The sequence below is a fragment of the Felis catus genome, chromosome C2, assembly GCF_018350175.1.
Source record: "Felis catus isolate Fca126 chromosome C2, F.catus_Fca126_mat1.0, whole genome shotgun sequence".
Lineage (NCBI taxonomy): Eukaryota > Metazoa > Chordata > Mammalia > Carnivora > Felidae > Felis > Felis catus.
The window spans coordinates 158,027,466-158,144,463 of NC_058376.1; the positions used below are offsets into that span (position 1 = coordinate 158,027,466).

General features: G+C 37.1%; 1 protein-coding gene and 2 pseudogenes across 8 annotated transcripts; 2 read left to right on the top strand and 1 right to left on the bottom strand.

Annotated features, from left to right (window-relative positions):
• LOC101100410 overlaps positions 1 to 825 on the bottom strand; it is a 995-nt pseudogene extending 170 nt beyond the window's left edge.
• Positions 826 to 12,683: 11,858 nt separating this feature from the next.
• TOPAZ1 (testis and ovary specific TOPAZ 1) lies at positions 12,684 to 115,313 on the top strand. 8 transcript variants are annotated; one of them, XM_045037982.1, is made up of 21 exons: positions 12,792 to 13,162; positions 13,727 to 13,788; positions 14,113 to 16,190; positions 26,409 to 26,470; positions 27,165 to 27,292; positions 42,483 to 42,547; positions 46,502 to 46,638; positions 48,035 to 48,120; positions 48,846 to 48,971; positions 50,492 to 50,555; positions 61,249 to 61,400; positions 61,608 to 61,700; positions 62,752 to 62,867; positions 79,842 to 79,908; positions 81,212 to 81,386; positions 82,706 to 82,806; positions 85,269 to 85,434; positions 103,099 to 103,263; positions 104,965 to 105,168; positions 110,807 to 110,990; positions 114,578 to 115,313. In XM_045037982.1, exons 1-21 carry the CDS (start codon positions 12,952 to 12,954, stop codon positions 114,795 to 114,797), a joined length of 4,662 nt encoding a protein of 1,553 aa, XP_044893917.1. In that variant the 5' UTR covers positions 12,792 to 12,951; the 3' UTR covers positions 114,798 to 115,313. The 8 variants fall into 8 exon arrangements, with proteins under 8 accessions (XP_044893919.1, XP_044893916.1, XP_044893917.1 ...); XM_045037983.1 differs by having other exon boundaries at positions 12,792 to 13,156; XM_045037985.1 differs by having other exon boundaries at positions 12,793 to 13,162; positions 14,671 to 16,190.
• LOC102902065 lies at positions 50,563 to 52,354 on the top strand (annotated as a pseudogene).
• Positions 115,314 to 116,998: the final 1,685 nt, after the last annotated feature.

Genomic DNA, 116,998 nt, shown 5'->3' on the forward strand with positions numbered 1-116,998 from the left:
TTTGGCTGCAATGCCAAAGTGAGTGCAGTCAGTACCTCACGTCCAAGCAAGGTTTACTGAAGTGTCAAGATCTTCACATACTTTCTGATTAATTGATATTCCAAATTCTGTCCTATCATTGACATTAATGTGTAGATGGAAATCCCCAGTCCTGCAGCCCACTGCAAAGTTAATTTTTGTCAGCTTTGATCTGACACTGTCAAAGGTCATCTGGTACCCAGCAAGCCAGCTCTTATAACCAAAGATAGCTGAACCATGACTTGCACATCCAGCAAGATCAAATTCAACATCACAACCAAGGTTTACACACTCCCTCTTATAAGAAGACTTGATTTTACCACTATTCTTACCCATGTTTGATGAAAATGTAATATCAAATGTTAGTTTCAAACCTTGACAAATCCAGTCTTCAATTGTGATTTCTATTCCCACACTGTTGCCAGTGTTCCATTTTTCTGTGAAAAATTTCACAGCATTTATATTTGGTCTCCACAGTTCCAGTAACTTTCCCAGTGTCTGTATTAGATGTTGAGAACTCCACACCACTGCATGACTTTGTTTTCACGTCCAGTTTCATCAACCCAAAACCAAATCCTCTGTTGAAAATATTTCTAGCAGCTTTGCCAAGGTCAGCTGATGATGGAGGAATACACGTTGGCTGCATCCGTAGGTCACCATGGCAAGGCCACAGACCTGGTGGTCTCCTGAGGGGGGCTGCTGCTGCTGTTCCACTCACAGCTAAGGCCACTGGACTCACTCAGAGTCAGGCTGCAGCTATCGCAGCTGGAGGCAGATATGTAGGACTCAAATTGTGGTTATTTTATAACAAATGCATAATTTGTACATTGAGCAAGCATTACAGAGGCGTGGAACCAAAATAAAACTTCATGTTTGTCTTTCTCTGATCCTCTAAACTTTCTGCAGTGAGGAATAGTATTCTCCAGAGCCTGGATGAAGACTTGGGCAGACTGAAAATTCTGGTTACTCACAGATAGTCCTATGTTGCTTTTAGCCATAGATAGTCTCAAATAGAGAAATTAAAATGTCTAGTGTCATGTGATGGTCAAACTCTAACTTTGATTGTCAGTTGGAATGGCATTAGGTTATCTCCCCTCTAAGTTCATTCCTGCTTCCAGATAGAAGTTTCCAGTAGGAAAAAGGGATCATCCTTCTCCTTGCCCCTCTTTCTAAGCTCAATGCTTTTCCTGGCCTCCTTTGTCTCCCCCTTACTAGTAGTTTCAGAGAGAAGCTAGGCCTGAGATGGGATGGGTTGCGGTCAAAACCATCTCTCATGATTTCCTCAGAGACTCCTCTTATCCCTCAATCTGAGAAGGTGCATCTATATTCCAGATGGTCCTTGAAATTCTATCTTTAGCCCCTGATCACCTAGCATTCTCCTCTTAAGGTCACCTCATACTACCAGCCGGTCCCACTGGCCAGGACCTTGTGTCAGCTTCTCCTGCATGGTCCACATCTGGTGTATGGTGGATGCTGTCAGGTCTCTTGCCTTGACTAGTTCTAGGAGTGCAGATCCTCTCAACCTGGCCAGCCTGCTGGCTTCACTACCAAGATGGAAAGCCAGTTCTTACCCACTACAGATTTCCTTTGGTAGAAGGGAGTCAGACCCCATCCATGGTTCATTTTAGCTTTGTGAAGAATAGGTGTAGCCATGCACTGAAGAAAAAGTTCTCAGACACTGAGACTGAGTGGACATGCAGGGCTGCCTCTGCCAGGGAAATAGTAGCCACAGAAAACTGCACATAGTCTTTATTTCATGTTCACCAGGTGTAAACATCAAAGAATGTTAAAGCATGGGAGGAAAACACAAAGAGCCTCCAGACATAGACCAAACACGCATCTGGTGTTTATGTGAAAGCATGCAGGGAAGATGGGCAGTTTCAAGAACTACTAGGTAATTACAGTGGGTCTGCTCCCTGACTGGCTCCTGGGAGATCATGGGGCTCTGGATCTCATAGTGCTATCGCGTTTGACAGCCTTGAGACCAGAACATTGCTGATGTTTCAGCAATTACCCCATTTACTTTCCCGGGGCTTACAATACATTCTCTAGAAATAATAACACAAATGGGTCAGGTTCCAGATCTGGGTCTCCCAACTGGATGGAATCCTGGTCAAATTTCCAACTGGTTTCTTGGAAGCCACCCTTGCTGGGCTTATGTCAAAAAATATCTCTTTCTAATGGAGGGAAAGGGACAGGATTCAGCAAAGCACCAGCTCTCACCAAACACATCCTTTCACCAAGATCCACACTAATGTAATTGCAAGCGTCTCTAAATGTGGAAGATGGAGTGCCAGAATGATTGATGTGAAAAGACTTGACCAGGCATTTCTGACCTTGAAGGTGGGAGAGGCCACAAGCAAGGAATGCAGGCAGCCTCTGAATGAGGCAATAAAATAGATTCTCTCCTAGAGCCTTTAGATAGGAACTCAGTCTTGCCTGACACCCTGATTTTAGCCAGTAAGACCCATTTCTGGCTTTTGACCTCCAGAACTGCAAGACAAATTTGTGTTGTCCTAAGCCACTAAATTTGTGGCAATTTGTGACAGCAGCAATAGAAACTAGTACAAAGAAAGAATGGAGACAAAACCAGGAGATTCCAACAGAACATCAGTGCCAAGGGCAAATAAACATGTAGACTTTGGAGGTGTCAAGCCTATAGGACTTGAGAATATCACTTAAGTGCTATGTGCTTGAGTTTCCTCATCTGTAAAATAGGCTAGTAACAATGTTATTTAGAAGAGTGCCTTGTAGATTCATCTATTAACATTATTAGTACAGGATGATATAGAAGCAACTATGATGATCCCTTACCTGGACTGTATCCTGATATGAAAATCACTGAAGAAAGATGAAGACTCCCTAGTTATCCCTCAGACTCTGCATGTCCCAACTCTGACCCCATTCTCAATCTGCTACGCCCTCTAAAATAAATGGTCCATCAAGAAGATCCTCCGTATCAGTCTGAACATTCCCATCACTTTCCTGCTGTAACAGAAATCTGCCTGTACCACAGGACATTTTCGCTGTACCCTCCTTAATTGTGGCTAAGGAGAATTTGAGTCGGGGATATAGTTAGTTTGGGATTTGTGGGATATAATGATGAAGATCCCTGCACTCCAATGTATAGTTAAGTTACTGCTTCTCTGCTGAACTAGGAATGATTTCTTCTGCTGTGCACTGAACCCAGTGTGGGGGCCTATGGACCAGACTTTGTATCAGGATATGAAAGTGGTCTGCAACTCCCACCACAGAAGTAAATGGGCGGTGGAGGAAAAATAAGATTTAGAATAAACAGGGTCCAAAGTTTATTACAAACAGAGGACTGAGTTCTCATCAGTGATCAGTTAGAATGGAAGATCTTTCTTGTTTAATACACAAGGTAATGCAGCATATGTAATTATAAATTCTTTAGACATTCATTTCTCTCTTTTTTGATGTGTAGAAATAAATTAAGACCAACCAAATGAGAATAAGCAAAGTATATTTATTCAGAGCTTGTTATAACAATGAAGTCAACCACCATCACTCTGCCTTTGGCAGAGGCCCAAAGGCAAGCAGAGGAGTGGAAAAGTTTTCTAGTGGAAAAAAAGGAAAGCTTCACGTGTGCCCTGACTGGAGGCTGTTGGCATAAAAAAGCTGACGGTGGGCTAACTAGGAGTACCGTGTCCTATATGATTAGTTAAGGGTCAAATTTGGCTTTCTCTGATTGATCCTGTGTTGGAAGCAAAAATTAAGAAAGCTGTCAGATTTTATTCAAATTCTGGTCATTTGGGATCACTTGGTACAGAGGTTGTTGTTTGGCTTCCTGGATCAGTTGTTAGAGATAATGCTCTGAATTCCTACAAGTCTGAGTTGCAGATAGTAAGCTAGCTTCCTGAGCTACTTACTGTAGATAATGTTTTGGTTTCCTGGGCTGGTTGCTGGAGATTGTGGGTCAGAGTTCTATTTTTATATATCACCATTTTTATATATCATTGTGAATGTGTATATTCATCCTCTCAAATGCTAATCACATGAGGTAAAATTTATCAGGATTCCTGTGTGTTCTGGGCACAAACCTGTAGCAAAGTGTTGCTTTGTAACAGAAAGTATGGCAGTATAAAGACACATGTTTATATTTCCAAACTACCACTTATGAACAAATTTCAGTTGACTATCCTGGAAGAAAGACCAGATTGTTTATTCTCTCCATAGAAAAATATTACAAAACTATTATCAAGTGAAGATGTAATCAAAGAGTATGTAGCCAAAAAAGTTAAGAGAAAAGTTGTAATAATATAGACATATACAACATATAACAGTACAGAAATTATACACATGATAATGATGTTATGTAACTTTTATGGATTTTGTGATGCTTGCGTTGTCAGTTTGTTTTAAACCTATAATCTCATTTGAAATTAAAACTTCATTTGAGTATCTGAAAAGGAAACCAATTTTCAAAGAACTAAGGAGAAAGGGTGTGAATAATTGGACCCAGACGCATCTGGCAGGTAAAAAGAAGAAAGGTATGGGAAAGCTTCGTTAGCACAGCCATAAAATGTTGAGATCATCGGTGAAAGAGTTAGCCTTGACAAATAGAGGGATGCTCTTTCTGTGCAGCAGTAGAAAAAAAAATGAGAGAATAAATATACAAACAGACAATGGCCAGACGATCTATAGAAATAAAAGTCTGACTCCCCAATCTACAGCAACCTGCCCAAGAAATTAATCACCTTATGTACAATAAATGGCCCAGGAAGCCAGTCTGCTATCAGTTAGACTTGTAAGAAGTCAGATTGCTATCTCTAGTAACAATCCAGGAAGTTAATTACTTCTGTAACAATCAAACTGAAGTGGCTAATACTTGATTAATAACTGACAGCTTCCCTAATTTTTGTCCCTGTTTCCAGCTTAGGACAAATCAGAGAAAGCCAAATATGCATCCCTAACCTATCATATTGATAGCCCATGTGTAATTTCCCCAGGCCAATAGCCTCTAACCAGGGCATGCCTGAAGCTTTTCACTTGTTTTAACTAACAAGCTTTCCCCCTGCTCTGCTTGCCTTTGAGTGTCTGCAATGGTAACTGATACCCAAGTAGACTTTGCTTTTCTCATTTGGTTTTGTCTTTGTTTATTTCCTTCAAGAGAGGGAACAGGTAAATACAGAGATTTACTGATACAGAGGGAACTGGAATCTCAGAATGACTAAGAACACCCCAGAAAAGGAGACAGGTTCACCTGTGGAGCCGAGAGTGTAGAACTGAAGGCTTGAGAAGATGGAGAAGGTTTGCAGAGGGTGATGTGGAGAACAGAGTAGGGTATTAATAATAAGAAAGGGATATGGTGAGATGATTTTTGAGCAGCCAGATGGTGGGGTTGCAAATATCCTGTAAACTGAAATGTATAACTTTAGAGTAAAACTGCAATGTTGACAGGGGCCAGACAGGAAGCATAAACAAACAAAATTGTCTGAGGACGGTAGGGAATAGTGGAGACTGTGGCAAACTGCAGAGCACTGTCCTACCTGAAGGGGGAGCAGCTATTCAACTCCCCTTGTGAAGTCCAGATTTGTTTTTTATCTGACAGTGGTCAGGGGAAGGTCTCTCTTTGTAGCAACATTTGAGCAGAAGCCTGAAGGAAATTAGGGAATGGAGCATATAGATTCTGGTGGGAAGGAACATTCCAGGCAGGGGGACAGCAAATGCAAAAGACATAAGGAGAGATCATACTTAGCATGTTCAAGTGGCAAGTGAGAAGGCCAGTGGCCTGGAGCACCATAAGGAGGAAAGTGATAGATAGAATACTAGCACAAAAGGATACTGGGGACATGATTATACTTTGCCAAGACCTTGGATTTTATTTTAAATCGAATGGGTAGCCTTTGGAGGGTTTCTGGGCAGAGACAACTTGATTTTAATGAAGTAACTTGACTATTAGGTGGGCAAAGTTAGAAATAGGGAAATCAGTTACAAGGCTTTTACAATAGTCCAGGCAAGAAAGGATGGTGGTGGCCTGACTAGGGGACAGAAGTGGTGGACATGATAAGATGGTGAGATTTTGGATTTAATTTTCAGGTAGAGCAGTTTGCTGATGGATTAGATAGGGGTGGAAGAAAAGACCAGTGAGAAAGAGGATTCCAGAATGAGTCTAAGGTTTTTGACCTGGAATTACGGAGTTATTGCTAACTAAGCTGAGAACACTATGGGAGAAGAAACTATGGAAAGATCAAGCGTTATCTTGGGGATATGTAAATTTAAAAATGTCAACTAGAGGGGCACCTGGGTGGCTTAGTCAGTTAATCCTCTGACTTTGGCTCAGGTCATGATCTCACGGTCCATGAGTTCAATTCTCTGTGCTGACAGCTCAGGGCCTGGAGCCTGCTTCTGATTGTGTGTCTCCCTCTCTCTCTCTCTCTGCCCCTTCCCCACTCATTCTCTCTCTCTCTCTTTTTTTCTCTCTCAAAAATGAGTGAATGTTAAAAAAATTTTTTTTTAATGTCAACTAGATATGGTCTTAGCTTGAGCAGAGTCCAAGGCCTATGTGTAAGTAGTTTATTTAGGAGGTACAAGGGCCGGCAATAAGAAAAGGGAGAGTGTGACCAGGAAGGAAGAAAGGCCAATAGAAAGTTGTGTTATCAAGGTTGCTGCCATGTACAGTGAAAACTCAAATCTTCAAAAGTACCAAAAAGAATACGCAAAATGCCTCCAGGACTGTCTGTCTGAAGGGTAAGGGGCAGGAGCACTTATTTACCAGCTCCCCACCCGTAGTTTCTCCAGGCCTGCTAACACCACTGCACCTTCTAATTGCCCATGCCCTTAAAAAAGCCAGCTGTCTGCCCTGGGGCATTGAGGGAAATCCCTGGTGCAGAAAAGGAAAATTCTTGCTGAATGCTTTCTGCTAAGTGAGTCAAAGCCTGAAAGAACTGTTTATTGCAGCCACTTGAATCAGAAGCATGGGCGAGGGACTACAAAGCAGGACATGGTGCTAGAGGTAAAAATTTGGAAGTCATCAATGCATATGTAAACATATATAATGTCCTCTTGAGCTGGAAAGTGACTAAATAGAAGGAAATTTCCCCTGTCACACTTCAAATAAAACCATTTAGGCAACCATCCATTCTACCCATTCTTACCCTGGTAAGTTTGACTTTGACATAGTAGCCACTGGCATAGCTCCCTTCTATCTGAGGTTATCTCATATTGGATAGTGAAATAGGGATTCCCTCCTCCACAAACCAGATAATAGACTGCAGTGATGGCCCTAATTCAAACGGAAATTTCTACAGGCATAAATATAGGATCCCTTACAGAGATGCTAGAGTGTGGACACCTGCACCATAGTCATTCCTGCAACTGGTGTGCAGCCATGTACAGCCATACACACAGAATAAATGTGTGCTTGCTTCAGTCTCTCACTCAGAACAGAAGTGCTTGTCTCCTGAAGAAACCTTACTTGGAAGTGCAGGCAACTAAGCAGCAATCAGAAGAAACACTTAGGAAATGATTGATTCACAGCACTTTTAAATTACTTAAAGCACTGAAGAGCTTAGACTAGACAGTTTCTAAGGTCTTATTCCCCTCCCAGATTTCCATTGTGTTCTATTTTGGACTTGTTACATTGAGTAATTGAGTTCTTCTGCCTCAATGGCAAAATCAAAGACTTTTATGATCCAAGAGCATGCGTTCCTGGAGCCAGAGGAAAGAGTCATGGCTCATCCTTGGCTGCTCTGGATCTGAAGCCCTCTAGTGGGGAGAGTTAATTGAGGTTCCCAAATCTGGACTTTAATATCTGAAGTAAAATATTTCGCCTTTGATTTTTTTTTCTAGAGGTAAAATAGGATCATCAATTAAAAGAAACACATTTAAAGGTTCCAATATGTTGTTATTTGCTGAACATCAGATTAAATAATATTCCTGGACAGAGGATTTACAATCTAAACTTGAATACGAAGCTAACCCTGGAGAAAGTATTGAAAATACTTAGGAGAAAGAAAGGTGATTATGTCTTGGGGGACCCACATTTATTCTTTTGTTATTCATTTTTAGATGGTGAAAGAATGTCTCCTGACGCTGTGTCAGGACAGAAGTTTTTCCTTTCATCCCCTTTGCTCCTTTCATCCTCATCCTTAGTTACTGGGGAGTGTGTGGTGGGGAGGGGTGTCTCTTACCAGAAAAAAAAGAAATTAAGTATTTTAAAGAGAGGGATATAATGCAGAAGATAGGCTAAATGCACAGAGAAAACAAATAGGGTTTCATGTTCCCAGAGATTCATAACAGAAAGCCACTACCACCCCTTGAAGCAAAGGGACATCAAGGTACCTGGTGGAAGCTGCACCGCAGTAAGCCTGACCAGCAAGAGATGGAGTCTCAAAGAAGATGCAGCTGGTGTCTTATAGGCAGCCTAAGGTAGAGAAAATATCCCTTCTCCATTCTCCTACCGGTGTCCTCCTTTGGCCAAATCTCACCCAAAGCCAACTGACCCAGGAGTGTGGAAAACACCCCTGTGATTCAGAACAGGGCAGAGGAAGGGTGTGGAATTACTCTGAGTACAAACTGGCCAGTGACTGGTATGATACAGAGTAAAATAATACTGTCAAAGCTGATAAATATTAGTAATAGAGACGTCTTGTAGTCTTCTGGATGTTTGTAGAAGTAGACCATGGATCTGTAGGGCTGGCTTCATGGGCACATGGGCTGTGTAGTTCCACATGGCCAACAAATTATGTAGCCAGTTCTGTGCATTAATAACCTACATCTGTAGTTGTGGAATGTAGAGAATGTGGCTCTGCTGTCATCCTTCAAGGATAGAGCTAGGACCTACCACACACAAAGGACACTGGAGAAGCAGTGACTCTGAAGTTGACTTTGAGGGCTGAACAGTAGTGTCAGTCAGGATCCAGGGGCAAGGGGAAGGGGTTAATAGAAAAGGGTAGGGGACTAGAAGAGAAAGGACCCCAGACTCTCACAGAGGGCTGATTCTGTGTGGACTGAGATATAAGCCAATAGGTATGCGTAAATATTGTAGTCTATCTTCTGAACTCCCAAGTGTGTGAGATCTGCCACTAAGAATATTGAATCCTTTTTTGGTAAACAACTCTGCCTGTCCTTTCCAGAAATTACCAAGCACAATGAAAGGATTATAATAATCATTTCACAGAAGAGAACAAGAGATCCATGAAAACTTGCATAAACACACCTAATCTCCTAGGGTTTTCTGTGAAAGCAGTTTGGTATGGGGAATTTAAAATCTGTAATAAAGATTAGAAATTTCTTATTCAGAACACTCAATTGCTTGACTTTGCAATTTCCTATGCTACTAAACTCTTCCTATTCTTTTTTTATGCATTGCTTAACAGTTATGGGTCATAAAAGTTTTTAAATTCTTGGGTCTATAGCTGTATTTAAGATCATCTGTTTTTATTCAGACCAAAGAAGCTGGATTCTTGAATTTTTATCTTTTATTTTATTGAGATCTTAGTAGCAAAAAAATATTTTGTAGGCAATAAATGTCAGAATTACATAGAATCTATCTTTTGATATATTGAAGTTTTTTTTAACAAATCAACCTAATGTTTACAACCTACTAGGCATTTGTTCTAAGTGCTTTACAAATATTTGCACACAAAACTCTACACATCTTTAGTCCTCCACTGGGGGTCTTTAACAAAAAGATTAAGAAGAGAAAAACAGTTTAATGAATACAGTGTACATCATGCAGGAGAAACCTCAACAAAGGGTAACTCAAAGTGATGGCTTAGAACTCTGGCCTATAAGATGCTATCATCTTCAACAAAGAACAATAACTTTGTTTAGAAGTGGCAGGACAAAGGAAAATGGTTTTAGTCTTCCTAGAGTGGCAAACTACAGGAAGATCAATATATGGGAAGAAACTAATGGAGTAAGTTTTATTTGAAAATTCCTCTAGTACCAGCTCTATGGTGGTAAAGTCTAGAGTCATCTCCAGTAAAGCAGAATTTACATCCTGCCTTTAGGCAGAGGGCAAGGGGAGGGAGGTAGAGAAAGCTTTTTCTGTATTTGCTACTTCCTAATTGTTTTCAGCTCCAAATAATTTTTATGTCAAAGAGCCATATTTTGGGTAACATATTTGGTTTCTTTCAGGAGACACTATTATTTCATTCTACAGGTGAGAAAACTGAGGCACAAAGTGAACAAGCATGTAGCCTGAATTCCCTAAAATAGCTTTTTCTATTCTGTTATTCTTAAACTGGTTTCCCTTTTACTGGGGGTTTTTCACAAGAAGAAAGAAACAAGGGAAGTTTCTAGATCATTTACACCTCCTTTACCCGAGTTCTATTTTATAGAAGCTCCTAAGGATACTCCTCTTAAACTGCTCATCCAAACTGCCATAGTAGTCTGTGCATCATACCCAGCAGCCTTTAACGTCCACACACATTGTGTTAAAAATCACCAAGTTTATCTTAAAACATACAAAATGCAAAGATTAACAGAAGGTATCTGCCCTGAAAGAGATAGAAAGAGCTGAAAGCAATGTGTTAGCAGGCAGGCAGGAATACCTGATGCTCCTTGCCTCCAACACACACACACACACACACACACACACACACACACACACACGTAAGGAGATGGGTAGCAGGGAAGCTTCCTTGAGGGGTGATCCTCATACTAAATCTTGAAGGAGAATATGTAGTTCATGAAGCAGAAAAGCAAAAAAAAGAATTTCCAGGACTAGCATGTAAAGACGCATAAGCATGACACAGCATATAAAGAGCAGGATATGTGTGGTGTTAGAAGATAGTTTTCCAAAAAAAAAGATAAAGACATGACTCTCATAGAGATGTCTCATAGAAATGAACTTGTACTAACTTTCTCTCATTAGGCAGATTTTATAAATACCAGTTCAAAGGATAAGTCTAAAAAACAGACACACAGATCAGGAATATTGAAATGAATGTGCCTATTGAGGCAAAACTGGCTTCTTCCACAGTGAGAGTGGGAAGTCAACTGAGGATAAGACAGGATTTGCATGTCCTTAGACCATTATTTTGTATTGCTACCACTTATTTTAAAATTAGTAAGATATGTCCCATAGAATCAGAATCAGATAATGCAGAAGGGTGACTCCTACATATAGTTTTCCACTGAAGTACAACTTTTCCCCTACAGGGACAACAAGAGACAAAATTTGTTAAATATTCAGTGGCCACAGGAGAGAACCATAAAAGGTTTGGACTTCTTTCTGCTAGTTTTAGTCTCTAAGTAAAGGAGGTTCATGAAGGACCAATCTGGGAATGCCAGGATCTCTGAGATGGGAGGGGCAAGGCAAGGCCTGGCAGCAGGAGGAAACCTCACCGAAATACCACAAGAGTCACCTGCCGGACACCAAGACCTGACCTTTACCTCACACCTGCTTGTATTCACTGACCTTTGTTCCACATTTTTCCTTAATCTCTTTTTTCCAGCTCCTCTCTTAACTTGGGTAAATGGGAAGTGAAACTTCCCTTAAGCCATAGCGACTGCCCTAAGACCTCCAGCCAGCCCAGGCCACCCAGACCAGTTTGAATTTAACTTCTGACTCATGCTTGTGCAGATGGACCATGTTATGACCTCTAGAATAACTGATGATTACCTTAACTCATCATAATACTAAAATCCCCACCCAAGAGGGGCGCCTGGCTGGCTCAGTTGGTTAAGCAAGTGTCTGACTTCGGCTCAGGTCATGATCTTGTGGTTCATGAGTTGGAGCCCCGTGTCCTACTCTGTGCTTACAGTTCAGAGCCTGGAGCCTGCTTCAGATTCTGTGTGTTATGTGTCTGTTTCTGCCCCTCCCCTGGTCGCACTCTGTCTCTCTCAATAATAATAAACATTAAAAAATAATAATAATAAAAATAAATAAATAAATAAATAAAATCTCAACCCAGAAGGATCCTCAGCCTCATTTATATAACAAACAACGTATGTATAGGCATGTTTCCTTAAGGCACATGGACAACTTCTACCTACCCTACATATGATGACAAGGCTTCCCTATCTAAATAGGCAACTTAACCCTAAATGAAAGGAACCCATTCACCCGTGTTCTTGGAGTCATGGCTTTGGAAGCCACTCCCCACTATCTCCTTATTTGCTGCAAATGAACTTTTCTTTGCGTGACAACTCAACCTGGTGCAGTTTCTGGCTCACCAAGTAGCAAACTCAAGGTTGGTTTGGTTACATAAGGACAGAGGCATGAATACAATGTAGGAGGCTGATGCCGTAGGTCAAATTCTGAGAGCCAGGCCCAAAGTAATGGCAAAGAGCAGAGAGTGGCTGACAAACACAGGAAGTAGAATCAAGCAGATGTAATGAATGTGGCTGTGGCGAATGAAGTGGAAAGAAGTGGTCTCTGATCGTTTCTAGATTCTTGGCTTACACAAATGGGTGGACAGTGGCACATCCACCAACACAGGAGGAGGAAGCTTGTCGAGGAAGGATTAAGCTCAGTTTTGCACATCTGGAGCTTGAGGTGTCTATACGGTATGTGGGTGACTATATTGAGAAGGCTGAAGGAACGGGACCCCAGAGGACGGGACGGTTAGAAGCCACTGGCTGACACTCATCTTTGCCAGTGGCTAGGCAGGAGGGGGCAGCACGTGAGAGAAAGGGCGCCCAATGGCTGCTGGAGGTTCCGGCCTAGGAAGGCCACTCGGGCCACACACCCAAGCAATGAGGCCCTCATGCGTAGCCCGCACCTGCTTGGGGCACTTCCGCCCGTTGGGCCCCGCCCGTCCCGCCCAGGGGGTAGCGCGGGCTCCACTTCCGCTTCCGCCTCCGCCCCCGGATCCAGACTGCGGGCGGCACGGAGCCGGGCTGAGGGCGGCAGGAGCTCTGCGGCGGGAGCGACCTTCGCGCGGCTGGTGGGCTCCTGTGAGTGGGTGCGGCAGGCCTCGGTGGGCCTTGGCCGTGGACTGGGCTGGCCGCCTAGGGCGGATGCGGCCGCCGCTGCCCTCGGGCCCCGCGGCGGCCCCTGGGCGTGAAGGCGACTCGCGAGGCCTGAGGAAGCGAGGCCGGCGGCCAGGGCCAGGCGAAGCGGGAAGTTGTGGGCCTGAGGCCACGGGACGCGAGGAGAGCAGGCAGAAGAGGAGAATGGTGGCCCGAGCGTCTGGGAGAGAAGAGGTGGAAAGTGACAAGTCGGGTGAGGGTGAGGCGTATGGGACTGGGAAGGCCGCCGTGAGGCGGCGGGAGAAGGGCCAGGGTAGGCGGGGGTGGGGGGGCTTCGGGCCCGTCAGACCCCCAGGGCTTAGAAGCAGCGAAGGAGGCGCAGCTCCCCTTGCAGCCGGGAGGACCAGCAAGAGAGGCCTCCTAGATCACTCGCATTCTAGCGTTTGCATCTCAGCCTGCCCCCCTGTTGTTTCACACTAGTGTGTAGCTTGAATTTGCATTGAGCTTTACCGATGCACGTGATTGACCGGAAGCCCTTGGTCAGAATTACTTTCAGAGGAATTCCTGTTAGTGGTCCATTTTGGCTACTGTGAAGTGATGTTGATGCTAGCGATTATTCAGCTGGTTTGGAATTTATACGGGTTTGTATGGAGTTCCTTAGCGGAAATTAGGTTTTTCATTTGAAAACAGAAGTATATTCCCATACAGCTAGCTATTCAGGGAAATAAATGTGGATGGCTTCACAGTTTTTTATTTTAAGTGGTGTTGCTTTTTCCTCCTCAATATAAAAATCTTTTCTGGTATGTTTTGTTGTTTTGATCAGCCAAGGAAAAAAGAAAAGTCACTGAAGCTTCAAGTGATGACCCACAGCCAGGGATTGACCTGGTAAGAAAGGAATCATTAACCAGTTTGGAATCTTTCCAAACAGTGGAGTGCAGTGAATTTCAAAGTATGGCTTTCTTGCAGTCTTTGGGTAAGGAGAGTTTGGTAGAAGGTATTAAAAGAAGAATTCAAATTAAAAAACTTAAAAGCTTAGAGAGTCCACCTCTCAAAATAACTGACAATAAGGCTACACAAAATATTAAGGTTGAATTCCAAGATGAACTGTACAAGAATACTCCAAAATATTCTTGTAACAGCTTGTCACCTGGAGTAGAAAATAATTCCATTTTAAAATTACATGATTACAATTTTTTCCCCCATTCCAAGGGTTGTAATGATGGAAATAACCTTGCATATAAACCTCATGGTGGATGTATGCACGTTCCAGAAAATTCCTCGAAGTTAAAGAAAGAAAACCTCAGGAGTCTTGCAGATAAGAGTGACACAAATAATATTCCCCAGCTCTTACAGACTGAAGAAAACTTAATGGGAGTAAATAGGTTATTATTTGAAGAAGCTGATTTACACCAAAGTAAAATTAATGGCTTGCTTTCCTGCCTTCAAAATGAAAAAAATAAATATTCAATAGAGGAGAACAATATTGGGAGAAAACCCAGGAAAAGGATGAAAGTGTCTGAAAAAGGAGATGAAATGGTTATTGAGATAAACTGCTGTAATGTGTATAACAAAACTGAATTGGTGTTACAAGACAACCAAACAGGTGCTGAGGGCAAAGGAGCAGAGACTTTAGAGGCTAAAAAAAGTCCTTTAAAAGTTTTGAGAAAAGTAAACCATAATACACTCTCCCCAATGGATCATTTATTAAGTCTTCCAGAAATAGGAAAAAAAACAAGTCCTGAACATCATGTAAATGCTATGTTTCAGAAAACCCTTGAGCCACTTGTGGAAGAAGAAACAAAGAACACTCCAGAGCCCTTAGGATTTAAAGGCATGGAGCCAGAAGAGTATTTTAAGTCAATGCAAAGCTCAGTAGTGAAATTATCTAGTGATTGCCATCTTACTGAAAAGAGATCTTCACGGGAAGACTTGAGAAATGAAGCTGAAGAATCGAAGTCAGGCTGTCACAGAACAATACCGATGACTGGTAAAAGACCTTGGCCTTGTTATTCATGTGCTAGAATATCTGCCCAGTGTTGGAAAAAGTCTTCCTTGCCAGATTCAAATAACTTTCTTCCTGGGTCTCAGCAAAGTTTTAGGCAAGATGATTTTCTTAAACACCAAACAAATCAAACTCACTTAATTGATTCTAAATTATCATTAGAGAGTACCATAACAAAAACAAACGGTGAATCTTCAAGCAAAGAAAAATTGAATTCTAATTTAAATTGTTTGTCTTCAGTCTCTGCAGTAGAGCCTACTTTGACGATTATAAAGGAACCTACAATTGATGATGGTAAAAAGATGAAGTCAGAAGAATTGAGCAGAAGTGGGTCAGAGGTAGTTTCTAATACTGATGAAGATACTCCGCTAACTAATGTGACTCAAAACTTAACAGGAAGTAAAAAAAAAGATAGAGGGAATTTAACAAAACTTAATTTGACAGTGGCTTCACAGGATGGCCAGGAAGCAAATAACTCTCTAGGCAAAACGATTCATCGAAAAGCATGCATTGCTAAGCAAACACTTGTGGTTCCAGACTTGGTTAAAATATTGAACACAGGAAGACTGACTAATTTTAAAATTCCATTACTTAAGAATAAAACACAAAAAAGAAAAGAAATAAATGCCAGGTCATCAGAGAGAGATGCATATAGTCCCCTAGAACTTCTTGACAATTTATCTGGAGCAGAGGTAAGACAAAGTAGGAGTAAAGAAAATGTCTCCACAGTAACATCGGGACCTCAGTCTTTGAGTATACAAAATAGTGTAACTCCAGTGCAAGCTGATTCTGACTCATGCATGTGTAAGAATTCCTGTGGTATTTCTCCAAACTTTTTAAAGGAAAGCAATGATACTAAACCATCTAACTGCATCTCTGAACCAGGCACTATTATTTCTAATAAGGAAGCTGTTTCTCTCACAATTGAAAGAAATAGTTTTTCTTGTGATCTTGGGTGTATGGAGAAAAGTTCTGCCTTCTCTAATAAACAAGAAACATTCAAACCAGTTTTCTCTGAAGTTAGTGGTAGAGAAATGACTAAGAACTTTTCAGAAATTAAAATGGGGTTTCCAGATATTCTGAAAGCATATGAAGATGATGTCCTCTTAATTGATGTCATTCAAGATGACCCAGATCTCTTTGGGGTCTCCAATGAAGGGGAGCTCTCATTTACTTCAGAGGTCCCTATGATAAGCCAGGAGCCCATTGTTGCTGAAGAGCACCAATCAACAGACTCTAAGCACGTGGAACTTCCAGAAAAAAAAGAAACAAGCGATGACTTGAGGTATGCATGTTAAAGTATGCCTTTTGGTGCAGATTATTGTTGGGGGTTTCAAAAGCACTTTCTGCTCTTCGGTATCACTGATTTATTCAGTGATCATTGAAACTCCATTATGTTTTTAATACAGTTATTTACTAAATGTAATATAACACATTACTGCTGAAACCTGGAAATGTCATTATGCTAAAATTTAGAGTCAAAATAAAGCAATTCTATTTTGGATATTATGGGCACATTAGCAGTTCAGAATTTAAAATGGTGATTTGTAAATTACTGACACTGATGCTTTCAAAAGTCAATTACATTTATTTTCCTGTGTTCTTAAATTATTACAAATATGCAGATATACTTTTATTTCAGCCAAGTTACTAAGAACAGTACTGTATATTTTAACCCATTTTCTGTGTCTTGTTAGATAAAAAATTCATTTTTCAAGGAACACAGAAACCTTGGAAAGGTTTATTTGACATATTTAGGACTTGAGAGTAGAATCAAAAGTTAAACCACTTTTCAGAAGAAAATGGCGTAAAATTTTTCTCATGGTTCTACTTTTAAGGTGATGGTTTTAAATGATGGTTTAGCCCCCAAAGAGGGCAATTTTGCCTAAGGCAACTGTAAATGGAACCAAGTAGTAACCTTCATGCTCAGGAATTTGATCTATTCTGTTTGATCCAAATTTTATTTTATGTTATGTCATATTTTACTAAACTTTTATGATTCTTTAAGCTCTAATCTATATGTTACAATGCTTGAATAATGCAATGTTTTGTGAACAGACTCAAAAGGAAACATGAAAACCCTTTCCACTAAGATTCAGTGTTACATTACTTAAATCTCTTTGGTATTTATACATTTTACTTATTTTTGTGATACATTCTTGATGTTTTTAGTGTTTCAAGAACTTTTTTTTTAATTTTTTTTTAATGTTTATTATTGAGAGACAGAAACAGAGCATGAGCAGGGGAGGGTTAGAGAGAGGGGGGAGACAGAATCCAAAGCATGCTCCAGGCTCCGAGCTGTCAGTACAGAGCCCAGCGCGGGGCTCGAACTCACAAACTGCGAGATCATGACCTGAGCTGAAGTCGGTCGCCCAACCAACTGAGCCACCCAGGCGCCCCTCAAGAACTTTTAACTTACCAAATAGAGTACTTTCTGTTTGCCAAATGGAAGACTAAGCTTTATTATGTATTTTTAGCAGTATAATGAGATAGGATGATAGTTTGCCCATTTCAAAGATGGAAAAATAAAGATGACAAGTTGTCATTTGTCTAGGGTCACACTGCTAATAACATAATCTGGCTATGAACTGAGGCCTGTCTTACTTTAGAATTAGTGCTAAAAAAAGAAAAAATTTAATGATTAAGAACTTGACCTTTATAGTCTTTATCGTTTTTTAATCTTCTTGCCACCTATCAGCTATGGGACCTTTTAGGCAAATTATTTTACCTTATCTGTTAAAGGGGAAGATACTTGCTTCTGGACCGTGTGGGTTAAATCAAAGAGGAGATTTTGGTTTTAGCATGGCACTGAGTGAGGAGTAAGGGTTCAAAAGGAGGTAGTTAATGAAGGTGATTTTAACTCTTGGTACACCACACTTCTTTTGAGGAATACAGAGGGAAATTAGAGCAAATCCTGCATTTAAATAGAGCAGACATCTCCATTAGCTAATAAGATGTTGACAGTAAGCTACCACCAAAGGTAGAAAGAAGTGTGAATTATTAGGAAGTTTGTTTTCTATTCTTTTTTTTAGAATAATGGCTGATTTTGAAAAAAGTGATACGTGTTCATTACATTAAAAGTATAAAAGGGGGGTAATCCTACCATCCAAAATAACAAATCGATTGCTAACAATTTGTAGTCATCATTTTAGACATCTATTTAGGCATATACATAGACATATTTTAGAAAAATTATATTGTTATTTTTTAGTAAAAATATTTAATTTTATTTATTCTTGATTGAGGGGAAGGGGAACTAAAATGAAACTAAAGGGATTGCTGAAACAATATACTTCTGTATCACAAGAGATTAGTTTCAAAAAGTTTCTCTCTAAAGTTAATGAGAAATATTATTTAATAGTTTGAATTTTATCATGACTTTTAAAAATTAAGTTCTAACTTCAGACAGCAGCATTTGCTTTCCAAACATGAAAGATGAGCATAACTGTACACTTTGGCTTTTCTACCAGTGTTGCCCCCAACTTTTGTGTTTTAAAAAAGTGTTTTATATTGTTAAGCTTTGTGTCATTTACATTCTCTTCAATAATCTGAATTCCCAAAGACTCTCGTAGTTATATATTTAAATTGATTCAGTCCCTACCATTATTCTTTGTACTTTCCTCTGCTTTGGCTATTTTGATTCATTTCTTAGTTGGATAGATTTCAGAGAAGTTTTTTTCAAGAAGAGTTCATGATTGCTGTGTTCTTTAAGATCTTGGATACATAAGAACAACTGTTGTGTAGGCAAATTGGGTATAAAATTTTCAGTTTATGTTTTTCCTTTTTACAACTGTATGGTCATTCCAGCCTGCTTTCTGACTTCGTTGTGAAGTCTGAAGCCAAACCTAATTCTCCCATCATTCCTCTCTCAACTGCCACTGCTGCCTTTTCCTCCTAGCCCTCCCCCCACTCCTCCTTCTCCCTTTCCACCTCGTCTTCCTCCTATCAGCTATCAGTTGTTTCTCTTACTTTCTGTCTTGGGATTGGTAATTATGTGTCAGTTTTTCCTGGACAAGGTGAACCATTTTGGTTTGCAGTATCAAATTCACTTCAGATAATTTTTCTGATTGTCTTTGAACCTCATTTCCCTTTATTTCAGAAGTGCCAATTATACTTTTATTGGCTTTTTTTTTCATATCTCCTTCTGAAATTTTGGTCTTCAAGTAAACTTGAAAATTTCCTCAGTTGTTATTTATTGCATTGTGTTGTATTTTTTTTATTTGATTTTACTTTTTTTAGAGAAAGTGTGAGCTGGGGAGAGGGGCAGAGGGAGGGAGAGAGAGAGAGAGACAAGGAAAGAGAGAGAGAGAGAGGGAGAGCAAATCTTTTTTTTTTCTTCCAAGTTTTTATTTTTTTATTTTTTATTATTTTTTTTCAATATATGAAATTTATTGTCAAATTTGTTTCCATACAACACCCAGTGCTCATCCCAAAAGGTGCCCTCCTCAATACGCATCACCCACCCTCCCCTCTCTCCCACCCCCCATCAACCCTCAGTTTGTTCTCAGTTTTTAACAGTCTCTTATGCTTTGGCTCAGGAGAGCAAATCTTAAGCAGGCTTCATGCTCAGTGCAAACCCGAACTTGTGGCTCATTCCCATGACACTGGGATCATGACTTGAGCTGATATCAAGAGTCAGACACTCAACTAACTGAGCCACCCGGTGTCCCCTCAGTAGTTATTTTAATATTTTTTCTGCAATAGAAATACCCGTTTTATAATCATCCACAGTGCTAGGATCAACCTTAACGGGGAAAAATGGAGGTATGATAAACAGAGGGTTTGCTAATAGTTGGACACAAGGTTGTTAATGATTCTAGAACTAAATGAAGCTTAAAATATAATTTCAAATTTCAAAACTGTCCCTTTTATCAACCAGTTGCTGGTTCATATACTACTTTTTCCTCTAAGACACTAAGAGGTTGAAGCCTGTTAGACCGTGTTTGTATTTTATAGGAACAGAACTTAAGGATGGGAGGGTTAGGGGGTGTCTGACTGGCTCAGTCAGTTAAGTGGCCAACTTCGGCTCAGGTAATGATCTCGTGATTCATGGGTTCAAGCCTTGCGTCAGGCGCTGCTGTGCTGACAGCTCAGAGGCTGGAGTTTGCTTCAGATTCTGTGTCTCCCTTTCTCTCTCTGCCCCTCTCCCACTCTTACTCTGTCTCTCAAAAAATAAACACTAAAATAAAGGTTTTTTTTAAAAATAATTAAAAAAAAAAAGTATGGGAGGGTTAGGGCAGATACTGTCAGAAGCTCTAGACTGCTTCTTACTGTTAAAACATAGTCAAGCCTGAATTGATTCAGTTGTTGGAGGAAGTGTTCTCAGACTTGGTTAGGGAGAATTTGTAAGATATGTAAGTTATGTTAGAATGCTTATTCATTTTTGATCTCTACAATGGATAGAGTTCATATTAAAACCCAAATTATCAGAAGCATGTTGGAACTAATCCACTAATCCACTAACACTTGAACTGATGAGCTTGGTAATGCATAATTTTTGACAATGATAAAACTTTTGAATTAGCCTGTAAATACATTAGCCTGAGATTGTCTATAATAGTGCTGACCTAGAACGTAGGATTATCTTCAATCACAATTTTATTATATTCTAAAATATAAGTTGAGTGATATTATACAGTGGATCATTGAGATTTTAAGAATCTGCCAAGCATTCGAGGGAATTGCTGTGTAGGTATGAAGGAAAAATCAATGTGCCTGAAACAAAAATACATAAATTGAAGTACTAAGAATACTAGTAGTTTAGAAAAGAGGGATGAAAAGGTATCTTGGAAAAGTCAGAATTTGTACTGATCCTTGAAATTTGGATTGATTTAGATTTAACAAAGGGGAAGAAGGAAAAAAATTGGTGGGGGAAGAAAATTAATGAAGAAAAGGTAGGCATAAGGTAAAGGTAAATATGAATATGGTTGTAGAGGGCAGATTATGAAGCATTTCCTGACTCTTTCAGGCAGAGTTAGGAGCCCTTTCTGTTCCCATAGCACCTTTTCCTATCACAATTATGGCACTGATGTTATGATAGTAATAACTTACATGTCTCTTGCCTATTAAACTGTTGGACTTCTTGAGGGTAGGAGGTTTCCATGTCTCATTTACCTTTGCAAGCCCAGTCCCTCATACTTGGAGGGAAGGGAGAGAATTAACCTTTAAATTTCTATCATAGTAGGCTGTGCCTCAAGCATCTAGATTAGAATATATGTAAATGAAGACAGTGAATCCTTTCTTTCTAAAGCAAATAGATGTTGATGAGTACTGGGAAATAAAACTGGATAAATAGGGTGATGCCAGATTAAGATGGTTGGAAAGTTGAGCATCAGAAATTGAAGTCACCAGGACAGGACTAATGCTGGTGATCAATGAGGACCAGTTACACCATCTTTGCCAATTGGATTTAAATCCATAAAGAGCGTTGTACCTTCTGGAGCTGGTAATAATAAACACAAACTTCTAGAGGGAAAAATGCCTGGCACCAAGGTTGCTCAGATGATTCAGAAGACATTCTTTCTCTCCCTGTATATTTAGATTCCGTAGCCTTTTAGGAAGCTTACCTCGCTCCATTCTGCCTTTCCACTGAATATCTGAGACACTCTATAGTGCAAAATTTTACACTGAATTATCAGAACTGATATTTGGTGTCTGCCCTGTGCTAGATACATCACTTACATTATTTTATTTAGTAGAATAATTCTGAGGTTGAAACTGGCCCTTTTTATTTTAATTCTTTTTTAAGTCCAGTTGACATACAATGTTGTGTTAGTTTCAGGTATACAGTGTAGTGACTCACTATCTCTGTACCTTATGCTATGCTCACCACAAGTTTAACTACCATCTGTCACCTTACAATAGTATTACAATATCATTGACTATATTTCCTATGCTGTGCCTTTTCTTCCCATGAATTTTTCACTCCATAACTAGAATCCTGTATCTCCTATTCTCCTTAACCCACTTTTCCCATTCCCATACCTCCCTTCCCTGTGGCAATCATCAGTTCATTCTTTATAGGTTTCATTCTGCTTTTTGTTTATTCATTTGTTTTTTAGATTCCACATATGAGTGAAATCATGTAGTATTTGTCTTCCTCAGTCTGACTGATTTCATTTAGCATAACACCCTGTAGGTCCATCCATGTTGTTGCAAATAGTATGACCTCTTCCTTTTTTTTTTTTATGCTATGTAATATTCCTGTGTGTATACACTACATCTTTATCCATTCATCTATTGATGGACACTTAGGGTGCTTCCTTATCTTGGCTAATGTAAGTAATGCTGCAGTAAACATAGAGGTGCATATATTGGTATTTTCATTTTCTTTCAGTAGTACAATTATTGAGTCATAATGTACTTCTATTTTTAATTTTTTGAGGAACCTCCATACTATTTTCCGCAGTGGTTGCACCAACATTGTACAAGCGTTCCTTTTTCTCTACATCCTCACTAACACTTGTTATTTCTTGTGTTACTTATTTTAGCCATTCTGACAGGTATGAAGTGATTTTGATTTGCATCTTTCTGATGATTAGTGGTATTGAGCATCTTTTCATGTGTTCGTTGGCCATCTCTGAGTCTTCTTAGGAAAAATGTCTGTTCAGTTTCTCCAAAACTAGCCCTCCTTAAAATTGAATCAAAGTGTTTAATTTTCCAAAGGACACACAGCTAGTAAGTTAGTAAGGCCTGGATCTGAACCCAGGGTAGCTTGCTCTGAAGTTTGCTCCTCAGCCCAAAACAGCCTGCTAGAACAGGGCCATTTTGGTTATTTGTAAGACTTTAATTTGATTACTCTACAGATTGCCACAGAACATTAATCTACTTTTGATCTCTTTTCTCCGTCATTTCCTCTCTAAAGTGGCAGTGGGGCAGTTTGAAGAAGTGTCATTCTTATTTTTACTTTTGTCTCTTTTGGGTCACATAAACCATTGTGTTTTTTTGTCTTTGCCAGAATATATGATATTGTACTTTATGGAATACTCATTTGTAGTAGCAAGAGACCTAGCACCTCACACAAGGGCATCAGGCCAGGCAACCTCTGGCCCAATGAATTGGATACTATAATATTTCTCTGCTTTTGGCCACTGCTATCTACAGAATAATTGCCTCAGTACATTTGTAGCAGCCCTATTTAGAAGCAGTATGTGAATGGGTAAATAAGTGAACACTGACCTCAAGTCAGCTAGTTAACATCTCAGAAGAAAGCAATAACATTTTGAATTTTTCTTGGGCATAGTTTTCAGACTTGTTCTGGTAGTAATAATTCTAGAGCAGTCCTGCTCAACTTTTTGTCAGTTACCCATAGCAAAGGTACATTTTGCATTACAATCCAGTACATACTTGTGAGTGTGTGAAACAGATTTATAAAAACAATATTTTCCCTACTATAAGAGATGTAGTATCATATTTTGTATTAAATTTTGTTTTATAAAAAAAAAAAACAAGTCCTGGGTGGAACCCATTAAACTTCATCACTCCCTTACAAAATGCTGTGGTTGGAGGATAAACTTGATGTAATCCGTGTCATTCTTCAGAAACCTCTTTTACTCCCCTCTCCTTCCCACTCCTTGTTGCTCAAATCTCTTTTGCTTCTCTGTACTTCTATAGCTTCACTCAAGTCTGTTCGTTTCTCTCCTTTCCTCATCCTCCCCTTCATTTTTGAACCTTCCCACTCCATCAAGGGAGAGCTGTACCTTTTCATTACAGCAGTACAAAACTGTAAAATATGTGCATTACAGTGTTTATTATTTTTTTTAGTTTAGATGAATTTAATTTCTTTGTGTTTCTCATCTTCAAAACAAAATTAAATTACTTCTAACAAGAGCAGCATGTACAATTTTACCTTCCTGTGAGCTAGTTATTCATAGTAAAAAGTTTCTCATGCTTATAAGCTATACCAGCAATATTAAAAATACTATTTTAATATAGTACTTTGAAATTGAAGTTAAAGCAGTATACTTGCTATATGCCTGTTTATGGTTTTTGTTTTGTTTGCAGATATAACCTCCTATGTGTCTGGAGCTATACCTATGTGAGAATGTAACTTTCAGGATAATTAGAAACTGCAAAAACATCCTTCAGTTCTTGTGTATTTATTGAGTCACTTAATCGTATTCATGCTATTACTTTAATCTCTCACAGTTTTTCCTTCCTCTCATTTCTCACTGCTGCTATCTTATTCATCTTTCTCCTAGATTATTGTAATGAGCTCCTGGCTAATTCTCCCTGAACTCTCTGTTTATCCTCCTCCGTAGTGATAGTCTGTAATAGAAATTGATTTGCCAGTGACTGCTTACATTGCTTCAGTGGCTTTCTGCCCACCTGAGGATAGAGTCTAAATTGCTTGGCATGTCTTTTTAAGGCTCTTTAGTGGATTGCATCCATTCTCTCTTTGACAAATATGGTTTTGGGGGGTGGGGGGGAGGGGGGGAAAAGGGTAATAACAGATATGCACAGCAAGCAGCTCGTGGTTTCTGCAGTATGTCATGTACTTGAGTCCTTTTGCATTATGTTACTTTATTTGCAAGTCCCTTTCTTTTTATTCAGCTATCCTTCAAGTCTCATCTGAGATGGTACTCTAGGAATTTGTTCTAGCAGTTTTCTTGGCACTTATCTCAGTATATTACTGGTTGTATGTGAGCCTCCCATATACTGGGAGTTACTAGACAGAAGAGAGGCATCTTCATTTGGGTCTCCCTGTGGTGCCTGGCTACGAAGATGTCAGGTGCTGAGTATATATGGAGGGCAACAAGACACATCTGGGCCTTGTCCTCCCTAAGCTTTTGATCCACCAAGAGAGGCAGATATTTAAGCAAGTACAGTAAACTATAATAGAAGTGTGAGATGTTAAGGACTTCCTTTCAAAATGGTATTTAAGATGAACACTAAAGGAATTACCAAGAATTAGCCAGTTGGTGAAGAAAAGTAAATAGAATTTTGTTATAGGAGTAATAGCCTGTATAAAGGCCCACAGGGAAAGGTATGCCACAACTGAGAAACAGAGATAATGTTCCATGGCTTAGGGTTCATATGGCAAGAAATAAAGCTACAAAATGTGCAGAAAGCTCAGTCATTACATTACATCCTTTACAAATAGGATGACCATAGAATCTGTCTTCTGAACTGCAAAACTTTTGAGAGTGAAGTGAGGAGCTTTTAATAATTTAAGCCAAGACAACAGGACTAAACAGACCATCCTAGATAAACTGGAAGTCATGGTGAGTTTGAACTTTATCCTAACAGCATATAGGGATTCACCAAAGGACTTTTAAATAGACCAGATTTACATTTTAAAAATCATTGTAGCTCTGGTGTGGCGGGGAGCTATTGTAATAATGAGGCCAAAGGACATGATGACTTCAAACAGAAGTGGATGTGGATTTGGGAGAGATTTAGGAAGTGAAGATTGATTAATCTGATTGATTAATCATAGGTAGGAGTTAAGAATGATACCTGATTTCTTTCTTATTTCAGAGAAGGACATGACCGTTCTCAGATATGAATGGGCAGGATTGGGGATGTGTTCTGCTCATGATGTCAAATTGTATGAGCCTTCTGTTCATATTATTATTTTTTCCATTCTTTAAACTATATGTTTCCAGTTGTTTTAGGTCTTATGTCAGGGAGCAAATACTTCTTGTTTTCCAAAGACTTTAAAGAATGATGTATAAAATACTTTGTTTAGTTTTTCTCTTTCTTGAGTAGGAAGTAATCTTGAACCAGTGAGCGGTTGTAGAGCTGTAGGCTAGGTTTAATAAAACGAATTTATTAAGTGAAAAAAATGGTGGGATTCTGGGCGTTTATTATATTTTATTCTTTTATATATTTCTAAATATTTAAAAATGGAGAAATGTTTAGCCATTTGTCGCTCATATAAATGTAGTTTTCATTTGTTGAGTCTATGCTATTGGTTTTAAAAACACTTCATTTAATCCTCACAATAACCTCATGGATAGGTGATATTCCCATTTTACAGATATGGTTAGACTGAAAGAAATAATGTTGCCATAGTTGACACAGTTAAGCGGCAGAACAATATTTGAACCTAGGTTGATCTAACTCTGATCTCTATACCCTTAACCTTTAGACCATATGTGGTCTTTAGAGACTACAAAAAAAGATTCAAACAGCTGTCAAACTGTCTTCCTTTCTACATTGGCAGTAAGCTGTACATACATAAACTTCAGAGTAGGAGTTAAACATCTTCTAGTATGGGTGTAATAGTTTAGAACTGTTAGAACTGTCATCGGGTTCTCCCTGAGTAGCAGTTTGAATGGCAGCACTCCATAACAGTTGTGGCTTATGTGTGTGATTAAAAGAAACAAATGAGGAATCTACTTGGGTGTGCTGGGTTTCTGAACCTCCAGTGTAATACTCTGTCCTTGGAGAACTTGAGCTGATCCTCACCAGCTACTAAAGCTGGTAATATATAATGTTTAGAGAAGTGGATCTGTGTAGAATCCTTTATAATGTTCAAGCTCTGTTTGCTTTATAATAGAGAACTTCCTGTACCGGATTCAGGATTGATGAAGTCAGAGGTCTGTGCTTCCTTGTCAGCAGGTAAAATCTGACGTTTTCAAAATATGTATATTGAAGTATCATTTTGTGTCTCTATTCAGGCCTAGCCAAAATGAATTCATTAAAATAGGAAGCTTCTCATTCTAGAGTTTGTTAAAACATGTTTTATAGTTTGTCCGTTTTCCTCAGTTTTATTGCTTGGTTGACAGATGAGATTGAGAGATTTTCCATTTGATTTTTTAGTAAGTAACTTTGTTCAGCTTTATCTACAAAAGAGAGGATCATTGACCTTAGAAATTTTGTGGCATTATTTTTAAATGGAAGTATGTATTTAAACTTTATCACATTTTAAATCTGAATCCTTTTTATAATTTTTTGTAATTTACAGTTAATCATAAGTTTGAATACCTGGGTCTTCACAGGAAATATTTTGAAAGTTAATTGTACTTTAAAGTTTTAAAAACATATTTAAAATAACTGGACGTAATCAAGAAACATTCTTAAATTTATCTTGATATACCTCAGTTTGTCTTAGTGCCATTCTTTTTATATCTAATATAATGGAGTTATTTTGAAAGAGGGAGGAATAATTGTATAGTTTGCTGAAAACTACTTCATGTTTGTCATATTGGACTTTAAAAGAGTCTGAATTCTAACTCATTTTTAGAACAATCTTTGAATAACTTAGTTATTTCACTGTTTGAAGTTTCTACAGTTGAATATTCTTTCTTTTCAGCAAATGAGATAAAACATGATTCCAAAGGTGAAAACATTTCCCTAGGGGAAATTACTAATGAGACTTCTGAAAGTGAAAATCTGGAAGACTTCAGTGAACACATAAAAAGTTCAGACTTGGATGAAAAGGTACAAGAGACTCTTGCATTTTCTTATTTCCTGGTCTAAACAGTGGTAATGCAGAATTTCATCTTAACAATGCTGTCAGTAGTTCAGACTTGGATGAAAGGTACTGTGGGAATCTTCTGCATTTTCTTATTTCTTGGTCTAAATAGTTATAATACAGAAATTCATCATAACAGTGTGGTCAGGTGACAAGTGTAACGCCTTTTTATTGAGGAAAAGAATTGCATCATTCTGCTCCTAAGGATATATTGTTTGATGCTTTGCATAAGCACACTATTTACAAGTTTCACTTTGGGAAAATAAGGTGTTTAATTATTATTTAGTTTTTTTGTTTGTTTTTTTTTTAGTGTCCTGAAGTTGGTCTCAAACCTACATAAGTCTCTAAATTATTACTTATTTTTCTGCCTCATTAAACACAAAGTTCTGAATATCACTTGATCTTTAAAATTTAAGAATATTCTAGTGCTCAAGGGCTATGAATGCACACAGCAGTTATTTAACCACAGATCCAGAAGGCATATTGGAGCGATGGCGGAACATACCACTGGCATATGTTATGGGGAAAAGTTTGGATATAAAGTTTGTTCTTGTTTTCTGCCAGAAAATGTGTATGATTGTCCTGACCTTTTGCATAATTCATTTGACTTCCTAGGCAACTATTTCATACTTTCTTTTTTCTCATTATTCCTCCTCTTTCATCCTCATGGCTAACAACCTAGTTTCCTACTTTCCAAGAAAATTGAAGTAACTGGAAAAGAACATCCTGATTCCCTACCAAAACATTAGCCACTTAACCTGCATCTGCTCCCCAAACTCCAGCTTCTCTTCAATTACAATAGATGATTTAGCCAAGGATATTCCTTCCACTTATGTGCTAAAGTCCATCTCTTCTCTCTCTCAAAATATTACTGCAGTAATTCTTCTTTGATTGTTGGATTATTCTCATCAATATATAAATATGCTGTTCTCCCATTTTCAAACAGAACAAAAACCTTTACATAGTCCCATTTTTTTTTCCAGCTGTCACCCTATTTCTCAAAAGGCATATCTATACCCACTATTTCTAGTTTCTCTCCTCCAGTTCTCTTGAACCCATTCCAAAGATATTTGCCTTTACTGCAACCAGAATTATCCTTTAACTCTCTGGTTGACCTCCTTGTTGCCGAATCCAATGAACATTTTCTCAGTCTTAATCTTACTTAACCTATCATCATTATTTGTCACAGTTGATCACACTTTCCTTGAAACCCTGACTTTCAGGGTAAACATACTTGCCTGGTTTACTTTTTGCCTTTCTGTCTGCAACTTCCCAACTAATGTTGCTGGTGTCTCCTAATCTCCCTGACCTCTACATATTAGAATGACCTAGAGCCTAGACCATGATGTGTTCTTCTTTCCTATGTAGATTTGCTCTTTAAATGGTCTCATGCAACCTCATTGAATTAAATGCCATCTGTGTGCTAAGACTCTCAAATTTATAACTGCAGCCTGAACTTTCTGAACTGCAGACCTTTATGTCTAGTTGTCTACTGGATTTTTCCACTGGATGTCCAATTAGACATATAAAACTTAACATGTTCAAACTGAATTCCTAAAACATCTATATACAGCCTACCAGACTCATTTCAGCTGTAAGAACACACGCAGGCTGAAAGTAAAGGGAAGGAAAAAGATGTTCAGTGCAAATGGAAACAAAAAGCTGGTGCAGCTATACTTGTATCAAACAAAATAGACTTTAAAAAAGAGAGTGTAATTAAAGACAAAGAGATGCAGTACATAATGATAAAGTAGTCAATCCAGCAAGAAAATATAACATTTATAAATATGTATGCACCCAACATAAGAGCGTCAAAGTATATAATATAATTGTATATACTATACAATAATAGTAGAGGACTTTAACATCTTACATCAGTCATCAAAACTGAAAATCAGGGGCACCTGAGTGGCTCAGTTGGTTAAACAGCCGACTTCCACTCAGGTCATGATCTCGCAGTTTGTAGGTTCAAGCCCCACATTGGTCTCTGTGCTGACAGCTCAAAGCCTGGAGCCTGCTTCGGATTCTGTATCTCCCTCTCTCTGCTCCCCCCTCCACTCCTGCACGCGCTTTCTCTCTCTCTCTCTCTCTCTCTCTCTCTCTCTCTCTCTCTCTCTCTCAGAAGCAAATAAATATTTAAAAATATCCTTTTAATTAAAAAAAAAAAAAACTGAAAATTGGTAAGGAAACATAAACCTTAAATGACATTTTAGACCAGATGGACTTAATAGATATATATGGAACATTCCATCCAAAAGCAGCAGAATATAAATTCCTCTCAAGTTCACACAGAATATTGTGTAGAATAGATAAGGTGTTAGGTCACAAAGCAAGTCTCAATAAATGCAAGAAGGTTTAAATCCCATCAAGCATATCAAGCATATCTAGCATACCACTGTTGTATGAAACTAGAAATAAATTAGTTTCATACAACAGGAAAATCAGAACAACAAGAGGAAAATCAGAAAAATCACAAATATGTGGAGAATAAACAACATGCTACTGAACAATTGGTGGATCATAGAATAAATCAAAAGAGAAAAAAATACCTAGACACAATGAAAACGGAAATATGGCATACAAAAATCTACAGGATGAAGTAAAAGCAGTTCTGAGAGGGAGGTTGATAGCATGCAGGCCTACCTCCAGAAACAGGAGAAATCTCAATTTAATGGTACATCAGAAAGAACTATAAAAAGAATAAAGCCAAAAGTTAGTAGGAAGAAGGAAATAATAAAGATCAGAATGGAATAAATGAAATAGAGAATAAAAAGACAGTAGAAAAGATCAGTGGAACCCAAGAGCTGTTCTTTGAAAAGATAAAATTGACAAGACTTTTGGCCAGACTTAGAAACAACAACAACAAAAACAGGACTCAAATAAAATCAGAAGTGAACAAGAAGTTATAACTGATACCACAGAAATACTAGGAACTATAGTTCACTATGAATTATGAATTATAGACCAAAAACTTGGACAACCTAGAAGAAATAGATAAATTCCTAGAAAGTTACAATTTTCCAAGAGTGAATTATGAAGAAATAGAAAATCTGATTATAATTACTAGTAAGGAGATTGAATCAGCAATCAAAAACCTCCCAAAAATTAAAGTCCAGGACCACTGGACTTCATTGGTGAATTCTATCAGACATTCAAAGATTTAACACCTACCCTCCTTCACAAACTTTTTCCAATAACTGAAGAGGAGGAAACAGTTCCAAACTCACTTTACAAGGCCTGATACTAAAACCAGGCACAGATACCACAAAAAAAACGAAAATTACAGGCCAAGATCCCTAATAAACACAGGTGCAGAAACCTTCAACAAAATCAAATTCAACCTTAGGATTTCGACAGTACGTGAAAAGGATCGTGCACCATGATCAAGTGGGATTTACTCCACAGATACAAGGATTATTCAACATTCGCAAATCAAATCAATGTGATATGCCACATTAACAAAATGAAAGATAAAAATATATGATCATCTCAATAGATACAGAAAAGCATTTGATAAAATTCAGCATCCATTGATGATAAAAACTCAACGAAGTGGATACAACATAATCAAGACTGTATATGACAAACCCACAGCTAATGTCATATGCAACAGTGAAAGGTTAAAAGCTTTTCCACTGAGATCAAGAACAAGACAAGGATTCCCACTGTCCCTACTTTTATTCGACATAGCATTGGAAGTCCTAACAAGGACAGTTAGGCAAGAAAAAGAAATAAAAGATATCCAGATTGGAAAGGAAGAAGTAAAACCATCACTATTTGCTGGTGACGTGATATTATGTATAGAAAACCCTCAAGACTCCAGCAAAAAGCTGTTAGAACTAATAAATGGATTCAGTAAAGTTTCAGGACACAAAGTTAATATTCAAAAATCTGTTGTGTTTCTGTATAATAATAGCTATCAACAAAAGAAATCCAAAAAATCCCATTTATGGGCACATCAAAAAGAGTAAAATACCTATGAATAAATTTAACCAAAAACTGTAGGTTACACTGAAAACTGTAAAACATTGGGGTGCCTGAGTGGCTCAGTTGGTCAAGCATCCAACTTCGGCTTAGGTCATGATCTCATGGTTCATGAGTTCAAGCCCTGTGTCGGGGTCTATGCTGATGGCTCAGAGCCTGGAGCCTGCTTTGGATTTTCTCTCCCTCTCTCTCTCTTTCTCTCTCTGCCCCTCTGCACTCGTGTTCTGTCTATCCCTCTCTCTCAAAGATAAACATTTGAAAAAATTTAAAAAACTGTAAGACATTGATGAAAGAAATTAAAGACACAAATAAATGGAAAGATATTCTGTGCCCATGGATTGGAAGAATTAATATTGGTAAAATGACCATACCACCCGAAGCAATGTACAGATTTGATATAATCCCTATCAAAATTCCAATGGCATTTTCCACAGAACAAGAAAAAATACTTCTAAAATGTATATGGAACCACAAAAGACCTTGAATAGCCAAAGTAGTCTTAAAAAGGAACAAAGCCAGAGGTATCACACTCCCTGATTTCAAACTATACCATAAACCTATAGTAATCAAAACAGTATGGTGTTAGCATAAAAACACACATAGATTAGTGGAACAGAATAGACAGCCCGGAAATAGACCCAAGTATATATGGTCAATTAATTTACGATAAAGGAAGTAAGGACATACAATGGGGGAAGGACAGTCTCTTCAGTAAATAGTTTTGGAAAAACTGGCCAGCTACATGCAAAAGAATGAATACGGATTACTATTTTGCACCATATACAAAAATTAACTCAAAATGGATTAAAGACTTTAAGATCTGAAACCATAAAGCCTAGAAGGAAACATAAGCAGTAATCTCCTTGACATAAATCTTAGCAAAGTTTTTTTGCATCTGACTCCAAAGGCAAGGGAAACAAAGCAAAACCAAACAAATGGGACCACACGAAACAGAAAAGCTTCTGCACAGAGAAGGAAACTACCAAACAACAAAATGCAAAGGCAACTTAACGGGAAGAGACATTTGTAAGTCATATATCAGATAAGGGGTTAATGTCCAAAATATGTGAAGAACTCCTACAACTCAATAACAAAGAAAAACAATCTGATTTAAAAATGGGCAGAAGACCTAAATGGGCATTTTCCAAAAGAAGACATCCAGTTGGTGAACAGACACATGAAAAGGTACTCAACATCACTCATGATCATGGAAATGTAAATCAAAACCACAGTGAGATATCACCTTAACATCTGTCTGAATGGTTGTTATTCAAAAGACAAGGAATAACAAATGCTGGTGAGGATATGGAGAAAAAGATACAGAGAAAACTTTTGTATACTGTTGGTAAGAGTGTAATTTGGTATAACCACTATGGAAAAAAAGTATGGCAGTTCCTAAAAAAAACTAAAAATAGAACTACCATACAATCTAGCAGTTCCACTACAGGATATCCAAAAAAACCAAAAATATTAATTCAAAAAGATACATGCACTCCTGTGTTCATTGCAGTATTATTTACCAGTATTACGCTAAGTAAAGTAAGTCAGGCAAAGAAAAATAAATACTTTATGATTTCACTATTTGGAATCAATTTTAGTATATGTGCTGCCGAAGCGAGCACTCACTATTTGGAATCAAAACAACAACCACAATAAAACCCAGACTCAAAGATATAGAGAACAGATTGGTTGTTGCCAGACAGGAGGGGGGGTTGTGGTGGGGCAAAATGGGTGAAGGGTGGTCAAAAGGTACAAACTTTCAGTTATAAAATAAGGGGGTACAATCTACAGCATAGGGAATATAGTTAATATTGTATTCACTTTGTATGGTGACAGATGGTAATTAGATCAGTTGTGATCATTTTGTAATGTGTACAAATGCCAAAGCGCTATGTTGTACACCTGAAATTAATGTAATATTGTATGTCAGCTATATCTCAATAAAAAATTAAGAAAGAATTTTTTAAATTTTTTAAAAAATGAACTTCTGTTATATATCCCCTCCTCTACCACAAACTAGTTCCTCCTATAATCTTCTCCTTCCCTGTTAATGGCAACTCTATCCTTTATAATTGTTCAGACTCAAAACCTTGGATTTCCTTTCTTTTTCTCTCAGTCCATACCCAGACTGCAAGGAAAACCTGCAGGCTTTACCATCAGATGTCTAGAAACTGTCCACTTTTCATCACCACTCACCAATACCACACAGACCCAAGTGAGGGTCATCTCTTGCCTGATTTATTACAGTCACCTTCTAGTAGATCTCCTGCTTCTAATTTTGTTCTCTTGTGGTTTATTCTCGACACAGCATGAGTTAGATCATGTCATTATTTTGTTTCAGGGTCTCCATTAGTTTCTAATGACATTCAGATTCAAAGCCAAAGTCCTTACTGTGACCTGTAGTGCCCTGTATCTGTCTCCTGTACTCCTTCCCCACCTTGTTATCTCTCTGATCTCTTATACTCCTATCCATATCCATTTCACCCTGACCACACTAGCCTCCTTGCTGTTCTTAAAACATAGTAGGCTTTCTCCTACTTCAGGGCCTTTGCTCTCGCTATTTTATCTGCCTGGGATGTTCTCCTAAAAATAGTACAGCTGGTTCTTATACTTCCTTCACATCTTCACTCAGGTTTCATGTTCTCAGAGATAACTTTCCTGGCCATTCAACCTGAAACTTCAAATGTTCTCCTTTCTCTCAACATTTCATATTCCCCTTTCTTATATTTATTATGGTTTAACATTCTACACATTTACTTTTTTATGTTTATCTCTTCCTGCTAGAGTGAAGCTCCATGAAAGCAAGGATTTTTGTCCATTTTGTTTACTACTAAATCTCTAGCACCTAGAGCAGTGGCTGATACAGAGTAATAACACAAGTAATTGTTGAATACATATTGAATATGAACTCCATTTGAAAAGTCTTTAAGTGCTATAAGAGTCTTATAACACAAAGAATCTTACAAAGTACTTGCTTAATGGTTTGATGATAACAGCCAGTATGTACTCAGCCTTTATCATAATGCCAGCCAGCCACTGTTAAATGCCTAGTATGGATTATCACATTTTATCCACATAATATAATGAGATGCTGCTCAGGAGCCCCCCAGACCACCCTCAGATTTGGTGATTTGCTAGAACTTACAAGGGTCAGCAAAGCTGTTAATACTTGAGATTACATTTTATTACAGTGAAAGAGTGTACATTAAATTCCACAAACAAGAGTCACATAGGGCAGAGTCCAAGAGAAACCAGGCACAGGTTTCCAGCTGTCCTTTCTCAGTAGAGCCATGTAGACATTGCTTGCTTCTCCCAGCAATGATGCATAGCAACACAGAGAGGAATGCTAGCCAAAGGAATTTACTTGAGCCCTGGTCAGTCTTTTTTGGGGTCAGTCACATTGGCATGTCTGACTGCCTGTGTGGCTGACCTCGATCACTCAGTCTCTCCATACCCTCCAGAGGTCAAGCTGGATACCAGATGACCTGAGGCCCCCACCATAAATCAAATTGTTAGTTTAGACTGTCTAGAGTGGCCCAAAGCCCCTACCATGAATTACACTATTAGTATACACTGTCTGGTCCCAGACCCCCAAGTAAGCAAAAACACATTACCAAAGGCAGCACATTCCAAGGGCTTAAAAGTTCCCTCCAAGGAGTAGATCAAGGACCATACCTTCAATGTACACAGTATAGACAACCCTGACTTGCTGAGTTACTCATTTGCTGCACATGGGGCATGTGCTATTATTCTTTTTAATAGATGAAGAAACAGATTTTGAGTCTGTATCTTGTCCAAGGTCTCACAGCAGAGTCCCTTGACTTATAGCAAGGGTTGGCAAAGTTTTTTTCAAAGGGCTAGATGGTAAAATTCCTGTATGGCTTTGTGGACCCTATAGTTGCTGTTGCAACTCTGCCGTCATAACATGAAAGAAGCCATAGACAATATATAAACAAATAGCAGTTGCTATATTCAAGTAAATCTTTACAAAAACAGGCAGGCTGTAGCTTGCCAGCCCTTGCTCTGAAGCATTAAAAACAAACAAACGGGCGCCTGGCTGGCTCAGTTGGTTAAGCATAGGACTTTGGCTCAGGTCATGATCTTGCGGTTCGTGGGTTTGAGGCCCGTGTCAGACTCTGTGCTGACAGCCCAGAACCTGGAGCCTGCCTCAGATTCTGTGTCTCCTTCTCTCTTTGCCCTTCCCCAACTTGTGCTCTGTCTCTGTCTCTCAAAAATAAATGAATGTTAAGACAAAATAACAACAAAAACTAGTTTGTACTCTGTTCTACTTAAAGCTGAGGAAAAGACTTAATCCATTTGTTCCTGTAAGGATAGATTTTAGGAGATGTTTGCCAGAAGTCACTGAATTCTTAACACTGTAAATATTTTCAAGATGTAGACTATTTTTGGCATTAATTCTTTTAAAATAATCCACAGAATTGTTTAGTTGCTTCCTAGTGTAGTAAGATTTTTGGTTTTGTTTAAGAAAAAGGGATGATACATTTATTCTTCTAATATTATGGTAAGCTTCAAAGTACCAACTCTAGAAAATAATCATGACCAGACAGTAATATTTGTCTTTAAGATATCTGGCCTCCGGGCTGCCTGGGTGGCTCAGTTGGTTGAGTGTCCAACTTCGGCTCAGGTCATGATCTCATGGTTCATGAGTTCGAACCCCACATCGGGCCCTGTGCTGACAGCTCAGAGCCTGGAGCCTGCTTCGGATTTTGTGTCTACCTCTCTCTCTGCCCCGCCCCCACTCTTGCTCTTTCTCTGTCTCTCACAAATAAATAAATGTTTAAAAAAATTTTTTTTAAGATATCTGGCCCCCAAATTTGGGAATTAAACTTTGTCTCTCTCTCACTTTACATCTTAGGAATTTGAGGGGATAAATAGATTGACTTTAGGACATATGTATGGCCTACTACTTTTCTCCTTTTACATAGTTTTCTGTGAATTTTTATAAATGCTTCCTTACTGATATTTTGTATATATTTATATAATACTTACGGGATAAATATTCATGGAATAAGTATACGTATATTCTGTCTTTTCCAGTGACCTTTTATTTTGTCTTGTGTATGTAACAATTTTTAAATTTAACCATGATAGGAATTACTTAATTCTAGTTTTGAACCCCATATAGCTAAAATGCTAGTATACCGTTTTAAAATTTTTTTATTTTGAGGGGCGCCTGGGTGGTGCAGTCGGTTAAGCATCTGAATTCAGCCAGGTCACGATCTCGCGGTCCGTGAGTTCAAGCCCCGCGTCAGGCTCTGGGCTGATGGCTCAGAGCCTGGAGCCTGTTTCCGATTCTGTGTCTCCCTCTCTCTCTGCCCCTCCCCCGTTCATGCTCTGTCTCTCTCTGTCCCAAAAATAAAAAAAATAAATAAATAAAATAAAATTTTTTTATTTTGAAATAATTGTAGATTCACAGGAAGTTGCAAAAGTATAGAGAGGACCTGTGTATCCTCCACCTAGTTTTTTCCTGTGATTGCATCTTTAAATGCAATATCAGAAGCAGGAATCTGATATTAAATGTATAGTATATATACCTCTCTGTATTTTATTAAATGGGCAGACTCTTTTAGCCACCACTGCAATCAAGGTAAAGAATTATTCTATCACTATAAATATCTCCCTTATGTTATTCCTTGGTTACACTTTTCTCCCTAACTCTAACATTCCTAACCTTAGCCAACCATTAATCTGTTTTCCATCTCTGTAATTTTGGTATTTTGAAATAGATGTAGATTTGCTGGAGGTTGACTAGAAGATTATCAATTTTGTTACTATTCGAAAAGAACCAGCTTTGGTTTTATTAATTTTTTTTCTCTGTTGCTCTGTTGTTTTCTATTTTACTGATTTCTGCTGATCATTACTTTCTCCTTTTTTCTGCTTACTTTGGATTTAATCTGCCATTCATTTTGTAGTTTCTTTTTTTTTAATTTTTTTAATGTTTATTCATTTTTGAGAGACAGAGTATCAGAGTGCAAGCCGGGGGTGGGGCAGAGAGAGAGGGAGGCACAGAATCCGAAGCAGGCTCCAGGCTCTGAGCTGTCGGCACAGAGCCTGACACGGGACTCGAACTCACAAACCGTGAAATCGTGACCTGAGCTTAAGTCAGAGGCTTAACCAGCTGAGCCACCCAGGCACCCCTCTTTTTGTAGTTTCTTAAGGTTACAACTGGGGTCACTGATTTAAAACTTATTTTCTGAGACAATTTAGTGCTATAAACATATCCATAAATACTGCCTTAGCAGGATCCCACATTTCTTTTAACTTTGAAATAGTTATAGATTCACCGCAGTAGTGGTAAGAAATAACAGAAATCTCATGTACTCTTTACCCAATTTCCCCCAATGGTAACACTGCAAAGCTTTAGTATAATACCACAACCAGAATATTGGCACTATAATACAGTCAGAGATACAAAACACTTCCATCACCACAAGGATCCCTTATGTTTTTATAACCATGCCTGCTTTCTCCCTGCCTCCCCCTAACCTCTCCTTAACCCTTGACAACTGCTAATCTGTTCTTCATTGCTATAATTTTATCATTTCAAGATGTTACAGGGACGCCTGGGTGGCTCAGTTGGTTAAGCATCCGACTTCAGCTCGGGTCATGATCTCACGGCTCGTGGATTTGAGCCCCATGTCGAGCTCTGTGCTGACAGCTCAGAGCCTGGAGCCTGTTTCGGGTTCTGTGTGTCTGTCTGTCTGTCTGTCTCTCTCTCTCTCTCTCTCTCTCTCTCTCTCTCTCTCTCTCTGCCCCTCCCCCATTCATGCTCGCTCACTCTCAAAAATAAACATTAAAAAAAATTTTTTAAGTGTATTACATAAATGGAATTAGATATAGTACATAACCACTGCAGATTGGGGTTTTTTTCACCCAGCATAATGCTCTGGATAGTCATCAAGTTTGTTGCATGTATCAATAGTTCATTCATTTTGATTGCTTAGCAGTATTCCGTGGGATGGGTTACTACCATTTATTTAAAAGCTGTTCACTCATTGAAGGACAACTGTCTTGTCTCCAGTTTGGGGCTATTTCAAATAAAGCTGCTATAAACATTTGTGTACAGGTTTTTGGTGAATCTAATTTTTAGTTTCTCTGGGATCAATGCCCAAGTCTGTATTTGCTGGGTTGTATGGTAATTGTATGTTTAGGTTTTAACTTAGATGAGTTCAGCCTCCAGATTACTCTTCCACAGTAGCAGTTAGTTTAAATATTTTTTCGGTTCTTGTAACCTTAGCTGGGCTGTTTGGAGTCTAACCTTAGAGAGATACAGTTCAAGGATCAGCGAGAGATTTGCACCAAGTGTATAGCCAGATTTCAGGGTTTCCTGTCTTAGGTTCTCTCCTTTCCTGGATTCTCATCCTTATTTCCCAGTTTCTGACTATGTCCTAAATTTAGCCTCCCAGTGCATCGTTTCAGCAAGGCAAGTTCTTGGCCTTCCCAGGTGATTCCAACTAGGGCCTGCCTTCAGGAATAAAACCATGAAAGCAGAAGAGCTGGTCAGTACTATTCCTTCTTTCCAAGTGTAGACTTCGCTCCAGATTCTGCCTGCTTTTCATATCTTTCCAGTGACTTTTTTTATATTTTATCTAGGGTTTAGAATTGTTAACTGCAAGAGGATTATCCCAATAAGACATACTCTGCCATTTCTCAGAGTGGATGTATTGTTTATTCTTTTTATTTTTATACAAACGGTAGCATACCATTCTTTATCTTGCTTTTTAAACTAAATATATAATGGAGATTGTTTCTTTTCAATGTATGTAATTATGCCCTGTTTTTCTAATTGTATAATTATCCACTGTATGGATATACTCTATTCAACAACTTCCACTGTTGGTGGACACTTGCTTTGTTCCCATTTTTTGCAATTTAAATATTGCTGCATTATGTACCCTTGAACATAAGGCATTTTGTATATGTGCAAGCATTTTTTGGATTAATTCTTAGAAGTAGAATTGTCAGATTGGCCTACATAAAGATGACTGTGATTTATACATTCAGCAACATTGGGTAAGAATGCCAGTTTTCTCCCCACACACTAACCAACTCAGTATTAAAATTTTGTCCCATCTGTCTATTTTTACAAATGACTTTTAGTTTTAATTTGCTTTCCTCTTATGAGACTAGTTAGGCATCTTTTAGTATATTTAAAGGCCATTTACATTTTTTATGAACTTCCTTTTTATGTTCTTTGCCCATTTTTCTTCTGAGATTTTGATTTTTTTAGTTGTAGGAACTTTTCATGTATTAAATATATTCTTACATCACTCATCATCAGGGAAATACAAATGAGATATCACTTCACACCTGTCAGAATGGCTAAAATTAACAACTCAAGAAACAACAGATGTTGGCGAGGATTCAGAGAAAGGGGAACCCTCTTACGCTGTTGGTGGAAATGCAAACTGGTGCAGCCACTCTGGAAAACAGTATGAAGGTTCCTCAAAATGTTAAAAATAGAACTACACTATGATCCAGCAATTTTACTGCTAGGTATTTACCCAGAGGGTACAAAAATACTGATTTGAAGGGATACATACACTCCAATGTTTATAGCAGCATTATCAGCAATACCCAAATTATAGAAAGAACCCAAATGTCCATTGACTGATGAATGGATAAGGAAGTTGTGTGTATATACAATGGAATATTACTCAGCCATAAAAAGAATGAAATCGTACCATTTGAAATGACATGGATGGAGCTCTAGAGTAATAGGCTAAACAAAATAAGTCCATCATAGAAGGACAAATACCATATGATTTTACTCATGTGGAATTTAAGAAACAAAACAAATGAACCTGGGTGGGGGGAGGAGGGAAAAGAGAGAAAGGCAAACCATAAAACAGACTTTAGGTGTAGAGAACAAACTGAGGGTTACTGGAGGGGAGGTGGGCAGGGGAATGGGCTAAGTGGGTGATGGGTATTAAGGAGGGCACTTCTTGTGATGAGCACTGGGTATTCTAATGAAGCTCTTCCCCATTTCAAGATTTAAAATTTTTCTTCTGTATTTCCTCCTGGTGTTTTTTTCTGTTGTTTTTTATTATGTTTGAATTTTTTATCTATCTGAATCTAAAATTTATCTTAGGAGAAAGAAGGTAGAAACAATGTAACCTTTAAAAAATTTTTTTTGACAAATGGCTTTTGTGTGCTTTGTATTCTCCAGCATAAGAAAATATCTAACATATTTATATTCACACCTGTTGGTATCATAATTTATGGTTTCTGCTTCTGTATCATGCTTAGTCTTTCTCCACCCTCCAAATTATACCTCTATTTTGTTTTTGCTATTTCTGATATTTTTTGTATTTAAATCTTTAATGAACCTAAAAAGTATTTTGACATATGGTGAGTTGGTACCAAACTTATTTTCTATCCAGTTAGCTAGACTGTTGTTCTACTTCCATTTATTGAATCATTTTTTCACAAATTTCAAATGCTATCTTTAAATTTTTCAAATTTTTATGTATGGAACTATTCCTTCTCTTTTGTTTCATTGATTGCCCAGGTCCTTTTACTGATACCATATTGTCAGTTATTTGAAAAATAAAAATGGCAAGCAAAATAAAAATAAAACAAGGAACGCTTACTTTAAAAGATTCTGAAATGCATTATAAATCTAAAATATTTTTTGGCTGTTCTTATATTTTCCTAAGAGTTCTTTAAACTCACATGTAAAGTAGTTTTTAAAGTGTATGAATTAATTTAGGGAGAACTAACATCTTTACATTTAATAATCTCATTCAGGGGGCCCCTGGGTGGCTCAGTTGGTTGAGTGTCGGACTTCAGCTCTGGTCATGATCTCACTGCTGGTGGGTTTGAGCCCTGCATCAGGCTCTGCTGACAGCTCAGATCCTGGAGCCTGCTTCGGATTCTGTGTCTCCCTCTCTCTCTGCCCTCCTTAGCTCGCACTCTGTCTCTCTGTCAAAAATAAATAAACACTTAAAAAAAAAATTTTTTTAATCTCATTCAGGAACATAGTATATTTTTGTATTTGTTGATGTTTTATGTTTCTCACTTGATTTTTCTAATTTTCTTCGTAACAATAGTATATGCAGTGTGTGTCATTATGTAATGTGTGATTATGTACTTTAAAAAAGAATAGTTGCTAAGAGAGTACATTTTCAGAGTTCTCATCACAAGGAGAAAATTTTTTTCTTGTTTTCTTCTTTTTGCTGTATCTCTGTGAAAAGATGGATGTTAGCTGAACCAGTTGTAATGATCTGACGATATATATAAACCCAACCATCATGCTGTATGCTTTAAACTTATACCATAATATGTATCAATTAATTCTTAATAAGACTGGAAAAATGTTTAATAGTTAAAAAATAATTTTTTAAAATTGAAAAGACTTGAAAGGTATAAAGTAAGATATTAAATGGTTATCTCTGCTCAAATGATAGGTGATTTGGAGGTTTGTTTTCTTGGTGCTTGCCTGTTTTTTCAAAAGTTTAATATTTAAGCATTTAGAACTTTCTTATAATTGGAAAGTCACAATTCCAGAACACTAATGTGAAATGTTTTAAGTATAGTGATATATAAAATACATACAAATACTTCCTTTTTAAATTTTTTTAAAATTTATTTTTAAGAGAGACAGAGTACGAGCAGCGGGGGAAGAGAGAGAGAGGGAGACAGAGAATTGAAAGCAGGCTCCAGGCTCCAAATTGTCAGCACAGAGCCTGACACAGGGCTTGAACTCATGAACCGCGAGATCATGACCTGAGCTGAAGTCCGATGCTTAACCGACTGAGCCACCCAGGCACCCCATATAGATACTTCTAATGAGAAAAATAAATTTATGTTCATAAATACCATCTGAAAATAAAAATCATTTGAAGCTTTTTATCTGAAAGAAAACAAATGTAACTTTAATTGTTTATAATAACTTTAAATGACAGCCTGTATAATTAAAAGTGATGTCAAAAGCTGAGAAAATATATTATTTCTATTAGTTTTTTTCTTAACAGTGGAATTTTTAAGTCAATATTCATTTTTTTAAATAATACAGAGTTGTGTTTTTGGTTGGCCATCAGGTGGTGGTTTAATTAACATCTAATAAATTCTAATATGTCTGGTAAGCCTCAGCTTAATATGGAATACAGAGATACTCACTTGTACTTTTTAACCATAATCTCCTTATAGCATAGATTTTCAGAAGAGGTGACTATTAAAGAAGAAAAAGAAAATATTTTTGAAGTTTGCAAAAGGTCTGTAACATTTTTAATTATGTAACTTTAAAATAGTCAAATAATTTGTATTTTGAGTGTTTTTCATTCTCTGCTTTATGTACTTGGGCCACTATGCCGTAAGCCATATATGGATATTATTAAATTGGTGTATCAGGTACACACAGATGTCAGCGATACTGTAAGTTACCTTAAAGCTGTCACAAAGATTTTTGAGCCATTAAAATATTTTTCAAGGAAGGAGTAAAGAGTAGTGATAAAAGAAAAAAGAATGTGTACATGACATTTGTGAAGGTAAAAGCAGCTGAAATCAGATGAATATTGCAGTTTGCAGGTATCTGACATGGTTGTGGTCATGAGTACTGCAAGTTACAGTACACTCACTAGAATATATGCAAATACAAAACTTAGAGTTGGAAGATACCTTGGAGATCACCTGACCATCGTGCACTCCCATTTTGCTGTTGAGGCAAGGTACACTCAAATCAGGTGACAAATGTGTTCAAGTCTTTTTATGTTAAGACGTAGTTTTCAAAGTGTGATTCTTGTAGTGGCAGCAGCATCTGGGAATGAGTCAGAAATGCAAATTATTTGGTCCCATCCCTGATTTGCTAAATCAGAAACTCTGGAGATGGAGCCCATCAGTCTGTGTTTCAACAGCGCCCCTTAGCTAGTCCTAAGATGTGCTCAAGTTTGAGAACCATTGTATTAAGGAAAAGCTAGGTAAGAATTAGATTGGCACAGAAACCCAGTACGATTCATGACCATTTGAAAATTTTTAAAGGAAAAAATGACAATTTAACTTTTTTATTCTATTGAAAGCATTTTGCTTACGAACTAGTGTCATTGCAGCCTGCAGAGTTTTATCATGATTTTGGATCTACCATAATGACCAGGAATGTTGACATTGAAGTCACTACATTACCCTTGGCTTCAGTCATCCAATCAAAAACAAAAAGAGTTTTACTAGATCATCTCTTCCATCTGTAAAATTCCATAATTCTTATTTGTTTATGTTATTGCTTTTGTTTTGAGGGAGGTTATTATTGAATGCACACATTAATTATGTCCCAAGTTGGAAAGAGAAGTATCTTTATTTTCTGTGTAATTTTTAAGCCCCGTCAATGCTAGTAAGTTTCAACTGTTGTAAGTGTGGGACCCTTTTCTATTTTTACTCTCCACTGGTACAGGGAACCCCAGCTGAAAAAGCTTGTTAGAATTGTTTTTAAGATAAAATATATTATCTGAGAGATCTTTCTCCAAAAAACTGATTTCCTTATCTATTAGTTGTCTGTTAGTTAGCTTTGAGATACTTCCTCCTCTCCCCCTTGCTTAAGTTATTTCTTTTTCTAGGTAAGTGAAATTCCAGAAAACTCTTTTTTGGGGGGGGTGGATTTTAATTTAATTTTAATTTAATTTAATTTAATTTTTTATTTTTAAAAATTTACATCCAAATTAGTTAGCATATAGTGCAACAATGATTTCAGGTAGATTCCTTAGTGCCCCTTACCCATTTAGCCCATCCCCCCTCCCACAACCCCTCTAGTGTAACCCGCAGTTTGTTTTCCATATTTATGAGTCTCTTCTGTTTTGTCCCCCTCCATGTTTTTATATTATTTTTGTTTCCCTTCCCTTATGTTCATCGGTTTTGTCTCTTAAAGTCCTCATATGAGTGAAGTCATATGATTTTTGTCTTTCTCTGACTGACTAATTTCACTTAGCATAATACTCCCCAGTTCCATCCATGTAGTTGCAAATGGCAAGATTTCATTCTTTTTGATTGCCGAGTAACACTCCATTGTATATATATATATAAATATATACCACATCTTCTTTATCCATTCATCCATCGATGGACATTTGGGCTCTTTCCGTAACTTTGGCTATTGTTGATAGTGCTGCTATAAACATGGGGGTGCATGTGTCCCTTCGAAACAGCACACCTATATCCCGTGGATAAATGCCTAATAGTGCAATTGCTGGGTCATAGGGAGTTCTATGTTTAGTTTTTTGAGGAACCTCCATACTATTTTCCAGAGTGGCTGCACCAGGTTGCATTGCCACCTACAATGCAAAAGAGATCCTCTTTCTCCGCATCCTCGCCAACATCTGTTGTCGCCTGAGTTGTTAACGTTAGCCATTCTGACAGGTGTGAGGTGGTATCTCATTGTGGTTTTGATTTGTATTTCCCTGATGATGAGTGATGTTGAGCATTTTTTCACCTGTCGGTTGGGCATCTGGATGTCTTCTTTGGAGAAGTGTCTGTTCAAGTCTTTTGCCCATTTCTTCACTGGATTTTTTTTTTGAGGGGGTGTTGAGTTTGATGAGTTCTTTATAGATTTTGGATACTGGCCCTTTATCTGATATGTCATTTGGAAATATCTTCTCCCATTCTGTCGGATGACTTTTAGTTTTGGTGATTGTTTCCTTCACTGTACAGAAGCTTTTTATTTTGATGAGGTCCCAGTAGTTCATTTTTGCTTTTGTTTCCCTTGACTCCGGAGATGTGTTGAGTAAGAAGTTGCTGCGGCCAAGATCAAAGAGGTTTTTGCCTGCTTTCTCCTCGAAGATTTTGATGGCTTCCTGTCTTACATTGAGGTCTTTCATCCATTTTGAGTTTATTTTTGTGTATGGTGTAAGAAAGTGGTCCAGGTTCATTCTTCTGCATGTCACTGTCCAGTTTTCCCAGCACCACTTGCTGAAGAGACTGTCTTCATTCCATTGGACATTCTTTCCTGCTTTGTCCAGCAAACTCTTTTTAAGTTTTTCTAAAATTGGTTATATAGGATCTCACATATTAAAATAGAGTTGAAACTGTTTATTTTTGTTTATTTTTTTAACGTTTATTTATATTTGAGAGAGAGAGTAAACAGGGGAGGGGCAGAGAGAGAGGGAGACACAGAACTCCAAAAGCGTTCCAGGCTCTGTGCTATTAGCCCAGAGCCCAGCACAGGGCTCAAACTCACAATCTGTGAGATCATGACCTGAGCCAAAGTCAGATGCTTAACCGACTGAGCCACCCAGGTGCCCCTAGTTGAAACTTTAAATCAGCAACCAAGGACAGTAAATTTTTTATACCTTCTTCCCAAAGGAAGCTCTCAAGTACATGTATAAATTTATTAAATATACTTATCCCAAAGAATTAATTTATAACTCATTCTTTTTTCACTATACTATCAATAGAATAATTAGATAATCTTTTCTGTTAGAATGCCAGCTCAGTGCCTCCTTGGACATTTTGTCTGGCATGATCAAAAGTATTCTGCTCAGGGCAGCTGGGTGGCTTGGTCAGTTGAGCATCCAACTTCGGCTCAGGTCATGATCTCATGGTTCATGGGTTTGAGCCCTGTGTCGGGCTCTGTGCTGACCGCTCAGAGCCTGGAGAATGCTTTGGATTCTGTGTCTGCCCCTCTCCCTCTGCCCCTCCCCCACTCATGCTCTGTCTCGCTCTGTCTTTTAAAAGTGAATAAAGATTGTTAAAAAAATTTTTTTGGGGGCGCCTGGGTGGCTCAGTCGGTTGGGTGGCCAACTTCAGCTCAGGTCGTGATCTCGCGGTCAGTGAGTTCAAGCCCCGCGTCGGGCTCTGTGCTGACAGCTCAGAGCCTGGAGCCTGTTTCGGATTCTGTGTCTCCCTCTCTTTGACTCTCCCCCGTTCATGCTCTCTCTCTGTCTTAAAAATAAATAAACGTTAAAAAAAAAAAATTAAAAAAAATTTTTTTAAAAAGTATTCTGCTCTAGTTTTAACCCAACCACCTTACTCCTGCCTCTACCCTGGCCATTCAACAAGCATTGGTTTTCTATGTAAGAACGCAGGAACGCTTACTGAAAATAATGAAGAATCATAGTATGGTAACAGTATACAGCATGGTATATAGTATATACATAGTGTTAGGTTGTGTTTCCACTCGATTCTTATTACTTTAAAGGTTTTAGAATAAATTTAAATTCTGATTCTGTTTTTTTCTGCTCATACAGCAGAGATCCTAAAAATTCAGAGATGGTTGGTGAATGTCAGTTATTAACATTGGCCCCCAAACCTCTGTGCTTATCAATGCCACCTTTGAATCTAAGTGCTCATCAAGAAGACATATTACTGAAGCCCTGGATGAATGGTACTATTTTCTTAATATAATTATGTTGGCCTTTGATAGTATAGAAATTATGTGGGAGATTTTTTTCACCAAAAGCAAAAAAGGTTTAAAAAATCAAAACCAGCCTAGAATATGTTAAAATTAGGAAGTTTGTATACCTTTACTTAATACTTTTGATGGAACAATTTCTTAAATATATGTACTTACGTGATAGTTGTAGTGCAAATAAATTATAGGTTATACCTAAAATATTCATATTTTAGTTGAATATTTTAGAATTATAATGTATTTTAAATTTTGTGTTAGTTTTTTTGAAAATCCATAAAGCTTTTGAACAAAATAAGCTAGATTGAGGAATGAATTTGGAAACAATAAATTTTCTCTGTGTAGCTCACACCTAATTGTCCCTTCCTGTTGTTGACTTCGTGCTTCCTGGTGTCGTGTAGGACTGCAGCATGTCCAGATGATTGTGTGTTTTATCTTAAAAAGCCTTAACAGATTTTATAATGGAAATTACAGCAAAACTCTGCAGCAGAAACTTGAGCTTTTTCCAAATTCTGTGTGAATGCTGCCAACTGAAAAATGAAATTATTTAAAATAAAAAAATAAAATATCTTTAGAAAAAAACATTTCCAGATGTCCTAATTCTCATTTTAAAGGACCAACATTAAGGAATAGGGTGCCTGGTATATTAGTCAGCTCAGGCAGCCATAATAAAATACCACAGACTAGATGGCCTAAACAACAGAAATTTATTTCACACGGTTCTGGAGGCTAGAAGTCTTAAGATCAGGGTTCTGGCAGGGTCTAGTTTCTAGCTCTCTTCCTGGCTTACAGATGGCTGCCTTCTTGCTAAGTCCTCACATGGCTTTTCCTTGGTGCATGTGCATGGAGAGAGAGCAAGCTCTCTGCTGTCTCTTATAAGAGCATTAATTCCATCAGCTCAGGGTCTCTTCCTTATGACCCCATTTAACCTTAATTAGTTCTGTAAAAGACCCTATCTTCAAATAAACTCACACTGAGGTTTAGGGCTTGAACATATGAATTTGTGGGGTTCATTTCATAACACTTAGGTTTGTCAGTAATTTACTTAGAGATTTTAATTGTCTGTCATATTTGTTTAACATGGAGACTGTCATTTGAGTGCAGTGTTCAGTGCTGCTGTTTTAAGGCTTTTAAGAAAGTATCTTCAGCTCAAAATGAGTTTAAAATTTTACAGTTAGGCCTAGAAATACTTAAGGAGCACCAAAGATGTAAATAATTTCACAGGAATACACATGGCAGCATAGTCTGTGAACTGAGTATGAGTGGTCCAAAGTGAAACTTTAAAGCAGATAGTAGTAGTCATCTGTTCATTGTTATGAAGGGAAGAAGCTATAACATATTGGTATTTGATGTGATTCTTAATCATTTCTAGATTTCAGATTTCCAGGAAAACATTCTCTCTTAAAGCTGCAGAATCCTGAAACTTGTGAAATATTTAAGAGGGAAAAAAATGTAGGGGTAAGTCCCCCATTTAAAAAAAAAAATCTTACAAAGCACATATTTTGGTTGTATTTCCCTATCATTTGTTAAGCACTTCTGGACGTTTACAGAGTTTGAATGACACTTGGTGATGAGAAGCAGAAAATGAGTAGTAACTCAGAGGATATTCACATATAATGTAAGAAGTTGAAAGCAGAAGGCTGGGCAGGCGGGGTGGAGAAGGGATATCCAAAACAGAAAATACAGGATGGATAGTTCCTGGTGATAGAAGAGAAAACTAGTGATTTAAAGCTGTTTATAGGAAAAGTTTGTTGTATATATTTTTAATCTGTCATTTCTCCTTAGTTAATCAGAAAAGCTAAGGAAAATCTGAGTTCTAAATAAATGCATCTGAAATATGGTACATATTGTAAATAGGACTATTTGTAAAAGCAAACAGGGCAAGTATGTGAGAAAGGGAGGGGATGTAAAACTTTTAAAAACATGTAAAGTAAAACAGTAGTAACTTTGATGGAGTATTTTCAAAATATTGCAAAAAGTCAGACAAACCACTTTGAGTTGTTTTTTTTCATTATTTTTGAAAATATAAATTAAGTTGGGAGTTTTATTTTTTTATCAAGTCAGCAAGCAATTTGTCTTGGTGCAGTTTTGGGTATAATTTCTGGTTCCTTCAAATGCTTTCTTACCTGATTATGGTATTTTTTTACAATTAACACAGAAAGAAAATTTATTTAATTTTCTAGGTGTTCCAGAAGCCCCTAGGGTTGATGCTACCCCATAGATACTGCAAATTTCATTTTAATACATTACGTGGCTGTGAGCGATCACAATGCAAGTTTGCTCATATGCCTGAGCAAGGGGATGAAAAGGTAAAATACGTAAAGTCTTTGAAGTAGAGATTGTTTTCAGATTATCTCAGTTATATGTTTTAAGTCAGATTTTCATTAACCCCTAATAGCATAGATGAGCTTTGTCTGGTTTTGTGCTTTAAATAAATCATCCAATCTGTATTCTTTTGTTTCTGGCTTCTTTTTGCTCAATATTTTTGAGATTCATCTATATTTTTTTATTTAATTATAAACATTTCTTTCTCATTGTAATATTGAATATTCCATTTTGTGAGTATATCAAAATTTATTTTATTGATAAATATTAGTTTTGATTCATTGGATTTCTGAATTTGGGAATTACAGTAGTGATGTTATCAGTGTTCTTTCGTGTGTCTCTTGGTGAACATATGTGTACTTTCTGATGGGTTATACTTAAAACTGGAATTGCTGAGTCATAGGATCTGCATATATTCAACGTTAGTTGATAGTACCAAACAGATTTCCAAGGTGGTCTGCCCAATTACACTTTTTCACCAGCAATGTCTGAGAGTTCAGCTTGCTTCATAGCATTACCAGCTCTTGGTATTTTAATTTTAGCCATTCTAGTGAGTGGGGAGTGATGTCCTCCTTGATGACTTACGAAGCTGAGCATCTTTCAAAATCATTATTGGACACTTGGATACACTCTTTTTGGAAATCTCTAAATATTTTGCCTATATTCTATGGGATTGTCTTTTTCTTATATACCTTAAGAATTCTTTATATATTCTGGGTATAAGTTCTTTATTGAGTATGTGTATAGCACATAACTTTTACTACTGTAAAGGTTGCCTTTTCACCCTCTTAAGGTGTCTTTTGGTAAACAGAACTTCTTAATTTCTACGTAGTCCGATTCTGTCGATCCTTTTACGGTGTTAACTTTTTGCATCCTGTTGGAGAAATCTTTGCCAAGATCATGAAGATGTTCTCTTATATTTTTTCCTTTAAAAGGTCTGTTGTTTTATCTTGGCATTTAGAACACAAAGCCACCTGGAATTGATTTTTGGTTTTCATGTGAAAACAAGGTCAAGATAAATATTTTTTCCGCATGAGGATCCCTTTGTAAGCCAACACCGTTTACTTAAAAAAAACATCCTTTTCCCCTGTTGCACTTCAGGGTCACTGTGTCATAAATCAGCTAATTATATATGAGTGGGTCTGTTTCTAGGCTCTTTGTTCTAATCCATTGGTCAATGTGTTTATCCTTGAGTCAGTAAATGGCTATTTTTTAAATGACCTAAATAAGTTTTTTTTTAATTTTGAATATTCAGGAATTTCCTTCCCTCCCCAATTGCTTGCTAATCTTGCTATTTCCTTGACTATTTCTTTGTCAGAACAGCTGTAAAATTAAGTTTTTATAGTGAATTCAGTATATATTTCAAATCTGTGAGTTAACCAACATCAATTTTTTTATTCCATTGCTTTAAGTTCACTTTGAGAATAAGCAGAAAGATAGGATTGAAATTTTGTCTTCTTTATGAAATATAAAAAGGTAACGTTATATTTTTCATTACTTGTAGGTTTGTATGGATGTGTTTAAGAAATATATAAGCATCAACGAGCTGTGTTTGCTACAACGTGCAGGTATGAGACAGGGATGATTACTATAAATTCAAGAATGTGAGTATTTCAAGCAATGTGCAATTGTATCTTACAGTTTGAAAGTAAATTCAATACTTGTAAGTATGAAAACTGAATGCCTTAGAGTGGCTCTATTGGTGTTACAAATGATTAAAAATAAGTATGGCATTTTGGTTACTAAAAAATTATAATCCACCTAGCACTATCATTTTCTAAAACCAAATTGCATAATATAGATAGAAATTTTATGTATGTGTGTAAGACAAAAATATAACATAGATAATTGGCTTAAAATCTTTCTGAAGGGGTGTTTCAGAAACTAGATCTTCGCTACGTCTTTATCCTTCTCTTTTAACACTTACCCCTTGAGGCCGATGCACCATCCATACTGAGTTCTGTTCAGTTCCCTAAGCAGGACAGGCTGTGTTATATCAGAGCCACTGCTGTCCCTGCTGTCTATCTGGGATGCCTTTCTTTCATCCCTCTTCCCCACAGCAAAGACCTATTTATCTCGCAAGTTTTAGTCATAGGAAATAGGATTACCTCCTCTGTCAGCCGTTATCTGACTCTACTGCCTCATCCCATTCTCTGTCACCGTCTCCCCCTACTACACCTTGAGTGTCAAGAGGAAGGGACCAAGCTTATTTATATTTGTCACGCTGACACAGCCACCCAAGCCACATAGTATCATGGTAATAGAGCATGTTAGCTGCATATTCATCGGCTTGAAATCTCATTTGGTCAAAAACAAAATTTCTGACAAGTTTATTATTTGTTTTGCTGAGTGACATCATCTCCCCAAGGATTAAAGGAAGCGTCTGAGGGAACTGCTATGACTGAACTTACTCTTACAGTAAGGAGGAAGTAGGCAAGGGAGAAGTAATAGGAGCCTATATAGAGAATGTACCTATCACCCAGGCATTGATGGGAGAAGCTGCATGATTAGATGTCAATGAACATGTATATTCCAGAAATAATTCCATAGCATGAGATGTGGAAGAAAAGTGGATGACATGAAAAAAAAAAAAAAAAAAACAACAGGAAAACTCCCAAAATTGTAATTCTGATTGTGTAAACATCTAGTGTATCAGGAGAAATATATTTGAATTTAGTTTTAAAACAACAAATATAGGGATGGGTGGCGGTGTCTGTGCATGGAGGAGGTGGAGGAGGCCCCTGGCAGCCGCTTCTTGTCCCTGAGCCAATGCCAAGCGGTGTAGAGCCGGGGCAGGACCCCGAGCCGAGCCGGCTAAGCAGGCTCTGACTCCCTGCCATGGCCCAGAACTTCCATTGGGTGGACATCGACAAGTTTGATGAGAACAGGTTCCTGGGCAAGCAGGAGGAGGCAGCGGTGGCCAGACCATGCCCGGACCCTGGTGAGGCGGATGGCCTTCTGCAGCAAGGGGGTGTGCTTCGAGCATTCCGTTCAGCCTTGCAGAACTGTCCCATCAACACCAAGAATCAGGCCGTGAAGGAACGGTCCCAGAGCATGGTGCTGAAAGTACTTACAGATTTTAAGAGCAGAGCAATTGAGCAGGCTGTGCATTCACTGGACAGAAATGGCATTGACTTGCCAATCAAGTACATTTATAAAGGGTTTGAGAAGCCCACAGAAAACAGCAGTGCAGTGTTACCCCAATGGCATGAAAAGGCATTAGCAGTAGGAGGACTAGGCTCCATTATGAGTTCTCACAGCAAGAAAGACTTTAAAAAGAAAAAAAAAAAGGACTCCTCTTATCTTGAGAAGAATTTTGGATGCACAGGCTGATGAAGAAGAGATTGACACTGGACCATCTTCCTAGGAATTCCCAGCTAAACTATTTCAGGACATGCATCCACTGAAGTGTATTTTATTTTCAAGGTGGAGGGAGAAGTCGTCTGTTTCTTAAATCCTTTGTAGGATCTGATAGTCTATGCCTTTGTCCGCAAGTAACACAGAACTGATGTTGTAACTGCCTGCTGGAGTGGCTGGCGCATCTTGGCCAGGTGTACATGTGTGCTCTGCCTATTTAAAATGGAGGAGGGACTGAGCAGGTACAGATCCAAGGGCTGTGGTAAAAGGCAGAGCCTTGTTTTTTTGAAGTAGTAAAACTTCCAGGATTTGTACAGACATCCCTGGGAAGATGGGGCTCTCTTGGGTTCATTGTAAAGTGCCTACTGCTTCAATAAAGCTCTTGGCTTATTAGAATGTAAAAAAGATAATAATAATTAACAAATAAATAAAAATCAACAAATACAGAGAACAAAAATAAAGACCTATAATGAATGAAAGTTGGTAAGAACCTGTGGAAATTATGTTTGGTGTGAAAACAGAAACTTAGATCAGTGGAACAGAACAGATAGCTCAGAATAGAACCAATATTACATATAAAGAATTTTAATATTTAGAAAGACCAGAGAGTTTGGTAAGAGAAGACTCATTTAATGAATGATGTTAGGATAACTAGATACCTTTTTAGAAAGAGAAACGAATACCACAGGTATAAGGTGTAGGTCTAACTGCTCAGGCTCTACAGAGAACCTACATTGGTACACAGGGGAAGTTACCGAGTGGGTAGGACTCCTCATCCCCTATTTATCCATAGGTCCTCTTTTATATATTTTATATTTGATTTTACACATAAAATTCTCTTTCTGGAAGTGATTTTTGAATGTTTTACTTAGAAATAATTTCAAATTTCCAGGAAGTTGCAAAACTTAAAATAATACAAAGAATACCCACATATCCTTACTTTAATGTTTGCACTCATTCTCTCTATCCCCCTCTCCTTCTCTCCTTATATGCATGTGTGTGGTATACATGCACACACAACATTTTTTTCCCTGAACCATCCAAAAGTAGGTTACATGCATCATGGCTTTTTACTCCTAAATACTTCAGTGTATATTTCCAGGATATCCTCTTATGTAACCATGGCACATTTATCAACTCAGTAAATTTAACATTGGGTACAATACTTTTGTCTAATCTACATTTGTATTCAAATTCTGTCAGTTAACCCATAATGTCCTTACATCATTTTCCCCTCCAGATCAGGATCAGTCATTACATTTAGTTGTTCTCTTTATGCTCCGTTATTATAGAACACTGCCATTGTCTTTCTTTGATGTGTGTGTGTGTGTGTGTGTGTGTGTGTGTGTGTGTGTGTGTGTATGTATCTGTCTTCCCACCTAGATAACAACTGCACTGGCAGAATCTGGTACAACTGTTTTAGAACTCCAGAGCCTATTGAAGGTTTGCAACTTCTATGAGAAGACTTGAGGGATAAATTGGAGTTAATTTCAGTCCATTTCAGCTCTTAGCACAGTAACAACTGCCCATGCCTCATCAGAGCCATTTAATGGGCAGCTGCACATGACTTCCTGGAGCAGTTTGCACACAGCTTGTGAGAGCCAGAGTGGGGAAGAAAGATGCTGTCCCCCAAATTATCAGGGATCTACACTTAGATTGCTGATTGCTGCTTCTAATCACAGGTGCAAAGGGATGGGCAGCTCTTACTGCACTTTTCCCCATTGTTGCAAGCCCCTCTCCTTCCTGCTAGTGACTTCCAGAGGATTTAAAGAGCTAGCAACCTTTTTTTTTATCCTCCCTTTCAGTTTTCTCTTTTTTCCTTTACGGGAACAATTAGAGGCTAGAATATTCAAAAACAACTGCTGTATCCATTTATGGAGAAAACTAAAAAGTGACTATGCATGGGAAAGGCTCAGAAAAGACCTGAGTATACCTTAAGTTCACACATTATATAGTAATAAAAGTTTCAATATAGTAAGAAGATACAATAGTTATAAACATTTATATACCTAAAGACAGACCATCAAAATCTATAAAGCAAAAATTGACAGAATTAGAGACAGTTTTCCAATAATAGAGATTTCAGTATCCAATTCACAATAATGTATTGAGCAACCTGATAAAAGAGCCCTTGACACAATATACCAAATAGGTCTAACAGACATATACAGAATATTTTACCCAATAACAATAGCATACACATTCTTTTTGTGAACACATAGGACATTTTCCAGGATAGACAATATGTTAGGCCACAAATTAAGTCTCAACAGATTTTGAAAGATACATATTGCACAAAGTGTCTTCTGTGACTACAATAGGATAAAATTAGAAATCAGTAACAGAAGGAAAACTGGAAAATTCACAAAATGGTGGAAGTTGAACAGGTATATCAAAGGAGAAATTAGAAAAAACTTAGAGACAAATGAAGATGAAGCAGAACATACCAAAACGTATGGGATGCAGTGAATGTGCTGCTAAGAAGGAAGTTTAAGGCTTTAAAGGCTTACATTAAGAAACAAGAAAGATCTTAAATCAACAACCTACCTTTACAACTTAAGAAACTAGAGAAAGAAAAACAAACTAAACCCAAAGCTAGCAGAAGGAAGGAAATGATAAAACTTACAGCAGAGATAAAGGGAATAGAGAATAGAAAAACAATGAGAAAGAAAATCAGTGAAACTGAAAGTTGGTTCTTAAACCATCAAAATGAACAAATCTTTAGCTAGATTGACTAAGAAAAAAGGAATATTCAAGTTACTAAAATAAAAACTGAAAGACGTTAATGATTCTACAGAAAATAAAAAACAATTATAAAAGAATACTATGAATAATTGTACACAAAACTAGATGAACGAATTCCTAGAAACCCAAAACCTGCCAAGACTAAGTGATGTCAAAATCCAAATAGACCTATAACTAGTAAGGGGATTAAATCAGTAATCAGAAGGCTCCTGACATAATCCCTGCACCCAATGGCTTCATTTGTGAGTTTTACCAAACATTTAGAAAAGAGCTAATACCAGGACGCCTGGGTGGCTCAGTCAGTTAAGCAGCTGACTTCAGCTCAGGTCATGATCTGGTGGTTTGTGGGTTCAAGCCATGCATCAAGCTCTCTGCTGTCAGCACAGAGCCTGCTTTGGATACCCGGTCTCCCTCTCCTTCTCTCTCCACGTGTGCACTTTCTCTCTCTCTCTCTCAAAATAAATAAGTGTAAAGAAAAAAAAGAACCAATAGCAGTTATTCTCAATCTTTCCCAGAAAGTTGAAGAGGAGGGAACACGTGCTTACTCATTCTATGAGGTTGAGTTAGTCATTATTTTGATAGCGAGCAAAGCAAAGACACTAAAGAAAACTACAAATCAGTATCCTTTATGAAACTGATAAAAATTCCTCAACAGAATACTAGCAGACCAAAGTCAGCAGCACATTCAGAGGATTATACACCATGACCAAGTGGGATTTTATTCTTGGAATTGCAAGGATAGTTCAACATACAAAATCAAAGTAATACACCACATTAACAGAATGAAAAAGAAAAACCACATATTCCTTTCAATTGATGCAGAAAAAGCATGTGGTAAAATTCAACATTCTTTCATGATAAAAACACTCCAAAAAACTGGGAATAAGAGGAGACTGATGTAAAAGCTGTATAAGTTTCTCCCACTATCTGAAAGTAAAGTGTTCTTAGGAAACCTTTCATAAGCCAAAGTGACATAAAGTGGAGAAGCAGTTACCATTTTGTAGAAATGAAAATCCTCTTTAGGTTTCTCTGTTAGTGAAAATAGGTACAGGCATACCTCAGAGATGTTGTGAGTTCTGTTCCAGACCACTGCAATAAAATGAATATAGAAAAAATAAGTCAGATGAATTTTTTGTTTCCTGGTAAATATAAAATTTATATATTATAGTCTGTTAAGTGTGTAATAGGAAAAAACAATGTGCATATGAACCTTAGTTAAACTTTATTGCTAAAAAATTCTAACCATCATCTAAGCCCTCCATTAGTCCTAAACACTGATCACAGGTCACCACAACAGACGTAATAATGAAAAAGTTTGAAATATTTCAAGAATTACCAAAAGGTGACACACAGACATAAAATGAGCAAGTGCTATCGGAAAAATTGTGCCAATAGGTTTACTTGATGTAGGGTTCCCACAAATCTTTAATTTGTAAAAAAATGCAGTGTCTGCAAAGTACAGTAAAGCAAAGTACAATAAAACAAGGTAGGCACACTAAGCTAAGACTTTCATAAAAGTAAAGTGGATAAAGCAAACTTACAGAGAATGAGGGAAACCTGTATATAAAAAACCTATTGTAAATATCATGCTCAATGGTGAAAGACTGAAAACTCTTTCCCTTAAGATCAGGAACAAAGGCAAGGATACCTACTTTCATCACTTCTGTTCAGCATAGTCTAGCCAGAGTAATTAGGCAAGGCAAGGAAATGAAATGCATCCATTTTGGAAAGGAAGAAGTAAAATTATCTCTGCTTGCAAGTGATATGATCTTATATGTAGAAGTACTAAAAATTTGACACCAAAAAAAAAAAAAACCCTATAAGAACTAAAATATGAATTCAGCAAAGTAGGATATAGAATCAACATGCAAAAATCAGTTGCATTTTTGAGCAATCTGAAAAGGAAACTATAAAAACATTTCAATTACAACAGCATCAAAAATAATAAAATATTTAGGAGTTAACCAAGGAAGTGAAAGCCTTGTCTAATGAAATCTACAAAGCATTGCTGAAAGAAATTAAAGAAGGCCTAAACTAGTGGAAACACATTCCATGTTCACAGATTGGAAGACTTAATATTGTTAAAATTCAGCGCAGTCCCTATCAAAATCCCAATGACATTTGTCTGCAGAAATAGAAAAACCTATATATTATAAGGAATACCAAAACAATTTTTTATTTTCATTTTTTTCAAGTTTTTTTTTAAATTTATTATTTAAATTCAAGTTAGTTAACATAGTATTGATTTACTGGTGTAGTATTCGTTTCCAGAGTAGAACCCAGTGATTCATCACTTATATACAGCACCCAGGGCTCAATCCAACAAGTGCCCTCGTTAATACCCATTACCTACTTAGCCCATCACCCCACACAGCTCGCCTCCAGCGACCCTCAGATTGTTCTTTCTATTTAGGAGTCTCTTATGGTTTACCTCCCTCTCTGTTTTTATCTTATTTTTCTTTCCCTTCCCTTATGTTCATCTGTTTTGTTTCCTAAACTCCACATATCGAAGAGCAATCTTGAAAAAGAATAAAACTTGAGGAATCAAACTTCTGACTTGAAAGCTTCCTACAAAGCTACAGTAATCAAAAACTGTAGTACTGGCATAAAGACAAAACCAATGGAATAGAATAGAAAGCCCAAACATAAACCCTCATGGATACGGTCAAATGATTTTAGACAGTGGTGCCAATACTACTTCATGGGGAAAGGATAGTTTGTTTCAACAAATGGTGCTGGGAATGCTGGCTATCCAACATGCAAAAGTATAAAATTAAACCCTTACCTAACACTATATACAAAAATTAATTCAAAATGGATCAAAGACCTTAATGTACAAAATGTACAAAAATAAAGCTCTTGGAAGTCTTAAGGGCAAAAGCTCCACAGTATTGGTTTCACAGTAATTTCTCAGGTATGACACCAAAAACACAGACAACAAAAGAAAAATAAACAAATTGGACTTTATGAAAATTTTAAAAATTTGTGCATTAACCTACAGTATCTAAAGTAAAACAGCAACCCACAGAATGGGAGAAGATATTGGCAAATCATATATCTAACAATGGATTAGTATCTAGAATATATAGAGAACTCCTAAAACTCAACAGCAAAAAAAAAGCAACCTGATTGAAAAATAGGTAAAGTACTTCAATATACGTTTTTCCCAAGAAGATGTACAAATGGCCAATAAGCACATAAAAAGATGCTTAACGTCATTAGGGAAGGGCACATAAAACTACATGTGACACCACCTCACACCCATTAGGATGGTTACTATCAAATAAAATGTTAGGATATATAGAAATTGGAAATCTTGTGCACCATTGGTGAGAATGTAAAATAGTACACACACTATAGAAAATAGTATGGCAGTTCTTCAGAAACTTAAAAATAGAATTACCATATGACCCAGCAATTCTTCTAGGTATATACGCAAAAGAACTAACAGCAGAGTCTCAAAAGATACTTGTACAGTCATGTTCATAACAGCATTATTTATAATTTTTTTTTTCAACGTTTATTTATTTTGGGGACAGAGAGAGACAGAGCATGAATGGGGGAGGGGCAGAGAGAGAGGGAGACACAGAATCGGAAACAGGCTCCAGGCTCCGAGCCATCAGCCCAGAGCCTGACGCGGGGCTCGAACTCACGGACCGCGAGATCGTGACGTGGCTGAAGTCGGACGCTTAACCGACTGCGCCACCCAGGCGCCCCAACAGCATTATTTATAATAGCTAAAATGTAAAGAAACCCAAGTATTCATGACAGATTAATAGATTAGGAAAATGTGGTATATACATACAGAATATTATCCAGCCTTAAAAAGAGGAAATTCTAACACATGCTACAACATGGATGGATGAACCTTGAGGTCATTATGCTAAGTGAAGTCAGTCCATCACAAAGAGACAAATACTGTGTGATTCTATTTATGTGACGAAGTTCGAGTAGTCAAAATCATAGAGACGGAAAGTAGAGTGCTGGTTGTGGGGGGCTAGGAGGAGGTGAAAAGGGAGAATTGTCGTTTAATGAGTGTAGAGTTTCAGTTTTATAAGATGAAAAAATTTCATGGAGATGGATGAACATTTTGAATGTATTTAATACCACTGAACGGTACACTTCAAAATAATGAAGATGGTGGGGCGCCTGGGTTGGTTGGGGCTCAGTTGGTTAAGCGTCTGACTTTGGCTCAGGTCATGATCTCATGGTTTGTGAGTTCAAGCCCTGCATTGGGCCCTGTGCTGACAGCTCGAAGCCTGGAGCCTGCTTCTGATTCTGTGTCTCCCTTTCTCTCTCTGCCCCTCCACTGCTCACACTCTGAGTCTTTCTCTCTGTCTCAAAAATAAATAAACATTAAAAAATAATGAAGGTGGTAAATTTTATATTATGTGTATTTTATCACAATGAAAAATTGGGGGGGGGGGGCAAGCAATGTAGCAGGTTGTGTCAAAAGCCATCACAATTTTTAAACTTTTGTCACCCAACAGTTTAACCAGGAGAGATTATTTTAAAAAGAGAAGTTATATTAATATTTTAAAATTTAAAAGTAGTTCATGACAAAAGAAGGAGGGCTTCGTGTCATTTAGTGGACTACTTAAACATTAACAAATTTTTTCCAACTATCTTTTTTTTTTTAGTTTATTTATTTTGAGAGAGAGTGCCCATGTTCCCGAGGGCGGTGGGGCGGATGGGGATGGTGTTGGTGAGGAGAGAGAGCAGAGGAGAGAGAGAAAATGCCAAGAATTATCAATCGCCTCTCCATACCTCGGAGCCTGACACAGAGCTCGATCCGACAAACTGTGAAATCATAACCTGAGCAGAAATCACGAATCGGACGCTTAACTGAGCCACCCAGGCACCCCTCTTTTTTTAAACATGCAGTTCCAGTTTTATTAATAAATGATAATAGCAAGCACTCTGAATTTCCCATGTTACCTGCTAAGAAGGCAACTATGCAGATACTGCAAAATGAATATAAGGAAGAACTCATTTGTATGTGCCCAGGAAAAACAATTGTATATAAAGACGCTTTAAGAAAACCTGAATGTTGGGGCACCTGGGTGGCTCAGTCAGTTAAACATCTGATTTTGGCTTAGGTCATGATCTCATGGTTCCTGGGTTGGAGCCCCACGTCAGTCTCTGTGCTCATGGCTCAGAGCCTGGAGCTACTTCAGATTCTGTCTCGCTCTCTCTCTGCCCCTCCCTGTCCCTCCCTCTCTTTCTCTCTCTCTCTCTCTCTCTCTCTCTCTCTCTCTCTCAAAAATAAACATTAAGAAAAAAAAATTTTTTTAAAAGAAAACCTGAATGTTATTATATTGTATTAAGGTTGTTAAAGGTTATTGTAACTTCAACAATTATTTTTTCTTCTTATGCTATTATGCTATTGAACTTTATCAGTAGTTATTGACTTCCCCAAGCATCACCAAGTGATCCAGATAGTAATAAGTATTTTGGGCAGAAATAATTACACAAAAGTAAAGCCCAAAGTAATTTTTTTAAGGCAGTTTCAGCTAAGGTGTATAGATTTTGACCTATGAAATTTTGAAATTGGGAAAAAATAATGAATGAATGATCCCTAAAATTAATGGGGAAAATTTGTAATGGTTAAGTGTTGTATAGAAAATAGATTAAGGAATTGACATTAAGAAGTTACTTTGTCAAAGGAAATTAATCTGTACTTTTTAGTAGAATGTTCATAATCATAAACTGGAATAAAAAAACTATCCTTAGGATTAACATGTTGGTGGGGTTAAAATGACATTCTTGTGTGTGTCAGAATAGTCTACATCCACCCCCAATTACACAGTTTCTCATACATGACTAGGCCAGGCCTGAAGACTCCCTGAGAGCATGGCTCCCTCAGAGTTCATATTGAGACCATGGTATATGAGGTAACTTCGACATATTTCGTGTGGTTAGCACATTGAGTTAGCTCCCAGTCTAGTGCCTAGTATGCCTCGTTGATTTCAAATGTTGTGTGGTTATTAACTTCTGCTTTAATTTACTTTCATCAAATATTTCTGATGTGGAAATGTACCTTTCAAGAAAATAAATTTATACTACTTGATTTTTAAATATAGAAAATTTGCCTAATTTAGGAAAGATAAATATCTTAAAATCAGCACATGACTTTTATGTTTTGTTTGTTTGTTTTAGTAAACATGTTTATGGAGTACTACAGAAAGTTTCCTCCAGGTATACACTTTGATTTACAAGTGCTAAATGACCTTCTAAATTCTTTACTCAAACACTGTTTATTGAAAGAAGTATTTCAGGTAGTGAACCTCAGCATAATGGTTAAAATGCTGGTAAGTAACCTAAAAATATATACTTTCTAACTCATATGTGAACTTCTCTGTTATGTTTCTTGTTTGTATAATTTAGCAGTTAAATTTCTGTGTTGTCGAATACTTCCTAGAGAACACTTGTGTTTTTCAGCATAAACGAATTTGAGAAACTTAAGGTGTACAGAAAGAAGACATGAAAATGAGTGTAATTTTTTTTGTTTTATCCAGCCTGCTCTGAAAATATTACTAAAAATATTTGAGCATGTGGCAACTATGAAATTAAGGAATGCTGTACCTGCTTTAATTGATATATTTCGTAAGGTATGCTTTATTTTATCTCTTTTATTCTCTGATAGTGACTAACCAAGAAAATAATTCTTTCCACTAACACTCTTAAAGCACCTTTTATCCACATTATTGATGCCAAAGAATTCTGTTTTTCAGAAATGTTCTTTTTCTCTTGAAATAAATAAATCATTACAAGCACTCCAGGTGACTTCTTTTTAAGTTGTGAAGTCATCTTTATACCTTAAAAATGATTAAAGAAAACTCTCTTCATCAAAAAGATTTGAGGTCATTTATAACAAAAATAAATATGCAAATCAATATATAAATAGAAAATCATGACCGAAACAAAGGAAGTAGATAGGGAAAAACATGGAGGTTAGGAATTAATTTTATATTTGACACTAAACAAAAAGAAAAATAATTTTCATGGCTTCCTAAAAATATGTTAAAATTTGTACTTTTGGATGCTTACTGGTATTTAGCACTGCATGGCCATCCATTTCAGAATAGGCTAACTGCAAGAAAGCCTGCATTTTCTTTAAGGAGCAGCATTGGAACCACTCTAGCAGATGTACGGATATTTCAGTGAATGCCTCTAGTTCCACTTTACAAAACTTGACAGAATTACCTGCCTAGAAATTTTTTGAACCAGAAATTACTGATTACCACTAATAGTTGTAGAAAAGCTCGGTTTGATACTTCTCAGGAAGTTTACAATCTGGGATAAGGTATAAACACCAGTGCTATGCTAAAGATGAAATGAGTACAAAACAAGATGTACGGACGATAAATTCATTGAGATAACTTGAAAAACAGAAAGAATATTCAAGTTTTGAATTAAAGAATTATTTTCATTTTCACTTTAAATTCTTAAAGTAGGGTGTCTAATTTTGGTTCTCAAATATTGGAAGAAAATATGCATCAGACTTTTTAAGTGAATTTTAATTCTGCTTGTCTGCTTATTTCATTTTGTCCACCAGTCTCCTAATTGTTACATACTGGTTTTTAACTTTTTCATATTTGTATAAAAATGATTCCTTTTCTTTTTTTCTTTTTTTTTTTTTTTTTTTTTTGTCTTCTACAGTTTGTTGAAGTTGGGATGGTGTTTGACCCAGAACACTTTAACTATATCATCAAGCTCTTATACCAACTACAGGCTTCCCAACAAGAAATAACTGCAGTTCTGGAAATGAAATCCAGGTGAGAAAAGTCATTATAATTAAGGTTAAATTTTATATTTATATATATATTTTTTCTATATATTTATATATTTAAATATATATACTTATGGACTTACAAAGGATGAAAGGAAAGCACTTACTTACCACTGTTCAAACACCTGGGTAGTTACCCACCATAAGCCCTTCTCCCATCTCTTGGCTCTGTCCTAGTCACATCGTCATTAGTCGGGCTGCCTCTAGACAGCCCTTCTGACCAGCCTCACCAAATCTTTGTCAGTACCTCATTCATCTCCATGCCTGCACATCAAGTGTAAAAGGAATCTCTTATCCTTTGTTTCAGAACTTACTTAATTACACTTACTGCACTCTCTTTTATGTATATAAATTGCGTTAATTCTTTATTTTCTTTCACTTCTTTTCATGTTAGCTATAATAAAATACTTTAATCCCCTTCTTCATCTGTCTCTCACTTGTTCAGTTTCTCTATGTGGCTCATAGGACTCCCAAGACTTTTTTATTTGGAAACCTATGATAATTATGAGCAGTATCATAATATACCTGTATTGAGAAAAAGGAAAGCCTTGACTTTTACAGAAATTTTAAGTAAACCGTTATATACATAGAGAAAGTATTACACATTGTGTTTAAAAGAACTGTGACTTTTGAATGAAATCATAGTTGATAGAATACAAATGGTATTAACCACCAAAGTCCTTGAGAATGCCTAGAAAGTTCCTTCATACAGCTTCCACAGCTGTTGTCATCTCCTTTCTCATTATTTTCTAATACAGAGCTTTTGCCTTCCTTGGTTCATAGTGTCCGTAGGCCAAAAGAAGTACATTAATAGTCACATTTATTACGTAGTTAGATGCAAACAAGTTAATAGTAGTAATTTTATGATATCTGACAGAAGGTTCTTAAAAATTTTAAATAACCTGTGAGGCTCCTATGCATTTGCTGTAGTGCCCTGGATGTCATGGTACACAGATAGGGAATTGCAGTGATTCTACTAAGTAATAGGACGTCCCTTGAAGCACCAGCATTGAAGATACATTTGACTTCTTCAAGTTCTGGGAGTTGTTTCATTTCTTTAACTAATGATAATTGCAATTTATGTTGTCTATAAAAATTATAATACTCTTCAGGCTACATAAAGTGTTGGGACTACTTAGGAAATAAATTTTTGTGAGAAGAATGTCTAGCATAGAGTTCTGGGATTAAATCCATTTATAATAACTAGAGTACATCGATGTTTTCTTCAGAACATTAAGTCATTCCTCTTCTGATCCACATGCTAACAAGTTGGCTTTTTGGACACTGGCAGCTATGACAGAGCTGAAATGGCTAGCAGATGTTAGTCTTCTGCCAGATTGAGTAGTATCTGGCACAAGGGAAGTGTGCGCGTCCATGTTCAAAAGAAGCAGTAGTACCCTGGTACCCAGAACAGCTATACAACTCAACCCTTCAGGCACTGATTGGGAAAAGGATCGCTTGATATAGGAAGACTCCAGAACAAACCAGCCTTAGTTTTCAAATTTTCAAATTGACACAATCCCACAAATATTTTTGTAGTTTATTTTACAGCCCCTAATTTTGAAAATTGTATCCTTAAATACTCTACTACTTCGTATGCTCCCACTTCAAAAGAATTATCTAGTATTTTTAAGAGGAATTAACATTGGTGACCTATTTGATGAAGGACAGACTAGGAAAATAACTCAGTAGTTAAAAGGTACAGTTTATGGTTGGGGATGTGGATGCAGCCTCAATGCAGAAGGAAAAAAAAATTAATATTATTTTATATTTGTATTTTCCTGACACCTGTTGAAATAATTACCCTTTTCTGGCCTAGGGAAATGCGTTTCAATAGACACTCATACTTTGATTTTATTACAGTTTTTAATTAGGTAGTTTATAGTTCATTTGGAAGGTTTTCACTTTCAGTAGATAAGGCTGCTAGAAAAAACTTCTAACATTTACTTTCAGGATATCAGTGAGAATGTAGGTGTGTCTATAATCTAGGACATTTAACATACATTTAATGAGTAAATTTTTTTATTTTGAAATAATTTTAGACTTATAGAAATGTTGCAAAAATTAGTATAGAGACTTCCCATGAACCCTTCATCTAGCTTCCCTTCATGTTAATATCCTACATAGTAATGGTGCAGTTATCAAAACCAGGAAATCACTACTGTAAAACCCAATTAACTACACGTCTCAGTGCATCCTCATAGGAGGTACATGGTGCCAATACATTTTAGATAAGTTAACCTTGATAACTTAGTAAAAACAGTGTTAACTGCCAGGTTTCTGCATGTAAAGATACTCTTTGCCCCTTTGTAATTAATATTTGGGGGAAGAGACTTTAACATTATACATTATCTGGTTCCTCCTCAAACCTTTACACATTAATTTTAGGATTCATCAGGGGATCTTTCCTGGAGGTTACTACTGTGGTATTTGCCCCATGGTGATTTTGTATTTTCCCTATTTCTTCTACATTTTTTTAATTGGAATTTTGAGTAAAGGAGAGTTGCCCCTTCTTCATTTATTTCTTCATTTATTTATATCAGTATGAGCTCATGTATATTTATTTTATTTTAGGGGTTATATATGATCTAATACTATTATTATTTTGTTGCTCAAATTATTCCAGATTTGACTTTTGGGAAGTGCTTCAGGGTAGTTCCTGTATCCTTCCATCACATTCTGTTCATTTTTCTACCATTTTCTTATTTTTTGGAGCCATAAAGTTGCTTTAAGTGTCATCTTCTGTTTTTCCTCCTGCAACATTGGCAGCAACCAAGGAGCTTCTCCAAGGAGCTTTGGTTCCTTTTATGGGAGAGTGGTATTCGAAGACCAAGATCTGATCATTGCTACAGGAGCATAACTGCAGCCAGGGCTTCTGAGTGGACAGGGCTAGGAAATATATGCATGCAAATGTGTAAACAAAATATGTAAATAAAAATACACATAGGAAATATATGTGTGCCTATATATATATAGACATATACATATATACACAAAAAACAAATTTTTCTCTTTGTACGTATATTTAAAAAACATGAGTTCATACTGACAGCTTGATTCTAATCCAACACCACAGGTTTATTTTAGCCTTCCCTTTTTCTTATTTATAAATTCTTTCTGACAGTAAGAAACCTGACTTTCATTATGAATAATATGTTTAGTCATTTATCCATCCTATCCACATAAAGTGGTGTCAGAACTGCTAACCCATACCCCTGTGAAAAAAAAATTTATTTAGAGTATGGTATTAGTATAAAGTTATTTTTTTTCTTTAGTCTTATAGTATTCAGCCAAAAAAATTATTTCCTCAGTTACTTAGGTTAGTTCTTTTTTTCCTCACTCCTTTCAGTGTGGTTATTCATTTGTAGAACATTGAGGTTATTCATTACTGTTTGTTTTATATTTTGAGTTCTTCCAAATCCTGGTTTTAATTATTTAAGGAGGTATATGAAACATTACTGTTTGTTCTAAGAGTCAAAGCTGTACTAAAATGTATGCAATGAAAAGTGTTGGTTCTCCTTACCCCTAATGCCCTATTTCCATTCCTTCTTTTTACCTGTTTTCCACCTACTCAAGGTAGCCAGTATTTTAGTTTCTGGTTTGTCCTTCTTATAATGTGTAGATACATATATATATTTTGTTATGTTTAATTCTTTCTTACATAAAGTGTATCATACAATAAATGCTCTCTTCAACTTTGCTTTTTTCACTAAAACAGTATATCCTGGAAATCAATTTAAATTAGTATAGGGAAATTTGTCATCCTTTTTTAGAACTGCACCATACTTCATTGTGTGGATATTCATACAATGCTGCAGTGAATAACCCTGAATATATGTATTTTTGTATTGTTGGAGGTATATTTTTATGGTATATTTCTAGAATTGGGATTGCTTGGTCAAAAGATAAGTGCACTACTGTACAAAGTACTCAAAAAGGTATGGATAACCAAAATGAAATTCTAAGAATATTCAAGTAACCCCAAAGGAAGATAAAGGGAAACAGAACATATAATAAAATGGCAGACTTAAGCTTTTTAGCTTATCAATATTCACTTTAAATGTAAATGTTCTTTCTTTTGAGAGAGAGAGAGAGAAAACATGTGCGTGTATTTGTGCATGTGCACACATGAGCAGGGAAGGGTAGCGTGGGAGAGAATGAAAGAAGGGGCACGTGGGAGAGAGTGAGAGAATCTCAAGCAGGCTCCTCGCTCAGCACCGAGCCCAGTGTCAGGCTTGATCCCACAACCCTGGGATCAGGACCTGAGCTGAAATCAAGAGTCAGATGCTCAGCCAACTGAACCACCCAGCTGCCCCTAAATGTAAATATTCTAATTATAACAATTAAATGACAGCAGTTGGCAGAGTAGATATAAAAGCACGATCCAACTATATACTATCTATAAGAAATTCACTTCCAATATGAAGATATAGGTAGGTTGAAAGTTAAAGCATGGAAAACGATATACCATACAAATGGTAATTTTAAAGAAAGAATGTGAATGGCTGTATTGATTACGGGTAAGATACACTTCAGAGCAAAGAAAATTACCAGAGACAAAGAAGAACACTGCATAATAACAAAATCGTCACTACACCAAGAATGCTTAGCAATCTGAAATGTGTATGCAGCAGACAAAAGAGCTTCAAAATATGTGAAACAAAACTGATAGAGCTGAATGGATAAAATAGACAAATCTGTAATTTTAGTTGGAGACTCTATAATACCAAATTACCAAAAAAGATAGTAAGGAAGGAACAAAGGAACTACAAAATAGCCAGAAAACAATTTAACAAAATGCCAGTAGTGAGTCTTGCCTATCAATTATTACTTGAAATGTGACTGGATTAAATTCTTCAAATGAAAGGCAGTGTCTAAATGGATTAAAAACAAGATCCAGCTATATGCCACCTTCTAGAGACTTACTTCAGCTATAAAGATACATATACACTGAAAGTGAAGGGATGAAAAAAAAGCTGTTCCATGCACATGGAAACCAAGAGGGCAGGATATACTTTTTCTGAGAAATACTAGACTTTTAAGTGGGAAGAGACAAAGTCATTATACAAGGAAAGGAGTCAGTTCATCAAAGGGTATAACAATTGTATAAGGCACCTGGGTGGCTCAGTCAGTTGAGTGTCCGACTCTTGATTTTGGCTCAGGTCATGATCCTGGGATCATGGGATTAAGCCCCGAATCAGGCTCAGCACTGAGTGTGGAGCCTACTTAACATTCTTTCTCTCTCCCTCTGCCCCTCTCCCTGGCTTGTGCGCTCTCTCTCTCTCCCAAAATAAAAACATAGATAGGGAATATAACAATTGTAAATATATAAATATATATATATATATATATACACACACACACACACACACACACACATACACACACACACACACACCCAACATGAGAGCAGCCTAATATCTAAAGCAAATATTAACAGATCTAATGGGAGAAATAGACACCAGTATAATAAAAGTAGAGGATGTCAGTACTTATTTCAACAATGGGTATATCATCCAGCAGAAAATCAGTAAAGAAACATGTGACGTGAACTACACTTTAGACTAAATGGACCTAACAGATATATACAAAACAATTCCATCCAACAGGAGCAGAACAGACATTCTTCTGAAGCACATTCAGACCATTCTCAGGATAGATCATATGTTAGTTCACAAAACAAGTAAACAAAATTTAAGAGGATTGAGTCAAGTATCTTTCCTGATTACAATGATATGAAACTAGAAGTCAATAACAGGAAGAAAACTGGAAAACCCACAGATATGTGGAAATTAAACAGATACTCCTAAACAACCAGTTAATCGAGGAATAAATCAAAAGGGAAGTAAAAAAAACCTTAAACAAATGAGAATGGAAATGCAACATACCAAAATCTATGGGATACAGCAAAAGCAGTTCTAACAGAGACCTTTATAGTGATAAATGCCTACACTAAGAAAAAAGAAGGATCTGAAACCTAACTGAATATGTACCTCAAGGAAGTAGAAAAAGAAGAACAAACTAAGGTCAGGGTTAATGGAAGGAAATAAAGATCAGAGCAGAAATAAGTAGAAACTAGAAAAGCAATAGAAAAACAAAACCAAGGGTTTGTTTTCAAAAAGATAAAATTGGCAAACCTTTAGCTACACTAAGAAAAAAGGAGAGATGGAGCAAATAAATCAGAAATGAAAGAGGAGACATAACTGGCAGCACAGAAATACAAAGGCTATTAAAAGACTAAGAACGGTTACACACCAACTGATTGGACAATCTAGAAGAATTGGATAAATTCCTAGAAACCTACAACTTGCCAAGTCTGAAACATGAAGAAATAGAAAAATTGAACAGACAGTTTTGAGTAAGGAGATTAAAAATCTTTCCATAAAGAAAAACCTAGGACTAGATGGCTTCACTGATGAATTTTACCAGTTAAGGAAGAATTAATACCAATCCTGCTCAAACTCTTCTAAGAAATTGAAGATGAGAGGACACTTCCAAACTCATTTACAAGTCCAGTATTACCCTGATACCAAAGTCAGACAAAGGTACCACAAAAACTGAAAATCACAGGACATTTTTCTTGATGAACATAGATACAAAATTCTCAACAAAATATTACCAAACCAAATTCAACTGCGCATCATACGCCAAGATAAAGTGGGATTTGTCCCTGGGATACAGTAATGGTTCAACATGTGTAAATCAATAAATATGATATGTCCCATTAATAGAATGAAGGATGGATATCAAATGGTTCTCTCAGTAGATACAGATAAAGCATTTGACCAAACTTAACATCCTTTTGTGATAAAAACTCTCAACAAATTATGTATAGGGAAAATGGTACCTCAGTATAACAATGGCCATATATGATGAGGCCGCAGCTACCATACTTCACAGTACAAAGCTGAAAGATTTTTCTCTAAGATCAGGAACAAAGAAAGGATGTCTACTGTAACCACTTATGTTCAGCACAGTGTGGTGCTCCACCTAGGGGTGGAGTAATTAGGCAAGAAAAAGAAATCATGGGTGCCTGGGTGGCTCAGTTAGTTAAGTGTCCAACTTGAGCTCAGGTCGTGATCTCATGGTGCACAAGTTCAAGCCCCATGTCAGGCTCTGTTCTGACAGCTCAGAGCCTGGAACCTGCTTCAGAATCTGTGCCTTCCTCTCTCTCTCTGCCCCTCCCCCACTCACACTCTGTCTCTGTCAAAAGTAAATAAACATTAAAAAAAATTTTTGATGGGATCTCATCAAAATAAAAAGCTTCTGCACAGTGAAGGAAACAGTCACCAAAACTAAAAGGCAACTGACAGAATGGGAGAAGATATTTCCAAATGACATATCAGATAAAGGGCTAGTATCCAAAATCTATAAAGAATTTAATCAAACTCAACACCCCCCCCCAAAAAAATCCAGTGAAGAAATGGGCAAAAGATTTGAACAGACACTTCTCCAAAGAAGACATCCAGATGCCCAACCGACACGTGAAAAAATGCTCAACATCACTCATCATCAGGGAAATACAAATCAAAACCACAATGAGATACCACCTCACACCTGTCAGAATGGCTAACGTTAACAACTCAGGCAACAACAGATGTTGGCGAGGATGCGGAGAAAGGATCTCTTTTGCATTGTAGGTGGCAATGCAACCTGGTGCAGCCACTCTGGAAAACAGTATGGAGGTTCCTCAAAAAACTAAACATAGAACTCCCTATGACCCAGCAATTGCACTATTAGGCATTTATCCACGGGATATAGGTGTGCTGTTTCGAAGGGACACATGCACCCCCATGTTTATAGCAGCACTATCAACAATAGCCAAAGTTACGGAAAGAGCCCAAATGTCCATCGATGGATGAATGGATAAAGAAGATGTGGTATATATATATACAATGGAGTGTTACTCGGCAGTCAAAAAGAATGAAATCTTGCCATTTGCAACTACGTGGATGGAACTGGAGGGTATTATGCTAAGTGAAATTAGTCAGTCAGAGAAAGACAAAAATCATATGACCTCACTCATAGGAGGACTTTAAGAGACAAAACCGATGAACATAAGGGAAGGGAAACAAAAATAATATAAAAACATGGAGGGGGACAAAACAGAAGAGACTCATAAATATGGAGAACAAACTGAGGGTTACTAGAGGGGTTGTGGGAGGGGGGATGGGCTAAATGGGTGAGGGGCACTAAGGAATCTACTACTGAAATCATTGTTGCTAACAATCATATGCTAACTAATTTGGATGTAAATTTTAAAAAATAAAAAATAAAATTTTTAAAAAATTTTTTAAAGAAAAATAAAAGACATTCAAATTAGAAAGAAAGAATTAGAATTGTCTCTGTTTGCAGATTACATGATCCTACATACAGAAAACCTTAAAGACGCCACCAAAAATCGTTAGAACTAATTTAAGTAAAGTTGCAGGATGTCATATCCACATACAAAAATCAGTTGCGTATTGAAAAAGCATTTGACAAAATGCAACATCCATTCATGATAAAAACCCTCAACAAAATAGGGTTAGAGGGAACATACCTCACCATAATAAGGGCCATATATGAAAAACCCACAACTAATATCATCCTCAATGGGGGAAAACTGAGAGTTTTCCTTTTGCAGTCAGGAACAAGACAGGAATGTCCATTCTGACCCCTGTTATTTAACATAGTATTGGAAGTCCTAGCCACAGCAATTAGACAGCAAATTGGCAAGGAAGAGGTAAAACTTCCACTATTATATGCAGATGACATGATACTCTATACAGAAAACCCAAAAGACTCTACCCAAAAAATTGCTAGAACTAATACATGAATTCAGCAGTCTTAGAATATAAATTCGTTGTACAGAAATCCATTGCATTTCTATATACTGACAATAAAGCAGCAGAAAAAGAAAGAAAGGGATGGATCCTGTTTACAATTGCACCAAAAACCGTAAGACACCTAGAAATAAACCTAACCAAAGAGGTGAAATTTCTGTACTACGAAAACTATAGAACACTAATGAAAGAAATTGAGGAGGGCACAAGAAATGGAAAGATGTTATTTTGATGGTATCTTCTCAGAGCTAGAACAAACAATCCTAAAATTTGTATGGAACCACAAAATATCCCAAGCAGTCAAAGCAACCTGGAAAAAACAAAGCAAAGCTGGAGGCATCACAATTCTGGACTTCAAGTTATAGTACAAAGCTGTAGTGATCAAAACAGTATGGTACTGGCACAAAAATAAACACATATTTCAATGGAGCAGAATACAAAAGTCAGAAATGAACCCACAACTATGTGGTCAGTTTTCAACAATCCAATTGGGAAAAAACAGTCTCTTTTACAAATAGTATTGGGAAAACTAGACAGCAACATGCAAAAGAATGAAACTGGACCTCTTTCTTACACCATACACAAAAATAAATTCAAATGGATCAAAGACCTAAATGTGAGACATTAAAATCCTAGTAACCTCTTTGACCTTGGCCATAGCAACTTCTTACTAGATACATCTCCTGAGGCAAGGGAAACAAAAGCAAAAATAAACTATTGGGAATTCATCAAAATAAACTTCTACACAGCAAGGGAAACAATCAACAAAACTAAAAGGCATCCTACAGAATGGGAGAGGATATTTGCAAATGGCATATCTGATAAAGGGTTAGTATCTAAAATAAATGAAGAACTTATAAAACTGAATATCCAAAAAAGAATAATCCAGTTAACAAATGGGCAAAAGACATAATTAGACATTTTTCCAAAGAAGACATATAGATGGCCAACAGACACATGAAAATATGTTCATCGTCACCATCTAGGAAATGCAAAGCAAAACTGCAATGAGATGTCACCTCACACCCGTCAGAATGGCTGAAATCAACACACACAAAAAAACAAAACACATGTTTTGTGTGTTTAAACATATTCACATATTAAAATATGTTCATTATCACTTACCATCCAGGAAATGCAAAGCAAAACTACCAATTCTCACACCTGTCAGAATGACTAAAATCAATAACCCAAAAACAACAGGTGTTGGCAAGAATGTCAGGAAAGGGGAACCCTCTTGCACTGTTGGTAGGAATGCAAACTGGTGCATCCACTCTGGAAAACAGTATGAAGTTTCCTCGAAAAGTTAAAAATAGAACTACCCTACGATCCAGCAGTTGCACCACTAGTATTTACCAAAAGAATATAAAAATACTAAGTCAAAGGGATACATGCACCCTGATGTTTATAGCAGCATTATCTACGATTGCCGAGTTATGGAAGCAGCTCAAATGTCCATCAACTGATGAGTGGATAAAGAAGTTGTGGTGTGTGTAAAACCTTGGCTTGTGAGGAACTTGTTCTGTGAGTGTTCCACAAGATGAGCAAACATTTCTAACAAATTTTAACTTGATAAACGAGTGAGGTCTTGCAATATGAGTAGTATGCAATGCTGAATGTCACATGATCACAACTTAGCCATTGGTTCTTCTCTGTCTCGCTGCAGATTGTGTGTGATCATCTCTCATACTCGGATGCTCGGTCTCAGGCCACAGTGTTTGGCAGAAATCAGTGATTTTTCAGAATGCTGGAAGGTGCCCACAGCTGGTACTACTAGTGTGTTTTTTTGTCACTTCAAAGCACCTATGGACAGTCATTTGCTTTTGCATACAAGAGTATGCTTAGGAATGCTTTGCTTCATTCTGGGTCAGGCTGCCTGCAGATATAGACCCTTTCCTCTGCTGTCTTACTGCCTGTTACATTAAATACAGTATATGACAAGAGTTTATTAATACTGTACTGTAGTCAACATGTGTGAGCATATACAATGGCCCCCATGCAGAAAAAAGTTGAAAAGAAAGGCAGTAAGAAGATAATTACAATGGAAGTAAAAAAGGAGAAGTACAGATGAGGTATGCAGATGGCCAAAATTGCAAGATTTTATAAGAAGTCTATGTCTATATCTCGTTTGCAGAGGAGGAGGAGATAAAGGTATCCCTCATTTCAGATGAGATTAGGGAAATGGGTAAAATGTGAGAAACAGTGCAAGATTTTGGAGAAAAGCACCACCTGATGAAGGCTTTAGCAGTGCAAGCGATGAATCTGTTTAACGACAATGCAATGTCACATTTCCGCAGAATCCTCAAAAGGAGGCGAAAGCAAGTGTGCTTGGAAAGGTTCCTTGTTAAAGTTGCATGAAAAGAAAAAGATTCCACAGAACCAATAGATGGCAGCAATTCCGTTAGAAAGTCATTCTATACAATAACCCTCCTCTCTCTTGTCTCCCTCACACCAGCCACAAAGGTTTACAAAGGGAAGTACAGATTAATTTGTTTATTTTTCTTTATATTTTGTATTTTCTTTTTAATTTTATATTATAGTACAGTATTGTAATCATTTTTATATGAATATTTTTGGGTTGTGGAATGAATCATCTGAGCTTCCATTATTTCTTGTGGGGAAATTGACTTTCATATACAAGTGCTTTGCATTACAAGCATGTTTCTGGAACAAATTATGCTCGCAAACCAAGATTTTACTGCATAGGTGTGTGTGTGTGCGTGTGTGTGTGTATGCATGCAATGGAATATTATTCAGCCATAAAAAAGAATGAAATCTCACCATTGCAACAATGTGGATGGAACTAGAGAGTATAATCCTAAGTGAAATAAGTCAGAGAAAGACAAATACCATATGATTTCACTCATGTGTGGAATTTAAGAAACAAAACAAATGACTGTAGGGAAAAGAAGAGAGTGGCAAACCAAGAAACAGACACTTTGTATAGAGAACAAACTAATGGCTACCAGAGGGGAGATAGGCAAGGGGATGGGTTAAATAGGTGTGGTGATTAAGGAGGGAATTTGTGATAAGCACCCAGTGTTGTGCAGAAGTGTTGTATCACTAAATTATACACCTGAAACTAACATTATACTATGTGTTAACTAACTGGAATTTAAATAAAAACTTAAAATAAAAATTTAAAAATTAAAACACAAAGTTGCATCTCTATATACTAATAGTGAAGTATTCAGAAAAATCAAGAAAACAATCCCCTTTACAATAACCTCTTAACAAATAAATTTACTGAGGAGGTGAAAGATTTATACATTGAAAACCATGAAACATAAAAGTAATCAAAACAAAAAAAATAAAAAGATATTCTGTGTTCATGGATCGGAAGAATTAATACTGTGAAAATGTCCATGCTACCCAAAACTAACTATAGGTTCAATTCAATTCCGATCAAAATTCTAATAACATTTTTTTACAGAAATAGAAAAAACAATTTTAAAATTCATACAGAGCTACAACATACCCTGAATGGCTAAAGCAATCTTGAGCAAAAAGAACAAAGTACGGGATGGTGTATATATACAGAATATGTATTATTCAGCCTTTAAAAAGAAGGATATCCTACCATCTGTGACAACACAGATTAACATGGAGTACATTATGCTAAGTGAAATAAGGCAGTCACAGAAAGACAGATCTGCATGATCTCACTTGTATGTGGAATCTGAAGAAGTCTAACTCAGCAACAAATTAGAATAGTGGTTACCAGGAGATGGGGATGGGAGCAGATGAGATGTTGGTCAAAGGGTACAAACTTGTAGCTGTAAAATTAGTAAGTTCTGGAGACCTATTTTACAACATAATGACTATGGTTAATCATAACGTATTGTGTACTTGGAATTTGCTGAGAGTAGATCTCGTGTTCTCACCCCCCCCCCCATACACACACACTAGATGAGGTGATAGATACATTAACTATCTCAATGGTGACAATTATTTCACAATGTATATACATTGAGTAAAACATGTTGTATATCTTATATACAATTTTTATTTGTCAACATGCCTTGGTTTAACTGGGGGAAAAGTGTCAATAACAATGCTAGCTAGCAAGGGTTTAGGAAAAGTGTCTCTTAAATGTTTTGGTGGGAATGTAAAATTATATAGCCATTACGGAAAATAGTTGAGCAGTTTCCTTAAAAACTGAACATATAAAAATCAAGTATAGCATAGCATTGAACTATTGGGCATTTATTGTAATGAAATGAAAACTTGTACTCAAAAATTTGTGTACAAACATTCATAGCAGCTTTAATTGTAATAGCCAAAACCTAGGGGGAAAACAGATGTTCTTCAACAAGTGAATGAACAGTTCAGTTGTGGTACATCCATACCAAGGAATACTACTTAACCATAGAAATCAACAAACTATTGAAACATGAAACAAATTGTTCTCAAAGAAATCATACTGAATTTAAAAAGCCAATCTCAAACGCCACATGCTACGTGGTTCCATTTATATAACATTCTCAAAATGACAAAGCTGTAGATTTGGAGAACCACGTATGGTTGACAGGGGATGGGGATAGGGGTTGGGGGGTGAGTATAAATGGATAACATGAGGAAGTTCCTTTGTGGTGATGGAACAGTTCTATATCTGTATTGTGGTGATGGTAACATGAATCTATATATGGGATAAAATTGCATAGAACTACACACCCACAGATGAATGCATGTAAAAAGTGGTGAAAACTAAATAATATCTGTAGCCTAATTAACAGTATTGTAACAATGTCAGTTTCCTAGTTTTTATGTTGTTCTACAATTATGTAAGAAATCATCATTGGAAGAAGCTGGATGAAGAGTACCAGGACTAGGTACTATTTTGAAAATTTCTGTGAGTCTATAATTATTTCAGTATAAGTTTTTTAAGGGTAAGTACATATGTTAGATACAGCCCAGAGGGCTCTACCAATTTGTATACACGGTATGTATATATACATTATGTTTGTATAGATATGTTGTATTCACGGTGTATATGTTTGTATATGTGGTGTGTGTATATACGTATTTTGGTATATGTGCATATATGTACCTGTGGTGTGTGTGTGTATACATATATGTACACACACACATATATATCCATATATCCAGAAACTTCAGAGACTATTCAGCACAGCTTTGCTAACATAGTGTGTCATACTTTTTTATCTTTTCTAGTCTATTAGGTAACAAATGGTATTTCAGTGTTCTGATTTGCTTTTCTTTTACCATAAATGAGTTTAAAACTTTTCTTTTCATGTATTTGAGGGCTGTTTTTATACTTTTTGTTGTGAATTGTCTGCTCATGTCCATTTTTCTATTGGATTCTGGTTCTTTGTTCCTTAATATTTTTTTCTAGTTTGTCAGTTATCTTTTGAATTTGTTTATGGTTTTTACCATGCAAAAACTTTTATTTTTATTCAACCTACATTATCAATCTTTTTTTTTATTGCCTCAGTTTTGAGTCATAGTTATTTTTTATTGCATCTGAATTTTGAGTCATAATTTACCTACACCAAGGTTTTAGAGAAATTCACCCATGTTTCCTTATTTATATGGTTTCATTTCTATAGTTAGGTTCTTAATCTATTTGGAGTTTATTCTTATGTGTGGTGTAAGATACAGATCTAATTTTTTTTTCCATTGGTTGTCCCAGTTTTCCCAGCACCATTTATTTAATTTGAGTGATGTGAAATGCTACCTTTATCAAATACTAAATCTCATATGTGTTTGGGTCTGTGTCTGGACTTTGTATTCTATTCCACTGGACTATTTGTTTATTTGTGCACCAGTTCCACAGTATTTTAATTATAGAGGCTTTAGTAATATGTTTTAACATTTTGTGGGGATAATCCCCTGTGAAGTTTTTCTTTTCCATGTCTCTCTTGCTCTTCTTGCATGTATGTTTTATTGCCTGTAAGTAGTTTGTCTTACCTAACTGCTTTGGCTCCTACCTCTAGTACAGTATTGAATAATAATGGATAGGGCCACCTGGGTGGCTCAGTCGGTTAAGTGTCCGACTTCAGTTCAGGTCATGATCTCATGGTTCATGAGTTCGAGCCCTGCTTTGGGGCTGTGACATTTCAGAGCCTGGAGCCTGCTTCAGATTCTGTGTCTCCCTCTCTCTCTTTCCCCTCCCCTGCTACCACTCTGTCTCTCTCTCAAAAATGAATAAACATTAAAATTTTTTTAAATGAATAATAATGAGTAATAATGGATATGGTGGACATCTTTTCATTGTTCCTGATCATAGTGGAAATATCTCTAGAATTTTCTCATTAAATACAATAGTAGCTTTAGGACTAAGATATATGTATTTAATCACTCTAAGAAAGTGTCTCTCAGTCCCTGTATTCATAAGTGAATTGATGTTGAATTTTATCAGTCTTTTTTAATATCTATGGAAATAATCATGATTTTTTTCCCTTAGATTTATTAATATGGTATATGATATTGATGGATTTTCTAATACTGAAGTTGCCTTACATTTGCAAAATAAATACCACTCTGTCATGGTGTATCATTTTCTTAAGATGGTCTTGGATTCTGTTTGTCAATATTTTTAATTTTGTGGTAAAATACACATAATATTTACCATCTTAACCATTTTTAAGTGTACATTTCAGCAGTGTTAAATACATTCACATTTTTGTGCAGCCATCACAACCATCATCTGCGTAACTCTATTCAATTTTGTAAAACTGATTTGCTTGTTAATATTTTATCTAGCTTTTCTCATCACCGTTATAAGTGATATTGTCCTGTACTTTTCTTTCTTCCGCCTTTATCTAGTTTAAGTATCAATGTTATTTATACTTGATTCATGAAAGGAATTAGGAATTCCATTAAAAAATTTTTTTTAATCTTTATTTATTTTTGAGAGAGAGACAGAGTGTGAGCACAGGAGGAGCAGAGAGAGAGGGAGACATAGAATCCGAAGCAGGCTCCAGGCCCTGAGCTGTCAGCACAGAGCCGGATGCAGGGCTCGAACTCACGAACCATGAGATCATGACCTGAGCCGAAGCTGGACGCTCAACCGACTGAGCCACCCAGGCACCCCAAAGAATTCCATTTTAATGCTTATAGAGCATTATAAGTTAATTTATAAAGCATTGGGACTAATTATCAAAACTAACCCCATAATTTGATGTACAGTAATGGCACCCTCTTCTTCCTTTTTTCTTCTTTTTCTCTTTCCAGTTGCCAAAGGATGTTTCTTCTTCATTTTTGTTGTTTTTTTCTTTCCCAGAAGCTATGCATTTTATAAATTGTGTTCTTTTTTTTTTTTTTTTTCAAAAAAATTTTAAGTTGATTTATTTATTTTGAGAGAGAGCACAAGCAGGGTATGGGCAGAGAGAGTAAGAGAGAATTCCAAGCAGGTTCCACACTGTCAGCACAGAGCCCAGTTCAGCTCAGACTCACAAACTGTGAGGTCACAAACCTGAGCAGAGATCAAGAGTCTAACACCTTAACTGACTGAGCCACCCAGGCATCCCTAGATTGTGTCCTTCAAATCATACAAACTTTTAAGTTCCTTCTGCGTGATTTGGGTTATAATCTACCCGGTTTTTGTTTTGTTCTATGGGTTTTTTAAAAATCATTTTCAAATTTAGTATGGACTTTGTTGTATTTTTTTAATCAGTGTTAGGTTCCATCTGTTCAGTTTTCCTCCACAGGGTTTTTGGTTTTTGTTTTTTGGTTTTTTTGTTTGTTTGGTTGGTTGGGGTTTTTTTGCATTGTTTTTGTTCTGGTCTGTTTCTGCTTATCACAAATCCTTGTGGATCAGCAAGGATGAAGTGGGAGCAGGAGAGAACAAGTGCTGGTTTTAATGTTTTTCTTCTCTTTTTATTCACAATTATTTTGAAGCTTTGGCATTTTCTGTCTTAGTTACTTTACAGGCTGAAGGTATGGTTTCATGTAGAATTTCCTTTTTCATTCCTGTTGCCTATGGTTTGGGGAAGAAATAATGTGAGGTGGGTATCTATGCATTTACCATTTTCTTCAGCTCTAAAGAATTTTTATAGATACTGCATTCCTTTTTTTCCACTCTCTGAGGTATATACTTTGGAACAAGTGAATTAGGGACAATAGTGACTTTGGGGGGTGTGAACATAATTAATGCTTTTCTATTGTTAAAGGTTACGGATGAGGCAGTTTAAACAGAACTGGAAATGTGATTTAGATTCAGCCTTGAATGAAATACAGGTATGACATTTACTTTTTTAAATAAATAGCTGTGATCTCTGAAAACCAGTAATAACAAAGGACCTTGAATAGTAAAAGTTTTAGGAAAAGTTTTTTTTTTTTCAGCGTTTTTTTTTTTTTTTTTATTTATTTTTGGGACAGAGAGAGACAGAGCATGAACGGGGGAGGGGCAGAGAGAGAGGGAGACACAGAATCAGAAACAGGCTCCAGGCTCCGAGCCATCAGCCCAGAGCCTGACGCGGGGCTCGAACTCACGGACCGCAAGATCGTGACCTGGCTGAAGTCGGACGCTTAACCGACTGCGCCACCCAGGCACCCCAGGAAAAGTTTTTAAAATGTGACTGTTATACAAAGAAAGTGCTCAAGAAAAAAGTTTAATTTTTTTAATACTTTGAAATACAAATGTAACTTCTAGAGTTATGGACTATTCTAAAAATAATTCTGGAAATAATTGGCTCATTTCCAAAGTTAACTTCTATCAAGGTATAATAATCTAAGGCTTAATTAGCCTTTAATTCTTATCACTGGACAGACTCAGTGCATAAGAAAGTTGGCTTTCTTGTCACAGTCCATGGATGGCTGCGATATGTGAGATAATAGTGGAAAGCCAAGGCCAGTGTGCCTTTTCCAGGCGTTTGGAGGATAAGAAATGGAGAACTTTCAGGACGATTTTACTGTTTGGTTTAAGATGATTTTTATAATCATGTAGTAATTGTTGGCCTAGTCTTAATTAGTATTTATATCCTTGAAACAGTCTGTTGGTATGGAAAACTATTTCTTTGTTTATAATAGAAAATAATGAGAAGATGTTAAGTTTACTGAAATTTACTTTGTATTCCCTATCATAGAAGAAATGTAATTCCCAAAATGATATTTGGGCCCCAAATCATAAATGGGGCCAAATAATAGTAAAATGCAATCTGTAAAAGTAGCAAAATAATGTATTTCTCTGGAGACAGCTCAAATCATATTGCTAATTATCTCTTTTCCATAAAATCTATCCTACTGTCTAGTTCAGGTTTGAGGGTGACATCCTTAAGTACATTAGGAACAAGACGATTAAAACAAATGGACATTGCCATCTGGAACTTATAGAGACTGTGCTATAGTCAGAAACACAAATTGTATGATAGAAAGTTTTTTAATGGTATAACACTGCTGGTAAGTTTATAAGACCTATGGAGATTGTCTTATTAATTTCTGTATATCTAATGTCAGCATGTGCCTATTCCATAATATGTTTGCATAATGACAGCTTTCTTTCTCTTTTTTTGTTTTGTTTTGTTTCTAATAATTCTGATAGCATTGTAAAGAAAAAGGTGACTGGACCAAATTGGGAAATTTATACATTAACATAAAAATGAGCTGTGGAAACTTTACAGATTTCCAGAGATTTTGTGCTTGTATTGCTGAAACACTAACACAAAACTGTAAAGAAGAGAGACCAGGCGTTCCATTTTGTGAATTTGCTGAAACAGGTAAAATGTCACTATTTGGGTCTGAGTATTATGTGTGTTAGCGTGGTGCAGTGTTCTTAACAGGAATGTAAAGCTCTTAATATTTTCCACATTGGGGATAAGTTAATATTGCAGATTTCAGATTTCTCTTTATAAATATTTCCATCTTTTTGTTATTAAGTTAGATTATAATGATATAAGGTCAAGAATTGGTGTTTTCATAATCTCATGCTTCATGTTTTATTTTTCTTTTCATTCAGATGGGTAAAACTATTCCTAGCAAATTATACTGGAGCGCCTGAATTTTTGAATCATTTAAGTTGTTACTATCTTCACTACAAGTCAACAAAATTCATGTTTTTGAGACTTTTTTGAGCTCTTCGCTGCTATTTATATATTTTTAAAATGTTTATTTGTTTATTTTGAGAGAGAGAGAGAGTGAACATAAGCAGAAAGAGAGTCCCAAGCAGGCTCCCCACCATCAGCGCAGAACCTGACACAGGACTCAATCCCACAAACCGTGAGATCATGGCCTGAGCTGAAATCAAGAGTCAGACACTCAACTGACTGAGCCACCCAGGTGCCCCTTCACTGCTGTATATTCTTTATCAGGGGTCAGCACATGTTTTCTGCAAAGGGCCAGGTAGTAAATGTTTTAGGCTTTACACATTCACATTTAATCTGTGTTACATAGTTTTCTTTTCCTTTCAAACAACCCTTTAAAAATAGGGAAACATGGGAGGCTCCTGGGTGGCTCAGTCGGTTGAGTGTCCGACTTCAGCTCAGGTCAAGATCTCACAGTTCGTGAGTTTGAACCTTGTGTTGGGCTCTGTGCTGACAGCTCAGGGCCTGGAGCCTGCTTTGGATTCTGTGTCTCCCTCTCTCTCTCTGCTCCTCCCCTGCTCACACTCTGTCTCTCTCTCAAAAATAAATAAATATTTAAAAAAAAATTTTTTTTAAATAGGGAAACATGGGGCACCCAGGTGGCTCTGTCAGCATCCGACTTCAGCTCAGGTCATGATCTCATGGTTCGTGGGTTCGAGCCCTGCATCAGGCTCTGTGCTGACAGCTCAGAGCCTGGAGCCTGCTTCTGATTCTGTGTGTGTGTCTCTCTCTCCCAAAAATAAATAAAAACATTAAAAAAATTCTTTTTAATAGGGAAACCATTTTTAGCTCTCAGGCTATACAAAAACAGACCACACACCAGATTTGGCATGTAGGCTGTGGTTTGCCAACACCTGATCTTTGGTCTAGTATCAATAATTTCATGTTAATTTGCCTTTTCTGTCATTTTAAATGACTTTTTCCACCTTTTCCCATATGCCTACTTTGTGTTCCAGTTAGCAAAGATCCACAAAATAGTGAAGTAGATAAAACTTTGCTGGGAAGAATTGGAATCAGTGCTATGTACTTCTATCACAAGCTGTTGCAGTGGGCCAAGGTATGTCATTAAATTTTGTTTGGGCTTGGTACAGAAAGTGTTAATTTTAAATTTTTTAACAGAATATAGTTAGCACTACAAATTAGAAATTTGCTAATAATGTTACAAGTGGCAAAATGAGTCCCAGACTAGTAAGTGAATTATTAGGTAGTGTATTAAGCAAACGTGGAAAGGAAGTATCAGGAGACCAGCTACCCTGAAGTATCTCACTATAGGGAGCACTTAGGAAGCTGTGCTAAATACCATTTTGCAAGAGTTCAAGACCTTTTTTTTAAGATGAATCTGGGAAGCTCACAACAGAACTTCTTAAAAATCATCTCCTAGAATGCTCTGGAACACTATATCCCATATATCTTGATATCTGCTTTGGGATATCTACATAGAAGTGGTCTAGTTATTCTGGACTATACTGAACTACCATTCTTTAGATTTCCCTGAGGTGTCAGGTGGTTATAGATTCATTAAAGTGAAATAAAGGACAGGAATATCTAAAACAAGAAGTAAGTGCTGAGGGATAAATGGAGCAGTTGAGAGTGTGGTCAATACTGAATCAACTATTATGTCTTTTTGTTACTACTTCTTATATTTCATATAATTGAAGGTGAATTGAATAAGTTATAATTGAATATGTTCAATAACATTTAAGCACAGGGTCACTCCTACATATACAAATTCATGGATATTAAAAATTTTAATGCTTATCTATTTCTGAAAGAAAGAGACAGGGCGTGAGCGGAGGAGGGGCAGAGAGAGAGGGAGACACAGAATCCAAAGTAGGCTTCAGGCACCGAGCTGTCAGCGCAGAGCTGGATGTGGGACTTGAACTCATGAACCACAAGATCATGACCTGAGCCAACATGGACACTTAACCTGCTGAGTCACCCAGGCACCCCCATGGATTTGTTTTATTTAAAAAACAACAACAGTGGCACCGGGGTGGCTCAGTCGGTTGGGCGTCTGACTTTAGCTTAGGTCATGATCTCACATTTCGTGAGTTTGAGCCCTGTGTCAGGCTCTGTGCTGACAGCTCAGAGCCTGGAGCCTGCTTCAGATTCTGTGTCTCCCTCTCTCTTTCTACCCTCCTCCACTCATGCTCTGTCTGTCTCTGTCTCAAAAATAACTAAACATTAAAATTTTTTTTTTAAAAAACAGCAACAGAATCCTTATATATAAGGTCTTCAGTCTCCAAGCTCTTCATGAGGTTTAGCACCTACTGTGATGTGTGATCCCATACCAACTGATGTGTGATTAGTATGTGATCCCATACTGGGATGGGCAGAACGTACCTTGTCCCTGGTCTCACAATCTAGTTTAAGGTTCATCATAGCATTAATTTCTTAGATATTTAATGCTTGAGAAATTGAGGACTACATGATAAAATCTTTTTGAAAAAGATAGATTTTGCTACAATTTTAAGGCATATTTTAATTTTATTTGGTTAATACTATCTCTTATGAGGTTGGTGAGTTTGTACCTGAATTTTGATTTAAAATTTTCACTGTCTTGTTTGAAACAAATACTTTATTTATTTTACTTAGTATGAATTTTTTTAGTGGAAACCTATTCCTTTTGAACACAAAATTATTAAAATTAAGTTAAAGCTTTCCCTTTAAAAATGCACTCATTTATATAGGCAACTTAAAAATACTTTGACATCACAATATGAATCTGACTCAGCTAGTATAGAATATAATATAAAACAAGGGTCCATAAACTAAGAGCCAGATCTGGCCCTCACCTGTTTTTTTTACATCTCAAGAGGTAAGAGTGTTTTTTACATTTTTAAACAGTTACAAAAGAAAAACAGCAACAACTAAAAAGAATGTGCAACTGACTAAATGTGACCTGCAGAGCCTAAGTATTTACTATCTGGCTGTCTATAGAAAAAGTTTGCTGACTCTTGATATAAAATAATAATATATGTCTCATTTCTGATGTCCACACTAGAGCTAATCTTTTATGTAGACTATGTGAATAGTCTATTGAATAAAAAAGACAGTTTCCAGTCAGTAGTTTTATTCTTTTTTTTCCCCCACTGTCATTCTTCCTATAAATTTGATAAGACATTATCTCGATTTTCACTGTCTCTCCCTCTTGACTCTTAGGGTGATCAACAGAAGAAGTGCAGAAACTTGTAATCAGTAGTTTTCCGCATTAGGGCAAGAACTCCTTTTTCCAAAAGAAATCTTTAAGGGAAGCACAAGTATAAAAACACTTGAAAAAAGGAGTCAGCAGTGTGAGGATTAATAGTGAGGCAAAGCCCTGCTTCCTCCCCTTCCCTGTCTGTCTTTGTGGCTAAGCAGGAGGGGACTAAAAACAGGGATTTTAGAGCAGTTTGAAAACCATCAGTATAGAAGGATGATTAATATCGGATAATTGGTTTGTATATAATTACTCATTGTGTACCTCTGTGATACTCTACATGAATGATATTCAATGAGTGTTCTTTACTTTTACTCTAGGGAAGGAAGGTCTTAGATAAACTATATGAATTGAAAATACATTTTACAACTTTAAAAGGACTTACAGGGCCTGAGAAGTTAGCACCAAGATGTCAAATTGTGAATATTGCAGCAGAAATTTTTCTAAAAAGTGGAAGCCTAGATGGTGCCATTTGGGTATTGAGGGGTAAGTTCTGATATATGTAAGCAAATTATAATTTGTTGTTACAAATTCTTGTCTATGTAATTACCTTAAATTGATGTTGAATTGTGAATGGCAGTTTGACCTAATAAACCCTAGTGATCATGTGCATAGGAAAGGTGGTTGATGTGTTAAATGGAAGGAGAAAGTTAACCTCACTTTAAAGAAAAAATCATATGACCCTTTGTTGAAAAGCTAGTTCTTACTTCAGCCCAGGCACCATACTAATAAATGCTTTACATCAATTATCTCAGTTAATTTTCATAGAAACTCTACAAGTTTGGAATTAGTATAACCCCCTTTTTTTGTTAGTTAAAAAATGTCAGAGACATTAAGCCACTTGCCCAAAATGATACAAGAAGTAAGAAGTGGAGGCTGGATTCAAACCCAGACAGTCCAGCTTCGGCGCCCAGGCTTCAGCTACCACTGGGGCAGGTAAATCCCTATTGATAATCTGCATGAACTTTTAACCTTTGTACATACAGGCAAACATGACTTCAAGCCAGGACAAGCAAGGTTACTTCCCTAGTAAGTCAATCCTTCTAGCAGAAATCACAATTTCTAGCAGAAGTTAAGCCAGGAGAAGCAATTAAGATTGGTTTGCTATGAGGTAAATGAAAACTTAGAGATCACACTGGTAACACAACATGCTACATGATGGTACCTCTGGCTGCTTAAACCATCAGGCAGATTTCATTTGATAAAATGGGATAACAGTGAAGAAACCTCAAGAATCTCTGGGTTTATGGGGCAACTGGGTGGTTCAGTCAGTTAAGCATCTGAACAACTCAGGTCATGATCTCACAGTCCATGGATTCGAGTCCTGCATCAGGATCTGTGCTGACTGACAGCTCAAAGCCTGGAGCCTGCTTCGGATTCTGTGTCTCCCTCTCTCTGTGTCCCTTCCCCGCTCATGCTCGCTCGCTCTCTCTCTCTCAAAAATAAATAAACATTAAAGAAATTAAAAATCTCTGGGTTTAGGTAGAAAGATAGAATATATGCACAGGTAGAGCAAATAGATAATCTTTACACTAACACACAAGCACATATACATGCACATACATATGAATATATAATTTATTATATACGTGGAATAATTGCATACATATATGTAATGCCTTGTATTTGTTCAGGGCTGAGAGTTTATGGAATACAGAGGTTCTGAGTGGACTTCAGGATCAAAAGCTTGTTGGAAACGGTTTTCTCCAACTTAACAAATATAGCCAGTGAAGTTTGCTAAGTGGGGAAGGGTAACCAAAATACAAAAATAGAAATTAGCAAGATGTAAGCCAGAGCTCACAAGCTTTGTTGGAAAGGAGAGATGTGGTGAGAATGGAAAGGTTAAAATGGTTGATAAAAATGAGCGTGAGTCACCTTATGATAGGAAATTTCAGCCTAAAAATTCTGGAAAAACCAATCTTTCTCAAACTAGAGCATGAAGGAGGGTTTGTGTGAAGGGTGTAAAATGAACTGTGGATATTTAAAATTTTTACAATTTTAATGTTCTCTTTAAAAATTCTGTAAGTTATAACACAGGATTTCCTTTTGCAGGGATAATTTCAACTGAAAGTCATTTTCATAAATAAAAATTTACTTCTTCAAAAGAAAGACCCACAGAAGTATACTAAGTTCTCCCCAGAATTATTTTATTGTTAAAAGCATTCTGCAGTAAACAGGCCTTTCTCAAGAAAGGAAATACAAAGGACTCTATCTCACTTGTAATACATGAGTGCAATACTCACAATAAAAATATACATTAAAATGACAAAATACCTGTCAGAGTAGCAAAATAAGAGTTTAGTGATATACTTTTCATGAAAGTATAGAGAAACAGGCATTCACATACATTGTCTTTAGGGGCTTTTTGGCAAAATATCTGTTAAAATCTAATAGTGCATATTTTCTTTTATGTTTCATCTCTATTTCTAGGAATTTCTCCTGCAAACACAAGTATGTACTGTAAGTTGTCTACAATCTTTTTTTGAGAGAGAGAGATAGATTGAGAGAGTGTGCATGAGCAGGGAGAGAGGGACGAAGGAGAGAGTGACAGAGAGAGAGAGAGAGAGGATCTCAAGCAGGCTGCATGCTCAACATGGAGCCCAACTTGGGGCTCGATCCCATGACCCTGGGATCATGACCCACACTAAAGGCAAGAGTCAGATGTTCAACCAAGTAAGCTACCCAGGAACCCCTAGAATATATTTTTTAACCATCACAGTGCTAACAAAGGATTCCACATAACTTAAATGTTTCATTAAGAAAGTACAAGTTGATTGTGTGATAGCCATATGATGGAGTAGAATAAGGCAGATCTACAAATAATCATTTGGAATGTTCTCCAGGATCTGTTGCCAGATGAAAAAAGGAATGTGCAGAACAGTGTCCACAGTAATGTAAATAAGATGGACACACACGTATTTCCTTTTATATCCTTAAAATATTTTTAGAAGGATGCACAAGAAACAAAGAATGGTGTTTGCTTCTGGAAAGAAGAGTTTAGTGCTTGGAGGACATGGATAGGAGGCAGATTAACTTTTTCCATATGCTTTTTCTATATTTTTTCCTTTTATTTTTCTTTTTTAATTATTTTTTTCCAAATTTTTATTGAAATAGTATTTAGATAACATACAGTGTAATGTTGGTTTCAGGAGTAGAATTTAGTGATTCATCACCTACGTATATCACCCAGTGCTCATCACAACAAGTGCCCTCCTATTAATGCCCATCATCCATTTAGCCCATCACCCATCCACCTCCCTTCATCAACCATCAGTTTGTCCTCTATTGTTGATAGTCTTTGGGGTGCCTGGCTGGCTTAGTTGGTTAAGTGTCTTGACTTCGGCTCAGGTCATGATCTCATGGTTTATGGGTTCCAGCCCTGCTTTTGCTGTCAGCACAGAGGATACTTCAGATTCTCTATCCCACCCCCTTCCCCTGCTCACATTCTTTTCTTCCTCTCTCTCTCAAAAATGAACATTAAAAAAAATATTTAAGTCTATTATGGTTTGTTTCCCTCTCTCTTTTTCCCCCTTCCCCTATGTTCATCTGTTTTGCTTCCTAAATTATACATATCTGTGAAATAATAAGGTATTTGTCTTTCTCTGACTTATTTTGCTTAGCATAATACACTCTACCTCCATCCACATCATTGCAAATGGCAAGATGTCATTCTTTGTGATGGTTGCATAATATTCCATTGTATATCTATACCACATCTTTATCCACTTATCAGTGGACACTTGGACTCTTTCCATAGTTTAGCTATTGTTGATAATGCTGCTATAAACATCAGTGTGCATGTACCCCTTCGAATCTATATTTTTGTAACCTTTGGGTAAATACCTACTAGTGAATTGCTAGTTCATAGGGTAGTTCTATTTTTAAATTTTTGAGGAATCTCCATACAGTTCTCCAGAGTGGCTACACCAGTTTGCATTTCCACCAACAGTGCAAGAGGGTTCCCTTTTTAGACATCCGTGCCAACATGTGTTGTCTCTTGTGTTGTAAATCTTAGCCATTCTGATAGGTGTGAGGTGGTATCTCACTGTAGTTTTGATTTGTATTTCCCTGATGATGAGTGATGTTGAGCATTTTTTCATGTGTCTGTTAGCTATCTGGATGTCTTCTTTGGAAAAATGTCTATGAATGTCTCCTGCCCATTTCTTAACTGGAATGTTTATTTTGGGGGTATTGAGTTTGATAAGTTCTTAATAGATTTTGGATATTATCTTTCTCAGACATGTCATTTGCAAATATCTTCTCCCATTCTGTAGGTTGCCTTTTAGTTTTGTTGATTGTTTTCCTTTGCTATGCAGAAGTTTTTTATTTTGATGAGGTCCGAATAGTTCATTTTTGCCTTTGTTTCCCTTGCCTCTGAAGACATGTCTAGTAAGAAGTTGCTATGACTGAGGCCAGGGAGGTTGCTCGCTGTGTTCTCTAGGATTTTGATGGTTTCCTGTCTCACATTTAAGTGTTTCATCCATCTTGAATTTCTTTTTGTGTATGGTATAAGAAAGTAGTCCAGTTTCATTCTTCTGCATGTTGCTGTCCAGTTTTCCCAGTACCATTTGCTGATGAGATTGTCTTTTTTTCCATTGGATATACTCTTCTGCTTTGTCAAAGATTGGTTAACCACATACTTGTGGGTCTAATTCTGGGTTTTCTGTTCTGTTCCATTGATCTGTGTCTGTTTTTGTGTCAGTACCATACTGTATTGATAACTGCCGCTTTGTAATACAGCTTGAAGTCCAGAATTGTGATGCCTCCCACTTTCCTTTTTCTTTTTTTTTTTTAATGTTTATTTATTTTTGAGAGAGAGAGCATGAGCAGGGGAGGAGCAGAGAGACGGGAGACACAGAATCTGAAGGAGGCTCCAGGCTCTGAGCTGTCAGCACAGAGCCTGACACAGGGCTTGAACTCATGAACCATGAGAGCATGACCTGGGCCAAAGTTGGACGCTTAACCTGACTAAGCCACCCAGGCACCCCTCCTTTTCTTTTTCAGGATAGGGATTGCATTAAATGTGTAGACAACTTTGGGTAGTATCGACATTATAACAATGTTTGTTCTTTCAATCCACAAGCTTTCCATTTCTTTGTGTCCTCTTTAATTTCTTTTTTTTTTAACCTTGATTTTTTATTTTTTAAAATTTACATCCAAATTAGTATATAGTGAAGCAATGATTTCAGTAGATTCCTTAATGCCCCTTACCCATTTAGCCCATCCCCCCTCCCACAACCCCTCTAGTAACCCTCAGTTTGTTCTCCATATTTATGAGTCTCTTTTTGTTTTGTCCCCCTCCATGTTTTTATATTATTTTTGTTTCCCTTCCCTTATGTTCATCGGTTTTGTCTCTTAAAGTCCTCATATGAGTGAAGTCATATGATTTTTGTCTTTCTCTGACTAATTTCACTTAGCATAATACCCTCCAGTTCCATCCACGTAGTTGCAAATGGCAAGATTTCATTCTTTTTGATTGCCGAGTAATAACTCCATTGTATATATACCACATTTTCTTTATCCATTCATCCATCGATGGACATTTGGGCTCTTTCCATACTTTGGCTATTGTTGATAGTGTTGCTATAAACATAGGGGTGTGTCCTCTTTAATTTCTTTCATAAGTGTTCTATAGTTTTCAGAGTACCAATTTTTTACCTCTTTTGTTAGGTTTATTCCAAGGTATCTATGGTTTTTGGTGCAATTTTAAATGGGATTGATTCCTTGATTTATTTTTCTTCTGCTTCTTTTGGTGTGTAGAAATGGCAACAGATTTCTGAACATTGATTTTATATCCTGCAACTTTGTTGAATTTATATATTAGTTCTGGCAATTTTTGGTGAAGTCTTTTAGATTTTCTATATAGAATATCATGTCATCTGCAAAGAGCAAAGGTTTGACTTCTTCATTGCCGATTTGGATGCTTTTCATTTCTTTTTGTTGTCTGATTGGTGAGGCTAAGACTGCCAATACTATGGTAAGTAACAGTGGTGAGAGTAGACATCCCTGTCTTTTTCCTGGCTATACAGGAAAAGCTCTCAGTTTTTCTCCACTGAGGATAATATTGGCTGGGGGTCTTTTGTATATGGCCTTTATGATGTTGAGGTATGTTCCATCTATACCTACTTTGTTGAGCATTTTTGTCAAGAGCGGAGGCTATGTTTTGTCAAATGCTTTTTTTTTTTTAATCTATTGAGAGGATATATGGTTCTTTTCTTTTATTGTGGTATATCACATTGATTTGCAAATATTGAACCAGCCCTACAGCCCAGGAATAAGTCCCACTTAATTATGGTAAATAATTCTTTTAATGTATTGTTGGATTTGATTTGTTAGTATCTTGTTGAGAATTTTTGCATCCATGTTCATCAGGGATATTGGCCTGTAAGTCTCCTTTATAGTGGGGTCTTTGTCTGGTTTTGGATTCAAGGTGATGCTGTCCTCATAGAATGAATTTGGAAGTTTTCCTTTCATTTCTGTTTTTTGGAAGTTTGAGAAGAATAAGTATTAACTCTTTTTTTTTTAATTTTTTTTTTCAACATTTTTATTTATTTATTTTTTGGGACAGAGAGAGACAGAGCATGAACGGGGGAGGGGCAGAGAGAGAGGGAGACACAGAATCGGAAACAGGCTCCAGACTCCGAGCCATCAGCCCAGAGCCTGACGCGGGGCTCGAACTCCCGGACCGCGAGATCGTGACCTGGCTGAAGTCGGATGCTTAACCGACTGCGCCACCCAGGCGCCCCTAGAATAGGTATTAACTCTTAAATGTCTGGTACAATTTCCCTGGGAAGCCATCTGGCGCAGGACTTTTATTTGTTGGGAGATTTTTGATTACTGATTCCGTTTCTTTGCTGGTTTGGGTTCAGATTTTCTGTTTCTTCCTGTTTCAGTTTTGGTTGTTTGTGTGTTTCTAGGAATTTGACCATTTCTTCCACATTGACCAGTTTGTTGGCATATAATTTGTAATATTCTCATAATTTTATATTTCTGTGATGTTGGTTGTGATCGCTCCTCTTTCATTTGTGACTTTATTTGTTTATTTTATTTTTGATAAGTCTGGCTAGGGGTTTATCAATTTTATTAATTCTTCCTGAGAACCAGCTCTTAGTTTCATTGATCTGTTCTACTGGGTTTTTTTGTTTGTTTCTATTTTATTTATTTCTGCTCAAATCATTATTACTTCCTCTATTCTGCTGGATTTAGGCTTTATTTGCTGTTCCTTTTCTACCCTCTTTAGGTGTAATTTAAGTTGTTTATTTGAGGCATGTCTTACTTCTTGAGGTAGGCCTGTATTACGGTATACTTCCCTCTTAGGACCACCTTTGCCATATCCCAAAGGTTTTGGACTATCATGTTTTCATTTTCATTTGCTTCCATGTATTTTTTTAAATTTCTTCTTTAATTTCCTGGTTATCCCATTTATCCTTTAGTAGGAGTTTAGTCTCCAATAATTTGCAGTCTTTCCAAATTTTTTCTTATGGCTGACTTCAGGTTTCATAACGTTGTGGTCTGAAAATACGCATGGTATGATCTCAGTTTTTTGTACTTGTTGAGAGCTGATTTGTGACCCAGTATGTGATCTAATCTGTAGAATGTTCCATGGTCACTCGAGAAGAATGTGTATACTCCAGCTTTAGGATGAAAAGTTCTGAATATATCTGTTAAGTCTATCTGGTCCAGTGTGTCATTCAAGGCTGTTGTTTCTTTGTTGATCTGCTTAGATGATCTATCCATTGTTGTAAGTGGCATGTTAAAGTCCTTTACTATTATTGTATTATTATCACTGAGTTTCTTTATGTTTGTTATTAATTGATTTATATATTTGGGCACATAAATGTTTACAATTGTTAGATCTTCTTGATAGGTAGGTCCCTTAATTATGGTATAATGCCCTTCTTCATCTCACATTACAGTCTTTGGTTTAAAATCTGGTTTGTCTAAGTATGGCTACTCTGGCTTTGTTTTGGCATCTGTTAGCATGATAAATCATTATCCATCCTCTCACTTTCAGTCTGTAGGTGTCTTTAGGTCTAAAGTGATCCTCTTAGGGGCACCTGGGTGGCTCAGTAGGTTGAGCGTCCCACTTCAGCTCAGGTCATGATCTCTCGGTTCATGAGTTCAAGCCCCGCATTGGGCTCTGTGCTGACAGCTCAGAGCCTGGAGCCTGCTTTGGATTCTGTGTCTCCTTCTCTCTCTGCCCCTCCCCTGCTCATGCTCTGTCTCTCAAAAATGAATAAATAAACTGGGGCGCCTGGGTGGCGCAGTCGGTTAAGCGTCCGACTTCAGCCAGGTCACGATCTCGTGGTCCGTGAGTTCGAGCCCCGCGTCGGGCTCTGGGCTGATGGCTCGGAGCCTGGAGCCTGTTTCCGATTCTGTGTCTCCCTCTCTCTCTGCCCCTCCCCCGTTCATGCTCTGTCTCTCTCTGTCCCAAAAATAAAATAAAAAACGTTGAAAAAAAATTAAAAAAAAAAGAATAAATAAACAAAAAAAGAAGTTTAAAAAAAAAAATAAAGTGATCCTCTTGTAGGCACCACGTAGATGGGTCTTGTTTGTTTATCCATTCTGATACCCTGTGTCCTTTGAGTTGAGCTTTTAGTCCATTATATTTAGAGCTATTATTGATAGATGTCAATTTGGTGACATTGTGTTATCTATAAAGTTGGTGTTTCTGGTGATGTTCTCTCTTCCTTTCTAGTCTTTATGCTTTTGCTCTTTTTTTCCCCACTTCAAAGAGTTCCCTTTAATATTTCTTGCAGGGCTGGGTTAGTGGTCATGAACTCCTTTAGTTTTTGTTTGGGAAACTGTCTTTCCTGTATTCTGCGTGACAGCCTTGCTGCATAAAGTATTCTTGGCTGCATACTTTTCCCATTTAGCACATTGAGTATATCGTGCCATTCTCTTCTGGCCTGCCAAGTTTCTGGACAGATCTGCTGCAAACCGATCTGTCTTGCTTTGCAGGTTAAGGATTTTTTTTTTACCCTTGCTTCTTTCAGGATTCCTTCTTTATATGAGCATTTTGTGAATTCGACTATGAGAGGTCTTGGTGATGACTGGCTTTTGTTGAATTTAATGGGAATTCTCTGTGGTTCTAATGGATTTGGATCTGTGTTCTTCCTTAGATTAGGGAGGTTTTCAGCTATAATTTGCTCGTATAAACTTTCTGCTCCTTTCTCTTTCTCTTTTTCTTCTGGGACTCCTATGATAGGAATGTTGTTGTGCTTTAAGGAGTCACTGAGTTCCCTAAGTCTGCATCCATGATCCGGTACCTTTCTTTCCTTCTTTTTTTCAGCTCCAGTATTTCCCATAATTTTATCTTCTGTATCACTCATTTGTTCTTCTGCTTCCTTGTTGTCATTACACCCAGTCGGTTTTGCATCTTAGTTATAATATTTTTTATTTTGACTGGACTAGTTTTTAGGTTATTTTATCTGTGCAGTAAGGGATTCTCTAGTGTTTTCTATGTTTTTCTCAAGCCCAGCTAGTATCCTTATAATTATTATTTTAAATTCTGATTTGGACATCTTACTTATATTTGTATTGATTAAATCACTGGCCATGATTTCATCCTGTTCTTTCTTTTGGTGTGAATTCATCCATCTTGTCATTTTGTCTGAGTCACTGGGTGTGTGTGGGGGGGGGGGGATTGTTAGGAGAGTTTGTCGTATTCCTGCTCCTGAGAGTAATGGCTATATTAAGAAGAAGTTCAAAAAAAAGAAAGAAAGGAAGGAAGCTAGATCCTAGGTGTATTTTCGTCTGCTTATTAAAAGAAAGTAGATTAAAAAAAAAAAAAAAGGCAGCTGGATCCTATCTCCCCTAGAGCTGAAGCTTTGCAGCACTCTGTGATCAGTAGACTTAGTGCATAAGAGGGGTTTGTGCTGGTCCCATGATGGTGGGGCCTGCAGTGATGATTCTCAGGTGGACTTGCTCCAGTGGAGATGCACAGCAGGGCCTTGGTGTAAGCTGCTGTTGCCTACGCTGGGTGGCACTGTTTTGCTCACTGAAGGACATCAGTGCCGGTGTGGGGGAGGGAGGGTAATGGCTTAGCCCCGCTCTCTCCTCCTTCCCCAGAGCAGGAAGCTCACACCCACCACTCTTTAGGAAGCTGGCACAGAAGAGCAGATATTCACCCCTTTTGTGTCCCCAGCTTCTGTCAGATTCTTGCCTTCACCCTGCCAGTGTCCGAGCTGTCTACCTGCCAGGTGACACTGTATTCCTATGTTTTATCTCAGGCACACAGGTGGGTTTCAAAACTCCAAGTTTTAGAGATCCAAGCTGCTCGGACCCGTGCTGACCCTCTGGGGGAGGCTTTCACTGTACTATTGCATTTGCTGGTTTGTTATAGAAAAATGGTCACGATACAGCTCAGCAGTTTGGAGTTTCTGTAAAGCACAGCACAGAATTGGCACCAAGATTTGCTTCCCCTGCTTGTGTCTTTGTTCCTATGCTTGAGAACAGGGCAACCCATGGGTGCTGCCAGTTGTTTTGTCCCCGCAGAGGCTGTGCGGCCACTCCCAAATGTACTCCTAGCAGGGGAACTGTTTCCTCCCATGTGACCCAGGGAATCCTCAGATCTTGCTGGCCTCTCCCAGGTCTTCATAGTCTTTCCCCACCGAGGCCACAAGGCACAACCATGGTGCAGACCTTCAAAGCTTCAGACTGTGCTCCACTGCTCTCCTTTTCCTAGTCAGTGGTCTTGGGGAAAGAGTTTTCTTGCGCAGTCCCCTGCGTGTGCTCGTCGCTCCACACTGCCCCCCACCTTTTCTCTTTCTTATATTCTCTCATCTCTCCATCATCAAGACTCCCTCCCCTTGACAGCACCTGCAGTTCTTTGCTTTCACCAATCAACTCTCCGTAGCTCCTATCTTCCACGATGTGGCCTTTTGTGGCCATTTTCTCCCTCTAGTTGTGCAGTTTTGCTCTCTCAGTCCTCAGATCGATTTCTTGGGTGCTCAGAATGATTGGATATTTATCTGGCTGTGTTCAAGGGACAAGGGAAGTTTAGGGTCCCCCTGCTCCTCTGCCATCTTATTTCTCTATATTTTTTCCTTTTGAAAACCTGTGCACTTATTACCTACTAAACTTTTTATAGAAGGGTTATACATTACTTGTGTTGGAGAAATGCAGAATATTTTACTCATTTTAGTTAGTGGAGGACTTTATGATGAGAAATCTATTGTTTTGGCTTTTCAGTTTGACATTTAAAACTCTTAGCACTAGTAGCTTGTATCTTGGCAAATGAACAATAAATTCCTGCCTTCTCCCCTTACCAGAGTAAAAAAAAAAAAAAAAAAAAAAAAAAGCCTTTAAACCATAATTTATAATCATGGCTTAGAGGCTGAAAAATAAGTGTCCTAGAATATACATTTTGTACAAAGTTATGCCATTTATTGAGAAGCTGCCTTTGAACTTTAAAATAAATGTTATTGCCTCAACATAAGTAACACATGTTCATTAGCAACCAGTAGGAAAAGGTAGATAAGAAAAACTGATGATAAAAATTCCTTATTCAGTCCACCCAGAAATGACTGTTAACCACTTTAACGTTACTACACAGACTCCTTTTGTACCTTGCATTGTTTTGTTCAGGGAACAGTCTTTCTTTTTTTTTTTTTTTTAATTTTTTTTTTAACGTTTATTTATTTTTGAGACAGAGAGAGATAGAGCATGAACGGGGGAGGGTCAGAGAGAGAGAGGGAGACACAGAATCCGAAACAGGCTCCAGGCTCTGAGCTGTCAGAGCCCGACGTGGGGCTTGAACTCACGGACCGCGAGATCATGACCTGAGCTGAAGTCAGACGCTTAACCGACTGAGCCACCGAGGCGCCCCTAGGGAACAGGCTTTCTGTGGACATCTTCTGTGTAAAGGAATGTTCTTCTATAACGTCACTTAATGGTATGCTTAGTTTTCCATCTTACGAAAAAATACATATAAGTGTATAAATGTAGATATATAAATATATCCATAGACCCACATTTCTTCATCTAGCTTGTTTCCAGATGTCCATCATAAATAATAATCCATGCTAAACATTCCTGCTAATATTACATCCTTAGGATAAATTCTGACAGTTGCTGGGTTAAAGGATAAGGCAGTTTAAAGCTTTTTGGTAAATGTTGGTAGATTTGCCCTTATTCCCATTCAGATTTGCATCAAGTTATCTTGAGTTTATTAGGAACCCTCCCTTTGTAAGAAAATCCTAGAGAACTATTACATAGGTATCTCTTCTATAAAGACATTGTCCTTTTAGGGGTCATAGGTGCATATAAACAGTCCAAGAGTTAGTGCCGAATATTATGGTTTTTAGTTGTCAGACAGACTGGTACTTTCCAGTCTATGCAATCCCTAATCTGGCCATTCAATACTTTCCATTCCAGGTCTTATCTCTGCAAGTGGAATATAAAAGTACCCTACACCTTTAGAAAGTTTGTAGTAATTAGTCTTACCAGCATGTGAAGATGCATGTTATGAAACACCCTCACCAATACTATTTCTTGAATACTATTTTTCTTTTCTCTTTGCTAGTTTGACAGAGAAAAAGTGATATTTGTTGCTTTACTTTGCATTTAATTGCTTATTAGAAAATTTAACTCTTTCCCCTTTTTACCATTTTTACTTATTCTTTTGTGGATTATTCATGTTCTTGGTCTGTTTTTTTTTTTTTTAATTTTTTTTCTTTTTACATTTATTTATTTTTTGATAGAGAGAGACAGAGCACAGTGGGGGAGGGTCAGAGAGAGGGAGACACAGAATCCAAAGCAGGCTCCAGGCTCTGAGCTGTCAGCACAGAGCCCGACGCGGGGCTCGAACTCACAAACTGCGAGATCATGACCTGAGCCGAAGTCAGACGTTTAACTGACTGAGCCACCCAGGCGCCCCTCTTGGTCTGTTTTCAAATTTTAATATATCTCTTCATTATTGATTTAATAATAATGTAATTATTTGCTATATACCAAGCATTGTGCTAAGTGTGTTACTTGTGTCATCTCATTTAATCAACACTAACCCTATTAAGTAGATGATGGTATCCCAAGATGAAGGCGCTGAGGCACAGAGAAGATCACACAGCAATTCCAATCTAGGTCTGATTGCAGAGTCCATATATTAAAACCTTATACCACTGTTATTTCCCTAATCTTTCATTTAAATGGACTTTGTAAAATTGCAACCAGGGAGGAAGCACAAACCACAGAAACAGACCTGGATCTGACCTAGTCAGCCACCTGAGCGAAGTGGTGATTCTGATCTTGTTTTTATAAATCTGAGACAGTAGTTCTCAAAGTTGGCCATCAGAACACCCTGAAAGATTGTTAAAACACAGATTGCTTGGTCCATTCCCAGATTTTCTGATTCATTAAATCTGGGATGGATCTTGGGAATTTGCATTTCTTACAAGTTCTCAGAGGTTACTGTTGATGATGCTAGTCTGGGACCTCACTTTGAAGACCACTACCCTATAGCTCTCTTGTGTGGGCATTTCTCACACCTCCCCTGTATCCCTAAACCACACTTCCTCAAGTCACTCCCCTAGTTTGTTAACCAGTGCTACAAGCATTACCATTTTTATTATGTATTATTTATGGATTTTCTACATTTAACTCTCTTTGTACCTTCCTAGGGAGGAAATGGCTGGAGATGTTTTTGTTTTAGATTTTTTTTTCTAGTTTTGTTGAGATATAATTGACATACAGCACTGTGTAAGTTTAAGGAGTATAGCATAATGACATATATGTTGTGAATTGTGATTGGCACAATAAATATAGTTAACATCCATCATCTCCTATAGATAGAAAAAAAAAAAGAAAAATACATTTTTTCCCTTGTGATGAGAACTCTTAGGATCTACTCTCAACAACTTTTCCTGGATGTCATACAGCAATGTTAACTATAGTCACCGTGTTATGGTACATTACATCTCCAGTATTCCTTACAACTGGAAGTTTGTGCCTTTTGACCACCTTCATCCATTTCCCCACCCCGCACCCCCACCTCTGGTAACCACAAATCCAATCTCTTTTTCTATGATTCTAAGATTTCACATACCAGTGAGATCATGCAGTGTTTCTCTTTCTGTATTTCACTTACTTCACTTTGCCTAATGCTCTCAAGGTCCATCTATATTGTTTTAGGCTAGACTTGTTTAAAGCATAGATGTGTGTGGTTTTTTTTGTTTATTTAGGAAAGTGTTACCCTTTTTTATATAGGAAATTTAGCATAAAGTTTAGCTTGAACACCTAGACCAGTGACTGCCACTGCAGTACTAATATAAGCATATAAACAATGTTAATATTTAAAAACTGCATCATCTTTATTTTCAATCAGTGGATAGCTCTGTTCAGAACAATGTTATGTTAGGCCAGGCCATGTTTAATCTCTGTTTTCATACAGCAGTTTCACTTATAACTACTTATGTAGGCATAGCCATTATTTAGGTCATTAACACTTCTTTCCCAGGTAATTTTCACCAAATGTGAACACTGGTCATTTTCAGTGATGGGCTATTCAATTTTTGTTAATTTCTTCTTTATACTTCTCTGTTTTAATTTTTTGTAGTGATTGTGTGTGTGTGTGTGTGTGTGTGTGTGTATACATATATGTGTGTGTGTGTGTGTGTGTGTGTATATAATGTTTATTTTTGAGAGAGAGAGAGACAGAATGCAAGCAGGGGAGGGGAAGAGAGAAAGGGATACACAGAATGCCAAGTAGGCTCCAGGCTCTGAGCTGTCAGTGCAGAGTCCAACAGGGAGCTCAAACTTCCAGACTGCAAGATCATGACCTGAGCCTAAGTCTGACGCTTAACCAACTGAGCCACACAGGCACCTCTGTGATCGTTTATATTTTTTAAATAAACATTATTTTAGGGGCACCTGGGTGGCTCAGTTGGTTAAGCGTCCGACTCTTGGTTTCAGCTCGGATCATGATCTCATGATCTCACACTTCGTGAGTTTCAGCCCCTCATCGGGCTTTGCGCTGACCATGCAGAGCCTGCTTGGGATTCATCCTCTCTGCCCTTCCTTCACTCTCTCTCTCTGTCTCTCTCAGAAATAAGTAAATAAACTTTAAAAAATAATTTTTTAAAATAAACATTATTTTAGAAGTAAATCAACCAGCTTGGCCTCATCCTGAACAGTATTTCTGAAATTGCCTGTTTAATGTGGTTTTTATACTTGATGCACTCTTTTATTGTTACAGTTTTTATAGTACACAATCAAATAGGTTATTAACATTATAATGTGATCTAAAAATCAGTTCAGGTACTTATCATCAATGATGTATATATCACACTTAGAAAATATTATACTGTAAATTATGTCCCTTTGTATTATGATAGTTTTACATATTAAAGATATTAGTCCTTCATCTGTTGCATATTTGCACATATTTTTCTCAGCTTTTCATTTTCCTTTAACTTTATGATTTTTTTTGCATTTTTGTTTTTCTTCTGTTGTCCACCTGACATTTTTTCTACCTAACATAAACTGTTTTTATTTTTTTAGTGTTCTCTTTTTAGTATAGCTTTTTATTTTTTTTAATATTTTTTTTTAGTATACGTGACACCAATGTTACGTTAGTTTCAAGTGTACGACATAGTGACATAGTGACTCAACATCTCTATACATTATGCTTATGTTCACTACAGCTATACGTCTGTCACCCATACAACACTATTACAATACCGTTGACTATATTCCCTTTGCTATACCTTTTATTCCCATGACTTTTTGTTTTGTATCATGGTTTAGGCACTCCTTAGCTATCTCAAAATTATATATTTACCCATGTTCTTCAAATTTTTTCATTCATTACTAGTTTTAAATTTTGATATGAAATGGGAACAAAATTGTATTTATTTCCCCAAAATGTCCCAACTCACCCTTTACTCGCTTATTTAAAATGCCACTTTTATCATTTATTAGAATCTTGTATCTGCTTAGGTGTGTTTCTATACTTGTCTTCTCTCCCAGGGATCTGTTTCTATGGTAGCACCAAACTCTTTTTAGTTAATGTAGCTTTAGAATATCTGTAATATCTATTTAGGCAACACCACTTTCACTCCTCTTTTCCAAATTATTGTTCACATTCTCAAGTGCTTATTCTTTTAGATGAATTTCAGCTATTGAGTTTTTCATATAGTTCTGTAAGGAAATTTGATTGGGATTATGTTAAATGTATATATTAAAAGAAGAAAGGTATCTTTAGATATTCTTTATGGTATATGTAGCATTCACTATGGTAGTCAAGGATAGTTATTTGATAGTGTCACTGACTAGCCTGGAAATTCATTCACTGCAGACCATCTTCATATTAATAGTCTTTATATTCTCAGTGCCTTGTATTCAAAATCTTGCATGAGTCAAATGACTAAATATGCATATGTTGGAAGGTAAGTGGATAAAGAATGGCTATTATAGAAAATTTGCTTGCATTTTGACTCAGACTTTTTAGACAAATGGAAAATATTCCCAACTGTCGAAGAGTGAAAAACATGAGGGTTAATGCAATAAGGACTTCTATCACCATAAAACTAGTATTAAAGTACACTAGTAAACTGGTTTTTGTTTTTGAAAATTTAATTCTCATAAGAGGTCTTATAAAATTTCTCAAAAGTGTTTATGCTGATAGAGTTGTGAATGGGGTGGATTAGTTAAAAGTCTAAATGACTACCCAATTACCAGTTTCAGTTAACTTTAGTACATAAAATGACCAGCTTATTCAGAGTTTTTAATATAGCTACACAATTTGGTAAGATTTCAAAATGAAGCTCCTAAAATACCATCTATTCTTTCAAAAACTGTGACCATTATTCTACCTTAACAATAAAAAATGAGTACTAAAGAACAGTGCAATTGTTGTGAGAAAGGTCCACATAGTCTACTTTTTATAAGTGTGACATATCTACCAGATAGATCATTAACAAAAAACAATTGAACTTATTTGATAAAAATAAAATTCAGTTTATAAGGAATGGTGATTTAGCGGTTTTACTTTGGGGAATTACGGGGGAAAATGGGAATTATGCTTAACCAATGATTTATGCAGTCTTTCAAAAGATAACAAGTTCATTTAAATTTCTCTATAAAGTAAAGTTTAAGCAGATTTGGAAGTAAATGAATGGAAATATCTGTTTAAATGAGCTAAGATTCATAAAGCACCAATATTTGTAAAACATTGCCTAACACATAGCATGAGGCAATTCAGTCAGTCAATCAGTCTGTCAGATGGGCTCTACTAATTTAAAAACTAGCTCCTGTTTTAAAGTTATACTGGATAATTAAGCCTTTATTTTGGCATTTGTGTACATGAATTACCAAATCTCCCTTCAATACTTTTTGTATTCACTGTGCTGGGAAGGCCCCCAAAGAAAAAGAAAACGTGACTCCTATACTTAGTACTGTTAAAAAATAGGGAAATATGATTCAAGTGTTATAACAACGTTTCGTTTATGTATCTGGTGTATGATGATTGAGAGAATTAGGCAAATGATAAAATATTGACATTTCTAATACTTTAGTACCTCAGTGTTCTGTATGATAGTCTCCTATTGTTTTTCTCAATGTGCAAATCAAGGCAGAAATTAAGGAACTTCAGCATTATAGGTAATATTCTCTTTTTTTTAAGCTGTATGAAGCGTGCATAAAAGTTTGTTATTTTGCTTTTATAACTTACATACATTATATATTGTGCACATATCAACTATCTTGTAATAAAAATTATGTAAGAAATTGGGGGGGGAAGCTGTTCCCCAAAATGCCAAAAACTAATTAATTTATGTATTCTTTATTATAAAATTGTTAAACTTGTCCACACAAATATTTTACATTATAACAAATAATTTACTACAAAAGAAACATTTTTGTCATGTAAAAATAAACATTAACCTTAGAGTTAAAAACTGAGTTAGTACACTTAGAAAAATGAAAAATTAAAAAATAAGTATAACAAAGTACTCATTTGTTTGTATCCCCTTAGGATAGTGACCATTACTATACAAGTTGTTTCTAATAAATTTGAGTTATTGTTATCTTTTCTGAATACACATACTTAAATTTTGATACTTAACAAAACATATTTGAAAACATTAGTTGTAATTATACTCTTAAGTGTGATTTACATAGTATAAAGTATTAGTACTTTTTTCTTTTTGGAAGAATCAGAATGGATCATCAATACACCACTGTGGCCTTGTGATAGACTGGATGTACTCAATCGACATAATCTGCTCTGTACAATTGCACATGAAATCTTGGCCAAGAGCCTTTATAGACAGACATTTGAAGTTTTGCAAAATCTACCAGGTTTTCAAAATTCTCAAGGTATGTTTTTTAAAAGCCTCAATTCTAATGTCCATCTGGTGTTTAAATAAGAAACCATTCTCCACCTGTTTTGGTTGAGTTTTATATTCCAGCATATATTTTTAATGAAATTATTTTCTGTAAAATGTGTTCTCTGCAAATTCAATGTTTTTCTTTTTTCTTTCTCTTTTTTGTTGTTTTTTTGTTTGTTTGTTTGTTTGTTTGTTTTTTCAAAAGCAGAGATGCTTACCTTTGGGTTGTCAGCCATTCCCTCCCTCAACTGTTTTCATCAGTCCCCTTTCCCTCTCTGTCAGGTCAGCAGCAAACAATAATGCCCCAGCAAGTTTTGTGTCGTAAAAGAATTCATTGCATTAGAATAATGAAGAATACTTTTTCTTTTATTACTTAACATTAAATACAGAGCTTAGTTTCCATTACCTTGGAACAAAGGAAAATATGAAATAAATGGAAGAAATGACAAGTTCAAAGAAAAGGAATATTAATGTGGACAATAGTAGGTAGTGTTCTCGAATCCTGACACTCAAGTTTTATGTAGACCAGAGGGGGTCCATGTTAAGGGAAACATGAGCAAAAGCTTTGGATCAAAATGAACCTGAGTAATGCTTTCAGAGTGGCAAGTTGCCACTTCATGAGAATGTTAACCTGAGGGCCTCCCACAGTGCTTTATCAGAGTACATGTTCTAGGAAAGTTCCATTGGTGGAGATGTTTAGGAAGAGACTAAAAGGTAAGGAGATTAACTTCTTGCTTAGGCCTGGATCACTAAAGGGTGCTACAGATGAAGTGATAAAGACCAAAATCTAGGTCATAGATTGAACTGACAATACAGGGAATAAAAGATTTCACAGTCTCCAAGGTGACTTCACTTTCTTCTAAGTGAGGAATTGAAAGAAGGATAAATATCTTAATAAAGGATTTGTTTTTAATTTGAGAGAGAATATTAGAGGCGGTGGTTTATTTTTAGTCATGGGAAATTAAGTCTGAGGTCTGAACTGTAGACAGTGCAAACAGAACTGTGCAAGTCATTCATTTGGGAGAGCAGATGCAGTCGCAGGTGGAATCACAGACAGCGGTGTTAATGTAGCCTCTGCGATAGTTGTCAAGCTTCCTTTTTTTTTTTTTAAGCATAATTTATTGTCAACTTCACTAACATACATGTATACAGTGTGCTCTTGGCATCAGGAGTAGATTCTTGTGATTCATCATTTACACACAACATCCAGTGCTCATCCCAACAAGTTACCTCCTCAGTGCCCATCGTCCATTGTCCCCTGCCCCCACCTCCGCATCCACCCTCAGTTTGTTCTCTGTATTTGAGAGTCTCTTATGGTTTGCCTCCCTCTCTATTTGTAACTTTCTTTTTCTCTACTGTTCCCCCATGGTCTTAAGTGTCTCAAATTCCACATATGAGTGAAAACAGGTATCTGTCTCTGCCTGACTTACTTCACTTAGGATAATACCCTCTGGTTTCACCCACATTGTTACAAGGTTCCTTTCTTCTTCTTTGTTCCAAAGTAAATGAAGGAGGTTTCTTTTGTTGAATGCTTGTTTCTTAGAGAATATATGATTGCATTTTAGCGACTGTGACTCCCATAGTGGGTAGGAAAATCCCAACAGGAGCAAAGGGAAAAGAAAAGCAGTGAGAGAGGGAAGATTGAGAGACTAAGATAGATTGATTTCATTATATCCTTTTTGTTTTCCAGAAACTGTGGAGGTCTCACAGTACAGCCTTCTTTTTAATAAACTTCTAGATGCCTGTATAGAAAGCAACAGTCTTGGTATGTCATCCTCCGTGGCAGACTTCATGATTTCAAAGAACATCCCTATTGAGCTCTCCTTTCTTAGAAGATTAATTACTTCTTTGGGAAGGAGTTGTTTATGGCTCAAAGCCAGAACCCACTACAAAAGTAAGTTGCATTTTAAAAATTTATATTTGAAATCTTGGTTTTGACTTCGATTTTCTAACCAAGAATCCTTGCATAGTGTCTATGACTAGGCATTTAAATATGTAAAAGGAGCAGTTGATACACAATCAAAGATAATGGTGTACACAGATCTGTTCTCTCTTTTGAAACGTGTTCTTTCTCGTTTCTAATTACTATATCTTTATTTCTTTGCACATTAGTATGCCCACTTGAGGGTGCACAAAGGAAATAAAGAATTTCAACCAGTTGACATAGCTTATAAATATATAGGAGTAAAACAATAGGAATATTTATATATTTTATTCATGCCTGCTATATCCCTGATCTTTATAATTCATAAGTTAGAATATTTTATAGCAGGCCACATAAGAAGTACAGAGGCTGCCATTACAATGAACACGACACATAGGTTTTTCACGTGGTTCCTAGTAAAAGAACTTTATTAATCTATTTACAGTTGTTTCTCTCTAACCAATAAGCCTGGAAAACTAATGCTTTCTCTAGTCCCAGCCACCTCATAGGTATTTGAATTGGAAGTAATTTCATGTAGAGTCGAGATCCAGAAAACACTTCTGCCTTCCTGCAGTAGTTTGTCCTAAATTTACGTTTCTATCACTGCCACGTATCTAACAAACATTCGAGTACCTACTGCATGTCACCGCTGTGCCAGATTTGCCAAACATCCCAGCCACCCCTGCCAGCCCAGAAACCTCTCTGAACTTGGGAGTGTTTTTCACACTACCAGCTGTTTAGCAGGTGGTAACTTTTCCCCAATGAAATAGGAAAGAAAACATTAGCATACATTACAGGTGGTAAGATGAAGTATTATTTGATAAAATTTTCATTTCAGTTACATACATCCATATATGTGTACCAGGTCAATATGTAAAATGTACCTCTTATTGTAGGTTACAATCAAAAGAAGTTTTAAAAGCAGAATTTTTTTAGGGGCACCTGGGTGGCTCAGTGCGTTAAGCGCCTGACTCTTGATTCAGCTTGGGTCATGATCTTACATTTTGAGGGACCAAGCCCCACATTGGTCTCTGTGCTGACAGCATGGAGCCTGCTTGGGATTCTCTCTCTCTCTCTCTCTCTCTCTCTATCTCTGCCTCCCCCCTCTCAAAATAAATAAATAAAATTAAAAACAATTTTTTAAAATGATCAGAAATTCAGAGGAAACGTAGATTTGTTTATTCATAAACACCTCATTTCAACTTATGTTTCAACTCCTTATACTATTTCCCTGCAGATTACTAGAAATCACACACACAAAGTATATATATACTACTTTTTGCTGTAACTTCTTTATTTTAGTTTTTAGAATCAGTGGGGTTATTTATTTTCAAAATAATTGTGCGATTTGGGGACCATGCCATAGAAGGTGTTTCTCTGCCATAGGAACAAAACATAAACTTGGAAACACTTAGATGAGATTTCTATGAATCTCTGTTTCTTAGTTGGAAATAAAATTCTGTTTTAAAGCAGCTAAACTTAATCATTTGTAAAAATTTTTATTAACAATTTTATTGAGATATAATTCAAATTCAGTTCACCCATTTACAGTGGTCTTAAGGTATTCATAGTTCGTGCAATCACACTGAGTGTGGAGCCTGCTTGGGATATTCTCTCTCTCTCCCTCTCCCTCTCCCTCTCCCTCTCCCTCTCCCTCTCCCTCTCCCTCTCCCTCTCCCTCTCCCTCTCCCTCTCCCTCTCCCTCTCCCTCTCCCTCTCTCCCTCCTCCCCTCTCCCTCTCTCCCTCCTCCCCTCTCCCTCCTTCCTTCCCTGTGTCTGTCTCCCCAACTCATGCTCTCTCTCTCTGTCTCAAATTAAAAATGATAATAATTTAAATACATCTATGCCTAGGGGCACCTGGGTGGCGCAGTCGGTTAAGCGTCCGACTTCAGCCAGGTCACGATCTCGCGGTCTGTGGGTTCGAGCCCCGCGTCGGGCTCTGGGCTGATGGCTCGGAGCCTGGAGCCTGTTTCCGATTCTGTGTCTCCCTCTCTCTCTGCCCCTCCCCCATTCATGCTCTGTCTCTCTCTGTCCCAAAAATAAATAAACGTTGAAAAAAAATTAAAAAAAAAATAAATAAATACATCTATGCCTAATTTCATATGCAGTGAACTACTGGGACTTATGCAGGTTAGGTATAGGGCTAAGAGTATTTTTGGTATTTTTAATGTGCCTGAGTTACAAAACGAAAAGAGTAATGTATATTCACCAATCAGTCTTCAAAAACATCTTATTACCTGACAATGCTGACATTTCAGATATCATTGGAACTCTCTAGGTTTATCTTCACACATAGTTAACACTCTAGAAAAGCGTTATAATTGGTCCAGTAGTACTGGATTTTAGGCTGATGGCTTTTTCATCGAGGCACTTGTTAAGACTGTGGTGCCAATGCCTTTGTTTTGCTTTTTTAAAAAATATTTTGTATAGCTTTACTGAAATAATTTCACATACCATAAATTTCAGCCATTTAGGCAATGCATTAGTGTTTATTATATTCACAGAATTGTGTAGCCAACACCACAATCTAATTTTAGAACATCTTCAGCACCTCCAAAAAAGAAACACATTAGCATTCCCTGAATGCCTCCTGCTGACCAGACAACAACTAATTGACTCTATTTCTGTAGATTTGCAAATTTGGGGCATTTCACATAAATGAAATCCTTCAATATGTAGTTTTTTATGACTAGCTTCGTGTAATTAATGTAATATTTTCAAGGCTCATCCTGTTATAGCGTGTATCAATACGTCATTCCTTTTTATTGCTGAATAATATTCCATTGTATGGGATTATCCATCCATCCTTTAATGGACATTTGAGTTGTTTCTAGTTTTTAGTTATTATGAATAACACTGCTGTATTCACATACAAGTTTTTGTGTGGACATATATTTTTATTTCTCTTGGGATCAAAGTGGCTGGCTCATATAAATCTGTTTTTAACATTTTAGGAAACTGCCAAATCTGCTTTTCCAAAGATGCAGTATCATTTTGTATTTATATACCCACTACCCAAATTTGAGATTTCCAGTTTCCTCACATCCTCACCAACACTTGTTACACTGTGTTTTTTATTTTAGACTTCCTGTGGATATAAAGTGGTATCTCATTGTGGTTTTGATTTGCATGATCCTAGTGACTTTTTCAAGTACTTATTAGCCATTTGTGTATTTTCTCTGGATAAATGTCTGTTAAATCCTTTACCCATTTTTTTCTTTGCACATTTTTTAATTGTTTTTTTTATTATTGAGTTGTAAGAATACATGCACATAATATACATATATATACATATATGTACATATACACACACAACACACACAACACACACACACACACACACACACACACTCTGGATGCAAGTCCCATGTCAGATACATGAATTTCAAATATATTTTTTTTCCAGTCTGTCAGTTGTCTTTCCTTTCTTAATGGCTTGGCTCTGCTTTTATTTTCAAACTAATCATAAAGAAACTGTCCAGGGACAGTAAAATTGCCTTCCTGATGCTCCTGATTTGTTCTCCCTAGTCCTAAAAATACTGATTTTCTCTCAGCCAAAAAGTCAGGAAGGGGAGATGTTAGTGCGTCTTTCCAGTATGTTTCCCTCCCCTAAAACTGAATAGGAATATTTTTCTTTTCATACTTGCTTTTAGAGGAAAAATAATGTTGGTAAATTTCTACTCAGTTTGTTATTTTTTGTTTTCCTCTTCCGGTCAGCAAAGTAAAACAAGAGTGTATGTAAATTATACCTATCAATAGTCAGAAAGTTAATGAGTCAATAGTATGTTAATCCTGCAAGCGACCTAGGGAGTGGAACTACCTAGTAGTTAGGAATCCGAGATCTGGAGTCAGAGGCTGGGGTGATTGCCAGAGCCCTTCACCTAATGTAGGAGTCAGTATACCTGATTTCAAAGGTAGTACTGTCAGTTAAAATGAGGGAAAAATTATGTGTTTATGTTTAACACAGGTACCTGGCACATAGTAGGCCCCCAAAGGTTAGCAGTCATCATCCACATTAGATTTCTTGAAGAAACTTACTTTTTTTTTTTTTAATATTTACTCATTTTTGAGACAGAGACACAGAGAGAGAGAGAGAGAGAGAAAGAGAGAGAGAGAGAGAGAGACCTCCAGTGTGACTGGGGAAGGGGCACAGAGAGAGGGAGACCCAGAATCCGAAGCAGGATCCAGGCCCTGAGCTGTCAGCACAGAGCCTGGTGCGGGCTCAAAAGCCCAAACCTTGAGATCATGACTTGAGCCAAAGTTGGACGCTTAATCAACTGAGCCACCCAGGTGCCCCTAAAGAAACTTATCTTAACACAACATTTTAAACAAATTTTACATATTGGTTTCAGTGAATTATGACAGTATAATATTGTTTATATACAGTTTAGATACCCCAAGACTTCAGGGGTTTTCCGTATAGATCATTTGTAATAAGCACCTAAACAGTTTATTTTTTTTAATTTTTTTTTCAATGTTTATTTATTTTTTGGGGGACAGAGAGAGACAGAGTATGAATGGGGGAGAGGCAGAGAGAGAGGGAGACACAGAATCGGAAACAGGCTCCAGGCTCTGAGCCATCAGCCCAGAGCCCGACGCGGGGCTCGAACTCACAGACCGCGAGATCGTGACCTGGCTGAAGTCGGACGCTTAACCGACTGCGCCACCCAGGCGCCCCTAAACAGTTTAAAAGTTAAATCTCTTTTCTTGAAAAGTAAAATTTTTAGAACATTACTTGGTGAGTATAGCTACAACACATTGACCATCTACAGGAAAGATACATATTTTAAGATAGTATTTTAGTTTCATATCTAAATAGTGCTTAGCTCAATGCCAGACATAGAGTAGGAACAGTACATGTGTTTTTTCCATTTTTATTTTATTAATTTATTTTAATTTAAATTTTAGTTAACATACAATGCAGTATTGGTTTCAGGAGTAGAATTTAGCGACTAGTCACTTACATACAACATCCAGTGCTCATCCCAACAAGTGCTCTCCTTAATGCCCATCACCCACTCACCTCCCTCCATTATCCCTCAGTTTGTTCTCTTATTGTTGAGTCTCTTGTGGTTAGAACAGTAAATGTTTATTATACAAACTATAACAGCAGTATAAATAAGTGCTAAAAAATAGCATAATATATATGACAAAATCTTCAAATTATAATTTCTTTTTTTCTACATTTTGGATTCATAATTCAAGATAGGCAATAATTACAAATCTGTGTAGCTGCTATTAGACCAGATCCCATTAAAATAAAACCCAAGTCGCTATTCTGGTTTTTTAGTTATTCTATAATTATGTTGTATTGATTGACTATGGCTTGAAATAAATGGTCACTTACCACGATGAGGCTCAAAAGTCATTTTTAGGAGAGTTTTTTAAATATATTTTTTTACTTCATATTTAATGTTTCAAAAGTATTTTACAAAGAATAATTTCCCATGTATTAGGATAAGCTCACCACCATATAATTTGTATAATAAACCTACTAATGTGAAGAAACATTCTATGATGTAAGTAATTATCACCTGTGGATATTTTGGAAATCTAGTTTTTCACTTGTTGGGGTTTAATAAAGTTTGATCTGTTATTTGATTTCCAGGTGCTCTTTCACTGGGTTGCTATCCACCATTGGAGGGAAATTTATACCGAAAACTTCTACTGATTCCTTCTTATTTATCTGAGATTGAAATGCTTTTAGCTATTGAAATCTTCCTGGTATCTAATGCTAGTAGTATTCAGAGTCCTGGAACTTCTACACAGATGCTGCAGATAGTTTTGAAAAGGTTGGTTGATATAACTTCTAATTGCATGCTAAAAGCAGATCATTACACCTGCCCTAGGATGTAAATGTTTATCTCTACTTTATATTTTGTAATATATATTTTATATATTTTTAGGCATAAATATTTTCATATATACACAAACACATTTCTACACATATGTGTGTGTGTGTATACACATACATATTCATATATATGTATATACTTGTGTTTGTATGCATTTACAAATTTTGGTAACATTTAAATTGAGCAAGGATTTGACCGGAGACTTAAAACGAACAAGCTGATAGCATTTAATAAACACGTTAACAACTCCAAAGATGCTGTTCAAAGAGATGGGCCTTCTTTAGGTATGCATCTTTCTTGTGCACTGATGGTTTTGAGATAGATATCTAAGTTATTTACCTTTTTGGTCAACACAGAAGATCTAAGAACCAGGTCTAAAAGGAAAATATGTGATAGTTTTTTGGTTCAGTCAAGAATTTGGTTCAGTCAAGAATTCTGTTGAGGGGCGCTTGGGTGGCTCAGTCAGTTAAGCATCTGACTTTGGCTCAGGTCATGATCTCACAGTCCGTGAGTTCGAGCCCTGCATCAGGTTCTACACTGACAGCTCGGAGCCTGAAGTCTGCTTCAGATTCTGTGTCTCCCTCTCTCTCTGCCCCTCCCCAACTCATACTCTGTCTCTCTCTCTGTCTCTCAAATATAAAATGTAAAAAAAATTTTTTTAAGAATTCTGTTGAAAATAAAGCCATCAGCCTAGTGTCTATATTTAAAATGTTACAAATGCATACAATTTAGCTGTTGGACCAGACTGGTATCTCTTTAAATAATTTTTTCAAAGTCCCAGAATTTAGACTTACACCACTCCCAATTTCTTGTTAGCCTATCCAGGAAACTAATAAAGATCTCATGGAACTCCTGTTTTGAGGGTTTCTTGACAAGAATTTTGCTTCAGTTTAATGGTATCATAAACCACATCATCAGATTGGATATTCTTTCTATCTATCTATCTATCTATCTATCTATCTATCACTGTGTATAAATTATCCCAAAATGTAGTGGCTTAAAACAGCAAATATTATGTTAGTTTTTGTGGGTCAGGAATTTTGGAGTAGCTTAGCAGTATGGTTATGGTTCAGATTCTCTGAGGTAGTTGGTCAGGAGGTAAAGTCACCTACCTGATGGCTTGACTGGGACTGGAGGATCTGTTTCCTAGATGGCTCACTCACGTGCCTGTTGCCAGGAATCCTCAGTTGCTTGAGTGTCTTTATGACACTCTGAGTGAGTGATCCAAGAGAAAAAAGACAAGGAGGAAGCTACAGTGCCTTTCATAAGCTATATCAAGAACTGGAAAGGCTCTGAATTTTACCCTAATTGCAGGCTGACAGTGTCCTGGATCCTAGCATAAGACGTAAGACTCTTGCTTGCACTAGAGACAGAGGATGTTATTACTTATGTACAGCAAGCACTATGATTGTATGCATATCTGTGTCTCTGGTTTTGCTCCCAAGTCCCACAGAGGGGCCCTGGTGGATACCTGCACAGGTACTGGGCCCTCTTACAGAAGAGGAATCTTGAACTTTGGGGAACCTAAGTCTCTTACTATAAATGATAAGCATGCCTGCCCTGTTGCTCTGCAGGGAAACACCATCACTATCTTGTAAGGCTGTAAGCAAACCTATCGTTTGCTCCAGAGGGAGGACCTATCTGTCTTTCAAGGTTGTTCACTATATAAACATGCTTGAAATTCAGAACAAGAAGTAGTTACTGTCTCTGTCCTCAAAACTTCCAGAAATTCAGGGACCCAGGAAGAATTGTCATCTGATAACCTAGTGTCCAGAGTTACACAGTCATTTCTGCTTTGTTCCATATGTGATAAGCAAGTCATTTGTTTAAGGTTTTATTTTTTAAATAATCGCTACACCCGGTGTGGGGCTCCAACTCACAACCCCAGCTGAGCCAGGCAGGCACCCTTATCCTATATGTGATAAACGAGTCATTTAATCTAGCCCATACTTAAAGGGAGGAGAATTATGAAATAATTTATTTTAGGTCGACAATATTTTAAAAACTCACTAAATTAGCTTTATTGATATAGGTCTTTTCTGAGGGCCTCCTTGTTTACTACTATGCACTGTAAGTGGCATGAGGAATCTTGGCTCCCCATCTTCCTAATGAGGGTTTGGTTTTCTCAGGATTCCCCACACATATGCAGCCTTTTTACTCATTGTTGAACTTGGTTGCTATTTGTGACCTCAGTGCAAATTAGTGACATGCCTAGATCTTTAATTTTGTCCTAACCAATACTATTTCTCTTATTATCGTCATCATCATACTGAGCCTTGCCTTGCTATACTAACCTCTCTGAGAGAATCTATGCATCTTTAGACTTTCAGAAACTGCACATAGTTGGCATATGCCCGGTCTACCAGATCCCAGGCACCAGTTTCTAAGCCAGAATGTAGTAGAAGGTGCCTGACCAATCTTTCCTCTCTGTGACAAGTTTCTGTTCTAAGTTGAAGTCCTCACTCCCACCACTCTGCACCATACTAAGGTATTGATGTGGGTAGGCTCACTCTTGGACCTTGCTGTTGGGTCCTACAGGTGCCAAGAGCAGGATACAGTGAACATAAAGAACAACTGATGCCTAATGTAACAGCCACATCTCTATTTTAAATACTTCCCACTCCAGGGATGCTTGGGTGGTTCAGTTGCTTAAGCTTCTGACTTCAGCTCAGGTCATGATCTCTCAGTTCATGAGTTCTAGCCCAGCATAGGGCTCTGTGTTGACAGAGCCTAAAGCCTGCTTTGGATTCTGTGACTTCCTCTGTCTCTGCTCTCCCCACCCTCAAAAATAAGTAAACATTAAAAAATGTATGTACTTCCCATTCCCTATCCCTTATGATAAACAGCCATAAGGTATGAATTTTATGAAAGTTGGAGACTGGTAAAAGAGTTATTAGAAAAGTAAGTCTGAGCACTTAGTGAAGAATCTTAAATCAAGACTAAATAAAATAACTGGAAATTTAGTAAAGGTACACAGCGACAGTTCCAAATGTTAGCTACCTATTACATATATGCTTATAATTAAAAATAGCTAATATCAAGGTAAAACATATGACCATTAGTAACTCCAAACTTGATTAAACTCAATGTTTTTGTACATATTACAATAAATAGTTACAGTTATTAATTTTCAAAATACAAAGAGGTTATTATCTGTGTTCTAGATTAGTGTTTTTCAAACTGTAGGTTGTAGCCTATTTGGTTGGTGAAATCAGTTCAGGGGATTGCAACATTATTACAAAACTAAAAGGGAGTAGAAAATAGAGTACATTGTCATAAGGGTAATAAGTCTTGTTCTGTGAAACTCTTATTTCCATTTTGATGTGGAGGGTATACACCGGGTCACAATATAAAGTGTGTTTCTTGCTGTGTGTTATGTTCAAACAAGTTTGAAAGGCACTGTTAGAAGAATATAGTAAAAAGATTCTTATAGCTTAGTACCAGGAAATGCAAAGTACTGTCTTTTGGAGAAACGATAGAACTCCTTTTTAAGTTTCTGACTTCGGGAGGTGTTCACTTTGTAGATGTGAAGAAGACAAATCTCGGAGTAAGGATGATTATCAAGCTGCAGTGGAAAGACTAATTATGGCTGCTCGTATATCGGACCCAAAGCTCTTCATTAAGCACATGACCGTCAATGTTAATAAGGAACAGGTTTATAGTTTGGAACATTGTTCTGCCCTGAAATGGTTGAAAGATAATATGAAGTGGGCTGGAAAGGTTTGGCTTTTCAATAACCATTAGTTAATAAAGGCTTTTTTTTTTTTTTTAAGTTCAAGTAATCATTGTTGAAAATGCAATAAAAGTAAAGACAATTTTCACTATATTCAGCTTTTGCCCTTTATTGGTTTATAGTAAGTTAATAGTTTCCAAACACTGCCAGAGACCAGCTCCAGCAACCAGGGAGGGGTTCCCGAAGGAAGAACAGCGTCGGTGAAAATAAAACTAAAATAAAAAACTGGAAAATAAAAAACTAAAATAAAAATGGACACAGACAACAGCAGTGTGTTGAACTGACCAATTTATTGTACCAAGCGTGGCATTATATATGCTAGTGATTTCCTTGTAGCATATGTCATCTATGTTTTTCTAACATTACCTAATTTTGAAAATGTTTCTATGTATCATCACCCAATAAGGAATAACATGATTGTTTTCTCATAACGTTCCCTCCTGCCCTTTGCTTATTAATTTCTTTCATTGTTTTTATTATGTATCTATGTTTATCTCTAATCTATAAAGTATTTGCTTTGCTGTTTTCATGAAAGGTCATTCATCTCTCAACACCTCAAGTGGAACAGTTAGAGGGACACAACCTGTTAGTTGTTTCCCTGAAGCGTTCGTGGTTTTGAAGAACAAAAGTGTTCGCCTGGGTCCGAGGTGCCAGGAAGGGGGCCAAGAGGGCCTTAGAAACCCACGCCTTATACATTCTCAGAGAGACAATGCACCTAGGAACCAATGAACCATTCTGTACTTTAACCGACGAGGTTCAGTCATCATCTGGAATGCCTCCTGGGGGCCAAGTGGGCCTAGGGATTAGAGTGACCTGTATCCATAGATACACTCCTTAGTTGCCAGAGTGGGGCTTTCAAATCCATATGTCTCTCCTATACAAGGCCCTCTTTGCTGGCAAAGGTATGAGGCTATCCTTCCTATAAGTAGAGGAGTCTCCATGGGGAATGGCAAGGGCTAAATGTAAGGCCACACATTTCCTTCAGAACCTTATTTTCTTTCCTACTGGTTCTTTTCCCAGAGGGCCTGTCAAGGGCAATTCCCCAACTGACAATACCCCAGGTAGTTTTAAGGCCAAATTACCTAAAAGCGGGAGTACAAGCAGCTTCCCTGTCGGCGGCCGCCCTGCAGTCACCAATCCATCCACAGCTCGGGCCCTGCCACTCAGGCTGGGATAGCTCAGCTTCCAGCTAAACACAAAAAAATTTGAAGTATGCAAATGGTTTACCCACACAGAAAAATGACTTTTCAAATTATTTTACTTCTCTTTAACTTAGGTAAACCTAAATGTAGTAAATCCCTATTTATTCTGAAATCCAAACAATGATAAATCACAAACTGAATATAGTGCAGCATTTAATGAGAGGGGGATATAAAAGGGAAGTACATGAGGAAGTCACTGGAGTTTAAAGATAAAGCTTTTGGGTATGAAATAATGTATACACAGTCCAGTCTCTAAATCCTATTCTACATCTGTAATCTAGAATCATAAATACTATTGAAAGATGATTCAGACACTAAAATTCCAGAGCACCTTCTAAGTTATACCAAAAATTTTTAAATTACCCTCTGAGTAACTTTCCTTTATTGTATCTTAGAATACTACCTGTATTTTGAAAATCTGTGATTTGTTACATTAGGTATGGCTAAAGAAAATAGTATTTTAAACAAGTATACCACAATCTAGATACCCTAACAAGTACTATTCCTAACCACCTTAAGAAGTTAAAACTCCTTTTCTGAAGTCCTCCTCAGGATCTGTAGTACAGTCATTGTCCAAGGTGATCATTCTCAATCCTTGATTTGATACTTTAAACCATAATTTAAAATCATTTAGAGAAAAAGTCTGAATAAGGTGAATAATAAATTGTGACTAGGAGAACTGAAAGTATTTCTTAAAGTTCTCAAAATATGATAATAGCATCACTGGAATAAGTGCACCCTCCCAAGACTAAAAACAGTTAAATCCTAGCACTTAGCAAAATGCCTATTAATGTGGAGAACAAAGGGGGAAAAAATTAAACTTCCTTATCACTAACACGTAGTGACAAGTACTTGAGGAAGACCGTAACCTTCCTCAAGGAGCTTAGCTGTCTCAGTGTTAGTACTTTGCTAAAGGCAAAAGGCAACCTTAGCTTGACAGTAACCTGACCCTTTGGATCAAAGATCCTTTGGAAAATCCCTTTGGAAACTCTCTACCCATCCCTACCCCC

Excerpts from the sequence above, each read along its gene's own strand:
- TOPAZ1 (XM_045037979.1), top strand. The coding sequence starts at position 12,952 with ATGCGGCCGCCGCTGCCCTCGGGCCCCGCGGCGGCCCCTGGGCGTGAA. Across the intron at positions 81,387-82,705 it reads TTGTGAATTTGCTGAAACAG|TTAGCAAAGATCCACAAAAT; the intron begins GTAAAATGTCAC and ends TTTGTGTTCCAG. Across the intron at positions 82,807-85,268 it reads AGCTGTTGCAGTGGGCCAAG|GGAAGGAAGGTCTTAGATAA; the intron begins GTATGTCATTAA and ends CTTTTACTCTAG.